Genomic DNA, 121,896 nt, shown 5'->3' on the forward strand with positions numbered 1-121,896 from the left:
CACCAGATTTTTCAAAAGAGTTTGCAAAACAGCAGTCCTTAAAATAGTACAGTACATTAGACAATTCTCATTTGATGGAAAACATTCCTTGTTACAGTTCCCCAAAGGAAAAAGAATGTCTATCAACATGCTTATGTCTATCTACCCTGACAAATTAGATCAATAACCATGTTAAATATGGTTTTCAGCTGTGAAGCATCCGAAGGGAGTCTGTTTTTAACCTTGATTGACACCAGTATAACATTAAAAACTGAAAGGACAATGGAGTATATCAGGTATTAGGGTGACATAAACAAACTAACAGCAAAATATTTTTTACTGCAGCAGGAGCATTCATGTCAAAAAGAATGAAGGAACAAGATTTGCTAATGCTGTGCTCAGTAAACTAATCCTGTCAGTTGATACATTTTCAAGAGAGAATGATAAAATGTGTTTACTTAGTTCCATGCATTTCTAGAAATATATGCATGAGCTATGACTGCTGGAGTTAAAATAGAACTCCAAGCACAGGATGACATCTTGTCAGCTAAGTCTGAATGGAAAATTGCGTGACACCGAAGAACTCCCACATTTTTCATGCACAGTGTTAGCAATCATTTTCTAAAAAATTCAGTTGGATGCTAGCACCTAAAATAATGTTTTAAAAGTTTAACACAGATTTATACATTTTACAGTGAGTACTGTATATAGTCTCTGAATTGAGACAAATCTACGTTTTGGGGGGTTTAGGTTAGGATACAAATGAACAAAAAAACATTGCATCTTTCTCCAAATGTTTATGTGAACAAATTCCCATTCAGTTTATCTATGAAGTTTTAAAGGGATAATAAACAAAGACTAGTTTGCAAACCAGCATCTTGCTTATATACAGTATGTCAAAATCAGACACATACTAATACACATTATTAGTCAATGTCAGCTTATCTTCATTTGAGCTCAAAGAGGAAATTACCTTAAATTTACCTACATATTTAAACATCAGACGAAGACAAACTTCATGATTAAATACACGGATGTATTTAATTTCATAATTTTCTGGTAAAAACATCACTGCCTATTTGTGACCTGCCAGTTTTGCCTGCTTAATTGTTTGGTCAACCTTTTCCACTGCCTCCAATTGCATCTTGCTCCAATTACGGTCCAAGGGCAGACAGGACAATTAAAGAATGGGTTTGTGATCCATAGCTGTCTTTTATGATGGGAAATTGTCACTGATTGAATTTAGAAGCAAGCACAATGACTTTTAATGGGTTAAATGGCATTCATATCGCTACCCTGCAAATTGTAAAGTTCCTTTAGAAACAGTCTACTTAATATCTACAAAGGTTAACTGTACTTAGGCAATAATATTATCAACCCTATATACAGTGGTGTGAAAAAGTGTTTGCCCCCTTCCTGATTTCTTATTTTTTTGCATGTTTGTCACACTGAAATGTTTCAGATCATCAAACAAATTGAAATATTAGACAAAGATAACACAAGTAAACACAAAATGCAGTTTTTAAATGAAGGTTTTTATTATTAAGGGGAAAAAAAATCCAAACCTACATGGCCCTGTGTGAAAAAGTGATTGCCCCCGTTGTTAAAACATAAATCAACTGTGGTTTATCACATCTTTGGAAAGCTGAGTTCAATTTCTTTAGCCACACCCAGGCCTGATTACTGCCACACCTGTTCTCAATCAAGAAATCACTTAAATAGGACCTGCCTGACAAAGTGAAGTAGACCAAAAGATCTTCAAAAGCTAGACATCATGCTGCGATCCAAAGAAATTCAGGAACAAATGAGAAACAGAGTAATTGAGATTTATCAGTCTGGAAAAGGTTATAAAGCCATTTCTAATGCTTTGGGACTCCAGTGAACCACAGTAAGAGCCATTATCCACAAATGGCGAAAACATGGAACAGTGGTGAACCTTCCCAGGAGTGGCCGGCTGACCAAAATTACCCCAAGAGCTCAGCGACGACTCATCCAAGAGGTCAGAAAAAACCCCACAACAACATCCAAAGAACTGCAGGCTTCACTTGCCTCAGTTAAGGTCAGTGTTCATGACTCCACCACCATAAGAAAGAGACTGGGCAAAAATGGCCTGCATGGCAGAGTTCCAAGACGAAAACCACTGCTGAGCAAAAAGAACATAAAGGCTCGTCTCAGTTTTGCCAGAAAACATCTTGATGATCCCCAAGACTTTTGGGAAAATACTCTGAGGACTGACGAGACAAAAGTTGAACTTTTTGGAAGGTGTGTGTCCCATTACATCTGGCGTAAAAGTAACACAGCATTTCAGAAAAGGAACATCATACCAACAGTAAAATATGGTGGTGGTAGTGTGATGGTCTGGGGCTGTTTTGCTGCTTCAGGACCTGGAAGACTTGCTGTGGTAAATGGAACCATGAATTCTGCTGTCTACCAAAAAATCCTGAAGGAGAATGTCCGGCCATCTGTTCGTGACCTCAACCTGAAGCGCACTTGGGTTCTGCAGCAGGACAATAATCCAAATCACACCAGCAAGTCCACCTCTGAATGGCTTAAGAAAAACTAGTCAAAGTCCTGACCTGAATCCGATTGAGATGTTGTGGCATGACCTTGAAAAAGTGGTTAAGGCTCGAAAACCCTCCAATGTGGCTGAATTACAACAATTCTGCAAAGATGAGTGGGCCAAAATTCCTCCACAGCGCTGTAAAAGACTCATTGCCAGTTATCGCAAATGCTTGATTGCAGTTGTTGCTGCTAAGGGTGGCCCAACCAGTTATTAGGTTTAGGGGGCAATCACTTTTTCACACAGGGCCATGTAGGTTTGGATTTTTTTTTCCCTTAATAATAAAAACCTTCATTTAAAAACTACATTTTGTGTTTACTTGTGTTATCTTTGTCTAATATTTCAATTTGTTTGATGATCTGAAACATTTCAGTGTGACAAACATGCAAAAAAATAAGAAATCAGGAAGGGGGCAAACACTTTTTGACACCACTGTATGTATATGGGTGTAGACTTCAGTTATTAACTTTAACCTGCTTATTCTGCTATAGAACAAATAAATTGATTCTCTAGCCTTTTTGTAGAAATGTGTGTTAAGGAAGGGCAGCAAAGCGGTGCAGCATTTATCATTGCTCCCTTGCAGCGCTGGGCCCCTGGATTTAATTCCAGACCTGGGGTGCTAACAGCATGGAATTTGTATTTTCTCACCTTGTTCATGTGGGTTTCCTCCAGGTGCTCTGGTTTTCTCCCACAGACCAAAAACAAACTGGTAGATGAGTTGACTTCATCTGTGTGCATGTTTGTGCTTATGTCTGTCAGCCATGCAATGGCCTGGTGTTTCACCCAGGGTGGACCTTCATTGCACCCATTGCTTGCTGGGATAGGCTCTGGCTCCCCTGTGTCTCTGATTTGGAAGAAGTAGTTAGAAAATGGATGGATGCATGTTTGAAGGATCAGCACTAATTTACAGGGAATCCTTGTCTGTAATCCAGAATAACACCAGAAACATTCAAACAGAAAGTTTTTTTCTTTTGGCAACCCTGTTACACATTTTGTATTTTCATTTATTTACCCATAGAATTTGTCAGCCTGTTCTCAGATCATATGCAGTACTGATCATTTCAAGGGAAACAAATGAGATGCTAAACAATGGTTCTGATTGTTTGGAAAATTGTCTGGACTTGTACAAACTGAGCCACCTTTAGTTACACCTTAATTCAATTTGTTAAGAAACTTCTCTCTCTTTTCTACCTGACCAGATATGTGGTGCATAATGGCTGTCGCATCACCTAAGTGAAGGGTGCACTTCAGTGGTGCATGAAGTTTGTCCATTTCTATATGGAAAGCTCTCTGTGAGTCTTTGCGATAAAAAGCACAATATAAATGTGAGGAACTGTTATTCCTTAAATAATGCTCTATTGATACATTATATTACATAAATTACATATTAAGGCTGTAAATCTGGTTGATTTGCACTCAATTGTTTTATTACAAGTTAAGCAATCCTATTCAAGCTATTTATGAAATGCAGGTTAAACGTGACAATGCAGGCAACATACAATCAATAGTTTTTAAATGTCTTTTACAGTTAACATTTGAATATGATCTTAATTTTAAAGTTAGAATTCCAATCTTGATAATGAGAAACACTGTTCCTTTTTTACATAAATATCCATGACGTTATCAAGTCCATTACCATAATTACTAAGCTATGATAGTTAACTGAGAAGATGAAGAACAACTAACATTTAGGGAAGATATGAAGAGTAGGAAAAGAGGCCAAGCATTAAAGTGCCCTCAGCACTCTGGGATTCTAAGTTGTCTAGATTGCTGTTCATGCAAGAAACATCATCAATGATGGCATGGGAAGAGCTAAAGTTTATCTAGTTATATGTTGACAAGAGTCAAATGAAATGCATCCAACAACTGGGGCATAAAATTGCTACTGGTTCCATAATCGAAAACTACTTGAGGCAAAGTCTGTCAAATATTTACTGCTTCCTCTGTCATCCAAAAGAGTTTGCTAAATTTCATCTTCCTTCAAGATCAGTCTTTTTTTACATTTACTGAGTCTGTCATGCTTGCATTTGTCTTCCTGCGACATTACTTAAAGAATGAGAAAATTCTTGGTCTCAGCCCATTTCTCAATTTTTGATTTTCGATAGGAATTTTATTAGAAATACATATTGCACCCCTACATTCTAACACTGCATGCAAAGCATACAGTATTAGATTCGTAGTAAGCACATCATCATACAAAAACAGACATAATAATATCCCGAAGCTTACCTAGTAATATCACAACACATAGTAAATGTATCTACACTACTGGGCAAAAGCCATAGACATCTTAGACACAATCAGAAGATGCAATGTACATACAGCATGTTATGAGCCTCAACAAACTCCAAAGCTACCCTAGTGTTTTCTACTGTTATAACAACATTGACAGTTATTAATACAGCTTATTAATTACAGTTTACAATTAACCCAGTAATGCTCACTGACACTGTGCTCTACTTCATGTATACAAAAGACAGTACACGTGGAACTGCACAAACCGCCCTTCCCTGTGAATAGCAGGGACCGCAGCCGCCGGGCTGATGGGAGATTTCCCTTTGGCTCAAGAGGCTGGGTCCCTGTTGAGTGATGCCCGAGGCCTAGGTTTGAGTCCCCAATGGTGGGGGGCTGACCTGATGCGGCAGTGGTGAGGGTGCCCACATGAACCCCGATGCATTACAATATAGCATATACAGTATAGTAGGCAAGATTGTTCACAAATTAACTATTGTGTTGAAACGCAATAATTTCCTCTTATAAATGAGATACCTTTCTCATATAAAAGGAATAATTTTCTCATATAAACGAGATACTATCTCGTATAAATGAGTTAATTTTTTTTCCCCTGTGGTACTAATAAGCTTTGGTACTGCACAGTCAAAAAGCTTTGATAAAAAATTCTTGTTAACGCTAAAAAAATGAGACAATTTCAAAGCATTTGCAGAAACCTTTCCTTGTTTCACTTTAGCAAGAGGTCAGCCTTGATGCAAACTGTAAACTGATGCTTTCTGTGACACCTCATTAAACAGTTTTTCAATTGACCTAGCAGTAGTTTGCTACTGACCTGCTTCAGTCACAACGTGCTAAAAATCCAAAGGATGTTAATGACGCAACACACACTGTGACAAAATTCTTTCTGATCCGTTAAATTGTGTTGATGCAAAAAAAAAACACACTGTATGCAGCAGATATTCTGAGTAATGCAAGATGATTATGTAGATCATTAAGGTTTAGGTGAAGATAAATGTCAGGTATTTTGAACAAAGCTACCCCAGGTCAATTTGATATTCATTTGGTGACTTAAAACAAAACCCATAGCGCTTCTGTTCAATGTGCAGACCCAAATCTAAACCAAGCAACCTATGTTCATTGTTATGTTACTCTATATTTACATTCTACATTCTATTTCATATATTCCAGTTCCAAACAGAAAAGAAAGTCTGAACATACCATGTCATTCATAGAGTGAAAATGATTTTGTATATTGGTTGCTTTCAGGATAGTCTAGGCTATCAGTACAACTATTGTTTGACAGTGTTATTATAATGGAAACAATAAAGTGTCAGAGGGAGAACTCGCATATGAGCCACTCATATGATGATAAATAAGGGAGGGTGAGGGGAGGGTGTATGGTTAGGCTGGCTTCTGCAGGGAAGAAGCAGGTGGTGAAATAGGAAAAAACATGAAATATCATCACACAGAAATATCTCTCCTCATAAGGGGCATCTTGCAGCACTGGAGAACAAAGTTCAGACTTGACTGCCGGTAGCTCCTTGTGTTATAACCTTAAACACTGCCTCTGATTAAATGTATTGTAACCCTTAAAAAGCTAAAGTAAAAACTATTTTGTTTAGATCTTGGATAAGTAGGTTGTTTCTTCATTATAATAAAGAAATAATGATTTAGAAGATGCATTTTTTCCAAATCCTATTAGGAATGTTAGAGCGTCCATTTATGTCATGAACTGCTTCCAAAGCGGTCACTCTATCATGACTTCAGAATGGCTGAATACAAAATAATGAGAAAGATAATAAATAATTCTTAATTGAATTATTTCTTAGTCACATGAACATTTAATTTAATTTATGTAACAACATATGTAACACTTTATGATGCTTTAAAAAATCAAATCCAATATTTAAATGCAGAAGCATGTCTTTAATATTTGTCATATTATTTAATAACAAATTTGATTTTTCATTAAACATAACATTCTTATGTTAAACAGTTTTTGTGTTTTAGAAATTCATTACATGGTTTAATTCAGTATAAAATGTACAGTAGCTAGAAAGCTACAATGTTCCAGGAGATACATTTTGAAAAGTGAAAGTCTGAACTACAAATACAGTTCTGTAAATGACAAGGATAAAAATAAATTCCCAAATTCTCAATACATGTCTGAAGAAAAGGAAAGCAAAATTCCATAGCGGCTCTCACAGAAGGTCAGTAGTCAAAGATGAGAAAGGTTCAGAGATTCAACATTTCAGATGTTTCATTTTGAGTATTTTACAATCCCTCCTCTGTAGCTGCCAACACTGACATTTACTGCAGCCTTTTGTCACCTCTACAGATGGTGAATTCACTAAACAAAATTAGTCAGCTGGGTGCACTATAGAGTGTCCTTGCTCTTGCTCTTAGTGATATTCTTTCTTTTTTCCGTTATTGTGTTTCATCAAGATTCTGCACAACTTTAATTATCAAATACTGCATTACAAATGGAGCTAAATCATGATATTTTCAAAAATATTTATTACCTATTAATAAAGCAGTACTCAGTATATAAGTAGTAGTACTCAAAGTAATAAGAAGTGCTCAGTTCACTACAATATTCTTCCATTGTAGTCAAATAAAATGGTTACTTTAAATATTTGGATATATCCTTAAATCATATTTAGATCACAAAATTGTAGATATCTGTTAAACTGTGTGAAAGACTTATATAATGCTAGATATTTAATTTAGCTCACTATGAACGTACTTTTGTAAGAGCTGACATAGCTATTGGTTTTTCACACTCTATGAAGGAACAAGTTGAAGTCTCCCATAAAAACTTCTTCTTTCAGCACATAAAATCTTAACTTCATTATGCAGTGTTGAATTATAATAAACATCTGCAACTGGAGAACTATAGCATACTCCTAACACTGTAAAATTTGATTTTTTTTATTAAAAGAGTATAACTCTTATTATATAGTTATATATTCTGTTATATATAGACTTGATTTGTCTAGTTTTTTGTTTTAGAGCTTAAATACTCTTTTAATGATAATGTTCCTTTATTAGCCCTATACAATTTCTTGCATTAGGAATTCATCTCTTCACATACCCCAGCTTTTTTTCTCCATGAGACCCAGACACACAGACAGGGAGAGAAGCTTAGGGTCAGAGCACATGGTCAGCCATTGTACAGCACCCCTGGAGCAGTTGGGGTTAAGGGCCTTGCTCAGGGACCCAACAGAGTAGGATTCCTCTGCCAGCTGCAGGATTTGAACCGGCAACCTTCCAGTCACAGGCGCAGATCCTTAGCCACAGAGCCACCCCAATTTTTTGATACATAACATATATTTTGATACATAACACCTCCCGTCTACTGTCTTTCCTAGCTCTCCAGAACAGTGAGTATATGCTAATATTTCATTCATTTCCATCATTTTGTATGGCATTTTTATGTCATGTTATGTCATTCCATAACATCATAATTGCCTGCTAATGCAGTAGCTTCTGCATCCTGTAATTTGTTTCTAATACAGCTAGCATTTAAGTATGAGTATTTGTTCTCCCTTTGTCTCTGCTTTTAACCTCTTTTTAACCACTTAACCTCCATTTTGATTTCCTTTGGGTTCTCCCACCTTCTAGTTTAAGCAGTACAAGCTGCATATCTATGATGCATACTTTACATCAAGTAGCAAAGGAAGGTGGGATTCTGTCCCATTTCTCTTATAAACTGACAAACAAAGACTTACATGTCATCTCAGTTTATATAACAAATTTTCAGTAGGGTTAATGTCTAGAGATTATGGCACCACAACATTCTCAGCTTTCAAGATCTCATCTCACAAATACAATAAGCCACTGTTACAGCATGTAAGAGCAGCATGTCATGACATTATCATACCAGAATGTTTATCCAAACTATAACACTTAGGCATCAAGATCGATCTTGGGCTATAATTAATGGAATTTGTCTATAAGGTCTTGCCAGGTTGAACATCTCAGAAAGCATCAGTAACTATGACACATACAGTACAGTATACATATTTATATACATACTGTATGTAAAGACATAATAATACTGACAGCATAAGTGCATTGTTGTCTTGATAAGTGGGGGATAATGATTTCATAATATGTTTTTCTTGTTTTGATGGCATGAAATTCAACAGGTTAAAAAGTCTCATCACCTATGCCCAATCAACTCATTTATAAGGTGGCTCAGTGTTTGAGCAACAGTCACTTGAGTATATCACAATCAGTCCTGAATGTTCATTTAGTTAAATTTACACCATTTTTTAATCAATAGCAAAAATCTGTATGCTAGATTTTTCTAAAAACATCAATAAAGCGGTTTAATACTCACAATACAGCTCTATACAAAAGTATTCAGCACAATTTTCATATTTTGTCACTTTAAAGCTTGTGAGCATTATACTTTGAAGTAGCGATGTTTTATAAATGCACAAATTATTCTACACATTCAAACAAAACACAAAAAGAATGAACAGAGAATTATGAAATATGAAAGAAAAATGGAAGTTATGTTTGCATAAGTATTCAAAACATTTGCCATGGCAAATCTAAAAGGAATTATAACAAAGTTATAATAAACAATTCTGGAGGAAAGGTAGATCCTAATCTCAAACACATCTGTACACAGTCTGCTTATATAAGTCTAGCATCCAGGAATTTCCATTGCGCATCTCTCACATATGGTGCACATCCTCACATGTCTTGAATTCCACATTGTTGAGATCTTATCTTCATTGCGTTCATCTAGGACTCAGCCGTTCTCTTGTCTGCTGCCTCAATGTTTCACTCAAAAGTTAGCGGCCACCATGCTCTCTGGTTCTTTGTTTACCTGTTCGCCAATCACGTGCTGGCACCTGCAGCATACAAGCTTCTCAGGTACCGCATCCAGACACACTTGCTCATAGAAGTGCAAGCCTGGATCTTATTTATTCTGTCAGTTGTTATCCACACATATTTGGCTTAACAAAATCTGCTCAGTTCCAGTTAAACCACAGCCAAACCGATTCCCTCTCAGCTCAGTGCTTTGAACTCTGCATCTGTGTTTTGGGGGATTCTTTTGGGAGGGGGGGGCTGGGCAGCCTCGTCTTCAAGGTGAGGCTGCCAATCTTCCTCATCCAGGCAAGCTACTCTAAACATATGGTGCATTTTTCATCTCTCTTGCATTTATTAGGATCTAACCAAACTACTAAAATGGAATTATAACAAGGTTCCATCCTATCCTATTTTCTAACCGTTCACTGCTGATGAGGATTGCAGTGGTAAACAAGCAAAGCAGAGCAGACCAAACTTGCCTTTTCCCAGCAACAATCTCCAGCTCCTCCCAAGGAACTCCCAGGTGTTACCAGGCTAACAAGCCAGAGGTGTTATACCAGATATAATTAGTCTGTCTTGTCCTGGGTCTTCCCCATGTCTGGAACACCACCAGCGGGATGTGCCCAATTCTCAGCAGATGCCCTAGTCACCTCACCTGGTTCCTCTCAATCAAGAGGAGCAGCAACTGTACTCCATGCTCCTCCTAGATTTCCAAGACCCTCTACCTGTTGCAGAAAGTAAGCCCAGCAAACCTACAGAGATACCTCTTTTCCAGATCTTATACCCACAATCTCATTCTTTCGATCACTATCCAAAATTCATGACCATGGATTCATAGATTGACTGGTGAACCTAGAGCTTCATCTGAAAATTCAATTCTCGCCACCACCACAGTTCAGTACTACATCTGCAATACTGCTACTGCTGCACATATCTGCTGGTCTATCTCATGATCCCCTCTACCATCATTCATGAACAAGACCCTGAGTACTTAAACTCCGGTACTTAAACACTTGGAACAGCTGTTCCCCCCTTGCCTGCAGAGAGCAAAACACTCCAGGAATGAGGGTAGATCCTAGTCTCACACACACCTACTCTCTTGCACATATAAATCTCACATCAGGAGCTACCCACAGCACATTTCTCTTATATCTCCTCCCACCACCCTATCTAGACCTCTACTGCAACTTCCTGGCTCAATCTTGGCTATAATAATAATAATAATAGCTTACACTTATATAGCGCTTTTCTGGACACTCCACTCAAAGCACTTTACAGGTAATGGGGACTCCCCTCCACCACCACCAATGTGCAGCATCCACCTGGATGATGCAACAGCAGCCATAGTGCACCAGAACGCTCACCACACATCAGCTATTAGTGGGGAGGAGAGCAGAGTATTGAAGCCAATTCATAGATGGGGATTATTAGGAGGCCATGATTGGTAAGGGCCAATGGGAAATTTGGCCAGGACACCGGGATTACACCTCTACTCTTCTCGAGAAACGCCCTGGGATTTTTAATGACCACAGAGAGTCAGGACCTTGGTTTTACGTCTCATCCGAAGGACGGGACCTGTTTACAGTAGAGTGCCCCCGTCACTATACTGGGGCATTAGGACCCACATGGACCGCAGGGTGAGTGCCCCCTGCTGGCCTCACTAACACCTCTTCCAGCAGCAACCCTAGTTTTCCCAGGAGGCCTCCCATCCAGATACTGACCAGGCTCACACCTGCTTAGTTTCAGTGGGTTTCCAGTTGTGAGTTGCAGGGTGATATGGCTGCTGGTGATATGGCTGCTATACAGAGGAATTGGTCTAGGTAACCTCATCCTTAAGGTGTTTCCCTGAACCTGGCAAGCAACACCAAACATACTCTGCATATTTAGTTTTTATGGCATTTATTAGGATCTAACTGAACTCCTGAAATTAATTAAGGGGCACAAACTTACCTTACCCAGCCACACAATTAGTTAAATGGCCTCTGTCTGTGTAATAATAGTGCATCACTTGATTTCAGAATAAGTACACCTGTCTTTATAAAATCCGTCAGTCTGGTGGTGTATTTCAAGCAAAGATTCAACTATGAAAACCAAAGAAAGTTTCAAAGCAACTCAGAGATAAAGTTGTAGCATGGCATAGATCAAAAGAAGGGTAAACAAAATTAAAGATCCCTTTGAACATACTGAACGAGTCAATCAATAAGAAATGGAAGGTGTATCATAGTATTTAGAACCACGTAATCAGACTATTCCTTCAAACTGAGCCAATAGTGAATTTAAAAAAGTCACAGAATTCAATGACTGAAATGAGAGAAAATATCCTTAAGTCAAAGTTGGCCAGCAGAGTGAAATAAAAAACTGTTACTAAAAAAAAATCTCAAATCTCAAAATCTTAAAATGTCAATTGCAACAAACAGAAAGTTTAAGTGATATTGTAACCGTGGCAACATTTGTTTTGTGGTCAGACAAGTAACTGCAAAATGTTACATCTAGTGCAACAACAAAGTGCATCATGGAGTCAACACCATCCCTAATGTCAAGGATAGTGGTGGCAGTGTTATGCTGTGGGGCTGCTTCTCATCAGCAAAGACTGCTATATGGAGCAAAGTACAGTCTTAGAGTAACACCTGCTTCAGTTTGCTCAAGACCTAAAACTGGTCTTAACAAAAGTTTACCTTTCAGTAGAAAAATGACCCAAAGCTTCACTGAAGTAGCAAATGAATGAGAAAGTAAATGTCCTTTGGTGTCTGTTAGACTTGAATCATATTGAGATTCTGTGGAAATACTTATAAATACTGTTGTTTGTAAGTGATTCTTAAGCACTCTGAAAGAGTTTGAATAAGTTCACAGGTCTGAATACTTAGGCAATCAACATATTTCATTTTTTCATCTTTAGTTTTAGCATTTACTGTAACTTATTTTGCCCCTAGAAGTCTTTGATTTGAGCATTCAGGTTTTGCGTAAAATATTAAGTTAAAAAATGTTTATGCATAATTTTATAATTTTACAAAATAAGACACCATAGGAATTCGTCTGATTACTTTTCCAAGGCATTAAAAGTCTACTATGATTTATATATTTAGTACACTAAAGTCCAATAAATACAAAGACAGCAAAACAAAAACAGCTACCATCTGTATATCAGTCCTAAAAACTAAAAAAATAATTTCAGGATTTCAAAACAGTATCTAGTATCTCTTTATTATTAAAGCATTTTAATTTATTAATTATCTTAAACATGTCAAACATAACCAAAACTATATAAAAGCAATCAGAGGACCATGACTTACATGTACAGTATATTTTGATTTAGTGTTCTAAGTGTTATGGCTTCTTAATAGAGTTAATTAATGAATTGTATAAGCTTTCCACAAACATTGTATTTAATGAATCAAGTCCCTTCAAGTATATGAAACTTAATTAAGTCTACACTACATGTGAATTCAATACTTCCAATAAGCACTTTACATGGCATAATAATGATGAATGGATTCAGTTCGGGCGAACAACTGTGTCTGCATGAGTATTTCAGTAAATGTAATGCATGAGGTTTACCTTATCCTGATACAGAAAAGAGTCTAATTACAGTATCCCACAATGTGGAAACGGAAGGTAATTTAATTATTCACAGACTTAACAGCTGACAGTAAAAAAATGTAAGACATACAGTATAAGACATAAGTATATGACACAACCAAAAAAATAGAGATTACCCACAACAATTGGCCACCTCCAATGGCAAAAAACTTCTGCAAAATACTGCAACTGACTTGTTCAGTTGTCTTTGGGACAACAAGAGCTCTATGTGAGATATAAGCAGTGCTGCAGCAGGGCTTATTGATAAGCCAAGTAATTAGGGGTTGTTATGGATCTCCAACGAGACCACTCTCTGTGATTTCAGTCACAGAATGGCCTAGTGGTCTTTGCATGTGGGAAAGTATGGAAGATGCGTTTATATTCTGGACAAATCAGCCAGGACCATGTGAGCAGCTAGCTGCCACCATTTACCCGCTTGATCACCAGAGCAATATGGTTTGACTTTCTTTCACACACTTAAATATCAATATTCAGCAGTAGTCTCTCCCTTTTTGTGTGACTCACCTTGACCAAGCTGTCACCACCTTGTGCACAAGCTTTTGTTAGCTCACTCCTAACCCGGACATCTCCCTGGACAGAACTGACTGCCAGAACAAGGTTACAGCAGGATCCATGTCTCTCTCTGCCTGATACCTCAAGCTGCCTCAAGAATGGAGTGCCAGAACACGGATTGAACACCGCTGCGACAGATCCCCTCAGCCTGTCTTTCTGCGCTGTGGGTATTAGGAAGCCACTACTGAGGATGAATATAATTCAGTATTCAACGTTACTGATCTTGAGAATTCAAAGTCACGATTGTAGTCCCTCCCCCTTAAGGGCGCTCCGGCTCTTTCACTTTGGACTTGATTCTGTGCACCTGCCCCCTGTTTCAGCCTCCTCCCAGCCCACCTTAAAAGCCAGACGCCTGGCTCCTTGATGGTTTTATTTTCCGTTCCTGTTCCCCGCCAGTTCCGATCCAGTTCCTGTTTTTATCCTGTCTAGTCTCAGATGGACCGCCCGGCTTTGGACTTTGCCCGTTTTGGATTCCCCGTCTGGACTACTTCTGGATTGTTTGCCCCAGACTCACCCCTCTGGACACCTGTGCACTTTGGACAGGCCCCCCGTTTTCATTCCTGACTCCTGCATGCCTTTTTCCCCTGCGTTTTCCTCACTCCATCCCGGATCGTTCCGTCTGCATAGGGCCCTAAAAGAACTCCTCCGTTACATTCAACTGTTATCCTAACACATGTTGATATCAATTTAATTAATCTAAGTACTAGTATTTACTTATGGTTACCTGAATCTTGATTACATTAATGAGACAGATTAGCGAGTTAGTGTAACCCATGGTATACTAAAAGCATAATTCTTGTTTTTACGTAACTTTCTTGATATCTGCTATAAATTGATAATCCTCACTTAACGAACTGCTGTTTGTATCGAGACAGGCTCTCACATATTTAACCTGAATGCTAAATGTATTCATGTGTTATGAATTCTTGTGAGGACTCCTTATTGTTCTGTTGATTGATTCCTAATAGTCAAGGTAAATGTACACAATTTACTGTTACAACTAAATATTATGCCAGTAAATGTATACAATCCCCTACAGTTGCGACATTCCAGCCAAAACATCCTAAATGAACTCAGTAGGGTGGAGATCTTGCAACTGCAAACTGAGTTTGACTGTTGCTTTATGGAATGCATTTGAGTAACTTTCTCCACCCATCCTATACCTCTTGTTAAGTTACATATTTTATCTGTTTTCTTACCTACTGTATTTTATTTCTGATAACATCTAGTCCAATACTATTTTATACTATTAGAAGTTCCTCCTTTACTTCTAAGGAGGAAGCTGGAGGAGATGCAAGTCGATGCCTCCACGACCTCGTGGATCACTGACTACCTGACAGGCAGACCACAGTCTGTGAGACTTCAGAACTGTGTGTCTGAACAGGTAGTGAGTAACACAGGGGCACCTCAAGGGACAGTTCTTTCTCCATTCCTCTTCACCCTCTATACTTCGGACTTTAAGTACAACTCAAAGTCATGCCACCTGCAGAAGTTCTCAGATGACTCTGCAATTGTGGGATGTATCAAGGGTGAGCAGGAGGAGGAGTACAGAGGACTGGTCAGCAGCTTTGTGGAGTGGTGTGGGGTGAACCACTTGGAACTGAATGTGACGAAGACAAAGGAACTGGTGGTAGATTTCAGGAGGAAAAAGGTCAAACCTACTCCTGTCTACATCCATGGGAGTGGCGTGGAGATGGTGGACTCGTACAAGTACCTGGGAGTGCACATCGACGATAGACTGGAATGGTCTAAGAACATCGAGGCCATCTATAAGAAGGGACAGAGCCGACTCTACTTCTTGAGGAGGCTCAGGTCCTTCAATGTGTGTAGTAAGATGCTACACATGTTCTATCAGTCGGTGGTAGCGAGTGCCATTTTCTACGCAGTGGTGTGCTGGGGCTCTGGGATTAGAGCAGTAGATTCCAAAAGGCTGAACAAGCTCATCAGGAGAGCAAGCTCTGTCATTGGGTTTGACCTGGACTCCTTGGAGGTAGTGGCTGAGAGGAGAATGAGGTCCAAACTAGAGGCCATCATGGACAACTTCTCCCATCCCCTCTTTGACAGGCTGGCAGGAATGAAGAGCACGTTCAGCAATAGACTGATTCATCCACGGTGCGACAGGGAGCGCTACAGGAGGTCATTCTTGCCGTCTGCCATAAGACTGTACAACGCATCCACCTTGCGTCTTGGCAGAGGCAACATCGACAGTGACCTGTTTCTGGACTAAACGCATCTACACATCTACTGCTACATCTGTTCTCTTTCTTTTTCTTTTTTCTTTTTCCCGTTTACAACCACTTTTTGTGCAATATATGCCAGGGACCTGTGCAATACATTTATATTTATATCAATAGTTACATCTATATTTATATTCATATGTGTGATATGAGTGTGATACGATTTTCTGTGTACTGTTCTGTTCTAGTTTGTTCTTGTGCGTCCGGACTGTGAGTAACTCTTGTATTGTATTGTATGTATTGTACTACTATTATTATATAATTCGTTACACTGTGGCTGTGTTGTGTGTGTTAAGCTGCTGTTGCACTGCAATTTCCCTCACGGGATCAATAAAGTATCTATCTATCTACTATCCTCTGGAAACATGGATTGTACCATATGAAGGTCCATTCCCACTGCTTTGAACATGGCAGGTCATTTATTTTTATCTAATATTTTATTAGTGCACATATATGTACAGTATGTAACACTCAAAACATTGTACAGTAAGATGTCCAGTGAGATACTATAAAGAGATAGTGATTTTGGTGAGTTTTATGCTGCAACTATACAGCATTTATTAGAGAAAGAAGCATGGATGGCATTTAGCATGCTGCAGATCATATGTAGCCATGTCACTGCCAGACATTTCAGTGTGTCACAGTCTATCTGATTTACCTAGTAGTGTGAATACCCTTGTCTATCACCAGGACTGACTAGCAAAACCCTGAGAAACTGGTCCTTGAATTCCGCAGAATTGTACCAATACCTCCAGCAGTATACAGGAGTACATGTCTCCACCATGACCGTGAAAAAGCATCAGTGTAGTGGTCAGATTGTGTCTCAGTGATCTTTCATTAGACGGAGTATAAAACAGCTGCTACTAATAATAATAATTGCTTACACTTAAATAACGCTTTTCTGGACACTCCACTCAAAACGCTTTACAGGTAATGAGGATCCCCTCCACCACCACCAATGTGCAGCATCCACCTGGATGATGTGACGGCAGCCATAGTGTGCCAGAATGCTAACCACACACCAGCTATTATTGGGGAGGAGAGTAATGAAGTAATGGAGTAATGAAGCCAATTCATAGATGGGGATTATTAGGAGGCCAGGATTGGTAAGGACCAATGGGAAATGTAGCCAGGATGCCAGGGTTACACCCCTACTCTTTCTGAGAAACGCCCTGGGATTTTTAATGACCACAGAGAGTCAGGACCTTGGTTTTATGTTTCAACCGAAGGACGTCGCCTTTTTTTACAGTAAAGTGTCCCCGTCACTATACTGGGGCTTTAGGACCCACATGGACTGCAGGGTGAGCAACCCCTGCTGGACCCACTAACACCTCTTCCAGCAGCTAACACTACGAAAGAGCAACCAACTGTTTTGGAACACTTCCAGAGATGTCATACCCAGACCCTACCATGAGTATTGGCAGTATTGTCTTTCTGCAAGAGGAATGGAACCATAATCCCCATCAGGTGATGACTCAACATGAGACATTCCTGTCAGAGAGGAACAAACACCATACTGATTCAGAATGATTTGGATGTGTCTACTTATTCAGAATGAAATATTGCCTTGAATTTTAACCCCATGGTAGACTAAACGCATTGTCCTTATTTTTATGTATCTCTTCCAGTCACAGTCATCCATTGGTGCCTATCTGTCTAGGGAGTGCCAGATGGACATCTGGACTGCATTCCTAAGTGTCAGGAGTAAGTGACTCATATCTCACCTTGATCAACCAATCAGGGACTGGTAGGGCCGAGTAACCCACGTGGGTCTCTGATGCCCATGAAACTTTCAGCCAATGAACGAGCTGAAGTTCCTCCAGGTAAAAACAGGCAACATGGAGGAATTCAAAGGACAATTCCAAAAAAAGAACAATTCCAGGGCAGGACGGCCCAGGAGAAGAAAGGCTCCCAAGGGCAGGACATTCTCGCAGCGTGCTTCCTGACCATCCTGAGACTCAGCCCGGACCACCACGGAACGGCCAGTGTGTCCGAGTGCCAGAACTTTCCTTTGCTCTAAGAGTCGAGAGCAGAGGTTGCCAGTGTAACCAAAAGGATCCACCCGAGGTTAGCATCAGCAGCAAGCCTCGTAAACAGGTAGGAACTGTGGACTGCTGAATCACTATTCAGAACTAGCACTTCATCAGGAACGAACCGGTCTTCTTCCTGACCTGCTGGGACCCACAGTAACTTTTCTCCTGTGCACAAACTTTGCTAGTTAAAGCCAACACTAACTAGTCGGTCTTCAGAGAGCAGCGCAGCAGGAATCTCTCCAGCCGCACCGAACACTGCCTGGCACGGAGCCAGAGAGTGCGGATTGGACGGCAACAAGCCTGCAACTGCTTCTTTGTGCCCGCAGGAGATCTGAATCCCCAGAGATTGGATGAGTATTCAACTTCACTGCATTACTGCTCGAGAATTCAATTGTTATCCCAACCAGTTGATATCAATTTAATTCCTAAGAGTTATGTACTTGTTTTGAGTATCTAATGTAGAAGTTGTAACCAAGTTCAATTACGAAACGGTCTAAATGAATGATATACCAACGTATGTCCTCTTGATATGTGTAACTCTTCGTAACTGACTGAATATATACCTTTTGTATTCTGATAACCCTCACGATAAGATCTGTTAGGTTTATATGCACATTCTATGTATTAATAAATGTATCCTCGTGTATTAGTACCTGTGTGTGTGTGCGTTGTTTGAGTTATATCGCATGGTTGGATTCTAAGGCCATTAAAAGAATCAATTTTGTGATTTACTGCTACAATTAATAATTGTCCCAGTAAATGCCCAAACCCCTACAGAACTGGTGCCTCGTGAGAGCACACTACATCGGTATCACCTAACAAAACTATTGGATTTTATGTTAAATATCTATGGTATCATATATTTTAATTAATCATGTCCCACAAAAGTTTTCAAACAACTGTAACACATAGACTGTCATGCTTTCTTTGTTATGAAATATACAGTAGCAAAGTACAGGACAAAGATGTATTGCATGAAATGTTAACACTTTGTTTTATATTCCACTTGTATTTTACGTACTAACATGGGACTTCAAATGGCAAATTGAAAAGTTTCAAATTATGCATGGAAAGTTTCTGCTCTTAAAAAGGAGATTTATTTTTAAGCAATGAAAATAGAAGGCACAGTAGGCTAGAATACATTTTGCCCTTGATCTTTTGTCTTACAAACAAATGTTATATAAATGTTGTGAACAAAACTTTTCTCAGTACAATGAACACTGAATGTTCTCAAAGGAAATTCTACCATATCCTTTTTTTTTTGTTTTTTCTTTGTCAGAGACCTTTATTGTTCTTTCCTAGAAGACCCTGTTTTTTCAGGAGCTCAGGATGTGCCAAGTAAAACTGCTTCCACTGCCTGGACATCAGTCAGTAAAGCGCTGCTGGCAAAATCTTGCAGTAATCAGTTCAAAGAGTTTTTCTGAAATCGCTACTAATGCTTTTCACTTCTTTTTATATCTTCATATAAACACCAGACATAAGCAAATAAGATACTATATGAGTGACAATGCTTGTTCTTATGTATCTTATAGTTACAGGATTTACTCATGTTGCATAAACACACAATCAAATCACCAATAAATAAATGCAAGATCTTACTTTAAATTTCCATAAACCCAGGAACATTGGTCTTGTATTTAAGAATAATCTTTCACTAAATTACCACTTTCTCATATTCATCACTTTAGTTTGCCCATTTAAGATAGTTATATTTAAAATATATTTTGAAAAAATGTTCAGATTAATCTTTGGAAAGCTACTTGATTCTTTCTTCAGCAAAAATATTATTATTGATACATTGCATCGCTTTTCTCCACTTCTAAGAAATAAGAAATCAGTATTAATTTTGTACTGCCTTACCCTGATGTGGAAAAAAATAACATTCTGGGCCTGTTTTAAATGTAAATTTTTTCATATTTTTTCTCAACAACTGAGCATTTTTTTTCCCTTTCTTTAGTGTACCCTCCCCATGATATCCAAAGCGTTGTGCTTTTATGATTTCACTGTGTTCCAGATAATTAATTCAACTCATAACATGAACATGATAACACAAACCCTCATGCAGTGCAGCACAGCCTGTGAAAGATTATAACATATACTGGGCAAGAGCATTAGTAACAGCTGAATGACATTAGCTGTAAAATGTATTCATGCACTACATGATCTGCAAGTTCAACAATAAAGGAATCCAATTTAGAGCATACAATCTTCCTTCTTTTTTTCTTTGTATCAAAAACAAGATAATGTGGTAGTTGGGAGTTGTTAAGAAATTAATTTTTTAGAGCCATCTAAAACTAATCCACCATTTTCCCCTTCAACAGCTTCCTAGCAGCTTCAAAAATAACAAAATAACATATTACAGACAAACAGGTCTGGATTTTGTCAAATGGAAAAAAAATTAAATGAAGAGCTTCTGTTAAGTTTTGATTAAGATTAGACTTTTGTTCCACATATTCAAAGCAGTACATTAATGTAATAATGAGATATGTCATGTTTGTTTAAATCCAATGCATTTTTGCAAGGCATTTTAAACCATAATTAAGCATATCTTCCCCATAAAATGAACTATTAGTTAAAAAATGAAGACCTTCTAAGTACAGGAGCACAGACTAATGAATTTATTAATTCTACTATTAATTTACTGTTTTAAAAGGGTATCTGTCTGAATCCAAATCATTCTCATGTTGTGTCTATAAACAGCAGAAACAAAATTTAAATGTTTTCTTGTTTATGTGCCCGACAGGTGCAGAGGCTAAAAATCACTTTTATTTGGCAATATTGCTGTGTTGATTAACCTATACTCAATAGAAAACTGCATTATTCTCTTTCTTATAGCAGCTCTTATAGAAATCTCACAAGGCAACATTCTGATTCACAATAAACATAGGGAAGTCAATGCAATTTCAAAAGACAAACATGAAGATTTCTTTATATCTAAATTTAGACTTAGATTATATCTAAATGTATATTTCTTTATTATCTCAATATTGATTAAACATTGAGAGTGTTACCTGCAAAATTTAGTGGGTTTTTTCCCCACTAGAGGTAAAGTGTGAATTTTGTGGTATTCTTTATGCATTTAATTTTATAGAGCTATTTGCATAAACACAATAATTCTTACCAAACATTCTTTGCCTCTTTAGGCACCACCAGTAACTAAGACAGCAGGGTGTTTGCTATTTTTATTCAACCAGTTTGAAATTGCATAAAAAGCCAATAAGACAGAGGTCTGCAACTGGCATTAAGTGAATTCAAAACTTTTCTGAGAGAAAGCACTCTCTAGGGCTTTCATACTTTTCTGGTTGGAAGACTATTTTACAAGAGGTCATGCTCAATAATAATTATGCAAAAAAACTCAGCTGAAACATTTGATCATTGTAAATAAAGGTATTTCAAAGCCAGACTTAAATTAAAACCAACCATAAATGTTGTCACAAAAAATACATTTTGTATGAGTGTACTGTAGGCATACTAATACTATTACTCTACATACTATTAGACTGTTTCTGGGGACCAGATCCCCAGTTTAAAACCACTCCCCTAGAGATCTAGGATCTAGTTCACCACACAGTCCGAAATTAAGTGCTACCCTTTGAAATATTAACAAAACATATACAAGAATTCTTTAAGATTTTAAAATTAGGTTTTTGGGGGGGAAACAGTATTGTGAAATGTGAAGTCTCAGTGATAATCTCCATTATATAGTTTAAAACAAGTCTTTCACAAGTGATGCAAAGGAAATTAGCATGTCTGATGATATACAGTAGCATGTGATGCTGGAAATAGAGCTTTTCAGATTGTGTTACTCTCAGCAAGAGGTTTATTCAAGGGTGAAGTACTTGTCATACGTGCCTTGAAGATCTAATAGAAGGGGATTGTAAAATAATCATCCATTACAATCAAAGTATCTCATAAGCCATTCTGAATTCTGTTTAAAGATTGAAGGAATGCCACAGTGATTTAAATTGTAAATATAATTGCAAGAAGAATGAGAATGCACTAATTCATTTCTGGACACCATTAACATTTAAAATATATATTTTGTAGTAAATGCCAAGTGACACTAAAGTTCATTTTTTGAATATACAAAATGACAATTAACAACATGCAGATTCAAAATGTTTTACATAAGAGTGAAGAAAAATAAGTGAGCCTTAATGAAATTGCTCACAGCAGGCACTCCATATTTGATATACACAATTCTTAAATGTACTTAGAATCTCATCCTTTACATTACTGTAATTTTCATCATTTACTTCCTTGTAAATTCCCTTGTCTATTTAAAAAGATTCCATATGCATAAAACACAACATCTATAACAATACAGAAAAGTAAAATGATCTCAAGGTCACGCAATGATAAGCCATTCTTCAAAATATGTCTGATTGTGAGTTACCATCAAATATGCCTATAAAGAGATGTCATTTTTTAAATAAAGAACATGTAAAATTGAAGTAAAATCTGGAACTGTCTGGCTCAAACGTGTTCAAAAATAATGTCGGCAGACACTGGATTAGAACAATGTAAAGGCATACCAAAAAAGAGATGAGATAAAGAACATGAAAGAAAAAACTTAGAGCATTCCCTGTAATCAAGTTTGGCATTTGCATAGTAGTTACAGTATGTTAGGCGCTGAACATTTTTTCATTGCCTTATACTATATCAGTCTTACAAAGCTTTTTTTCATCCACAGGATATTTATTTAACTTGCATTATGCATGCAGTTGAGAAGTATATAACATATTTAAGCAAAAGCTAAGTATGTCTGCAGCAGGATCCTACTATCCATACTAAATGATGTTTTATCTTTATTCTACACAACACGTTTTTAAGTAACGCCCCTTTAACAGCCTTTCAATATGTGTTAGATCTGTACAATCCACACCACAAGCCTTTAACATTCACCTACTGGATTTTGCTTTCACAAATAAGTAATCCAAACTGCTTTGAAGATGTATTTTCCAAAACCACAATACAAACCAGTTAAATATTTTTCTATTTGTTCAATGGGTGTATGCATTCAGATTTATGAATGCAGACCAAGAGGAAATAAGTCTCACTGAGCTGCAAATACAACTTTAAACTAAGAATGACTAAAGATTTCTGTAATATCAAAATGAATCCTAAAGTGAATTGAAGAACACCATAAATTTAGCTAATACTGTCCTCAAACAGAAGCAGAACTTGACTCTTACCTGGCTAGTTGTTATAACAGCACGTTCTCATACAATGGTTTGCATTCCTTACTGTGAATGATTTGTGTGAACAAAACTATGATGATAAACATGTGTTTTTGTGATGTTAATTACAGATTATTTCAGAGGACTCTAACCTGTTTCCTTTTCCCCATTGCCCTTGGTCTGCTGACAAATATTTCCATGGTCCCTTAAAAAAATACTTTCCTCTCTGAAAGGAAATTCCTGATAAGTGCTTTCCGTTGTACTCCCTTTAACATTTACATTACACAGCTAGGACCCCAGAGATCACTTCCTGTGTTTCCACCTTTTAAAAAAAAAACATTATGAAAAGACACAGCCAGCTTCCTTCTCTTATACTCTGCATTATCAACACCTCAAATAAGATTCAGTACAAAGCCTTTGAATAATCAAAGGTCTTTTAGCTGACACCTAAACATGGGAAGACAAGAACAGCTAAGAATTTTTAAAAATGAAATTTTTGAAAATATCAAATATTTTCAAAAAATATAAAAAAACATATTTTTTACTATTTGATCATTTATATGATGGCTACATCATTCTATAAAAGCTAACCATCACGGCTCCAGATCTTATGATAGATAAACTAAGCCTTAGTGGATTACCCTGTAGGACCTACTGGGGAGTGACTGAAGTTAAAAATTGATCTCATGTCAGGGCTCAAGTCCCTTTCCAGTCTGCAGGCTGAACCAGGGAGTAAGAAACAAAGAGAAGAAGCATCATTAAGCATCACAATTCTCTGCTTCTGGGTTGTGCCACAGGTTCATGTCAAAGATAGACTGTAAGCTTGTAGACATGAGTCTTGCAGAAAAACACCAACAAATTGACATAAAACTACCAATCTTTCTGTGCCATTTTGAGAATGCAAATAATTTATTTATCTCTATCTTTGTTAATTCATGAGCATCAAGATATTAATTTCTTTCATGTCACAAATAGCATGCTAACATTTTAGCCCTTAGGTTTATTATTTCAATTATAGACTTGGCATTTGGAAGTGCAAATCTGGAGGTGCAGTGAATAACACTTGATGACTTCCTTATATAATTTTACTTGTATTTCTATTTATTCGATTAATGTACTTCTAAAGAAATTTGAAACATCAAAACATAGCTCTAACTACTACCCCTACTGATATTTTAATTGAAAAAAAGAAACAAATTTTCCTCAATATGTGCTCTACAATTGCTCTCTTTTAAGACAGATACAGCTCTTACCACTACTGAGGCACTTTGCTGACACTGTGTTATGCTATCACAATAATTGCTGAAGAATAAGTCTGTTATGCAGACTTTGATTTGGTTTTCAAATAGCATAACAGAAGATGACTTGCTCAGCTGAAAATCCTAAGAACATAAGAAAAGTTGGAAATGAGGGGAAATTATTCACTAGTATACAGTAGGTGATGTAGTCCTTGTAGCAAATTGATCTGAGGGACTCAGTCAAGTGCCTGTTGAAAAAAGCTAGAGTTGAGTTTTAGTTCTTACAATATTGGTAGATATTAAATCTGTATTGGCACAATTTCTTTGAATGCACATCCTGTTTAAAGGAACAGGAACCAGATACTGCTGTTCTTAAAAGTTATCCCTGCAGGAACTAAATTGTAACTGACCACAGGAAATGTTAGACAGGAACAAAAGGAAATGAGGGGGTTGTGCAAGTCAAACAGCAACACCTTTTTTTCTTATGTGATAGGTGATTTTTATGGAGGTCATGTTTGCTTTAAGACCTTTAGCCTACATGAACTGCAAAATAAACAAAAAGTATTAAATACACTGCATTGCCAGGAGCATCCTGTGCCCCTCAATGGTCTGCTTCTATTGTTGTTTTATCATTTTGGTTTGCAGAGAAAGACACATAAAAAATCCATTACAAAGTGCTGTTTGAGCAAGGGAAAGACACTGACAGACATCATGTCACTTTTTTTTTTCAAAGCTTTGTGTGATTCAAACCACTTAAGTATATGTTTTGGCATTGTATGTTTCTCATTTGTTACACACTTCTATCATTTAGGTGATTTTTTTCCATTTTTCTGCACACATTTCCATTCACTGTATACCATTAGACCAGTTCGGTTAAAGAAAGGTATGGTTAAAGAAAAGTCAATTATCCAGATATTTAGCACCTTTGTGTAGGACCTTGACATGCCTCTCCATGCCCTGATTAAGATCTCCTGCACATTGTCCTACCATTGTAAAATGGCAGTTTTACAAATAGATTTAGAATTCACATTTTTGCACTAATAAATTGTTGCATTACTACATGTATTGGATAATGTTTGGAAGCAATTTATGCTGTATTGATCGGGTTCTTATTTATTTTGTACATAAATCAAATACAGAATAAAAGCAACATTTCCCTCCGCTTTCCTCATCAGTGGTATCTACATCATATATCCAAGCTTCCTAACAAAAATGTCAGAAGTAAAATCCTACAGAACTGGTATACTGTATATACAGTGTAATAAAGCAATTATAACTTACACTGTTCCTCATCTGATGAACCCTTCAACTGTTTTTGACAAAGTACATATTTTTTGCCTAAGACATAAACAAACTTATAGAGTATTTCAATTAAATTAATATTTATAGTGCCTTTCACAACAAGGTTCCCCCAAGGCACTTAAATTCAATTCAGTTTATTTTTATATAGCATCTTTCACTACAAGGCTGCCCCAAGGAGCTTAAATTAAATTCAATTTATTTTTATATAGCGCCTTTCACAACAAGGTTGCCCCAAGGCGCTTAAATTCAATTCAGTTTATTTTTATATAGCGTCTTTCACAACAAGGTTGCCCCAAGGTGCTTAAATTCAGTTCACTTTATTTTTATATTATCTATCCATGGATTTGCTTTAAAAACGCCTTCCTGTTCTGTGGGCATTGAATGTGCTTGGTTCTGTTATTGCTAGTCCCCTAAGTGCCATGGTGTTAATTGTATTTCTATGCAGCATTCAAAAACATTATTCATTTAAATCCAGTTTTAAGTTATTGATATATTGGGCTTTATTTAATTTGCAGTCTCTTACAAATAAGGTTTTGATTCTCAATGATTAAATATCTGACAAACATTATGATTGTTTCTGTTTAACTGGTGCATGACATTACCTTATATTGAATTAGGTAATTCTTCTATGGCTGTTTGGTGAAGTTTTAGGTCTGGGTAGTGGAAATGGGAATGGTGTTTTCAGAATTGTTTGCAAGCAAGCAAATTACAGGTTCCTGTTTTAAAAAGTAACAAAGCAATTTCATAGTACTTACATTAGTTAGTAGTTTTCCAAAGAAACCACAAATTTATTAGTCTTCCATCAAACAAATCGATGTTCCCACTAGAATAAACTTCTATTGGATTTAATTGATTTACAGCAGCAGGGAATTCCATGAAGCATGTATTTTTGGTGTAAACCCTGGATAATCTCACAGTTGAGCAATGTTTGATGCCCTCAGTGGACGTTCTCTAATCCAGTAAGAAATCAGAAAAAATCCTAAGGGATCTTTTTTTCTGCTTAGATATTGCCTTATCAAATCTTTTTTCATGTCTGCAGTTTCAATTATTCAATACTAGTCTGGTAGCTTTTCTGTACAAGCTGTAATGTTTAATTAATTGTGTATGTAAATTAAACATTTGAAAGCTTTCCGAACTGAACAGGAAAACTGTATAAGATCAAGAAGAATTTCCATTTATTGGATTATTTTAAAGAATGTTCTAATGTAAATACTGGTCACACTGATAACATATCTGGAGATGCATTAGTTTGCATCTCATTCTATTAAAATAAATGGCTTTATGTTTGTACACTTGCATTTCTATCACCATATATGACTATGCAACATAATTGTGTAATATTATAGAAATATTATTTTGTAAATAGATGACAAGACCTACCACAGATGACACTACAGTAACAAAGTTCATATTAGATTAAAAACAATAAATATACATGCAGTTGCTTGGTTTCTTTAAATGAACATTGTTAACAATTGTTTTTGTTTTTGTCTTTAATCAATGTACTATTTTGCGGGCCTTAAGGCATGCAAGAGAATGAATCACCAGTTCCAAAGGATAAACTGTAAATTGAAACAAAAAAATTGGCCAGCTTCAATGCAATATACTGTGAGAAACATTTTCAAAACAAGGAGTGACAGGGAAGGAACTCCAAGGCTAACAACATGTTCTTGATTCATATGGCTGCAACATGAATGCCTGTCCTTTGACAAACTGGGAAATGACTCATACAAAAGCCCTTATTAAACATCCGCTTTCATTAAGAATAAGGATTGTATTTATTTACTTTTGTTTTCCATAATAACAATGATGTTTTCGAAGCAGAAAAGAGCAACCTAATCACAAAATACACAGGGGTCTAATTCAAAATAGAAGCACCTAAAAAAAAGCAACGCAAACACTTCTTCACACGTATTGATATTTTGACATTTTTTTACAATTTGGTGTTCGGATATATGTAAAACACGGAGTCAAGAGAATGCAAGGCAAATCCCTTCAGAATGTGGTTGGAATTAATAAAAGGAAATATAAAACCTATACAACTGTGAGGTGACTTGAAACTTTGCACAAACTCACTGTAATATATGAATTTTTATTTTAAAATATTTTTATTATTTATTTTTTTTCACTTTTCTAAGAGCTACCAAGACGAAAACACTGAATCGAAACTCCAAGAATGTTCTTCTGTGTATTGCAGGTCCTTTTTTGAGAAATTTAATAGTATGAGGTTTGTTTGGCTTTCTTAGTAGAAAAAGAACAGAAAGTGAAAATCAGGTTTCTGATCCTGTTACAGTAGTAAGACACATAGGAGAGAGTAGTTGCTGAGATGTGTCTTTGGAAAGAAGAAGGATTTTGATTAGCGCTACTGCCTTATAGATGCAGGATCCTGGGTTTGATTCCTGCCTTGGCTATTTGCTTGTTTGCAGGTTGAATGTTTTTCATGTGTTCTTATTGGTTTTTGCTGGATACTCCTCACTTCTCCCACAGACCAGATATCAAGGCTAGATTGTTTATTCTGAATTGTCTCATTCTTCTTGGCCCTGTGATGGACTGATGTCACTTTCAGAGTGACATCATTTGCTCACTTTCTTTTCTGCTTTGCAGCTGTGTTTCCAAGATAGGCTTAGGTTGGCACAATGCTCACCAGGATAAGTGGCTTACTGATAATGGATGGATGGATAAAATCATTTTGCTAGGTTTGTACTGCCCATTGAGCCGCTTCATTGTTTGCTTATGAATGTAAAATTTCTTTGAAATGAAAACCGACTCATATTTTTCTATTACACATTTATACTAGTAACTGTGACAGAATGTTAAGAATTATATTGGGAACTACCCATTCTAATTGAATAATCATAGTGCCAAGTGTTTTAATGCAGAAGGTAGTGAATTACTAAATAACAAAGACTGTGTTTATCTAAATACTGAGCAATTCACAAGCATCAGAGCTTTTGGAAAAGGATGTTTTCTCAATTAACAGTAGACATGCATTGCATACATGGGGTTTTAACAGATTACAAGGGAAATTACATTAATTTCAAAATCTGAAAATCAATTTTTTACATTGTTCAAATATCAAAAATGCTTTTATTAACGCACTTTGGAAAAAAAACATTCATTTACTCCTGAAGATATTGTCGTTACGTTATATTAGAACTATTTAAAGGCATATAAAGGTTAGCATGTTTAGTGACGTGCAAGCAGAGGTGAAGGCTCTTTACATAAAATGAATTTGTTCAAAGAATCCAGCATACTGGGTTGGCAAGTACATAAAGCTGATTTGGTAAACAACACTTACTCTTCTTAGTTGTAAAATTCCCATTGAAAGTCCTTGTTACTTGCTGGCATGCTTCTCCACTCATTTGACATTAATTTCTTTAGTATTCTCTTAATGCTTTTATGATGCTCTCTTCAGGTATCTAACCAATGGAGGAAGAAGATTGTAACCAAATCAGTCCCTCTGGAAAACATATTGTTCCAAACTATTCAACTGAATGTATGTACAGGTTCTTATCAACATAGTTATTTGGTTCATAAAATTTCTGTTGTTCTGCACAGTGGACAAAGAACTTTGATAGCAGACATTGAACAGTGTCATTCAATTATGTATCACATTCTTCTATTATTCTAGTATTAATACATATTCCTGCATGGATACGACTGGTAGTGTACTGAGCCATTATACTGTACCTCCCTTTCATAAGAACATAACAATATAATAAAGGTAACAAACAAAGGGAGACCATTCAGCCCATTTATTTTATTTGGTAGTTAGTAGCTACATAATTGATTCAAGGATCTCATCCAGCTATTTCTTGAATGAAACCAGTGTATCAGCTCCCATAACATACTGTAGTTGGATTGCTTTTCGCTTACTCCCACAACCCTTTGGGTAAAGAAATGCCTGCTGTTTTTGGTTTTAAATGATTTTCCACCTGTCTCCTCTGGTTAGTGTTAAATTGTCAATTCTAAAGAAATCAACGGGTTTGACGTATGTCCATGGATTTGACTACTTGTACTCTACTCTGCTCAAGACTAAAAAGTTTGTGAATGTAATAAAAGTCTTTCTGAATTTCTTTTGCTTTTTCTACGGTGTTGGCTAATCCTCAAAATTTGGTAATCTTCAACTCGACTAGTTTACTAGCTATTCTGAAATTTTTATAGTTAATTTGACCACCATGTTGTTCAGCACTTATATTTGTTCAGCAGTGACCAGAGCTCAAGAGTACAAAACCAGCGCCTCACCCAGGATTAAATTCCATAACCTTCCAGTAACAGGTCTCAAGCCCTAGCCACAATAATAATAATACAATATACCTTACTTTATTAGTGCCTTTAAAAGTGGCTTCTCAAAGCGCTTTACAGAATGACAACAACAATAAATAAAAAATACACAAGATAAAACACATATATAATACACAGAGGAGACTGTGGATGGTGGTACTAAGTATAGTAGGAGCAGAGGGGTAAATGTCACGACTGTAGTCCCTCCCCCCTTAAGGGCGCTCCGGCCCTTTCACTTTGGACTTGATTTTGTGCATCTGTCTCCTGTTCCCAGTCCACCTTAAAAGCCAGGCCCTGACGTTAATCCCGGCTCTAAATCTGATCTCCGTATCGTGTGAGTCCGGGACCTGGAAGCGCCTGGCCCCGTTACGATTTTAATCTCTGTTCCCGTTCCCGTTCCCATTCCGCAGGTTCCGACCTAGCTCTAGTTTTATCTTGTCTGTTTTTGGATGGACCTCCCGGTTTTGGACTTTGCTTTCGTTTTGGATTCTCCAGTTGGATTTCTACTGGATTGTTTGCCCCAGGCTAACCCCCCTGTACACCAGCGCACCAAGGACACGCCCCCCTGTTTTGATCCCCGTTTCCTGCATGGCTTTTCCCCCAGTGTTTCCTCACTATTCCGAATTGTGTAGTCTGCATATGGTCTGGAAAGAACTGTTTGTTACAGTAAAGAATGGAACCAGTTAAGTAAAGGCTCTTCTAAAGAAGAACGTTTTGAGTCTGGATTTGAAGGAGTTTAGAGAACGTGACTCTCTGATATCCTTGGGGAGACAGTTCCAGAGCTTTGGGGCATAGCAGGAGAAGGCCCTGTCACCCATAGAATGTAGACGGGCTTGGGGGACAGCTAGGAGACCAGAATTAGAAGAGCAAAGGTTGCGAGGAGGGGAGTAGGGTGATAATAGTTCAGACAGGTACTGAGGTGCCAAGCCATACAGAGCCTTATAGGTGTGCATGAGGATTTTAAAGTCCAAACTAATTTGACAGGAAGCCTGTGACCTGGTCAGGATCCTTGCTGCCGAATTTTTGACATACTGCAGTTTGTTCAATGTAGATGTAGATACCCCAACGAGTAGAGCATTATAGTAGTCAATTGGGGAGAACACAAATGTGTTGATCAGCTTTTCAGCCACAGTTAATTATAACATAGGGTATAGTCCAGCGATATTTCTGAGGTGAAAAAAAAATGTTTTGACAATATGCTGCACGTGTGGGTCGAAGGTTAAGCCAGAATCGAATATCACCCCAAGGTTTTTCAATTTAGACTGAAGCTTAAGTACAGAGCCATCTACAGATAGGGTTACAGGATTGGCTTTACACAGTTGATGGGGGGTGCCAATAAGCATGACTTCAGTCTTGTCACAGTTAAGATGAAGGAAATTTTGAGTCATTTAAGTTTTTATGTCAGGATGCAATTAGAACAGAGACAGCCATATCAGTGGCAGGTTTGGTATGGATGTATATTTGAGTATCACCAGCATAGAAATGATCGTTGAGGCCATGTGATCTTAAAAGCTGACCAAGTGGAAACATGTAAATGCTGAAGAGCAAGGGGCCCAGTATTGAGCCCTGAGGAACACCAGACTTAACAAGACCAATTTCAGTCCTATACCCATTAAGAGAGACAAAGTGACAGCGATCAGTGAGGTAAGACTTGAACCATTTGAGAGCAGTGTCAGAAACTCCAAACATTTCCTAAGATGTCATGGTCAACAGTGTCAAAAGCAGCACTGAGATCAAGAAGGATGAGTATAGAAAGAGAACAAGAAACAGAAACTATTAGAAGATCGTTATTTACTTTGACCAGGGCAGTTTCTGTGCTGTGAAGTTAACAGAAGCCAGATTGGAGGGGTTCGAAAAGGTTGTTTGTCTTGAGGTGGTTATGTAACTGAAATGTGATAGCACGTTCTAGAATTTTTGCAAGAAAGGGTAAGTTGGAGATGGGTCGAAAATTGTTTAGATTGTCCAGAGCCATGTTAGGCTTTTTTGGCACGGGGGCTTTTTATGCCCCCAGCAGTTTTGAGGACCGTTGGTACAACGCCAGTGCTCAAGGATTAATTTGTAACATTGATGACAATGGGACAGAGAGAAGAGAAACAGGACTGAAATAAAGTGGTGGGAATGGGATCTAAAACAGATGTGGTGGGTTTCATGTGTGTAACTAGTTTATTGAGGGATGCTGAGTCAAGAAGAGAGAAGTTGGAGAGAAGGGAACAATGCTGATCGAGTTAGTGTAATTGTTTTACATGGAAGCATCTTCCTCATTAATCCTTTTGAACACGTACAGGATTACCCCTTTGAATATCATAAAACAATTTAATAGAGCACAGTTTGATACTCAATACAGTTGTTTGTTAGGGCAACAAACTTTATAAGTGCTTAGAGTAGGGTGCTGCATCAGCATGCCAAATGCAAAGGAACAAATACAAGTTAATTCCTCACTGAAGAGTAAAAAAAAAGGGAAAATAAACAATGTTTCAGCTCTGGAGCCTTATTCAGGTGTGAGGCTCAAATGCTAGAATGTTGCATTTTTCATCATTTTTTTTAATTTAGAAACACCTTATATGTGTTTGTGTACAAACATGAATCTGCTAAATAATATAACTGCATCATTCCTATGAAGTTGAATTATTTAAGGTTGTAGCTATACTTTTTAAAGACTGACATATAGGCAGAGAAATTTAAAAATATCTTCATGGTCTTTCACACAAGACTATCTCACTCAAGGACATAGTTTTTAAATCCTAGGTTAGACTCTTGTAGCGTTAAGAAACCTTTGTCTGGAATATAGTACAAAACACAGGCTGTGATGAGCAGACATTTAAAGGGGAACTGATATTGTCTGGCAATCTGGAACATGAGAAAAAGTCATTACTAAACAATCTTCACGCTATAACATTGATTTTCCACATTCTGCACAGTTGGGCTTGATTGCCAATAAAAGAAGAGACAGAATCACGGGCAGGTTTGTCAATAGATGTGCCAGTTCTTCATGAAGAGCTGAACTGAGGTCCCAGAGGGAACAGCCTTTGGCAAAAAACCCGATGATGTTACACATTTCAAACATTTAACACTCACTCTGTGTTCCACTTCGCCGCCGCCTGCAGCCAAGGTCACTGTCATAATGTTTTTGCTTAGAAAATAACTAGAATGTCACCAATATGAAGTCACTTTTTAAATCCCATTTTTTTCACACTACTGTTTTATAAAACTTTTACTTTAAATACAGGATTATTCTCTGATTTAAATGAATCATTTGCCATTTATTTCCATGTGATTTTAAACCTTATTTAATTTTGCTGGTACCCATCACTTTTTTACATATCATTACATAGTAAGAGACTTTTACTTCTCTGTTATGTTATTACAGCCATGCATTTGGTGATCAAAAATTGAGTTCTTTATATCAAGCAACCTAAGATTGACCGTAAGAATCCTGACAGTTGGAGTCAATCTATGTATAACCTGATAAAAAAGCCATTTCTATATGTGTGTATTTCCACTCAATTGTGCCGGCATCTTATTAATGAATTAAACATGACAACAGAAACTAAAACAAAAGAAACCAGCAAAGATATTTTAGAATTTAAGTCAGTTCTATTACTGATGTAATTACATTAATATTAAGCCAATATTGCGTCTATATTGCCCTACTATACATACTGTACATACCTATTTATACAGATTTACTGTGCTAACCATATTTGAATTTCTTTCTGCCAGATTTTCTTTTACTACTTCATGGAATCTGATTTAATGTCGTCTGTTCAACAACAGAAAGCATTTCTTACAATTACTGTCATTTTCTTACAATCATAGAAGTACATGTTAATTTCCCTCTGAAAACTAGGAAGAAGAAAAACACTTTCAGTGTTTTCACTTTCAATAACATTTTCACTGAAAAATGCTATACAGCCAAAAGTTTGTGTTTTCTCTTCTTTTATTTTAATTTCTCATCATGAAATTAATAACTACGTGTTCCTTTGCAGCTCACACAGGAATACAGATCCCCATTCATACAGCACGTATTTACCTAAAAAGTAAATACTTACTGTTAAGGCATTTACGTTAAGAACAATGTATGTTTTTCATACAAATATTGTTAAAAATATTCCATTTTGTTAAAAATTTGGGGGAAGTCTGTCCTTTAAACCTAAGAAATCTTATTTATGCCAACTGACAGGACTTTATATTTTAAAAATAGAAAAAGTTCCCAGGAGTTGCATCAACTGACAACAAGAATTGTCATAAGTTATTATATTTATACAGCACACTGTTCTTGTTTTAATCCCTTTATGCTTCATTTCTGTATAATGTGTTTCTTGTGGTCAATTAATAAGTTCTTTAAAGGTTGAAAAGGCTACTTTAAAATGGCGCTACATTTTTAGATATTGGTTTTTGTGGTAATAAAAAACACATTCCACAATATTATGGGAGTTATAAAATGAGTTTTGATAATCTAAAAATGCATTCCAGGAATTTGTTAGTTTCACAGGAGCTATTAAGAGAGTTGTTTTATAAATATAATAGATGCATCTTCCAAGCAGTAAAAACATTGTTATGGTTATTAGAAGTGGCAATTGAGGAGTCTTAAGAATCTAAAGACAATGGTCAACAAGTGGCTGGTGTTAACATTTGCAGTCCTCCAGAGCTTCAAAGAAAGGAACTGAGATGTTTGCCAAGTTGTAGGGGGTCTGAGACAAAGACATCAAAGGAATCGTCTGGTTTACCTTGGTTAATTAAGCTCTGGGTAAATTATTCCGAGTCATTAACAGTCCAGGAACACAGGATGGAAAGACAGACAGTGAGAGTAAAGAGAAAGGAGTGCCAGGCAAGAACCGAACCGTAAAGGCCTTGTTCATGTCTGCCACCTAGTGTTGCACTTGTGAATAAACTTTAAAATTATTTCTGCTGTAGGATTTTTTTGTGTATAGTCAGTTCAATTCAAGCTTTATTATCCCCTAGGGGAAATTTGAATTGCAGTGGTGTCCAACATATAGGAGGCTGCATTTTTCTAAAAATCAATGATTAGTTCCATTGTTTTCAAAGCATTAAACTACAAAGAGAACTCATTGAACCACTGAGTAAAATCATTTAAATTACGCCCATGATGATTTTCGGGGTCCTTTTTATAAGCTAATTAAGGTTGAGTCATCAGCAAATTTCAAAAGATGTCAGTCTGTGTTTGCTCTTAGAGTCATCAGTGTATATAATGTACAATAAGGGAAACAAGACACAGTCCTGTGGCAATTTAAGTGCAACATAAATCAGATTTTCCCACTGTGACCTGGTGAGGCCTATTCATTAAGAAATCTAGAACCCATCTATTTGAGTTACTGTATAGTTTGACCTTTGAGAGTTTCCACACTAATTGGATTGTATTAAATCAGAAGAAACATCAACAAATAAGATTCAAACTGTATCTTCTATCAAACTGTAGCCATGCGCACACAAGGCAGGCTGGGAACAGTGACCGAGGAGCGGGACTACGAGGGCTGGAGACGCCCTCTTTCCTCTTGTGTCTGTGTAGGTGTAGTGCAGTGCTGTATCTCCCCTGTCCCTATGTGTGTAACCCCCCTCAGCGTCTTTAATAAATGTCCTGCCAACCCGCGCAAGAGCCTCCGGCCTGTTTCTTTCCATTGGCGAACCCTGGGAGTGTTACAATACTTTGCTTGGCTAAGATGCTGATAATTTAACAATATGAGTATTGTATCGTCTCTTTTCTCATTATACAAACTTCAGTATCAGTAAGGTCCTATGAATCCTTTGTAAACTATTGCTTCACTGTTCATTCCAACTGTTCATTGGGTGAGATGTGAGAGCTACTGGCCTTTAGTTGTTAAGTCCACTTGGCCTGGTAGTTTTTGGGACAGGAATAATAATAATAGATTGCTTCCACAGAGAGGGGATGCTGTAAGCAAATGTAAGAAAACCTGAAAAACAAACAAAACATTTTGCAAGATTGAAGATCATTTCCACACACATCATCTGGGCTCACACTCTTCCTTAAATGAATCCTCCTTAACTGCATACACATCTCTGCTGTGGTAATTTTAATAAATTCCTTGAAACAATAATAAATTAATTGAAACTGTTATAGGTTATGAAACATTTAAGTCACTTGCCAGCTATTGGCCATTCATGCCATTAATCATTCGTCAAGTATTTGCCTTTCCCTTCTGAGAAATATTGGCCTAGGATTTAAACCCCTGCTATGCCAACTGAGTGTCACTGTTACCTATAGTGTAATCTCTTTCTTTCTTCTCTGTAATAATCTTTAGCTTTCCTGATCGTCCTTTTTAACTCTTTCTGCACTACCCTTACGAGCTCCGTGTCGACTTGAGAAAAAGCAAGTTTTAATAAGGAATATGTGTTTGAGACTCCTGAAGTCAGTTGCAATGAACTGAAAGTGCAGTAACTGGGGATGATCCCCATGTTAGATAGATAGATAAGACTTTATTGATTCAGTAGGGAAATTGATGTGTTACAGCAGTCCAGCCCAAGACAAGCAAAAACAGACATCAGAATAGACAAAGTTATACAAAATAAATATAATATAAATAAATACATAGGTGTGTGCAAAAAATGCTGATCATAGTCACTGTAAAAACAATAAAATATGTGCAAAATGTGCATAGGTTTATACAGATTGATTGTCCAAAAAGTACAATGGAGCAACATGCTGTCCACAGACAAGCAAATGAAGGGCTAACAGTCCTAGCCTAGGGCAGTGTTATACACCCTGACAGCCGCCAGGAGGAAAGACCTGTGGAAACGTTCCCTTGAACACCGTAGCTGGAGCAGTCTGTTGCTAAAAGTGCTCCACTGACTAATAACAGTCCCATGAAGCAGATGAGAGGCGTTGCTCATGATGGCTGTGAGCTTGGTCAGCATTCTCCTCTCAGCCACCACCTCCAGGGGTTCAAGGCTCAGCCCCAACACAGAGCCAGCCTTCTTGATAAGTTTATTGAGCCTATTTGCATCTCTTGTCATGATGCTGCTGCCCCAGCATACAACAGCATAGAAGATGGCTGCTGCCACCACTGATTCATAAAAAATGTGTAGCAGTGTTCCACACACACCAAAGGACCTGAGCCTCCTAAGAAAATAGTCGGCTCTGACCTTTCTTGTACAGGGCGTCAGTGTTACCAGACCACTCCAGCTTATCATCCAGGTGTACCCCTAAGTACTTGTAGGACTGCACCCCCTCTATGTCCTCACCCTGGATGGAAACAAGATTCAGCGGAGACTTATTCCTTCAGACGTCCAAGACCATTTCTTTGGTCTTTGCATGCAGCTCTGTTATAAACTAATATGCTAGGTAAATACTTATTGCAATTATCTTAACTGCTGAAATTACTTCTCAGACCTATACTAAAAGCTTTCGCAATTACAATAAACCCAGAGCAACAGCTGCTCCCCTTTAGGATACTTACTGTATGTACAGGACTAAGTACAAATCTTGCTATAGACATAGCACTTTAGTACCATTCTAAGAAGAGTGCTAGATCGCAAAAGTACAGTATATAATAGCAGTGAATAACTGAAATAATTTCATTATAGTGTACTGTTTTTAAACATTCATTGCTAGGATATTTATTGTATATATTATATATATCCCAACCACACTACAATGTCTCATGTACTAGTCAAGGAGGAAGGTGTCTTCTGTATTACAGATCCTAAAACACATAGAGCATATAGTGTCCAATAATTCGTTTTAAGATCTTAGATTATGAGCTATTTTGTGTGAAGGAATCAAACTGAAATTCAGTTTCAGTAAGTAAACAAAATGTGTTCAGTCACATCTAGACGTCACTTGAGTCTATTACACAGTATATTATTTAGGACTCCACATGGTTTTATTTAGGGGGAAACAACAATATGAAGAAATGGGGTACAATGAGTAAATGTGTTGAATTAAGAAAACCATCTTATCTGAGTCTTTCCAGAAGTTATTATTTTTTACTGTTCTCCAGAACACACACCCCTTCTCTATCCTGTGGTCCAGTAATAATGGTGTTAAATGTGCTGAAGATGGAACAGGTGGCTGATCCCAGTCAATACAAACATTATGGAGGACTGCACATGACACAGTTTTGCTGCTGGCTCTTACTGGACTGGTACCCAGACCAAGTGAAAGACAAGAAAAAAATATTTTAAAATTCCAAATACTCTCTCAATGTGGGTTCTTGTTCTTTAATGACTTATTAAAAAATATTTAATTCTCACGAGCGTTCATACTATATACACATGACAAAGTAATACATATTAATTTTGACCTACTGCTCTGAAAAAATGTTCTGATTCAGAGATCCCTTCAGTTTCTCTTTGGTAGAACAACAACAATGCTTAATTCTTTCAGTTGGTCTCCAACTTAGTTTCTGTTTTTTTTTCATTGCATTTGAGCACACAGCTGGGGGTGATCCAGAGAACGTACCATATTAGCTAGAACTCAACTTAGTATACAGCTGTGTACGAGAAAAAACAGATGTACATCTGCGTGTGCATTGTAATTGACTTTTGGTTTCCCAGGATTGTTTTGGGGAAAAAAAAACTGAAAGTGTATGGTAAGAATAATTAACATTACACAAAAGAAATGTAATCAGACATAACATCAACAAGGTTGTGAAAATGCTCAATTGTGTTTTTAAACACATCCTGTTAAAACACCCCTGTAGCTTTTCAGTACTTTCTTTGTCCCAGAACTTTACTGTTTTCATCTCCGATTTATTTTCTAGAACAGAGACTGATAAATTGACCTGAGCAGCACTGTACTGTGATCAGAGTTCACCAGTGGAGGTCTTTCCAAGAGCTGAGTCTGAGATTCTCGACATGGGTAATAAACCTATGACAGCCAACTTTACAAAAGATTTTTGGCAAACAATCCCCACAGACACTTTTTGAAACGTCCATCACTTTTCCCTTTTATATACTTGATTCCGGATTTTACAAGTCATTTCATCCAAACAGATTCTCATTCTGCTTCTAGTCTTTACTTTTTTGTTTTTTTAACAAACATCTAGTAAGTCTTAACACCTGAGACTGGAAACACTACAGATTTTATATTTCTCTTGAGGCTATGACACCAAAGAAACCTGGGGCTCAAGGACTGGCAAAAGTAGTTATAGATTCTGGCTATATTACAGCTTCTGGCAAGCAAGAGTCCTACCAGCCTTTTCTCAAAAATAACTGCCAAGATGTCTAACAGTTAGCAGAATAGAGCATCCCAACAGCGCCAGGGCCTCTGAGCTCCAAACCTTCCCACAACAGAATGTGACTGTTACATTGCTCCTTAATGAGATCTGAACATACTCACTGGACAATTTATACTGCCCTCTGTAGTCATATGCAGACAGTTGGTACGGTAATGATTCAAGGTACTGTGCCGGGGACCTGGAGTTTGGTAGCATGCTCTCAAGCTGCTTCTCTGAATCTCCTGTGCCCATGTCTGGCTCTTCTGTCTCCACCATTTATGTCATGGAGAGCCCCAGTCTAGCTCGTCTTATTGATCACCTGGTTAGGCTGTCAATACCTGTAAGGTATTGATGAATCAAGCACGTTATCTGTTCAATTAAGAGACCTCTTACACTTGAGGGCTGAATAATATCCAGCTTTTAGCCCAAAATGATCTTGGAATTACTTAATTAATTTATCACCTGTCTAATATAATATAATTAATATCCCCTGTCTAATTGATCACAATGGTAATTTGGTGCTGTATTACTGTAAAACCTACAAAACCTACTGTATTTATCATTATCATTATTATTATTAAATATTAAATATTAATAATAGTAATATCACTTTTATTTCTAAGTGCCTTTCCAAACCCAAGACTGCTGTACATCATGAATAAGGAAATAAACAAGAAAAGTAGAATAAGAGTAAATTAAAAAAAAACATACAGGTTTTTACAGATTAACTGTAGGCAGTCAGACGTAGACTTGGTACAAAGGCAAGTTTTAAGTTTAGAGTTGAAGAGAGTTACAGAAATTGTCTCTCATAAAGTCAGAGTTAGGTCATTCCACAACACTGTCTGTGATTTAGTGCTGGGGAGAGTGAGTAGGGGACCAGGGGGGAGTTCAGAGATTTTTGATGGAGGCAGATTGTTTAAAGCAGGGGTGCCCAATCTTTTTTAATGTAAGATCTACTTTTTCATTTGCCAGTCCAGCACGATCTACCAGTGTGAATTTGAAGATCTGATATAGGAAAAACAGAGATTATGGGCACACCAGTACAATAATGATAACAATGTTCCCCATTTTTGAAAAAAGAATATCCTACTTTAAAGTGAGCACTGGCACTGAGAAGCTTACTTGAGAACATTTGTAATTTTTTTTAATGTGTTAACACTGCTGATCATGTCGATTACATTTTTATTTTGTGCCTGCTACTGAACATTCAGCTCATTCAACAGTTCAGTCAAGTCTGTGAGGAATGCTAAATCCAGAAGCCACTGGTCATCCTCTAATTGGGCATATTCACCATGTTTAGACGACTTGAGAACCTCTTTGATTTCAGGCAACAGCTGTCTGAATCTTGCCAAAAATGTTAGTTTTTGAAATCTCCAAACAGCAAGTCAGCAGCCTCAACAAACACTTTTTTTATTACTTCTTGATCCCTGAATTACTTTTTGTGTTTAGGCAGGATGTGGCTCACACAGAAGGATGCGATGATTGCCGCTTTCCCTCTCATATTAGACCTCAAGATGAAAAGTCGGTGAAAAACGACTGCTGCTAGTTGAGATTTTAATTTTTCCACTTTTCTTTTCCGTAACTCACTATTAGTGGGAAAGTCCACATCAGTTTTGAAATGTTGTTCTATATTTCCCTTTTTCGCGTAGATGCTAGCATTGCAGATTTGAATGCGATAGTACAAAAAGATAATCATGCTCTCATTCCTTGTAACAGTACGTTTTCGGTGTCTTTGTTTCATCATTTTCGATCAAACACAACAACTATCAAATAGACAATCAAACTTATCAAACTTTTTGTCACGGCCAGTCTGTTTCGCTCCACGATGACTGTAGCGAATGTGGGGTTCGTGCAGCAATAACCAAGAGAACGTTCTAGCACACACAACTGTCTTTATTTACGGAGCTCCTGTAACCTTTTTTTCAGCGTCAGCCAGCACTCAGGGAAGAGACTTTTACAACCCATTCAACAAGGGTTAAACAGATACAAGCGCAGTAAAATGTATGACATTACATGCACAGATCTGAATGAATTGTTAGGCTATCGAAAAAAAGAAACAGTCAAATAGCTCATTTATTTTTTGCCAAACATTCTTGCGATCGATCGACTGGCAAGCACTCTGGGATCGACTGGTTGATCGCGATCAACTGGTTGGGCACCCCTGGTTTAGAGCCTTGAAAGATAGTAACAAGATCTTATATTGAATATGTAACTTTATACGCAACCAGTGTAGAGACTTAAATGTAAGAGCAATATGCTATCAGGGTCTGGTGTGAGGAAGTAGTGTAGCTGCAGAGTTTTGAATATATTGTCGAATAGAAAGTTAAGGAGCCCATACAGTAAAGAGCTGGAGAAATCAAGCCTTGATGTTATAAATGCATGGATCAGGCACTGAGCATATTTCTAAGGTGAAAGAAAGATTCAAAGAAAATAAATGTATTAATGAAATTTTTCATATGTGGCTTAAAAGACAGGAGAGGATCAAGTGTGACTCCCAGATTCCTGACCATGGTTGACGTGTGAATGTGGAAGTCATCCACCATTATTGTGAAGCCCTTGAGTTTTTCCTGCTGGGATTTGCTGCCCACAAGTAAAATTTCTGTTTTGTCCCTATTTAGCTTCAGGGAATTTAATGTCGATCAGAGTTTGATGTCTCGCAAACAAGAGATAAGTGATGGAGGGGGGAGACCAGAGGGGGAAGACGTTTTAACATAAATCTGAGTATCATCTGTGTGGCAGTGAAACTGAAGACCATGTTTGCGTATAATTTGGTTGAGAGGTAGCATATAAATAATAAAAAGCAAAGGGCCCAAGACTGAACCCTGAGGCACACTATGATTGACAGGGGCCATGGGGTATTTATGAGATCCAAGGAAGACAGGTAGATAAAAAATGCTGCCTGACAGTCATATAAGAGCAAAACCAGATAAAAACAGTACCACTGGTAGACAAGAATGTCTGCAAGCGACTGAGCAACACTGAATGATTCACTGTATCAAAAGCAACACTAAGATCAAGGAGCAAAAGGATACTTAAAGCCCCCTAGTTAGAGGCAATAAGTAAAAGATTCACAACCCTGACAGGAGCAGTCTCAGTGCTTTAATTTGAGTGGAAGCCAGAATGAAATGGCTCAAACAAGTCATTAGCTATCACAGGAACAAATAAAAGTTTATTACATGCTGAAAAGAAAAGAAAGGAAACACAATGTTTTGGCTGTGGAGCCTTCTTCTGGTGTGGTTAGCTATTACCTACTATATATGCCTGTAGATGATGTGCAATCACACCTAAAACCTTTGGTAGAAATGGTAAATTAGAGATTGTTCTGTAGTTCATCATTATCAGAGTCCATGCCAGGTTTCTTTAGTATAGGGGAGATAGACGCAGTCTTCAAGGTAGCAGGCGCAGCACTCAGGGAAAGGGAAATGTTGATGATGTTGACAATTAACATTAATTAGGCAGATGTCTGGGAGGCAAGCTTTCAATAAAGAGGTAGGGTTGGGATCTAGGCAGCAGGAAGTTTTTTTACAGGTGGTAATTTTTGTAAGTTGAACGGAGTTAACTAAAGTACCCTGACCAAGGTCAGGGGAGGCAGAGAGTTGTCAGGGGGTTTATTGATGACAGAGAAGAGCGCTTTATGATTTCCTAGTCCTGAGCGAATTGTCAGAGATCAGAGACAAAGGAGGATGTGGCAGAAGCTAGAGCAGCTCTGTAAATTTTTAGGTGATCATTATAAGCCTGAGTGTGAATTTTTGCTTAAGCGTTCCAGACACTGTCCAGATAGTTTCAGATTCCGAAGTTAAGGTGTATACCATGGATAGGAGCGCTTGAAGGAGACCGAATGAGTTTTAAGGGGTGCAAGGAGGTGCTTACCTTAGGTAAAATAGAGAAATGTTCCTCTCTTGCTCCTAACTGTTTGAAAAGACTATATCAGTACAGGCACGGCCTTTAGCAGGTGCTCTGACAAATTCAATTCAATTCAATTTATTTTTATATAGAGCCTTTCACAACAAAGTTTCCCCAAGGCGCTTAACAATGCAATTGACAATACATTTTGTCAATACAGAACAGGAGACCAGAAGACAACGGAGGAGAGGAACCAAAAACTCCTCATTAAGGAGGAAAAAAAACCTCTAGGGGTCCAAGGTCTACTGGCTGCCCAACCCCTTTGGGCATGCTAACATTATTTAATTTAAAAAAGGAAACGATGAGGGTATTAATCCATCCATCCATCGTGTCTTCTGTGTGTTAGTACTCCATACAGATCTCTGTAGACCAGTAAATTCCTCCTAAATTATAGCTATATCCACAATGTCCCTCTTGGATCCATGGCAGTGATGCAACATCCAACTCAGATGGTACCCAGCCGGGCACCATCCGGACATGTGGGGAGGAGAATAGAATAGTTTGGTCAGAACAGATGGACAAGAAAAGCAGTTGTTATGATGCCCAAATTAATGATCATGAAAGTGTTCTGTGGCTATTCGTTGTGAAGAATGCTTTAATAAATAGAAACTGAATTGAACTGAATCATTAGCCTTGTCTACTACTTTATTATTTTAAACAAATTTTGATAAGCAAATATTTTAGTGACATTATGTTTTTTTTTCTGAACTATGGTGAGGAAGAATTTAAATTTCCCATGATAACCAATTATTTATTTTCACAAATGTTCCTGGTTTTATAAAACTGTAATATAAATATTATCTATAGTTAGTATACTTTTAACACCATGCCTTTTGAATCTTGTTTCATAAGTCTGACCCGTATATTTCATGTTAACCTTTATTTATGTTATTTTTCTTTTTTTATTTTACAACTTCACCTCTTTCATCATTCTTATTTCTCTGGAACATTGTGTATCTGCTAAAATTGGATTTGTCACCATCACTCTCTGTAAGCCATGTTTCTCTGATTCCATTTACTTCATAATCGTTTATTAATGCAATAGTTTCTCTTTCTTGCATTTCCTTCCTAATGTTTCTGACATTAAGGTATAAGCATTGAATTAATTAGCCTGGAGTCTCTGAAACACCTTGTCTGTAAAATTGTAAATACAGTGTGTGTTGCATGCTTATGTTGTGTGTAGTGTAGGGCGAGTCATTGTCATTGGTATTAAATATTTGTTTAGCCAAGTGTACATGAATTATTAATCTTTTCACCAAAGCTGTGCCAGAGGACAAAGAATTCATGTGCCTCTAACTTTACAAACGCCTTGCGTATATTCTTGGAGAAATCCTTACAAGTTGGGGGTATTATTTACTTTATAAATTACTAATCTGTCAGTTCCAGATCTCAACCCGCGCATCACTAATGGTGACAGTCCTGCTCTGTTATGGGCTTGTGATGTAATGTGATAGGCTTGGGCTGCACAGTGATATCTCAAGATAATATTGTTATACGAACCCCACACAAACACAACATCTAGGCTAACAGTTCCCAGAATACATTCTCAACTCCTGGTTCTCCATGTCCTACTTCTGTGTGCATGAATGCACATGTCCATTACTATATACCCATCCATCCAATCATTTTCTAGCTGTTTCTTCCAATTCAGGGTCACTGGGAAGCAAGAGCTAGATAGGGTACACCCTAGATAGAGCACCGGCCCATCTCAGGGCAGACAGAATCAAATACACATTCACACCTAGGGCCAATTATTTCAGGAGGCAGTTAATTTACTAATATGTTTTTGGACTGTGGGAGGAAACTGCAGCACCAGGAGGAAACCCACATGAAAAAGGGGAGAACATACAAACTCCAGGCAGATAACATCCCGGGTCTGGAATTAAACCCAGGGCCCCGGCACTGCAAACCAACAATGCTAACCTCTGCATCACCGTGCCGTCTCCGCCCCCAATACTATACATAATAGAATTAAACTATTAAATTTTAGTGATTTATCAGGAGGTGTGTAAACAACTAAGGCAAACAGTTCTCCGTAGCCATAGACGCAGCGAGTAATAGAAATACAGACTCTAAAACACAAATATGTGTGTGTGATGAGCAATAATGCAAGTTTTGATGAAAGGCTAGTAATAACGGGAAATTAAAAACCTCGTTTCCACGCATTCAAGGAAGGTTAAAAAAACTACATCACCCACAATCAGTTACTGTTTAAAGGCCAATCACACTGTTCACTGCTATTAAAGGCCGTTGATTGGGCTAAGAGTCCTCAATAGATTGTGTTGCCTCCTGTGATTGGTCTGTTGGTGATAACTGGTTAATGTTTGTTGCCCTCATGTTTTTTTTTACAGAAGTAAAATGGCTGAAGAAGAAGCGTTAACTTCTACGAGTATTTTGCAAGAAATTTATACATCTCCGCTCAATCTGAGCCTTTTATGTTTGTGCCTATTTCTTCTGTACAAAATCTTTCGTGGAGACAAACCTCCGGATATGGGCGAAGTCGAGAAGCCATTGCCCAAGCTAAAGAAGAGAGATTTTACTTTGGAAGACCTAAAAGAATACGATGGAGTGACAAACCCACGAATTCTCATGGCTGTAAATGGGAAAGTGTTTGATGTGACCAGAGGAAAGAAATTCTATGGTCCAGGTAAGACTAAGCAAAGAAAGTGGTTTAAGTGCATGACTTTAAATGTCGGTTGGAATATTTGTTTTCGCTGTGCAGTTTACTGTAGCCAAAAATGCACGACTCATTGGTTTTGATCTAGATTCATATTTATCAAAAGATTCATAATATCATAATTCGGCCGTTGAGCATCATTTTATTATTACTGTACAGTTTTGGATTACCTGGCGTTGAATTTGAAGAGGAGCAAATCGTATCAATGGAACCAGAGAATTTAGCTTAATCAAGGCATATAAAACGTCTGCAGAAATTCTTATCTATACCTGTAGGCGAGTGTAAAAGAAGTGATAACTAAGGTTAGTTTTAAGATTAACAGTTAATTTCGAAAGAAAACGGAGATCACGTAACATTAAAAAGTACAGTTTGCTGCTGTGAAATGATCAAATTTCACAATAGCTACCTTTTACCCAGTTAAAGGGTAACTACCCACACGCCTCTGTGCTATCTGTCCCTGCGTTGCATGCAACAAGGTCTGGAGAAAAAAAAAAACTAGGAATTCCTGTCTGCTTCTTGCTTGCCAATTCTTTTCTTTTCCCTCGGGTGTTAAACTGTACAAAGATAATTCTACACCTGCGCCTTGTATAACTGAAGTGTGACGAATGACGGATTAGATGGTTACATTGTGCTAGTTAAGGCCCTGACCTACTTTGACAGTTTGCTCATTTTCATGAGGGATGAAGTTCGAGCAGTTATGATTTTAAATGGTAACCATTCCGAATAGTGGCTGTTTGAGGATTTTTAACAATGTACTTGCCCCTGTAGACATTCTGGTTTTAATGGCGGGTGGTACCACAACTAATGTTCTGTTTGCTTCCCCATAGTTATTCTATTGTGTAGATCTTCATGTGATATCAATTTAAGAATTAAGAATTAAAGCCCATCCTAAATATGCCTGTTTCATGAAAGCCCAAATTTTACTCCTCCATACGTGAAATTCCGGAGGTTTCTCTAATACAACATGCACATTTTTGTAAAGATTATAATAGAAGGTTTTTAAGATTATAGTATTTAAGTATAAACTCATCATACATCTGATTAGCACTAATAAGCAGTTGTTTACTTGCATGTTCTTTTTTTACAGCTTTTTATTTTGATTTATTTGATTCTAGTTGTATTTCCTAGCAGAGAAGTGCTGAAGACTAGTATGTGGAAATGGGGTTATCATTCTGGCTTTTTACCCAAGTAGTAAAATAAAACCCTATTATTTATTTGCTTACAGATGGTCCCTATGGGGTGTTTGCTGGTAGGGATGCCTCCCGAGGCCTTGCCACATTCTGCTTGGAAAAGGACGCCTTAAAGGACACCCATGATGACTTGTCTGACCTCAATGCTATGCAGCAGGAAAGCCTGGGGGAATGGGAAACGCAGTTCACTCGTGAGTACAAGATTCAGGGGTTTGGCTTCTTGGCACAAGTTAAAAGTCTGTTTAATGTGCAGAGTACATCCCATTTTGCATAATTATGTACTAGTTAACGGTAACCTCTAATTTAGTTACCTTTCATTGAGGGTAAAACATTCCATGCTGTTCCATCCTTTTGAGCCTGGTGGCGATAAACTCTCTACACTGTTAAGTGTAATTTCACCCTGAGTTTAAACTTCCCATCAAGGTCCAAGGCAGTCTGCTCAGGACAGCTTTAGAAGGTTTCATACAGTAGCTGAGGCCTACAAAGGGGGGTTAGTTTTGTTTTTATCTGCCACTGTGTTTCACAAGTCCCAGTGTATGAGAGTCATGGGTTTCTTATTGTTTGAATTTTTACAGAGAAGTATGATTATGTAGGAAGACTCTTGAAGCCTGGAGAGGAGCCAATGGAGTACACTGATGACGATGAAGGCAAGGATGCCAGGGAGAAAAAGAAGGACTAGACCTGGCAGCCTGTAACCTACACGAACAGCAAGAAATGTCAAAGCCTTAATTCTTTGCAGTAATTCTTGGTTAACTGAGATGCAAGTATAGCACATTGCATTCTAATTGATTCATACTTTATCAAGTATTATATTTTCTTCTTTAATTTCTCCTGAGAAGCTGTCATGTTTGTCATACTTGCGAATCAGCTTCTGCGTAGCATGTAGTGACATAATGTTGTATAAGATTTCCATTCAAAGACAGTTATAATTTTACTTACATTATGTAATGTAATCTTACATGCTGTATGTTAGTGAGAAAAAAGGCCAAGTACACTGCAGATAGCTCCACAATCATATTTAAATGCTGTAATCAATATACACACTTATCTTGTGAGTTTTCTCTCTGTTTAAGACAGCAACTGAATTTGGACCCCCCATTGTATACTAGCAGTGAGGTTTGTGGGGTAACATCATTAATACTGTGTAACTTTTTATTCTTTTTTAAGAGTAAAGTACATTGCATATTTGGTGTCAATCAAGAGCACACCCAAAGCCAGTAGGAATATTATTTTGCTTGTAGTGCACTGGTAAATGAAGTAGTAGCATTCTGTACCACCATTACAATAGAGAGAGCCATGGGGGTGGGAGTCCAACAAGAAAGCAGGTGAGAAAGACTTGAGCAGTGTCCACGTGACTGGTTAGGATGAAAGCCGATGTCATTACTTGTTCCGCAGTTCACAGAAAACCATCCGCAGTTGTTTCATTGCAGCTCAAATACACATGGATTACTATAACTCTAAATAATGAACTGAATTTCTAACCAGACTCAATAGCTGCTGGGAACAGTATGTGAACTATTGTTTCATCATTGCCCTTTATAACTGAACCGTGCATGTATATGAACTTTATCAAGAGCAGAAGTTGAACTTGCAGAAGCTTTTAGACTGGACTGTGAGGTCTATTGATGATTACACAGGGTTTTGAAAGTTCAATAGCCAGTTTGCCTTGGAAACATAAGTTCAGTGTGAAAACAGAGTGGTAACTTAGTTATTTTTTGTAGCATTTCCTGCAGTCTTTATTACTTATTTCAAGAAAATAAGTTCCTGTTGGGTTGAAAGAACTCCCATGGTGTAAGGATGAATTAATGCTTGAAGCTGAAAATAACTGCGGTCATTCAAACAATTCCCTTGCTATATGAAGTAAAAGTGTTGTATTTTCATAGATTTATACTTCTGTAACTTTGTATTTAAAATATTAAGGATTATAAAATAGTTTACCAGACTTTTATGACTAAACAGTGTAGTAAACAAGGACATGTTTTGGGATCAGCAAACCTTTCACCCTAAACAAATAAATTACTGTATTATTAAACTGTCTTGTAAAGGATGCCAGTTCGTCATATTGAAAATATTTAGCTTACCACAATAAATATGCATTATGTCTGCAAAGTTATAATTCCGTTTGTATAATGTCATTACATTCCAGTTGGTAAGTTCACACTACGTTTTTGTTTTATGTGACATCTCTGACTTAAGATCAAATCAGCAGATGAAAAGTCTTTTTCATTTCTGTCAGTGCTGCCTCTGTGAACCAATGGTAACCTTGTTATCTACAGAAAGTGATAAAAAAACAGGGCATTTGGAGTTCTTCAGGGTGAGAACCCTGAACAAATGGGATGGTTCAGTCATGTGCTTAAGCCTTGGATGTAGGGCTGGGTAATATGATCTGCAGGTTACTTTAAATTATTCTGGAGTGTATTCTCATACTTCTGTGCATTAAACCAATTGAAAGACTGATGCTCTCCTTATTCTGCCATGGAGTGATTTGCTAATTGCTCTTCTGTACTGGTTGCAGCTGCAATTTTCCAGATAAGAGAGAAGATCTTTATAGTATTATTCAGCGTTTCTGTTAAAACTCCTGGAGAGGGTACATTTAAATCTTTACAGTTGCTGTGTTCCTTTTTCATTTACATCTTTAAAAATTCTGTTGAAGTATTCTTTTTACTCACTAAAATTCAAACTCTGGGTTTTGTGACTGGTCTGCAATTGCAATGTGCAATTTCAAAGATGAAACTATTGTAAGACATTGTTTTAGAATATGAAGTAATAAATATACTTTTAGAGGACAAGACAAAGCAATACCAATAGCCGCTATTGATTTAGTGATATAAAGGGAAATGCATAGCAGAAAGTCCAAGATCTAGGTTATTTTAGGAACAAAGTACAAAGTAGAGGAGATGGTAAACTTTATAGTCACAATCACATTCACTGTTTCCATTGTTCTTGGGTCTGACCAAAGTACAGAATGGAGAAATTAAGACGGGGGATATACAATAGTTAAAATACCAGAAAGGCTATATTACTGTCATTCACTTTTTAAAATTAAGCAAAACTTGTTTTAATATGCAAAGGATAAATGGTCATACTTGCTTTTATTCTTGGTGTTAGGTGCTTAAAGGTTTGGTAGAGGTTTAAGTTCTTATTCTTTTGTCACTGTTTCCTACCTAAGTCATTCTTTGTTGATGTGAAGAATTTTTCATTCATTTGGCTCATACATAGATTAGGTTCAAGACATACAGCTCTTGGTTTTAACAAAATATTGTGCTCCAAATGGTAATCTCCCACTAATGCTCCTTCCCCAATCTAACACCACCACAGCATTAGGAATATTACAGGCAAATTAATTTCTCTTCTTTCAATGAGAATTTCTAGGCTTTCCACAAGGATGATCACATGAAATTTAACTCTGCTGTACTCCAGAGATGACTCACAAACTGCATTTACAGAAAAAGTGACAACCATTTTCATTGTGCATTCATGTATAGTAAAATGGGTTTGTTAAACACATTGGCTATACAGAATGGTGCCCCGAAGTTCCAAAATGTGAAGATGGAATTAAACTGAATTTTATTTAATGAATATTTTTGCATTTTTTTAAAATTATATACAAGTCTTAGCCAAAGTCAGCTCATCTATTTAATAAGAGTGAAATAGATTTTCATAGGAAATACTGTTTGTGCTGAATGAGATGGAAAAAACCAACAAGTTTAAAGGGCAAAGTTAAAGTGCATATTCCTAAAACCTTGATCAACATTTCTGGTTTGCAGTTGATATTGGGTATTTTTAGTTATAGAGTTAGTATATTCAAAACTTTCATTAAATTAAATTCATGCATTAAGACTTGCATTTTGTTTTTGATTCTGTTTGTATCTAAACTTTAAAATAAATTTACCTTAATAAATCTCTTTTCAGTTTTATCTCTACTGTTTTGTTTTCTGTCTGCAATTCTTCAGACTGGTGGCACAATGGTCACAATTGCTGACTCACAGCACTGGAGCCCCAGGTTCAAGTGGCTACAGTACATTTGCATGGGTTTTCACCTGGTGCTCCGGTTTCCTTTCAGTCAAAAGACATGCTGGTGGGTTAAATGGCTTCTAGTAAAATTACCCCTGGTATGAGTGTGTATGTTTGTGTCTATGCGTGCCCTGTGATGGTCTAGTGTCCCATTCAGCGTGTATCCTTCCGTGCGCCCACTGCTTTCAGGATAGGCTTTGGCTCCCCTGTGACCCTGTATTGGATAAAATGGTTAGAAGATGAATGAAGTATTAAATGTGACCAGCATTTCCATGGAACAGTAAGATCTTCATGTCTTGCATTCAGAATCACTGTTTTTATTCTTAAATTTAAACAGAAAAGGCAATACTAAATAACACAGTAGTTTTTATGATATATAAGATGGTCATATAGGTCGAGTATATCAGCCATTTATAAAGACCTGAAACATACATTTTGGTAAATATTGTATGGTAATTGGTTGAGAATGGGGACCTTTAATTCTTAAGAGATCCAGCCTCCTGGGTATTTTTGCAAATTGACCTCTAAACTACTTAAATGATCAAGTCACCTGCTTAAGTAGTCAAATTTAAATTAGCTTCAACTATACAAACACAATATAATGAATTTATATAAGGAAAATCATAAAGATGAGAGGTTTCATGAGATTAACCTAAATATTGTTAAACATAATGAATAATGTGCAACAACAGAAATGTGGATTTAGACATGAGAGATGTCCAAAGCAAATATGTCAATTTATCAAATATTGTTCAGATCAGCCAAGTTCTTAATAATTGAACAACTTGGGTATCTTGGATTGCAGTGAACTGCTTTTATTTTCAAACTCTTAGGATTAAAGAAAGAGCAATATCTACAGTATATAGTGTAAGAGTTAGACATTAGCAGAATGAAATGTGGTAGGCATATTTTTATCACTGGTATTGCCGACAGTAGTCTGATCCACAGCCTTAGTGACCAGTATTATTTTGAAAGCATTTGCGTATTTCACAAAGACAGTTTAATTGCACTTTACCCCTGCATCCATGCATGTTACTGCAATTTACCAGTCAGTGGTGTGAAACACTGTACCCATTTAATTTGTTAGAACATTTAGATTTTACCAAATACATTCTTATTTAACCCAAAAGGAACCTGAATTTATAAACCTGTATTTAAAAAAGTATGCATTTGGCAAGAATTCAACAAAATAATACCAATGATTTCCCTGTAAAATATATATTTAATCATAGAAATTGAAAACAAAATGAACAATAGGTACCAAGAGCTTGAAAAACACCAGAAAGAATTAACTTAGTTTTCAAGTCAGACAAAACATTGAAAATATATTTAGGAACTTTTTGCATCAAAGTGGCAGTTATCCAAACTCATTGGGACATTCAAAACTGTTTCAATTTTCTTTTTTCTTCTTCTTTGGAAGAATATCTAAATTCTGATTAATGTCAGCATATCTGCCACCAGCATACCAGCTAGATGGCTTTGCTCCAGGATTGTCAATCTCATTTGGGAATCCCCTGCTACTAACAAATCTTTTATGAGGTTTAACATGGTAATAATTCCAGCCTCCAAACTCATTACCATAATTGTATCTGTTACCAAAGCCATTCCAAGGTTTAGGGTAAGAAATGGTCTTTGCTTTCATGTGTTGTTTGTCCCACAAAGGATATCTATGCTCACTAGTTCCTTGCTTTTGTTTATGATGTAGCTGGTCCCACTCTGAAAGTTTGCCTTTCTTCCGTTTCTCTAATTCCTCCACACGTTTCTCACCTTTGGAATTTTTGTGCTTGTTCTTCTTCTTCTTCTTCTTTTTCCGTTTCTTGTTTGCTTGAGATGTTTCCGCATCACTGCCACTGACACACCCTTTGGATTTTTTTCTCTTTTTTTTGGACTTCTTTCGTCCTGCTTTGGCTACACCAGAAGCATCACCTTCCTTAGACAAAGGACACACCTCTCCTTCATCTTCACATATTTTTTCCTTCCCCTCTCCGTCTTCAGGGATACTCACTTTGCTAACTTCCTCTTCATGTCCTTTAGATAAACTGTCAGTTTTTTCTACATTGATCTGAGTCTTCCTCTGGCCTTCAAGATGGGCCTTCTCAGGGACTACCTCAAGTTTTGATTCTCCAAAGATTTGGACTTGTGCATCAGTGGAGAAAGTTCTCTGATGGAAGGAAGTAAGTGACTTAGGCTTCCTTTTCTTTGCAAATTCTCTGTGGCTAACTGAATCATAATCTTTCACAGTGAAATTCTGCAGTTGAGACAGGTCTTCCAGGGTATGTACATATTCAGGATCTTCTGTGGCACAATGCATGTTGGACTCATTCCAGCACACCTCAAACTCTCTGCCATAGCCCTGTGATGGGCTCCTCTGGATCCCAGTCATTCTCCGGCTTGGTTCTCTCTCCTTAATGGTGATTTTCCACTTGTATCTGTCCTCATCACTGCGATTGATTTTTCTTGCATTCTGACTGATGCTGACCTCAGTACAGAATCCACCATCCATGTTCCTCAAGCTAATCTGGTAGCCTTTCCCATTGTCAGAAACCACTCTCTGCCAACTGGATGCTGGTGAGGACTGGGGGCTCTGGCACAACCTGGCATAACTTGGGTGAGAATAGTGGTTCAGTAAAAAATTCATAAACTCCTCTGACTCGTAAATCTTTTCTTTTTTCTTGTGTCTTGTAGAAAAATACTCTTTGCTTGAAGCAATTCTTCCAAATGGAGATGAAGAGTTTTGTGTTCTCTGACTGGAAGTTGTTTGCGAGTGTTGGCTTAAGTCCCTGTTCGAGTGGCTCTGGCATATTGTTACCTGCAGTGGTCCATAGTTAAAGCATTGACTTGGGTGCTCATGGGATAAAATGGCATGACTTGAGGATAAGTCATCCGTAAAAGAATCTGGAATTGTTGTATCTGGAGGACACACCACAGGCTCTGTCAGACTTGTAATAGGTTTGCTCATAATGGAATTTATACCCCATACCCTTTTTGAGGCAACAATTTCTTCAGTGATTTCATCTGGAGAATCCGGATCATCACAAGAAGATTTCTCGGTCTTCAGACTTTTTTTCTCTGTCTTTTGTTTTGCAAGGTCCTATTTATAAACAATAACGAAGATAAGGTTAAAAGTAATGCAATATATCTTTTTTTAATTTATGCAGTGCCATTCCACTACTACCAACATAAGTCACCCTTATTACCAGTGGGACTGGGTAACCTAGGTGATTTGAGTACAGATACTACCAGAGTCTGAGGTTCAGTCCCTGGTTGGTCCCAATGAAAAAGGTAATTGGGCAACGTACCTCATTTTCTTCACATTCACACACTGAGTCAGAATCCTTTCTGCTCTACAACCTAAACTGTTTATAGGGCTGCTCATGAGTACATTCTTATTTGATCTTAAACCACACAATATTATATTCACATAGTAACATTTTCCTTAGACAAACTGTTCTGTTTCACTTCCTTCCTTTAGAAATCATTATGAGATCTAAGTCTAATAAAACCATTAACCTAACTGAAGCCCAGTGGCACACACAATATCCCATAAGCTCATCTTTAAGTCTGTGGAGATACTCTTCAATCAAACACACTGTGTACCTGAACTTTCTGAAGCAAACTGGTAAGGAGTCGAATGGATTGCAGCCTCCGCTGAGCCAGAACCAACTTCCTCTCCTCCCAAACCTCTTCTTCCATCCAATCATCATCTTCCTCCATATCCTGGACTACATCTCTAGTGGCAAACAGTCTCTTTTCTGAAGCCTCTCTCTGCCTCTCGGCTCGTCTCCTCAGCTTCTCTTGGCGCTTCTTCTCCCGTTGACTCTCCTTCCTTATTCTTTTTACAAAAAAACATCTTTATAAATGTAGTGTTAACATATTCACCCAAAAAGCAAGTGACGTTTGTGTGCATGGGTAAGAGGAGGTTTGTGTAGGAGGATGGAGGTTTAAACATGTATGTGTCCAAATCTACCCAACATCCCCACTTTACATTTGTTCTTCAAAGCAATCAGCCACTTTGCTCTTCAGTAGATAATAGTAGATAGTAGAGAAGTTTATTGCCATATGTATGTTGGAATTCTTATTTGTGCAGCAGATGACACAGCACAACAGACAACACTACACAATTTGGACATTACAAACATAATAAATAAAAATAACAATAAATATGTTGTGTAGAACAATAAATATATAGCAGTGAAAACAAAACTGGTAGACCACAGAAAAATGCATAATAAAGATGTGCAGTTAGTCTGAGGCATTGCAGTTAGCTGTTGAGAATGTGAACTGCCGTAGGATAGAAGCTGTTCTTAAGTCTAGTGGTCCGTGCTTTAATAGAGCAGTACCGCTTGCCAAAAAACAGGGGGAGACCAGTTTGTGACCAGGATGGCTGGGATCCTGAATGATGGATTGGGCGTTATTGCGACAGCGGATGGTGTGAATTTCACCGATTCATGGTAAAACCCATCCTAAAATCCTCTGTGCCGTAGCCACAACCCTTTGTAGTGCATCTTTGTCTTGCATGGTTGTATTGCCATACCACATGGTGATATCTATATGTGTGTTACGACCCCAAGTGTCTAGGGGAAAAGGGGTGTAACATTTAGGATAATTCTTTTGGGAAGCAGGGGGGGTTTTGGTGAGGGACTAGGAAGCGTGATAACAAGGGTAAGGAACTAGAGTGGTGCCAAAGGAAAGAAAATAACAAACAAAAATGGAGCTGGCTAGGACAGTGAGGGAAAGCTAATCTGACTACAAAAGAAAACCCGAAACACACGGTCTTCGGCGTCTTCAACACCCTAGCTAACCTGCACTGACTACCCAAAACCATACAAGACAAACGGCACTCACCCGTACTAAACTAGTGTACTAATACAAAATCAACTAAGTGTGTAAGTGTACCCAACAACCTAAACTAACCTTATATACAAAAGTTCACACAAAAACACAAGTGAACCAGGAATACAAATAAGGGAAAACAAGAGTAATCAACAGGAGCAGGGTACAAAAGAACACAAAAGTTGAACATGTAACACTGGGGCAAGGTAATGGCAAAACAAGGATGAACACACAAACAAACGAAAATACAAAGAAACTAACAAAAAAAACAACAAAACAACAAAGCCGAAGCTATACGAAAATACACACACACAAAGCAAAACAAACCAACAAATGAAGCCGAAGCAATAACCAGAAGCGAAGCGAAGCGATAACCAAACGGGACCGAAGTCAAACGAAAGGCCTCTCCTTGCTGAAAACCTCCAGGTTATATGCTGAATAAGATGAGTTCTGATTGGCTGAAGGCTGATTGATGATGACATCATGACACGGATGACACGGAAAGTGTGGTGTAATGGTAGGCCAATGGGGAAGGGAGAACAATCAAGGGTCACCAGTGTGGACATAACAGAAAAAACACACAGAACACACACTGGGACGTAACAATGTGTTTTTGTGCTCTCTTCTTACAAGTCTTTCCCTGTTGTACCATTTGTGAGTGACTGTCCACACATCCCCCTCCCTAGATGACCATACTATACCTGTCAGCCTCCTCTTCCTCCCTCTCACGCCGCTTCTCTCGCTGTCTCTGCTCTTCCAGCTCCTCCAGCTGCTTCCTCTCATGCTGCCGCCTGGCCACTGCCGCCTCACTCAGGTGATTTGTCATGTCAAAGGTCACCTGCACGCACACACAAGTCACTGCACTATTCTCCAAAAGGGCCCCAAATCTTTATATACTGTTTTTAGTTCTCTTGCGATTAATTTTCATAATACATTGCTTTATAAAATATAAAGTAAGTTCTACGGACTCAGTTATGTTGTATGTTAACCATGTCTTATTACAATTTATCTGGGAATTCACTTTTCTAAGACATAACTTGACTCTTCAAATTAAAGGGGAACAGCAATCATAATTTCTCAGACCGGTTATTAAATCTCACTAACAAGATAAATTCACTGATGGTAGAAAAAAATTACAAATCTGCATAAAGATCAAAATTGTGAAGTATGAGTGAATAAGTACAGGTTGTACAGCAGACATTTTACCTCTACATGCACAGTTAACAATTAAGTAGTATTTGTCAGCAAAAACTTCTCAACGTTTACAGCAATATTTCTATTGAATTAAAATAGATGCATTCACAAACTTGCTTGTTTACAATGTCAACACATGTTACTGGATGTTTTGTTCCCTTATTCTGAATTGCAGAATATGGCACTGCAAATACCTGGAAATCTTGTCTATTTTGTGATGCAAATTGGAGGTTTTACTTGTTACTGTATACATTTTACTTTCATTATGGTTTGAAATGAATTAATCGATGCTGATTCTTTCTAACCCTGAAATATAAAAATAGAGTTTCAGTTCCCCTTTAAAAACAAACTAGAAATACAAAACAGAAAATGCTGAACTAGAAGAGGCAATTTATTAAAAAAAGAGAGGTATTTAAGTTTACATGTCCTTTACATCTTCTACACCGTTTACTGTTTTGGTCACTACTTTACAGAAAAGATATTGCTGCTCTGAATCCACGTAGAAGAGAATCCCCATTAAAAAGTGTCAACATTGCGCTTTCTACATTAAAACTCCTTAACTTCCTTTAAAAAATCCCACCTTTGTTGCATCTTTAAATATCTTGCCTCTGTACTAGCAGTCAAAGTCAATTGACAATTGATAACAGTGTCAAGACATATATTTTAATTTACTGTTTCCAAATCAGTTCCATTAACAGTTGCAGGATTATACTACAGAAATAGAACATTTCTTTCTAAAATAAAAAAAATCACTTGTTTTGTTTGTGTTTAAAAACAGTCAATTATCCTAAAACTCATTCTAAAAGGATAGCATTTTTCACATTTTAAAAACATTATCCAATGCATCTTAGAAAAACAATTAACCTACATTCCAAGTATAAGATTGTGACGCAGGTTGCAGCTGAGATGCAAAACCTTTCAGCCTTACCTTAATGGTACATGCCAGAGCCTTTCCATCCCCTTCTTTCAGCATCAGCTTCATGCCTCTAAAGGACTCCATTGCCCTTAGAAAGTCCTCGTACTCCTGGAACTGGAGGTAGGCATCGAAGGTCTGCAGTCCGGTGAAGCTGAAGGCAGTGGAGACCCTACCTCCGGTCTCCTCCCGGTAAAAATCCAGAGCAGGGATATCCATGTTTCGAATGGGACCGAAGCACCCAAATACTTCCCTCACAATCTTTTCCAAAGGCTTCTGGCTGTGGGAATCTGGGGAGCTGAACCACTTGCAAGGGAGACCCTCTAAGTGAACCGTGTCCGGTCTACCCTCTCTGTCCTGGAAATAGGACTCCCAGTCCTGACGGGTGGGGAAATCTGGACAGGACTCCACAGCAAGGATCTTCAGGGCTCTGCTACAGCCTTGCACTTCCAGGGTCTGCCCATTCAGTTTCAGACACAGTACTTGCACCAGAGCCCTGGTCTCCAGCTCAGCTTCAAAGCGCACAAACTCCTGAGTACTCTTGGACACGCGGATGGAGATGAACTGGTGTGGGTGAGCCATCTGCTTCAGCCTGGCCATCACCTCCCAGTTTGACACGGCCTTGATAGGCTCCCTCTGGTCAGGCCAGAACACAGTGATGGCCAGCTTGGCTATGGGTTTCAGGTACAGGCCGCGGTGAGAGCAAAGCTCTACTGCCTCTGACGAATCATGGACGATAGTTGTCGCCATGTTTATATTACTGACCTATTTAAAAAATATGTGGAGGGTCAAGAAGTTTTAAAGTAAATTAAAGCATTTTTAAGTCAGCAACGTGTAGCTTATTCTCCTAAACAAACAGTTATTGCAAAACAGGCTCAGAAAAACAATACGCCGCGAAACAACGTTTCGCTATCTAATCCTGTAATAAGTCATCTGGCCCCTACCAACAGTTTCGCAATATTATAGCGATATACTGTAGTATCAGGAAAGTAAGTATTCACTGAGTTAACGCACTGATTAATTAGGCAAAAAAAATAGGCATGTTCTCTAAGCTTTCTAGTTTTAAAGAACTTTGGGTCAGTAACACGTAGCTTTTTAAAGGTCTGCTCGACAGTTGTGAAACGTAAAGTTCCCCCACAATGGAAACTGATTTTGCCAAAGTGAAACTAAACCGCCCGAAGCTGTCCTTAAAACTCAAATAAAAACACATCCGTTTTTAATAACAGATGGTTGAAGTGATGCATATTATGATATTACCTTAATATGTAGTAAACCGTAACCGCGCACAAATACAAAACCAAATGCAAGCGCGGCCGAAAACCCTTTTAATATTTTGCATTTTTTTGCAAAATGTGCATCTTTGCCAACTTTTCGAGCAAAACAAGGATGTAAAAAGTCTACATACCTCTTAAGTACGATTGTCGGTGTATGTTCTTCTTAAATAAATTCCCACCCCTCGCTCGTTTTCCAACAGGATATATCATTTCTGTGCATCGTAGCTGTTTGCACACTACCGGGTTTAGAGCTACTTCTGCGCAGGCGCGAAACTGGTTGGTGTCGGGATACTAAGACAGTAGTACAGGTGCAAATATTCTCAAATAACAGGAATGCATTTCTTTAGAAAAACATGTATTTAAAATATTTGTGTACATTTGATTTCAGTTCCCCTTGCTCTGTCGGTAACATTGTGTGAATTACACTGGTGTAGGACAGCATTTGTTTAATTATGGATGTAAAATAGATTACTTAGCATTCCAAGAGTTTTATAAAAACATTTTGTTTCGTACAGTATAATGAAAACACGGGATATACATGTAATACCTTCTTTGAACAAAGAAACTTTTCGCTACAATATAGATGATACAAAAAATTATATTAGCTGCCATAATTAACAAATGATGCGAGCTAAACACACACCCTTATTTATCAACCTATGAATTGCTGTTGTTTCAAATACGTAGAGTAATAGATGAGTATTTACAGTAAACATTGCAGAGAATACCAACTGCATTTTTAAGAATGGTAGTCAGCGTATATTTTTTATCAGACAGCTGTAAAGGGTTTAGAGTGAGTCAAAACGTTTTAGAAAGGGTTTAGAGAATGTTGGTAGAAAGCAAGCCTCCTTACTTTTGGTATCACGGTATGGTATGGTAGCCTGAGTATTAAGAGTAAGGGGAAATTGTCTGGAATTGTTAATACTGCTAGTGAAATAATTGGTCGACCACAGAAACAGTTTAAAGTGCTGTATTATTGCAGCTTAAAGGAAATGTCAGTTTATCGTTGATGTCTCCTCCCACCCTCTTCGTTCCTATTTTCAACTGCTACGTTTTTACAATGCCTATGGCCAACAACAATGTATACAAGAAATCTTTTTTCCCCGTATGCAATCGGTATATTAAATACAGCTAAGAGTTTCTTGTATGAAGATATCGGATTAATGTAGTAATAGTGTAATACGGGCATAGCGACATGTATTGTTGCATGGCATGACTGTTGTAAACTATTGTTCTTAACGCGTATTTATTTTTTGTCGATTTTTTTAATGGTAATGCTAAAGACAAATTTCCACTCTTTCGGATGGACTCTAAAATTGTATGAAGAAAAGGCATTAATTATGCAATTTAATTTAAGTGTTGTCTTTTTGCAACTCTCCGCTCATGAAAAGAAACTAAAGAGTAAAAAACACATGTCAGAAGTGGGATTCGAACCCACGCCTCCATTCGGAGACCAGAATCCCCAATCGGGAAGGAATTAGTCCTTGAGTCTGGCGCCTTAGACCACTCGGCCATCCTGACACTGTTAGTTCAACTTCGCTACAATTTACAGGATATATCTGCCTGCCGCCCTCATCGACGAACGTTGTTGTTCGTGTTTATTTTTGGTATTTATGCTTAAGATTTCGCAAGGGATTCATCAACTTGTTTTATTATTTTCTCTATGTTGTTAGATTTATCATTAAATCTTTATTTAATGAAAAATAAAGATATTTTTTGCAGAATCGTTCATTTTTTAACTTAATTGCAATTATTTTCCTAAACACGCGTACATTTTAAATGTATTTTATATGTAAAATTACTTTTTATTTTTGTGCATTGCTTTGCGTCTTGCAGCAGTAGCGTGAAGCTAGCGACATTAGGCGGCGCTAAATTGGCTGCACCTTTCAAAATAAAAGTCTCCTAAAACCTGCCTCAGGAAAAAATCCTGGAGAAGGTTAAGTCACATTAATAGCACAACAACAATTTTTACATCCTCATAACTGGGTGGAATGTGATAAAGAGACCCACAGGTTGTAGGAAATTGTCATTCTTCATTCATTTTTTGCTTTCTTGCAATCTTTTTGGTGTTTTTATATCATTTCCTCTTTGCAAATCGACACAGTGATGTGCACTGCTAGACAATAAAAAATTTCTCATTCCTGATAAAACAAAAATGTGTGCCTTTCCAAAAATACCTCACATCTATTCTACAGAACCTCAGCTAATAGTACATAACTATGGCTTTGTCAGATAAGTGTCTTTGCAAATGTTGCTGGGGTTTATAGAAACACATCCTTTTGGCAGCTCATACTAGATCAGTGGTTCTCAAACTTTTTGGACCAAGAACCACCCCTAATCCAACCAAAGCATTCCAAGTACCACCTACAAGTCATCATCTCATAGGAACCCCAGACATTCTCAATGACCAACATGAGCGCGTGTGCACACACACTCACACATACATATAATAAATATTATAATAATAAACTTTGTTTGATATAAAAAATGTGGCTTCTCAAAGTGTTTTACAGAAAAAAAACAACAACAAATAAAAATAAAAAAGCACCATTTCAGTGAGAGGGGTGAGCCTGTTTAGTCGAGCAAAGCAGATGTGAATTAATTTTTCGAGCCTTGATACAATTCACAACAGTCTAACAGATTTTAAATCGTCAGGCATTTTCTTGACGGCAAAGGTCTCGCGGTGAATGTTGCAATGCATCCATTAATTTCTGGAGCAACCTCTCTAATTTGTGCAACTACACCGCTGTGTCAGCTTGTCATTGCTCTAGCACCGTCTGTACAAACTCCGACACATTTTATCCAGTCGATGCCATTCTCTTCGATAAATTAATTCAGAAGCTAAAATACGTGCTCTCCTGTAGTTCCTGTGGGTAGCGGCTTACAGAACAGAAAGTCCTCACAGGACGTACCCTCAAACTCGTATCTAACGTAAACGAGCAAATTGGCCAAATCGACTACAGACTCATCTAATTGCAGTGAAAAACATCTGCTCATCTTAACGTGCTCTGTCAGCGTACTTTTGATATAATCCTTCATTTCAATAATTCTATGAATGACTGTGTCTTTCAGGGGGGGCAGTAGGTCGAGCTGTTCAGCAGTTTTTTCTCCACACATAATAGTGTGGGGCTTACCTGCTTTAGCAATCCGCAAGCTTGCATTTTTCCACGTTTCCGTTTTTATTTCAGTGTTTATTTTAAGTTTTTATTTCATGCGCATGGGAGAGAAACACAGAGGTGTATTTTTCTCAAATTAACTTAGAACAGTTCTTAAATATTTTTCTGTTATTTTTCACGCTTTCCTGTGCTCACAAGATTACCAGCGTTCGTAGCACGCATTTCTATGCATTCCTGTGTTTACAACGTTGGCATTGTTCCAAAATCACGCACATTCTCCTTCCTCCCTATTTGCTGGAGATACAGTAGCTTTTTTTAAATACAATTGGTCACTTGCGTCCGTAGCACGCATTCCTATAGAGTGGTATAGAATAACAGAGTATCTCTTGTGTCCACTGAAGTATTAGCACGCACTGTATCGTAGTACGTAGGCTGCGTATTCGACACGTATAAAAATACAAAATATGAAAACCCGTCCCGATTTTTCAGCGCACACAACACAGTTCCAGGGTCATTTGGCGTACCACCTGGCGGCACGCCGCATACCACTGCAGGTACGCGTACCACTGTTTGAGAACCACTGTACTAGATTATTCTCTAAAGGGCCTTTTTTTCAACGTGTGAATTGTTAACACTGTGGGTCATCCTTACTGGATTACAATAGAGTGTCAATTTCACACGTTCTTCCTTGCTGTCAATGGGATAATTGTTTGTGGTGTGAAGGTAAGACACATCATCATAGGAGGTATTCTGCTTAATTAAATTTGTTCAAATGTATTTAGAGCCAAATTAATGAACAGACCTTCGAAGGTAATGTGTCTTTCCCGAGAAGTTGGCTCTGCCACAGACATGGTATGGAGCATTTCTGATTTGATCCAGAAATGTGTAAACGATGGCTCACATGTTGCCCAAGTACCAGTCGATAATCGATTCCCCCCATGCTGTTCCAATAGTTTGGGAAGTAAAGATTCCTTGCAAGTGTTCTGTATCAAAACACAACAGACGATACCATTTTTGAGGAGGAAAAACCTCATTTAACTGAAAGGAAACCTCCGGGAGTCCACGGCTGGCAGCTACCCCCTCCTCCAGGCTTACCTAAAATTCTCGTGTCTTGTTTATCTCTGATTCCTAGGAAAGTCAAAGACAATGTTTAGATGAGGCAATTTCTTTAAATGCACATAGAGAAGATGACATCGGTGGCATACAATTTAAAAGAACACATACTGTAGGGGAACACTAAGAACACATGCGAGATCTAAATATTAAGAACAACACCAGTGGCCAGCTCATAGTTCAAAATCTGTCACATGGTCAATGTATCACACACAAGGTGATTTCACCCAAATAAAATATTCTTTGCATATAGGAAGACATAAAGTCCACAGCTACTGCCATCAGTCTTTCTGGGGAAATTCCTGTATTCGTGGTCATGTTGTATACGGAAACTGATTTCGTTATTTGATTATGAAGTGCTACATACTGAACCATTAAATACCTGTGTATAAATTTAATTGATTTGTCTAAATGGTGGCCAATACTTGAAACCAAATCCATGATCCCACTATTTACTGCATTTATGGATACTTTGTACATTTCTCCGTGTTTGCTTTTTTCATTTCTAGAACTACACACATCCAGTGTGAAGAATTAACATACACAGGAATCAGTATTTTCTCAAACTTCCACCAATATTTGGGGGGTTTAGGAAGATGTGGTAACAAATCACATTCTGGAAAGATATAATTTCTTAAACACTGACTAGCAAAAACAAAGTGCTAAAGTTCTTTGGTTCTCCATTTTCTTCTGCATCAATGCCAGGTAGGCATCATATATTCTGTCACAGAGCCAAATGTCTGGACCCTTAAGCATATATATGTCACCCAAACCTATCCCAGCTATAGGCTGTGCAATTGTAACTGCTCCTTCTAAATCCCTATATTTTTTCACATCACTGCATTCTCGATTACATGAGTGTTTTTGCACAGAAGTGTTACGATCATGCAGATTTTCAAATGAAATTAAATCGTATGTAGTGACAACTGTCTGACAAGTCACTTTTTCAATTTCTGAATCATTGTAAAGCTGTAGATTATGTTATGATTTTCATCGGAGAACCAAGTGCCATTCCCATTTCTCCTAAACAGTAAAAGAAAAGGGAAGTTTTTCAAATGCAGCAGCATACCTGAAATTTTGTATGTTTGCTTTTTGTCAATGGAGGAGGTGGTGAGACATTCATCTACAAGACGGAGGGGATTTTAACCTATGATAATCAAAGTGGTAGGTAAATAGGTAATGTTTCGGCGGTTTTCAAAACTAGACGTTTTGCATGTAAAACAGTGTAATAATTTTTTTTTATATTGGAAAGATATTCTTAGTGATTCCTTGATGCTAGGTGTTTAACTGTTAGTGTAGATACGTTTTGTTATTTGGTATGTGAAATCGGAATTCCCTGGAAATGTTTGTAGCTGAATGTATTCAAGGTCTGAACAGAGAGATAGTGATGTTCCAAAATTGTGGATGAAAATTGGTTTGCAAGAAATTTTCTAATGGTAGTTTCTATGTCAATTTTACCTGGTTCAACATCCACAGGTATTTTGGAAATCTGAATAGCTTTAGATTCTAGAAGGGCCTTGAAAGTCTTGTGTACTGTTGCAGGTAATGCTGTCTGTTTCTTTGTCACTGATTGCAAGCTATTCAAAGACTCTTTCGGTGCCTCTTAACTCTGCAGTAGAGCTGATATGTAACTGTTCAGTGGCTCCAGGTTTTTTTGTGTTTCTTGAGTATTGGCATTCTCAACTGTGAGTACATGGTTTGACCAACAGATGTCTCTGTCTGATGCCTCCTTTTTTCCTAGGAAAAAAACACAATATTTGTTTTGTCTATGGTATTTGTTGGCTCTGTTGTGATGTGTTGGTCATTAGCTTTAATTGTACATTTCTGTCCAATGCACGAAAGTACCGCCCAATAATGTCCACCTCTGCTTATAGACTTTCCTTCATGACATATAGTGGATTTGATGGTATATTACACTTTATCAACACCTTCCAATTCCAATTGCAATTAATTTGCTGCCAGTGGAAATCTGAGTGCATATCACACCTGTGGAATGTGCTCTGGGAATCTGAATCACAATAGTTTCTAGACAAGAGCTAAATTGTTGCCTCCTGACCACTGTTTAAGACACTGTTTGAATCTTAGACCACTATCTAAGACTTATGTATGAGGGTTCATAAACTTATCGGAAACTCACCTATTTGTGCAACCAAAAAACAACTGACTTCATATGTCAAACCACAGTTCTGGCAAATGTCTACATGCAAAGTAGTAAAGTTACCATTTAATTGACTACAAACAAGCCGGGACATAAGGGGAATTATTAAATCAGATGGGTTATTCTCTCTCTTGAAATCTAGAGAAGGTATCACTTTGCATATCTCATTTAACACTAGTTCTATCTGGGATATTGAAAAGTAGCTGCCAGGATTATTGATGGCAGTTTTAACCAAATTTAATAAACAGCCAGGCATAATGTTAAGACCATCAAAATAGAATTCCAGATTAATTTTGGTCTGTATTGCATTTATATTAATGACACACTGCATGACAGAATTAAACCAGTAGTTGTTTTGGGTGTTCTCAAGTCTACATGTTTTATTGACCCAATCAAGATTGCCAATTTGACCCGTTTTTGAGAATTTAATGATAAGTGTCATGTTGTGATCATTTGAATGACCATCGATTTTGCATTTATCATTTAGACTTAAAATTTTTGAGTGTACTGATGAGGGTTTTTGGAATGAATGCCTGAGCTGCTGTAAAATTTTCTTTTTTTTGTCCCATTCCTCCTCTTCCATGAGGGCACGAAACTTACTTATTCTAGACAGATTCAGTCTTATCTTATCACAAAATTCCCTTTCATGTGCTTTGTAAAGAGTTCCTAACCTTTGCACACATTCATTGATTCTGATTTTTTCATTATTAAGAAATAATGTAATAAAATACAAACATGCAAACAAACACACTTCTTCAAATAAAAGTCAAATAAAAGTAAGACAGATAGTGATGTATTTGGAGACCTCCTATATATTGGTATAGTATTTCAGATTGAAAATTTCACTTATGGATGTGAACTGCCTGTACAGGTCATCGGCGTCCTCCCTCTTCAGGCCCTTACGAACCACTGACCAAGCAGAGGTAGCTGGTTTGGGTGGTGGAGTAGTGGTTGCCCTTGTCACAAACACCTGAGGGATAACCACTTTATGCTCCTCTTTTGGTGCTGGAGTCACCACAGGCATACATCCAGGACCACATATCTGCATGTATGATGCGCACCAGAGTAGCTGGGCAAAGATAGGCATGTCGTAGTTGTCACTGAGGTGCACACCATCCCTACACCACAGGTTAGAGATCTTTGGTGGGAAGTATTCGGCCGTAGACAAATACCTCACTCCAAGATGCGCAGCTGTTTGGTGGTATTCTTTCTGCAGCATCTTGGTATGAAAAATCTACCATCAGGCACGGGGGGAATCAATGACAACCACCTGTTTCAAAAAACATTGAAAATTGTTCATACATATCCACCCTATTGAGGCATTGTCACCAAACTTCACTATTTGTTTTTAAAAAGTATGATTGTTGGGGCTCACCTGTGGCCATTTAGTTATAATGCTTTGAACAAGCCTGCGAAAGTCTCTTCCGGACTGTTCGATTGTGCAGCTCTTGTTAAGGTTGTTTCCTGGAGCCACAAGGCAGACCAGATCCGGGGTTCGAGGTATGCAAACTCCCAGGACTTCCTGTCGAAGAACATCTGCACCAGCACCTGGAGTGCAGCTGTAGCCAAAAGACAGGCATCCTTGTGGCATGGGGACAAGCCCATCTACAAGGCTCCGCAGATGAGAATCCCCTACAACAAGAACAAACTAAAAAAACACCCATAAGTAGTCATCTAAGTTTATAGAAAACCTTAACCAATAATAGCCATTTTGAATTAGAGGGATTTGGAGTGTTTACCTTTGTGCCTGCAGTATCATCAGGAAGGACTGTCTTGTGGTATTGACCAGTCTTTTCGGAGGAAGGCCATCAGCTGGCTAGGCTACGATATCCAGTGCCATAACAGTACTCCGCCATAACCTGCTCTACTTCAAATGCAAGTGGACATGACACAAAGAAACCTTATGACATATTCTGACATTTTGTGAGCATTTGTGAGCCAAACAGTGTCCTTTCAATCTGGACTAGGCTTTGGAGAAGGCATGTCTAAAAAAGGCTACAAAGAGTTTTGCAAGGAGAGATGAAATCTTGCGGGTATAACAGATTGAAATGCAGGTTATATAATCAGAGAAAAATAACATCTAAAAAAAACGTATCATATATGAACGTATATGAACAACAAATTGAGTCAACATGCTCACAGAAACAAGTCTAGAATGAACAATACTAAAATAAAAAGAACTTACAGTTGTCATGGAGCTCTACGCTGAGTGGATAGCAAGCACAACCCAATCTATTACTCCAATCCAGCCAACAAAGTTGTCTCCTTAGATCAAAGTGCAAACTCCAACCGAACCCCATTAATACAAAGGTGGATAGTCCAGAGAGGGAAAATAACTCAGAAATCCAAAAAAAAACAATACTAGCCTTGTGGTCAGTGTCTTCTCTGAGTGGCTGACTCCCTTTTTAAAGGCACCTTTACCTCTCAATTCAATTAGACCAGTAGGTGACATTCACCATTGATGGTGTCAGACATTGTTTTCCTATTCGATTGTTAACTGGTATTTGGTCAATGCTGTGACTGTGACATGAGACACATTCTGACTGTGACTGTCACATTCTGAGCTGTGACTCAGACAATCCTGGATCAAATCTAAAAGGCTCCACATCCAATCAGAGTCACAGCCCCCTTCCTGGGAAAAACACTTCACAGTTGAAGGTCTATTCATTAATTTGTCTGTCTCAGTACATTATAACAAATTAAATTAGGCAGAATACTCCCTGTGAAGATGTAAGTCCTACCTTAACATCCATAATTGTTCTACAGCCAGCCAGGTGAAAATAGGGCAAAGGACACCCTAATTTGAAAACCAGCATGATTAGAGTGTCAATGTGCAAAAACACCACGGTATTCGAGAATGAAATGAATTGAACACTTTGGATAAGTTTAAATGTCATAAACATACTGAAGGGTCCAGACGTTTGACTCAATGACAGAATTGCTGATGCCTACTTGTGATTGATGCAGAACCAAATACATGTTCTAATTCACCCTATCTTTGCTATTTAATGTTTTCCAAATTAAATCCTTCCCAAATTTGATTTAATACCAAACGAAATCTTCCAAAACAAAAATGAACTAGTGAAAGATTGATAGACTAACAATTCCTGTGAATATAAATTATTCAATGAATCTGTGTGGCTGCAGAAATACCAAAAATAAAACAAACAGAAAAATCACAAAGTATCAAAAAAAGCAGTAAATATAACTATCAAGGATCCACTTGCGTCATCTGTTGTGTTTTGATACAGAACACTTGCAAAGCATCTTTACTTCCCAAACTATTAGAACAGCATGGGGGGAATCGATTATCAACTGGTACCTGGGCAAAATGTGAGCCATTGTTTACACATTACCAGATCAAATCGAAAAAAGCTCCATACCATGTCTGTGGCAGAGCCATCTTCCCGGGAAAGACACATCACCTTCGAAGGTTTATTCGTTAATTTGGCTCTCAATACATTCTAACAAATTTAAGCAGAAAACCTCCTTTGATGATGTGTCTTACCTTCACACCACAAACAATTATCCCATTGACAGCAAGGAAGAATGTGTGAAATTGACACTTTATTGTAATCCAGTAAGGATGACTCACCGGTGAAGCATTAACAATTCCCACGTTGCGAAAATGTCCCCTTAGAGAATAAGGTAGTATGAGCTACCAAAAGGAAGTGGTCTATAAACCCCAGCAACATTTCCAAAGACATTTATCTGGCAAAACCATAGTTATGTACTATTAGCTGTGGGTCTGTAGAATAGATCTGGGGCACTTTTGGAGAGGCACAAATTTTTGTTTGGTCGGGATGGGAGTGAGACCATTCCCTGTACATCACCACACAGTCCCAGTCTGGGAATAGGAGGTGCTCTATAAACCCCAGCAGCTTTGACAGAGACACTTGTCTTAGAAAAACAAGGTGATTTTCTATTAGTTGTGGGTCTGTACAATAGACTTCATCCACCTTTGGAGAGGTACAATTTTTCCCCATCCAGTTCTGCACTGCAGTTTTTTTAGAGGTGATCCACACAGACCAACAATATTAATAAAGAATTGAGACTGAAGGAAGAAGGGTGATTTGCTATTGGCTGAGTGTCTTAACATTGTATGTTTCACCACTTTTGATGTTGCAAAAAATTTTTTTGTCCTTGGTTATTAGTTTAAAAATCGCTTGTATTAAAATGTAATAAAGGATTTGGTTTAATTACAAATATGAGATACAGCTCCTTTAAAAGCTTGCATCTTAAAACCCTTTTCATTGAACAGAAAAAAAAACATTTGTAAGAAAAATAGGAATTACATTATTTTTACATGTGTATAAATGGAAGAAACGTGCTGCAAAATAAATAAAAACTTATAATAATCTTAGATCTTTCAAACTTGGGGATAAGTGGAGGCGATTTTTTAAAAAGCACCCTAAAAATTCGACAGAATGTTTAAGGAATTACAAGTAACCACGAAAAAATAACAAAACACATTCTCATAAGGTACTGTGGTAGCTGAATGGCTTTTATTTTGATTGAAACTCGGCTATTTACAGACACTTCCGGATCAATCGCGCCGCTTAATGTTGCTTGCTAGCTACACTCTACTGCTTGCGTCACGGTTTTTAAACTGATCAAAAACTCATATTCCCATAATTCCTTTTAAATATTTATTTTTGTATTTTGAAAAAAGCAAACACCTTAATATAATTAGATACATTCATGTTTTAGATTTTATATCTATACTCATAATAAAAATCTCAAAAATCATATATTTTCCACATTTTATTTTTTTAATTCTTCCGGTGAAAGCTGCCATTTTGTTTTTTGCTCTTTCAAGGGTATTTTGCACAGTAAAGAACCTGTCAGGAAGAATCGGAAGCAAGCATGTTTCGTTTTGCAAAGACAGCACTGAACCTTTCTGGTGAGAATAAATGTTTGACACGCGATTTTTTTAAGCTTTAGTTTTAAATTAGTTGGGTTGGAGTTGTTATTCGCCCTTTAAGGCAGTACCCTCAAGTCTTGTGTGGTGTCGGCGCCGGTAGCCACATCTTCAGAGTTTCGTTTTAGCTCCTATATAATTGATCCGGTTTATTGTTTTAAACAGGTTCAGACTTAAGTATTTCTCTTGATCGGTTGGTTGAAAGTTAAAGATGGACTAGAGTAATTAAAATGTTTCGAAAACAGTTTTAAGAACAGTTAGTCTCCTGTTAAACTGTAATCTCACTTTAAAAACGTTTGTTTTGAAAAATAAGCTCTCATAACATAGTCCTGTTTTAACGACGCTTGTGTGTTTTAGTTCTTTTATTTAAGTTATTTGAAAGGTATTCGACTGGTTTGTACTGAAGTGGAAAATAACGCCTGTGTAAAAAAGTAGATAAATGCTGCCCTTTATTTTAATTTTGTGTTTATTATAAAATCTTTAAAACTCGCTTGGGAATCAAGGTCAGGCTATAGTTGGTAAGTAGTCACAGCTAAATCCAGTACTTCTTGGATGCTCTGTGCCACTTTGGATTATATTTAAATAATTGCCTTCTGTCATGAAATGGAGCTCGTCGTAGGAAAAGGGTCTCAAAACCAGATATTAGAGTTTCTTCTTTTTTATACAGCTAAACCATAGGTTCATACACCATATGTCCAAGAACTGTAGTACAAATTCTGTATACATTTTTCTAATCCAACTGTAACTTCAAAATATTTCCTAATTCTAATATTATGCAGAACAATTAATTGTCATGTAAGTTAAATTGAAAGTGATGTCCTGTACAGAAACCAGTGATTTTTGTAATATTCAGATCAGACTCTCTAGTCTATCCATTTATAGTAAGACCTTAGGATTGTTAAAGCTCCAGTTCCTGTTGGCCTTAGGCTTTAGATTTTGTGGTACATATCAAGCAGCTAACCATTGAAACCTTCCTGCTCCATCTTGTATAGTGTTAAGAACGAATTGACTATTAAATGGATAACCTACATAACATTATACATGACCTTGTAAGCAATGCTATCAGTCTACACTTTATTGATTTATTGAATGCAAACTTTGAGTGCTATTTTCTTGTTACCAATTGTAATTTTCTCAAACTAGTTACAGTACTTTTTTTTTGCAAACATGGCACAAGAGACATTAATTAGGCTACTTCCTTCAAATGTATGCTTAGTATACAAAATGTTTTGTTAAGCTTTAATATTCACACAAGGTAGCGTGTTCACCCCTGAACTTTTCATTGTATTGTACCAAATACTTTTGGGGTTTTTTTCTCTGAACATTTCAGCACAAGGTGCCCGCCAGGCAGCGTGGAGACAGTGCCATCACAAAGCTGGTCCTGACTTCCATGACAAATATGGGAACATCCTGCTGGTCTCTGGAACACTGTTCTGTGTTGCAGTTTGGTCCTATGTAAGTTTTCAATGCATTTATTCACTCGCAACATTTCATGGCCTTCCTGGAAAGAAAATATCTAGTGGCTACACAAAGAAAAAAGTACATATTTCTGCTATTTGGCTTGTCATATCTTCTGAGTATATGGGAGGTGACATTGAGTTGAGATATGTTTACACCACTGTGAAGAAGGTGGCTTGGGTACTACGAGGACTGTTTTCTAAACTACATAATTGAACTATATTTCAGTTATCATTAAAGAACTACATAAAAACTATATTTGTCATGGTGCATATTAGTATCGCATTATAAGATGTAAAATATTTTGGCTTTGTCTGTAGCACTGTTCATTAGTAACTCAAACAATTTGACTCTAAAATGTGTAATATGCTTTTTTTAACAGTATTAAGTAAGGTGGGCAGTATAATCGGTATATGGGTAGAAATATGTGCCACGATATGGATTTAGCTATACCGTTTATAGTCCCGTAATAGTTTAAAATTCTGCCGTATTTTAGCTCCAGTTATATAATTCTAAAAAAAATGTTCATCTTGCTGATATTTGGAGATCCGATAGGTTCAGAAGTCCGGTTTATGACGCATCTGAGGTCATTGTGGCCAATAAAAACGCTCGGGTGTCCTCTTGCCTTTCCTGTGAAAACAAGCGCAGGTGTTCGTTGTGCCCGTCTGCAGACACATGGAGAAAGGCAGCGTTAGCGAGATGGGAAACAAGCGACTAAATTGTTAAAAAGAATCGCTTGTTTGGAAATGGTTTGGATTTAAAAAGACGGCCTACCAGCAGAAAATGGTAATCTGCAAACTATGTTGGGCGACGGTTTTAGGCAGAGGCGGTAATTACAAGGAACCTCTTATATCACCTAAAGGCGAAACATTTATGCGAGTATGAGGAGAGTACGAGGATGGGCTCTGAATCAAGCAGTTCTAGTGTTGGTGTGAAAAGAAAAGCCACAACGCAGACATTGCTGCCTGAGTCATTAACTAGTCGTTGTCCTTATGACAAGAAAAGCCAGCGGTGGAAGGACATTATACACGACGTACCTGTGTAAGGACATGGTGCCCATAGAAAAAATTCTATATCGTGATATATATCGTTAAAATGATAACGTGATATACATTTTAGGCCATATCGCCCAGCCCTAGTATTAAAGTATTGGAACTTTACATAAGATTTAGCATAGTTATGTGCACAAAATTAATGGTGTCTGAACCATTCTAATTGTTCATGCCCTTAATGTTTTTTTTCAGTTTTCTATTATGATACTTTATCCAAGACTCACAGTTACAGATGTGTTATTATAAAATTGCAGGTTAGCCTAATTTTTACAAAGCACAGTGCTCACTAGAGTGGTTTAGCATGAATGTTCATGCAACAATAGCAAATATAACCTGTTGACTACAGCAAAGATAAAGCAGTGCCTGAACAGAGTGAATGTAATAGAACATTCAAGAAAAGGCGCTTGTGATGTTGTGCTTCTACAGAAGTACCGCAGTGCTAATGATTATGATTTGCAGGTTGCAAGGCCAGACTGAATGGTCTGCAGGAATGAACTGAGCACTCATGATCGTAGGGATAAATATGTAGTGAAGATTTCTGTGTTAGCTGCCAGTGAGTTTCTGAATGTCCTAATTAAGCAAAAAAATTGGGACAGAAAACATTTACGCCTACAACTTTACTTGAAATGTTCCACTTCACTTATTTTACTTTTGCTCTTACAGGTAGCAACGCAGACTGGTATTACCTGGAATTTGTCACCAGTTGGTAAAGTTACTCCCAAGGAATGGAGAGAAGAGTGAAGAATGCATTGGTTTTCACATTGAATTATTAAAGCAAAATGTGATAAGAAACCTGTTCAAACTGTTCCATGTATGCAGCACAGTTGCTGGCTGCATACAGTCCACAATAACAGTCTTCTTATGCTTTAAATGTTTGCTGCACTTGTAGCAATGTCATAACTGTTGTAATAAATTCAGTTTAACCCTCAAAAACACAATGTGTGCTTTGTGATCTTGTATATTATGGCAAAGGATACCACAGGCTGGTTGTGAATAGCTACTGTAGAAGGTCCTCAGAACAGAAATGTATAACTGTAAAATCAAGTCTTTTTAAGTGCTGTATTAGAAAATTGTTTATATTATAGACTTCCTTTAACAAGACTTAAACAAAGGTTTATGCATTCCCCCTTTATCTTAAATATTAGTTACCTCTTCTTTCCTCTTTTTCTTATTAGTGTAATTACCATATTAGAGTAATTGGATGGTAAGAGTTTTTTTTATACATGGCTTGGCACCTCAGTACCTGTCTGATCTATTATTGCCCTACACCCCATCTCGCAACCTTTGTTCCTCTAATTCTAGTCTCCTAACTGTCCCCCAAGCCCGTCTACACTCTGTGGGTGACAGGGCCTTCTTCTGTTATGCCCCCAAGATCTGGAACTCTCTCCCCAAGGATATCAGAGAGTCACCTTCTCTAAACTACTTCAAATCCAGACTCAAAACCTTCTTTAGAAGAGCCTTTACATAACTGGTTCCATTCTTTACTCCTCTGTATTTAGTACCACCATCTACTGTCTCCTATGCATATTCTCATTGTGTTTATCTTGAGTATTTTTTATTATTTTTAATTGTTGTTGCTATAGTCATTCTGTAAAGCGTTTTGAGAAGTCACCTTTAAAGGTGCTATATAAAATAGTTTATAGATACTATTTAAAAAGTTAGGATTTTTTATGTTGGTGTTGGGACATGAACATTTTGTGGATTTGAAAAAAATATTTTGTACAAATTTAGTTAAATATTTAAAGTTTTCATTCCTAAATGTGATGCGTAGGACCTAACTCCAATTTTGTTCCCTACAGAACCAAGCTGAAATCATAACGTAAAATATAGCATGTTCTCAAAGTGCTGTATTTATGTACTGATTTTCTGTCATGTCCTTCTCTCTGGTAGACTAAAATCCCAAATCAGAACTAATATGGGTAAAAACCTGATGTTTTCTGTGCTGTTAAATGGAATTGCCGAAAACATAAAATAACTGCAGTCAATACAAAATGGATTTAGGTGAATAGCAAAGATATATATTTTTTGCAAAGGAACAAGTAGGTTTATTCCATGCTGAAAAGAGAAGAGAGAAAGCGCAACGTTTCGGCTGTGAAGCCTTCTACAAGTGTGAGAAAGACAGGGCAGACAGCGCATGCTGACGCAGCTACCCACCTGATATATTTTTTTATACCACTAGATGGGAGCACTGACATGAGGAAGCTTAAGTAGTCTAAAACAAAAGTGGCCAGCCTGGTCCTGCAGAGTCATGATATAGCAGGTTTATGGGCCACACTTAAATCCGTAAATCCGTTTTCTAACCGCGTTATCCAATACATGGTCACTGGGAAGCCAGAGCCTATCCAGGCAAGAAACAGGCACAATGCAGGATAAACCCTGGACTGGATTCTCGTTAATTGTATGGCAGACATAGACATAAATACACATATTCACAAATTTCCCAACCTACCAGCATGCCTTTGTACTGTGGGAGGACATACACACTCTATGCGGTTAGCACCCCAGGACCAGAATTGAATCTGGGGCCCCAGCGGTGTGAAGCAAGATTAACCACTGCATCATCATATCACTCTGTTTTAATACAATACAGAGTAATTATTCTTGCCGTATTTCTGCGTAACTTAATTCATTCACTCTTATAATGATTTTGGGAAAGAGTGTTCTTAAACTATTTTTCTGCATTTGGTATTCAGAGTATAAAACGTTGTAGGCAATGCAGCCTGTTGAGGTTATCTAAAAGGAGAAATATATCTATACTGTGAAGAATGTTACTTTTTTTCTGTGGGCACATGCCCATTATACAGTAAATGAGATATGCAATTCGTTTGAAGACAAAATTAATTAAACATTGCTTTAATTGCTGTAAATTAAAATACTGCATAAATCGACGAGAAACATCTACCAATACAAATTCACTTCCCTCCTCTTCTGGGCGTTTCCTGTCACATATCGGAAATGACGTTAAAAATGAAAGTCTTTAGTGAGACGCTTGGTGGAAATGCAATTACGGAGAGCAAGGGGGCATTGCTGTAGTGCGTAATGGTTTTATGGTTTATTTCTTTCAACAAATAATTGGCAAAGTGGCATAAGCCCAAAAGATTCAGTGTAATAAACACCGTCGGAGACTTGGAGTTGAGTGTCAGGCGGTGAGATGCTCACACTCCTGTGGGACAGGTAGTGGATCACCGGCTTAGCGCACTATCTCGCTGTCACGAAAAAGCAGTAAACTAAGTTCTTTTTTATTCTCTTTCTGCTGGTAAATGTTAGAAACTGCCTGTGTGAAAGATGGCTTCGATAGAAAGGAGAGTCAAAAGGCATCTGTGTTGAATTATAACTTTGGAGGTGAAATACTTGGAGTCGGGGGAATCGTACTTTGGGGTAAGTTTCTCTTTGAAATGTGCCACCTAATGTACTAATTAAATCTGGAGTCGCGTGTACGAAAGACAGTTCAGCAAGACTGAGGTGTTGTGTGATACTGTACAGTGTTTTGTGTCAAGGTAAAAATGCAGTTTGATTGTGAATGTAAAATTAATATAAATTATCCTGATTTTTCTGTTTAGATTTATTTGCCACTTTCCTTTTGGATACGTGAAGACTATGTTAAAATCTTGTAATTATTTACACATTCAATTAGTATACAGTATTATACACGTTAGATATTATTGCAAGAGTTGACTAATTCTAATTTCTGTAAATTGCTTTAGATTTTTTTTTTGCTGTGTAATAGATCCAAACTCGTCCTTAATGAAAATGACTCTACTTAGTGTGTGGAGGGCGTCAAGAGGCTTCATTTTTTAAGTTATTAGGTGTTGCCCGGGAGAATTATTTAAGTATTTGCATTTTTTTTTCTAAATACTTATATAACGTCTGCTTTTTACTGTGTCATACTGCGTGCAGTAGTTTTAAATCTGAATGTACTTAAAAGTAAAATAATGTGAATATTTATGCGTGGCAAATTAAAATATTTTTCAGTTTTGTAGGTATATTTTGAATGGAATAATTAGGCAGCTTACTTGGGTTTTTATGTAAAAATGTATATGTATGTTGTGAATTTTAATATATTAATTAGCTTGTCAGGGACAGACTGATCTGTTATGAAAGAGTAGTTGTTAGCAGGCTATACAGTATTTTGGTTTGTACGCTAAGGAGTTGCTTCTTAACTACCGAAAGTTTTGTTTACAAACACAAACTGTATTTGAAGATAATCTTAAGTGTCCTTTCCTATAACATGAGATTTTTCTTATTTTTGTAATATTTTCATCAAAGTGATGATAGATTTTTAAAGAGGCTAATGGAGATTAAACATTTTATGTTGTCTGCTTTAAAGAAAAGCCATCTGATTTAATCTTATCTCTTAGCATTTATGTGAAATTGCAAGAGTTACTGTAACTTCCCTATTCGAATATATAAAGGTTATAGACGAGGGGAGATTATTTAACCCATTATTGATTGTTAGCAAATTTCCCAAGGATCTCATCCAGCCATTTGTTAAAGAAGCCAGGGTATTGGCATCAACAGCATGACTAGGCAGCTTGTTCCATACTCCTACAACCCTTTGGGTAAAGAAATGCTTTAAATTCTCAATTTTAAATGCCTATCCACTTAGTTTCCACGTATGCCCTCTGGTTCATCTTTCACTGTTTCTTCCGAGAAGTCTGCTGAGTTGACCTTGTCAGTGACTAGAGGATTTTGAATACTTGGATCAGTTCCACTTATATTTTTCTCTGTTATTTTTTTTTTTAATTTCAATTCCTTCAGCCTGTCAGTTTAGGGCATTCCCTTTTGGCCCCAGAATGTGTCTTGTTTCTACTCTCTGGACTGATCGCAGAGTCACAAAATATTGTGGTGACCAAAATTCTGCACACTCTTCTGAAGGGGATCTTACTAATACATTGTATAATTTTTAAGAAGATGTAAATGTGGCAACATAAAAATATACCTGAATCTTTTCCATTAATAGTCTTTTCAAGCTCAGTGTTTTTCATTTTGTATTTGTTTGTTTTGCTGTCTGCAAGTAATACTCTGCAGTTAGTCCACATTAAATGTCATTTGTTTAATGCCAGGTGTTTGCACAGTCTGGATTTTTATCTAAGTTATTTTAAAGTTTCTTTGAATTTCATTTCATATTGGGTGTTCTCTTCATACTGGGCTGTGCTTGCATTGGCAGAGAGAAAACACAGCAGGAGATATTTGGACATAAGAATAATTCTGTTGGTAAGAACGTTGGTAAAAAAGTAGATAATTTGATTAAACGTACAATAAATTTAAACCTTCTTGGTAATACTTTAATTAGTTTAATGACTTCCAGCTTCCACTGCATGTTTTGTTGTGCTTATTACAATGGATTTTCAAGCTATCAATATGATTTAGGATTCTAAAAAAAAATCTTTTTGCTGTGTATATTTTCTTGTTTGGTTTAGCACAAAAGAGGATACTTCACATTGAAGAAATCTGAGTGCTGGGAACTCAGTCTTCATTGTGAAATACAGTAGGATTTATTTTGTAAGCTTCATTTTCTGGAAAAAGGATATTTAGGGACTGCAAGAAATGTAGTCTGTTTTTTGTTTTTATTGGATTGTGTAATCAGAAATGTGACTTGAGACTCCGGGTTTACTTTAAGTGTTACTTTCTGCCTTTTTGAATGTACTCTTAATAGTCATCTAAAAGAATGTATTATTATTTTCCTGTTGCAATACTTGAACCTTTTCATTGTTTGATATTATAATAGATGTTTTATGTGTGGTTATTTTTGCATTTTGTTTACAGAGGACATAGTCTATTGCTTAGCCTGTATCTAGAAGGAGGCTTTAAAAGCCTGACTCAACACTTTGTAGAAGTAAAAAATTAGATAATGCCCAATAGCATTCCATGGTGTTACAAATTCTCTTTGAATTTCAAAACATTGCTCATAGTGTCTCCAAAATGTACTTTGTTTTGCTATAAATTTCCCAGTTTTCTTTTTCTGGAGCTTTTAAGGATTCCATTACATTGTTTTTTTTCTTTTTTATGTTTTACATCTGGTCAAGAGTAATTGTATTAAATAAGAATAATTACTCCAAGTGGTTGATGAATAGTTACTAAAAGATAGCATCATTATCAAGCCACTACATCACCATCTTCACCGTCCTAATTAAGTAACCAATTAATCCAGTTAAGTCATTCAGAGCTCAGCTGAGTTAAAAACCAGTAGACTCTGTGGCTATCCCGGACCAGAGTTGCTGACCTTTCTTGTAGCATGATCTTGGGCCTGGTAGCTACACGGATAGCAGACCTCTAAGGAAACCCAGTTTGCTGGCAGGCTTATAGGTGGTGCTATACCTGCTCTAACTACTGTATATAGGGTTGCTGGGGATAAAGGGGATAAAGAATTGGATAAAGCTATTAAAAAAAAAGGATAATGACTAGGTTTGCATTGCCATAGGAAGTACCATCCTTCAGATAAGGCATCATACCGAGGTCCTGAGTCTACTTCATCCTCAGTTTACAGAAAAGTAATGTTCCAAAGCCCTGTTTGTAACTGGACCCATTCTTAAGTCAAAACAATTTGACCGAAAGTGATTTCCACTTTCATTTCAATGGTTATCACACTTAATTTTTTTAGGACTTGATATGTCTGTCACTTTTCCTTTTCTCTTTTTTTAAGGGCTATTAACACTCAAAATCATAAAATCACAGAGCCAACATAAACAGAACCAAATTAAACTGAGTGAGCTATTCACCCTACCCAGTACAGTTCTGCCATGTGATATTCTTGTTATTTTGCTGCGCTGTTCATATGTACACAGTATTCATATCTTGATTGTTCTTATATCAAAGACAAAGTGTACTTTGTCATGAAAGATCTTTGGCACTGTTCATAAGCATAGGGATTTTAACACCAGTGTCCTGGCTAAATGCTGCTTTGTGCTTTCACAGGCTGGCCTTTCAAAAGTTTCCCATTCATTTAATTGGTGAAGCAGTTTCTCTCTCGCAATCCATAGTTTAATAGCTCTTTTGGCATTTAATGGCTGCCACACATCACCCAGGTTGATGTTGCATGTCATAATTATTTTTATAGCTACTTTAATGAATCATCTCAAGGTCCTTTCCAATACTTTTCTGTAAGCCTTACAGTGAGCAAAATGCTTTACATTAAAAGCCATTTCAGATGAGTTCTCACCAATATCTAAAATCCTTTCAGATCCTTTGGAATGAAAAGCAGTATACGAATGCAAGGACTTACTTATTTTTATTATTTTGAACTATTTCTGTTATCTTATTTTTCCATTCAGGGCTTAAGATTGTTGTTCAACAGAACCTTTGAATTCATAACCAATCAACTGCACGACATGTATTTTGTAGGTAGATTATTTGCATTTCTCACAGGTTTTCCCAGTTATTGTATAATGTAACATGGCAAAAAACATCTCGTACTTAAGTTCCCATCTAAATTACATATTCTCTAACATTACACACTAGCAATGTCTTTTACAAAATGTCATAAAGTCATAATTTGTATATTAAGCAGCAAGTGGGAATGGACTCATGGACAGTGCCTTTCTTATGAAGCTTAGTGGATGTCTGACCTGTTGAGAAGTTATAGAAAAATGACCAGTAATTTTACAAATAATAAACATGTTATAATTCCATGAAGTTCACAAATGTCTCAGAATGTCTCAGAAAGAGATGGGAAGGAACGACATCTCCCATGATTCTCTTTTGCCCTCTGTCACTACAGCCAGGATGGAAGGTCATGTGATATAAAAAAAGAAAAATGACATAAAGCCCTTTGGTCATTCATGGGTGGAAGAGTCCCACCATGTCGGCTGATTGAGAAAGCAAAGAGGAAAAAAGTTAGAAAAACATTAAGAAACTAAGAGATAAGACAAAAGAGGGACCTTTATTTTGTGTAAACACACAATCCATGCATAAATAAAGGCTTTTTTTGTATTGAAACTCCTTCTTTCATACTGGAGAACAGGTGAAAAGATCTCACCTATTTTGACCATTATCTGACACTGCCACAATGTACTACCTATATGGGATAATTACAAGAGCATGATCTACTGTTGTAATATTTCCACTGGTATATTCTGCATAAAATAATAAGAAAGGTTACAAACAAAAAGAGGCCACCTGGCCCGTCTAACTTGTTTTGTTGTGTGATTGCCCTTAATCGTCTGGACCAAACAGGTTGGATTCATTTTAGGGAATGAAGTTCAACTGTCCATGTACCGTATTGAGTATCTAATCCATGAACGTTCCTTGAGAATGGTGCTGCCTTTTAAGTTACCTCTGTTTCTCTTATTGAGGAAAAAGGAAACATTTGGAGGGCCACTTTAAGATGTTGCTACTTCTTTTACTGAGAAAAATTATTCACCCACCGCTCCTTGTAAGTCTGAAGGCAGACTGTTTTTTCTTAGAGCTACTTGTTACTCTGGTCCTAGTTTCTTATTCTTCAGGACTGTGACTTCGGGACTTGAAATTGACAGGCAACTTAACTTTTATCTAGTATATAGGAATTCCAAGAGAACGTTTCAGAAACATCTTTGAGTCCCAAGTGGCACAATAGCGCAGTGGTTAGGATTGCTGCCCTGCAGCACTGGGGCCCTGGGTTTAATTCCAGACCTGGGGTGCTGTCTACATACAGGTTATTCTCCCAGTTTGGCATTGCCATAAAATATTCCCGAATAATTCCTGGATTAAAAATGATTGTTCACTTTATATCTTTTTCCATTTAATTGTGGAGCACTTTTCTCCCCACTTGACTTCTTCCACATTAGAGGTGTGTGGTTATTTCCCTTGGAGTTAATTCTTATTTATTCTTGGACCAGAAGGTAGAACCTAAAGGTTTCTATTTTTCCCCCGTTTAATTGCCAGGCATACCATCTCCACCACTTACATTTACTGGGGAATAAATTCCTACTGAGCTAGAGAACCAGATGTTCTTGCCTTATCTCATCTTGACAAACTACAGTCAGTCCTCTTTTGTAAGCAAAAACTAGCACTCATTACATTTGGGCTCCACTAGAACAGGTTATCAATAGAGAAGATCAAATCTATTTCTGCGGACTCTGCCTCAGATTCCATCAAATTGGGTACCATCTTCTGTGTGAGATCTGTCACCTCTGGCCTTTAGAGAAAATGGTAATAATGCCCAACAATTTAGGCATTGGTCAATCCTGTATGTCTTGGACCTTCTTAGTCTGCAGCTGGACCAGGCTGTGCCCAGCTACACAGAGTCTGTCTTTATTGAGAAGCACCATGTCATTAAGACATTGTATGCATTAGCCTATGTCAAATGGGGCCACAGCAGCCAGCATTATCCTCAGATAGGTTGCTGGATTGCCATGAAAGACAGTTGGTAAGACTTACTGGTACAGCTGTTTTAATCTTAGTATTTGCTGGAGAGGCATTTACCATTTACCCTTTTGTGAGATCCAGATTGGTAAGATAGTCTTCTCTCACTCTTCTTTCTTCTGATGTTTTCCAAGAGCTTGTCTGTTATAGGCATAGGCTTGGCATTAATGGTACAGAGTGGTCACGTTCACTCCATATTGCAGCATTTCATTCCTACCAGGATGACATCCTACCATGTCTTCCAGGATGACAGTTTCCCCATCCACAGAGCTAATGTGTTTGCCTAATGGTTTGATAAGGATGACACTTATCTTATCCATATGTCTTGCCCTTCTCAGTCGCCAGATCTAAACCAAATGGCGGAGTGACACTTGAGACCAGACCGTCTCCATGAATCAAACAGAAGTTGACTTTCTCCTGCAAAAATGATGCCATATTTCTCCTGCAGAATTCTAGATGCCTGTAGATTGTATGCCTGGCACATAGAAGTCATATTAACTGCACGTGCTGGCCCAACACCCTATTACATGGCTTTATGTTGGTGCTTTCATTTTTTTGTCCACTCACTGTTTATTTTTATGCCTTCTTTTATGCCTATCTGGTTGGTAGATTTTATAGTTGACAAGGTTTGTTTGTTCACTTACTTCAGCTGCACTTTGAATGGAGAGGCTTCGCTCAGTCACTGGGTTAAAACTGTAGAATCTGAGACTGCAGATGATAGCATTTTGCCTTTGCTGAGTCGTCTTCAAGTGTTACCAAATGGGTGAGGTTTGATTATTTGTTTCTGGCAGTAGTTCACGTAATCAAGGAGATTCCTATCAGTCAGGTCTTGGTCTTCCCATATTTTTTAGGTGATGTCAAGAATACTTTCTGAGCATTCTCCCATATAATATTTAAAAGAGGGGAAAATCTATAGAGGCCTACTGTACCTACCAAATGCTAAACAGAAGCAGGAAGTCTTAGTCTTTTGTTTAATTTTGTACCGTTTACTATAACATCTGTTTAAGCATGTGGTTGAATCCTTCTATGAGACCATCAGTTTGGGCGTGATAGACTGAGGATTTGAGGAAGACAATCCTCGGGACATCTGATACCTCCTTTATTAGAAGAGACATACAAGTAGTATGTTGCTCTCTCAGTATTTTACTAGGGATTCCCCTGGTGAAAACACAGGTCCATTGGCCAGCATTATAGTAGAAGTGTTCCAGACTGCTCACAACTTGAGGATAGTGGCTGGCATCATCCAAAATCCAGATAACATATTGATGTGGTTTTCAGAAGTGGGCTTGCAATATACATCGCAATCTGCCGAAAAGATACTTCAGTAATCAGAGCGGCTTTAGGTGAGCTCATAGTTTGTGTTTTGAGAAGGTTAGTTGACAAGTCAGTAACGTTTAACCTCTTCATATACCTTGGGCCAATAGAATTGCTGTAACACCACTTCCTGTGTCTTTTTGACGCAGAGGTTATGCCCAAGTAAATGAGAATGCACTAGAAGCATTGTGTAGCATGCAGAATATTTCTCAGACTGGAGCTATATTAATGAAATTAATAAAAAAGTAATGAAATTTAAATTCATCTAAATTAATAAAATCATCTGGTTGGAATGGTTGAGAAATAGCACCAACCATTACTAAAAAAGCATGATATTTCTTGGTTCATACACACAATTTGACTCTGACAAAAAAATTGGTTATAATTAGAAGCTTTATAATTGTCTAAATCATAATATTTATTATGGGGAACAGTGTTTGCCCAATACTGGGGATCCCAAGATAGCCATTTTATAGTCTCCACATTATCTTTTGAAATCATTTTCACAATTGTTCCACAGAATCCCAGCAAAGGCCTTGCATGGTTCAAGTTTGGTTTTTGAGGTGTCCAATATTTTGAATTGACATTGATACCAAAATATCATAACCCGGCGCACTTTGTATGCGCGTTCTCACTCAAGTCTGCAAAAGCTTAGGGTATCTGATGTCTAAATTTGTGTTTCACAGGGGTGCTTTTGAGCACCCCCAATACGCCCTTAATGTGTCTTTTTCTGAACGGACTCATCAGAACGGACTTTGCTGAAGGGAATTACCCCCACTGCGGAATGGTAAAGTTTCATGTTCTAGCCTATTAAAGCGGAGAGAATTGCCATGAAGGATAAACTATTCATGTATTAGTAAAATTGAACATTTTTATAGTTTTAAAACTTATTTTATGTAAAAACAAAATTTCATTAGACTATTTTAGATTCATGCTTTATGTATTCTAGGTATGGAGTTTTTGACATAAAGCTCTTATTTTGTCACTCCATTTTGACTAATGAATATTCGTTTACCTGCAATGTATTTTGTATATGGAATTTTTAATAGTACATGTATTTAATAGTACAAAGCTTTGAGGTATTCCCAAGTTTACTCCATTTAGTTTGCTTTAAATAAAGTGAATGAACATGTTATGTTCCTCGTACTGTCATTTGTGTACTGAGATGAAGTGTATTTAGTAGTACAAAACTTTGAATAAAGAGAGAGCAATATTGCTAAGGTTTCCTTAGTTTACTTCACCTGTTCTGAGTTGAGCCTGCTAAACATGAATGAACACACTACTTATGTGTAGGGATAGATGAGATGACATTCAATTTCATCAAAGTGTGAGCGGAGAATGAAAAAAATGTTTTTTTAAATTATCAGCCCACATGCTCTTAGCCACTGGAAAGGTGCATCAGCAATCGACAGCAGTTTGACCCCGAGCCATGTAACCAGGGAATCCTGCCATGAAAGGGTGTCTCAGTACCCTTTTTATCATGATGCGCCTTCTAATACTCCCACACTGTAAGTCCGCAATTGCGCTACGTGGACTTGGAGAAAGGGCCTAGATTCACATTAGTTTTAGGAGATGAAGCCTGACCATTCTGGTACCCTATTGGATGTATGATCTGTTTAATTCTCCTGAGGAAAAAAAATAGTATTTAAACTTCATGCCATTTTTTTTAAAAGTCACTGCTGTCTGTTTCTCATGTTGAGGAAAAAGAAAATTGTTTCACTGTGAAAAAGAATTCACCCACCGCACTTTATGAATCGAAGTGTAGACTAACTCTCCTTCCTCAGACCTGTTTTACTGGTGCTTTTTATGATCCCTATGTTTATTGTTTGGAAGTCAACAGTTTTCTAGTTCTGCAAGGGGTTTTTAAGGAGACCAGTATTCTGGTTAACACTTCTGGGGAGGACATTGAGGCTGTTGGACATTAGGCTTCTCTCACAACTGTCTCATCACAGTGGCTAGCAGTGTAATTGATCCTAAGATCTCTGTCATCCATCTTGGAAGAAACCAGAGTACCATGGTAACACCAGACTACCTGAGTAGCTAAGTGAAAAATTGTCTGCATTAGTCCTTTTTAATTAATAAATGCCTTCCATTGTTTAGTTTTGGGAATTTACTAGACAGGTCTAACACAAGCCACAGTCATATGTCCTCAGAACCTTTGAAGGAAAATGTTTATGGAGAGTTTAGATAGTGAAAAACCATATGGCAAGCTCTTGTCTCATATGCCACAGTTTCACTTTCTTATTCCGCTATAGCTGGCCAGGCTTGCTGATAGTTAGTCTATAAATAGATCTGCTTGCATTCCAAATTTTAATTTGTTAGTTGCAGCTGAAGCAGTAAGTATTAGTTAAAGGTCACGTGATAAAGGAAATGTATCTGAATTAAAGGTGTATCTGAACAGGTAAACTATAGAAAAAGTTACGTTGGGAACAGGGGAGTATTGTAGAGTGATTCCACTGCCGAGTATAAAGTAGTGCCTATACAGTAATGTAAAACTACGCCTGGTACCATGACACATAATCTTATCCACAATAGACAGTTAGTTTCTATGGTTATCAGATTTCTTAGTGTACTTAATTCTGACAGGCTCTCATGATGAAGTTGAAATTAATATGGACTTAGGGGAAACATCTAATAACGTTTCTAAACGTAGGGGAACTGTAATCATTTTCATTGTTCTGTAGTGGATAAAACGTCTCCCTTGAATATGAATTCCTCTTAGGATTTCCAGTAATTTTAAACAGTGGTCCATTGTTCTGTGAGGAACCCTAGAGTACATCTTTCACTAACCAGTGATTTCTTAATTGATTAAAATAAACTTAATTATAGCACGTAGTCCACCATGTGGAATATAGCAGACATGAATTGTGATCCACAAACTAAAGTAATTGGTTTAAGAGGGAAGTCTTTTGGATCTTTGGTCCAGTTTTTTTGTATGATTGAGAATGATTGTTTAGCCTGACAGTATATTATTTTTAAGCCTAATGGAAGCATTTAGCTTCAAATCAATTACTGTAGATAACTACGTCTGAAATCTGATTTTATTAGTTTTTCTTAAAATAAGTTGATATTCTGTTATTTTTTGTTCTTGTAGTCAGTTTTCAGAACTACATGATTAATTGTTATTTGAATCAGAGTGATAAGTTACTGTAGAAAAATAGAACGCTATGTCCCAGCAATGCTTACTGTACATACAGTAAGTTGGCATTAAGCATAGCTGTGGTGAATTAGAATGATGGTATTTATGTGCAAGTAAAGGAATTTGTGCAACCAATGTATGGTTAATGTATGGTACAGGTCTTTAGGCATTCAATACCATTGTAGATCATGAAAACAGGATTTGTCTCTCTTAAAGAAATGCAGTGATTATTGGTTTATTTTGTTAGTTGGAAGAGTAATCAATTGCATAATTTTAATCTTTTTAAGATGAGGGAATTGCCCTTTTTCTGTTCCAGTTATGCTGGTAGTTGTGAGAATTTTGTAGGGGTGTGCCTTTTTGTCAAATTTCCTTTAATTATTTTTGTTTTCCTTCCCCATAACCTCGAGTGACCACATAACCCAATAATCATGACCTCGAAGTGACCACTTAAAGATATTGAGTGATCACTCCATTTCTGGATCTGCAGATCTTTTTAAATCAGTGAAGGAACTGATTTTACTTTTAGTAGAAATACAGTAACTTTGTCATTACATTGTATAGGAGAATAGAATACAACATTTCCTTTCTTTTGATAGAGCTGCTTGCTCTGAGGCAATAGAACGATACATTGGCAAGGATTAAACAGAACATGATTTCTTGCACCTAGCCTGGTTTACATAACTGCATTATTGGACATAATTTTGAAATAATTCATACTGACATGGATTTTAGTGCTTGGGCTGAAAAACAGGAAGGCTTAACTTCTGTGTGGTACATCGTAAGAAGATTCTTATAGGAATTTTATCTCTCTGTACAAACCTTCAGTGAGGGTCAGAGAGATTGTCTGTTTGCCTCATGAATAATGCTGTTAAACAAAAGCTCTTTTAGAATCGGGATTCTTTTTAGTGCAGCTATTTCTATATTAATATTATATTGTACAATGTAAAAATGTACTGACTAGGATTGTTTTTGCTGTGTAAATTCTGACCTGTTTGAGGAATAACCTAACTTGAGGCAAAGTACTTAGAGAGTTCCAGTAGACATCACAAAAGTAATTCTAGTACCATAAAAAATACTGTTTTACCCTCCTTTGCATACTTGGCGTAGGGTTATGCTAATTTTGTATTAGTTTTTTATTTGTAAAAATTGTATAATTTTGTATCGGTTGTGAATTGCTTTTTTATGGGAGGCTTTCAGGATGCTAGTGACAAATTTAGGTTGTTTTTTTTACATTGCGGTATGTTTCCTTCGCAGTGTTTATAGCATTGCAAAAACGTTCTTGATGATACACAGTGATAGGTTTTTAAAAAAAATACTTTTCTGTCTTTGTGATAATGCTAATTTCCTTTAGTCTTTCTTTTCTGCAGAACTGTGAGGATGTCATTGAAGGGTGCTGTGAACTCCATCAGGGTTGGTGTGGAGGGAATGACCTGCAGCTCCTGCGTGCAGAGCATTGAACAGAAGATTGGGAGTCTGCAGGGTGTGCACAATATACAGGTAACTGCTACTGTGTTGCTGGCACAAGCAAGGCTATGGACTAGAATTGTAAGCATTATGGGTTTTTGGATTCAGATCACGATACACAACATTTTGCCTGAAGTGAGTTAGGTCAGTATTTTTTTTTAACTGTTGTAAAATTAATTTTGAACAATTAATGACATTTGACAATTAATATGACAATTAATTAATAAACATAGCCAGTGCTGGATTTAACATACTTCTACAGGGGGAGCAAGAACTTATCAGAGAATTTCCTTTTAAGAAAGCCTCTTTCAAACGTAATCTGAAAATACACTTTCTTCCTCTCTTGCATGATCATTTTAGACAAGTTACAGATCATCAAGTTACAGTTACAGATCAGAACCTTAGTTGCTAAGGTTTTAACATATTTTTTATTCTGATTGAACCAGTCTGTAGTTGCCATTGTGGTGGATCACTGATGAATCCTTTACCTCTGACCCCTGCCATTGAACCATTTGGGTGATGACTCACAGACATCACCTCCAGGCTACTGGAAAGTCACAAGGGTCTTTGTTTCTTGGGAATGACTAATCTGAATCCTGTCCCTGTCTGTGTTGAGCTAATTGTTTGCCACCACTCACCTCTTGGTGAATCCTAATCTATTAACATAACCCAGGCTTGAACCTGTGATCTGGACCACAAAGCTCAGTCTGATTTTCATCTAGGGGCCTTAACTTGTTGAGCCACCCAGTTGCCCTACTTGATGTTTGGGTTGATTTTTTTACATATTACTAGTATTTTTATGCAATTTCTTATTTGTGAAGTTCTTACTTTAGTATTCATTTTACAACTGCAAATAATTATAGTAAAAATGCTACAAAATATTTTGAATTATATTCTAGTGCATCATGCCCTCCAAATTTATTTATAGGAACAATAAAGAACAAATCAAAGAAATATTTACATATTAGATAATCTGTGAACATTTTACAGATCAACAGGATAACATTTTATTGTTAGCGGTTTATTAAGATTGATGTAAAACATTTTTAGAATTTTTAATTTTTTTCCCTGCAATGCAATTTATCATAAACATCTCAAGACCAGGAAGCGCTAAGGTCAAATTTATTCATACAATACTTCCTCTAGTGTATTATGAGGCTCTCCACTTCAGAGGAGAAATTTAAGAGTGTTCCTCCATGTAGAATTCTTGTAAATCCTACAGTTTTTTTAAATCTGCCTGGCATTAACCATTAAAGTGCTGTAACTACTGAGTGATTTCTATGTTTATACCCCAGAATACAGCAAACCAGTATAGCCCCAGTATAGGTTTGGAGACCTATCCTTCAACTTCCAAAGAGTATAACATACTGTAACTATAGATTTGTTTTTGTATAATTTAAAGACGTACATAGAGGTGTGAATAAATGTGACCCAATTTTGTGGCATTCAATTGTTTCTGACAAATTTAACTTTGCTATATGTAAGGCTGTTATGATTACAGTATAGCATTAGAATTTAATAAGTGAGATACATCATCCAATTTGTGATTTGTTCTGCTATTCATTCTTATTTCATTGGAGGTATGAATAGATCTGGAGGGCACTGTAAATGTTTCTTAGCAGAATTAGATATTACTCTAATTTCAGTTATTTGTTTTAACTTTGATATGCCTATTACTACAAATATCAGAAACACAATACTGTACATAGTTGATTGATGAACTTACTGTAAAAGACTGTAATCTCCTTTCTCATCCTTAATAATCTTAAAATGTGTAGAAAGCCTTAATGTTTAAATAAGCTGAAAACCTGTGTGTATGTTTAAGTCTGATTGTTAGCTTTGCTGTTTTTGTAGAGGGTAATTTTGGTGTATAATTGACTTTAATGGTCACAGAGTTATTGTCGAGTTTTGATGTTCCTTTTTAGCTTTTGCAAAGAGATTAGATAGAATTCACTTGCAGAGCTGCAAGGCACTCTCTGAATTTGTAGTGGATATGCATATTGCTTTTCACTTGCCTGCAGGAGTTTATGAAAGAGGAGATAATGCAATAATCTGTACTAAATGGAAGACTGCCCTTTGCAGACTTGAAACCAAAAGGCTGATTGGTGGCTAATAGTCTAGAGAGATTTATTGCATGCGATTTGTTTCCTAGAGAGGCCTTAGAGACCTGTTTTCTCACGGAGCCTGAGGGGGGAAACTCATCCATTTTCATGAGTAAACCTGATTACCTAGACAATAGTAAAACAACAAAAAGCAAAAGGAAGTCATTCAAACACGTGTACACAAAATAATAAAGGCAAAGTTTCAGAACAAGACATTGTTAGTTGTTCTTTGTGGGGTATTGAAGTTCATGGTGAGTGGCTGCCTTAAGACCAAGTCTTTTTTTTAGTGTCTGTTGTAGTGTTTTTTGTTTAAATTTATACAAAACAAAACAAGCATAACATTTTGCTGTAAGTCTGGGGAATATCTGAAGACTGACGTGGTTCTTCTCTGAGGAAGAGCTTATTTTCCAGAAGTACTGTTTTTTTATGGAAAATTCATTGAAAGCCCTGGTTCCACTATGTCATGCTGCTGCCTAGTAACATAACTAGTGTATTTTAAAACATGCTTTGTTACTTTTTGGTGATAATCTGTACAGAAGAGAACCAAAAACCTACATCAATAACACCAGGAGTGTTTTGCTTTGGGATGTTTATAAAAAAAAGACCTGACATCCCGTAAGTATCATATACTTATACTGTTTCAGAGTTTCCAATCTGTTGCCTTTTTCTGAAAATTACAGTGGGTCAACACTAAACCTTCGGGAAGGGTTAGGGTCATGTTAAGAAGTGGAATGTACAAGAGAAAAAACAGTTTCCCATATTGAAAATCTAAGCTTGTGCTAGATAATTAAAAACATGGCTTTAGTGTGGTGTACACAAAGTGCTGTCTTAGTTGATTAGCAGCTTACTGTCAAGTAGAAACAACAACACTTGATTTGTTATACTTATTTAAAGTATTGAGGATGCTATAATGTAGAAACATTGATTACTCCTTTGTTCTAATGTTGTAGTATTTTTAATAATTTAATTAACTAGTAATAATTTAATTAATTTAAATAATTTAATTTAAACAAATTTAGTTTTAAATTGGTGGCTGTTATTGTAAAAAAAATGCTGGCATGTGTGGACAGACTCCTACTTTTATCCTTAAGAAGATTTATTGCACCATATGACAACTTTATAGAATTTGCAACAAAGATGGTTAAAAATTGAACAAAGTCTAAAGTCTAAAGCTTATTTTTCTAGGTTTCTGGTATCATCCTTGATTTCTTGTTCAAAATTCTAGATAATTATCAGCACAACCTACTTATTATAGCAACATTACTCCTCCTACTATCAATTTTTTTCTTAAAGCAAAAACTGTTCAATATTAGCTTTTATAAGAGTAATTGTTCTAGACTCTTTTTGCAAAGACTACTGTGTTGCCTTTGCTATCTGTTGTCTTGATGATACAGTACAGAAAATATTATTTTGATATTAATTCACAAGATGGAGAATGGGGGCAAAATCAAATCACACGACTCTAATCTGAAACCAGCATAACAAACCTGAGGGTTGTTTTACTATAGATTTGTAAGTTGAAACATTGTCTTCTTAAAGTCTGTAAAATATCACTGCATTGACATCCTAAGGACATCAGTAGAAGAAACAGAAAACCTCAGCCTTTAAAGAGGACAGAATATATTGTAAGTTTCACGCTGGCAGTTTATGTAAATTCAAATCACAAAGCAGTTCTGTTCATGATAAAATAATGGAAGTATCATGTGCAGCAAATATCAATGCGAATCGTTTTGTCAGCACTCCAGATCTCTTTAATTTCTCTCTTAAAATATTTCCCACCATATTCTACAGTTCCCTTTTTGCTTTTTGCATTTCTCACACTTTTTCTTTCCCCTTTGACACCATTCTTAGCTGTGGGATCAGGTGATAATGTGCTGCTAAGTCACAAGATCCAGCAGATAGGCTTTGATGAAAGTTAAAACTTTAGCTTGACTATAGTGCCATCTTCTGACAGCCACCTCACTTGTGCTCTTTTTTATGAGATCATAAAAGTGGCAGAAATGGAACAATGTTTAAAACAGGGGAGAAGGTATTCTTAATACAACAGCATTGTGGCTTATGTGATGTCCAGCATTCTAATATTTGGTGGTAATATAGCAAAGGTATACCCCCTTTTAAAATGCTGAATCATTGCCTCTTCACTAAATTACAATTAAGAAGAAATGCTTAATTAACCATAAGTATTGCAGATATCATGGTTGTGATTCTTGTGAACTGCACACATCTCTGTTCTGTCAGAAAGAGTATTGTTAGGAAATGTCACTCAACAGTAGGCAAAAATAATTGTACAATCACATCAAAATATCAGCTGGAAAGCTGCTTGAATGAAAGGAGATCAGTGTCAGCTGTAAGCTGTGATTAAGAGACTGATGAGACAAAACATTCAGCAACTATGATGTGAAAGGAAAAGAAACTTGCCTTGTGTTCTAATTATTTTTAGTGTTTTTCCACTGGAAAATGAAAGCAGCCAAAAACGCATTTAAACTTTTAAAGGAATTTCACAGGACAATATGTGAACTCTGAAAACATGATCACTGCAGTCAGTGTGATTATTCTAGTAACAATTGAGAGGAGAACATTCAGCCCATCAAGCCAGTTTTGTTGTTAGTAACTAATTGATCCAAAAATCTCATCCAGTCATTTCCTGAAAGTATCAGCTTTTGCAGCATGGTTGAGCTGTTTGCAAGACAGGTCTCCTGTTCTCCATTTCATTACTCAGATTCATTAAGAATTTACATGAACCTTTTAGTTCATGGAGTTTTTAAATGCTAGGATAGTTGAAAACATATTTCAGGGACAAAAACATTTTAACATTAAATATGTATTTAATGTTATAATAAATAAAAATAAATTTATTATTTGTCGAAGCTACAGTTTTTTAACATTTCATTTTCGGTAATCTAAATAGCTATCGTTGTGAAGCCGATGTCATCATTCTGTTCTCTCTACAAGTTGTTAGGAAAAATGTGGAAGCATGAAAAGACGTATAAAAAATAAATCCCTTACATTGTGAGGTTAAAATATTCATATGTGTAAAGATACATGAACAAAAGTTCAGAAACCTTAAAAGCCATTTGAAATATTGAATTACAATTTCAACAGGCCATTTTTCAGTTAGCTGTTGTTTTACAGATGTCTTTGGAGCTCAAGGAGGCCACTGTGATATTTGACCCCGGCCTGCAGAGTCCAGATTCTCTGAGAGAGGCCATAGATGACATGGGGTTTGAGGGCAGCATCTCAGAAAAGGCCACGGCCATCTCCACGGAAACCAAGTTTCTCTCCCTTCCAGGCTTGCCACCTGAGGCTCTAAAGCAGGCCCAGAAGAAACTTTCACAGTTAAAAGGTGTTCTTGAAGCCCGGGAAACTCCAGGGCAGAAGGGATTCTCTGTGACATTAATCCCGACGCTTGTAAATTCAGGTCAGATTGATGAGGTAATTCAGAAACTGACTTTGGACAGAACACCTCAGCCTCTGGAAGAGCCCATGAAAAGCCAGGCTAGCGATGTTATGGTGAAACTGCGGATTGATGGCATGGTTTGTGTGTCATGCACAACCACTATTGAAGGGAAGATTGGAAAACTCAATGGGATACAGAAAATTAAAGGTGATTTTTTTTCATTCTTAATTTCCAATTAAACACTTTAGTGATTATAAATGTTTTAAAATAGACATTATATTATATGTTATAATTATATGTTATATGTTAATATATGCTTTTTGTTTGAGGAAACTTCAGAAAATGTAAAAACTCAAAAATTGTCGAATTTGGTTTGTTATTGTTGTACAGTATGTCATTGCACTTTATCATTGTTGAGAAAATTTTCAATTTGAAGTGTCAGCTCCAAACACTAATTCAACTTCAGCTTCTTTGTCCTGAAATGTGACTCATTTTCCTTTGATATACGAAATGCAGTACTAAAATAGTTAGGCAAGCCACCAGTTCTTTTTGCAATTAAGTACTAAACAAGAGATTGAATAAAAGACTCCTACTACATCAGATTTTTATACTGTTTATTCCTAAAGAGCATGTGATTGTTTTTTATTATGATTGTCATGCAATTTTCTCAAGAAACAGTTTTGCTTGCCGTGCTTTACATATTTTCAGCATATCATGTTAAAATTATTTGTATCATCATTATTAAATTTGGATATGGGGATTGAAGGTAAGCTGAGGAATCATTACAAAATTAGTCGTTTCTTTAGACAGTTAAAAAATAATGAGAACTACATCCTAGTTTTGTTAAAAGTGTAGCCTGAAGCAACAACTTTCAGTTCAGTAGGTCATAGAAATATTTTGTGCAAAACTGTTCCATTGACTGCTGTGTTTGCTAAGAAGCAAAAAACAACTAATTTTTGTTTTTCTTCTTAGTTTCCTTGGATTCTCAGGAAGCAGCTGTGCTTTATCAACCCCACCTCATCACGGTAGATGAAATCGTGAACCAGATAGGCTTGGCTGGTTTCAAAGCCTTTGTCAGGAGCAAGCCCTGTCCACTTAAGCTTTCGCTCAGTGAAGTGGAGCGTCTTGTCAGCACTCCTTCCTCGGACCATGCACCCTTCGAATCCAAAGCAGAGAGCGCAACAGTCCTGTTCGGTGTCCGCGGAATGCACTGCAATTCTTGTGTCATCAACATCCAGAGCAACATAGCCAAACTTCCAGGGGTGCTGAGCGTGGAGGTGTGTTTGGAAAAGGAGAGTGCTTTAATTCACTATAACCCTGGACTCATCTCTGTGAATCAGCTCAGAAGTGCCATCGAGGCCCTCCCACCAGGAAACTTTAAGGTGCAAACTGACTGTGATAGCTCCCCTGCATCCACATCCCTGCCCCAGGCAGCTACAGTGACCCCCAACAGCAAGCCCCTCATGCCAGTGTGTGTGATCCACATTGAGGGGATGACCTGTGGCTCTTGCGTGCAGTCCATCGAAGCCATGCTGTCTCAGCGAGAGGGAGTGAAGTCTGCGCAGGTGTCACTGGCCAACCACAGTGGGACATTTGAATATGACCCTCTGCTGACAAACCCAGAGGAGTTAAGGAAAGCCATAGAGGATATGGGCTTTGATGCTTTTCTCCCTGGTAAAGACTTTTCTTTGGCTTTTTGTGCAGTGGGATAGAATGAAAAAATATGACTAGTAACAGTGAGGATTAAAGGATTACTACTTGCAGGATGGAGTGTCTAGGAATGAATAGATCTAACTCTGCTTTGAAGTTGAACTGAAAGCTATATATAGTTCTAGATTATGTTAGTGTTCATGATAAAATCTTAAATTACCATTACCTTAAATGTTTTAAAACTCTAGGAAATGTTAAGTAGGTGGAATCAGTTCAAATGATTGGAATGTTTGGTGGACAGACTTCATGTAATACCTATATTATTGCAAAACTGTCTCTCTTTCTGCTGTTGAAATTCAGAATCCTTAAGGGTTAAAATCCAGAAGCATCTGTTTGAAGTTTATGTAATGTTTTTCTTTATTTTTGATTAAAACCATGCTTAACCCTTTGAACTTTAGAGACAAATTCATTAGTGGAGCCCTTTGAACCGATAACCCCCAGCAGAGAATTACTCAGAGACGGGGATGAGGAGAAGGACTCCAGGGCCACACAAGGCGCCAAAGGAGGGTCACAAACTCCAATGAAGTGCTTCATCCAGATCGGCGGAATGACTTGTGCCTCCTGCGTAGCCAACATTGAGAGGAATCTAAAAAATGAGCACGGTAAGGCCAGGGTTCGCAGTTTCCCACTAGTTAGGTACCTAGTTAGCCGATGTTAATTTGACGGTCTTGGAAAACATCTCGTAACACGAATTTAGAATACAAAACTAATAATGTTATTTGTTACATGTATTACCAGTCTTTGACATGGAATATTTGGTTGGTTTGCAGAAATGACAGATGAAGTGCACTTATTACTTTTGTGAAGTATAATACACTTCTAGTGGAAGCAAATAAAACAGTTAAAAATAAATATAGGAATTGTAATTTTACAGGCTGAGGTAGGTGACAATGGAGGTGCTTCTAAGAATCTAGACCAATTGGGTAGCTCCCCAAATACTCCTCTAAATAATTCACCTAAATAATTAAGTTCTGGTAATAATTAATTACGAGTGTCAAAAGTGTAGGATAAAAGACAGAACAGAGATAGAAGGGTGGAGACAGGAGGAGAACTTTAACATGTTTAAGTACCAGATAGGAAATAAGTATTTGAATCTTGCTAAGAGAGCTTGCTATTCTGTGTTTTTTTTTAAGGAAGCTCTGATTTCCTGAGTGAATAATCCCTCAGTTAAAAACGGCCTCTCCTGATTATTGGTTGCATTTTAGAATAGGGAGACAGATTCCCCTTTATTTTATGGCTTCTGGGTCTACATATAGAGAGATTTAACCACAGGTTGTATCATTATTAGTTTAGAAGGCAGCTTATTTCTTCTTTGGGACTTTGTAGGCATTATGAGTTTGAATACCTGGTAGCAATCTGGGGTTTTTCTTTGTGGTCTCTGGAGCACTTTGTTTTTTAAAGTTGTAAATAGTGTAACTTGTGTGTTGTGTTTTTTGTACTATTTAGTTTAGTTTGCAGATTGTCACTTTTAATATTAATTTAACCAAATGACCTGAATTATTATATATACTTCAGAAAACTGAAGCTCTGGTTTTAAAATTTACATAATGGCAAATCTCTTGAGTTCTTGTTTTTGAAAGTGTTATTGGATGTGGAAGAAATTGTGTTTTTTTTAGCTAGATTGAAGACTAGCTAGTCTGACCAATGTTTTTTTTTTTTTTACAGCCAGTAGTAAGTAATTTCTCTCCTTTGTTTTTTTTAAAAGGAATTTATTCTGTTCTGGTGGCGTTAATGGCTGGAAAAGCGGAAGTGCGGTTCAATCCTGGAGTCATCGACCCTCCAGGCATAGCCGAGCTAATCAAAGAGCTGGGCTTCACAGCATCTGTTATCGAGAACTATGATGAATCAGATGGCAGCTTGGAGCTTGTTGTGAGAGTCTTTTATTCATCTAATGTATAATGTTTGGCCTTTCTTGACTTTATTTGATTGACTTTTATTCCGTCTATTTAACAGATTAAAGGAATGACCTGTGCCTCATGTGTCCACAAAATAGAATCCACTTTAATGAAAACCAAAGGAATAGTTTATGCCTCAGTCGCACTTGCAACAAACAAAGCACACGTGAAATATGACCCAGAAGTGACTGGACCACGTGACATTATTAAGTTAATAGGGGTGAGTGCTTCTCCTGTCCTTTCTTGGTTTGCTAATGGTGTCATGATCCCCTTGACTAGCACAGTATGATTTGCTTTACATGTTTTAGACATTTCAGGCAGTTGTGGCTTCTTGCAGATCATGCATTGTAGCGCAGATTTTTGTGAACATCCAATTACATTATTACAGATTAAAATGTTGCAAAGTAAAATATGAACCTTTCGTAACTCCTCCATATTTTAACATAAGACATTTGGATATAGATGTTCTATTTTCAATTTACAGGATTTGGGATTTGAGGCTTCATTAGTGAGGAAAGATCAATCAGCAAGTCATCTAGACCACAGTCAAGAAATAAGACAGTAAGTCAGATGAATCCACGGTAAAGCTCATCTGTTATTTTTAAGTTGTCTTGCTTTGGTATTTAACTCTATTATTGTTGTTTTATACATATCTTTAATTTTCTTTAAGATTATTCAAAAGCAATAAAATTGGGTGTGGTTTATCACTATTGTTGCCTTACTCTATTCAAATAATCAAGAATCTACAAAAAACACCTATCCTGTTTGATCAAGAGTGAGATATGTTGAATATAAGCAGATATGCCTCCTATTGATTCATTATTATTGACTATAGACTTTCATGTACTAGATGTTAAACTGATGGATGTTTGATTCCTGAGTCACTATGTTTGGAATTTTGCAGTGTGATTTGATATGGTTTTTATTTGTCTTAGATGGAGGAGGTCCTTCTTCATAAGCCTAATATTCTGTGTTCCTGTGATGGGGATGATGATCTATATGATAATCATGGACCATCAGGTCCTTAGTGACAGTCACCACAATGTCAGTGACATTGAGAAGTACCACTCCACTATGTTTCTGGAGAAGCAGGTCCTGCCTGGTCTCTCAATCATGAATTTAATCTCTTTCCTCTTCTGTGTTCCTGTACAGGTAAGAAAATCAGTCTTAAAGAACTGGAATTAATTGTTAAAACACCAATCACAGACAAAATGCAGGTGGGCAAGCTTTCACCATTAAAGGTCCTAAACTGTGGAATGCAATGCCATCATTTGTACGGGACTATCCCATTGTTGCCATTTATAAAGTAAGACTGAAAACATGTTCTTACAACTTGGCTTTTTAAATTGTTGCATTTTTCATATTTATATACATGTTTTCAGAATGGATTTTTTTTCTCCTTTACAATTTTTTAGGATATCTTTTTATGTATGTTCTGCTGTGTGGCAACCAACATGCTTTACATCTGTGCTCATTAAAAAGCGTCATAATCTGGAAAACACTCCTTAAACAAAACATTTAATGATTGTATTCCAAAATGTTTCTGCCAAACCTGAAATTGGTAGATACACATTTGAATGTTAAAGGGGAACTGCAATGGTATTTTTATATTTTGCGGTTAGAAAGAATCAAGATTGAGTGCACTTCAAACCACAATAAAAGTAAATTGTACCCAGTAAGTTGTAAAACCTCAAATTGACATCACAGAATAGACTAACCAGGTATTCACAGCATCATCGATTCAGAACGAGGCAACAACATTTCTGGTGGGAAATGTAATAAGCGGCCTTATTACATTGTAAAGAAGCAGGCATGTGAATACATCTATTTTAATCCACTTGAAATATTGCTTTTCAACTTTGAGATGCTTTTGCCAACAAATACTACTTACTTGTAAACTCTGCATGAAGATCACTTTGGAACATTTCTATGGTGAAATGTCTGCTGCACAATCTGTACTTATTTGGTCGTACATCACATTACATTAGTCATTACAGTGACTAGTGAGCAGGAAGGGACACATCACGTCACAAAATTTGAATGCAAGTAACATCGATTAATTTATTTTGTTACTGAGATTTCATAACCAGTCCAAGAAATTAGGACTGCAGTTCCCCTTTAAATCAGTGCCTTTAGTACACCTTTAGAAGAGTGCAGTTTTCCTTTCAAAGTATGGGGAAAGGCAGAAAGACATTTGATAAACCCCTTCTGTAACTACTTAAACACCTACAATGTTTGCTTACAGGGCTGAAGAACAAACATGCTTTCTTAGCAAAGAAATTTAGAAATATATAAGTTTCCTTATAGTATATTGTAAATATTTTCTTCATTTAGGTCTTTCCTTTCGTGTGTAGTTCAATTTATGCAAATATATCTGCTTAGTTTTATATTTTTAATTGAACATTTTACAGTAGCCAGTCTAGTATACAATAAGAATTTTTTTTAAAACAAGATTTTAAAATGTCTGAAGCAAACTTTACATTAGTTATCAACTATGCCAAAAAGATGCTTATGTTATTTTTAAAGTATTATATCAACAAGGAATTGTAACATTACTTCAGAAAATACATTTTTAAAGCAGTTTGTTTGCATATCCAGTTTGTTTTCTTAGTGGATAATTATTATATTAAATGTTCTTTTTTTCTACAGTTTGTGGGAGGCAGATATTTCTACATTCAAGCATATAAAGCAGTAAAGCACAAGACAGCCAACATGGATGTGCTGATCGTCCTCGCTACCTCCATTGCCTTTGCATACTCCCTGGTGATACTCCTTGTTGCCATGATTGAAAAGGCCAAAGTGAACCCCATCACCTTTTTTGACACTCCTCCAATGCTTTTTGTATTCATTTCATTGGGGAGGTGGATGGAGCAAATAGCAAAGGTATTACTGTTTGTTTTTGAAAAGTAGGAGTTGGGCCAGCAGAGGTCCACTTGTCTGCTACATTGATCTGCTACCAACACAAAGCTACCAGTTCAGAATTATAGGTATTAAACTCCTCTACAGGTTGCATTCAAAGCAACACCTGTACTCCAGTTGACAGACTCTAATTCTTCTTTGTGATGCTGTGCAGAGAGAAGTTTTTCAAATACTCTCAGTTGGAGCTAATCGACTGTGATGAATAGCACAGAATTTGAACGAAATTAAATATAAACTTTGGCCTATGCTTTAACTGCAAACAAAGGAACCATTACAAGACACATAGCTCATTTAGTTAGGAGTTAATTTATATTTTGAATTTTAGAACTTGGGTTACTAACAAGAGTAGGCCATTTAGTTTGCTAGAAGTTTAAGAATATATTATCTCTTTTACAATAGTTAGATTTACATTTTGACTTAATACAAACCTCTTACCAGATGAGCTTTGTGGAATTAGACAACTAAGAAATAAGAACTGAAACATGGAAGTGTGGCTGCAGCAGAATGGATATAACCTCTTTTGTCTGCTTTCATTTTTTCAGAGTAAAACCTCAGAGGCCTTATCAAAGTTGATGTCCCTGCAGGCTACAGAAGCTTCTGTTGTCACATTGAATGAAGACATGTCTGTGTTGAGGTATAAATCTTTATATTGTCATTGGAAGATTAATATTTAGAATTTCACAGTTGAGTCTGTGTGCAATAGACAAAGAAAATATTGCAATGTAACAAAATCTGATAAGTACTTGACATTGTAACTGGGTATTAAACACATACATACTAAAAGCTTTGCTCCCTTTATGCGGTGGTGTACACGCTTAAATAGTCCCCAACTGTTAGGATTAGTTAATAATTAATGAAGAGATTAACAATTTTAGCAGTAATCTTGAGTCCATCTTGTGGGAGTAATCATGTGCAAATCTTGAGCATCACTTATTTAGAGTTCTGATCATCAAGGCCAAGTTCAAATTTATTTTGTTGGTCATAGTGTAATATGTAAATTAGAATATAGTTAAAAGTACTGCTGTATAGCATTATGGTGTTCACATCAAAAGGCAAAAGAGGCTATTAAGTCAATAATGGAACAATTATTGTGGCACTGAATTATAAGAAAAAAATCACTAGTGACTTGAATTCTCGTAAAAAAAAACCTTTAGTTGAAGTTGGAATGCATTACTTGTGCTAACAATTATTTTTAATATCACAATGTTCCATACAGTGTCAATATTTTCATTATATCAAATATTTTGATACATGTAGGAGACAAGTTTCTAATCAGTGATTCTCTTAAACAGTTCCAAATTACTGAGCCCCTTTAATGATTCTTTTATGCCAGGACCTTGTTCTTAACCAGAATTCGCTTATTGGATATGACCCTCTTTTGTTGTCTGGTTTGTGTCCTGTCTTCAGTGAGGAACAGATTGATGTTGAGCTGGTGCATCGTGGGGACATTGTCAAAGTGGTTCCTGGGGGCAAATTCCCAGTGGATGGACGGGTTATTGAAGGCCATTCCATGGCAGACGAGTCTCTTATTACGGGTATGGATTGTAGGATTATAGGATGACCTTTAATTTTGGTTATGGTTTGTTGCAGTGTTTGAATGCATGCAAATTTCACCTATGCATGTTTAAATTGTACTGATTTTAAATGTTAAAATTATAGTGATGTGAAGAGCTAATAGCTATTTTCAGTTTCTAATACAGTGCTGTCTTATGGCATGCTACAACCAGATGCACTCATCAGCCATTATATTGCCTCAAAGTTATTAATTGTATGAATAATCTAAGATGTTTTATAAAAGGCTAATTGTCTAAAAAGATTGCTTTTGAAGACATTAAGAAAAATAATACTGTATAGTGATCCTTTAGATTTTCATAAAAAGATATACATGTTTTATTGTGCCTAAATTGCAATATTTGCATTTCTTCACATTATTATAATTGTGGAATTATAATACAAGTTTTGTTTTCAGCTTTTGTATTGCTGTGATCAGTGTTAAGTGTTCTGTAGCTATTGTTAGTAATCTTGTTTTTTTCTTATTAGTGACTGTCCAGCATTAGATTCACTTATTTTTGAAGTTTTCGTATTGTTTTATGTTTGTTTTCCTTTGTCGGACCAGGGCCTTTGTGTTGATGATCTGCTGCCTTTTTTCATTACCAGGGGAAGCCATGCCTGTGACAAAGAAACCAGGCAGCTCTGTAATTGCTGGCTCCATCAACCAGAATGGCTCCCTGCTCATTCAGGCCACACACGTGGGAGCAGACACTACCCTGTCCCAGATCGTCAAGCTTGTGGAGGAAGCACAGACCTCCAAGGTTCTCTTTGTTTTTTGTTGAGTGTTTTTTAACTCAAGCAACAACTCCTAAGTCCAAGTTCCTGTCTAAAGTTAGAGCAGGAGTGGACAAGAAAACAAAGCATTATTGGAAACACTAAGAGAGTGCCCAAGTAGAAATAATTTGCTTAGCAGATGCCCTTATCAAGGGAAATTTACAATCGATTTAAATTCACATGACATTAAGTAATGTGACATACTTGCTGGTGGGTATCCTTTTATATGCGTTTCTGTGTAAAAATACTCAAAGTCAGGTGAAGAAACAGTGCTCTTTTTTTACAGTGGGTAGAAAAATAAATCAAAACCAAATCCAAGTTCTCTCTAAGCTTCTTCCTCACTCCCACTCTATAAGCACAGGCGAGCACCTAAGCCAATTAGCAGTGCCTCTCTCAGACCAACATCTCTTCAAAACTTACTCCAAAAACACCTCAAGCTTCATGGGATCATCAATTAATAATTTGCTCACTCCCTTGTTCCGCTGGTGCACTGCTTAACAGAGGCTTTTGATACTGATAACTGTTCTTCACAAGCTATGATATAGAATAATATACAAAGGTAGTAATATAATGACAAAATGTTTACTGAAAAATTCAACGTAAACTCTTAGTTCTACTATCGGAATTTTTTTTAAATATGAAGTACAAACACACTGAGAGGCACTAAAAAGCAGTTGATCTTCAAAGAAATTGTCTCAAATCACTTTTTTTCACCAGTGTGAACCAAAATAAAGGGTTAGGGAATGTTTAGATGTGTAGTAAAAAGGCTTTCCTCATGCTTGTTTTTGAATTGGTGACAACTGTGCAACTAACGCAACAGTGCAAAAATGGTGTAGAATGCCATTCAAGCCGAAGATGTCAAGATTTATGTGCATTGTGCATCCCTGTCAAGTCAGTGAATTCGTCATGAGTTCTGTCATCCTTCTGCAAGATGCCGTGACTGACAAATGTTTAAGAAAGTTGGTATTTGATTTGGTAAATGCTGGAATGATTAAAAAGCTTTGACATATCATTTTAATGTCCATCAAGCAACAATATATTCACTCTAAACTGTTGATGACTAGTAGTATTATTCATATCACAGATAGACAGGAGTGGAACATTTTCAACACATCTGTAAAAGATTTCAATCTGTCAGAACTTAAGAAAATGCTGCTATATAAGGACTCAAAAGAGGTGAATATTTAGAGTAAAATTTGAAGATGTCTGGAATCTTGCAGTATTTGGCATTATGGACAGCAAATGGAAATAACTATAAGGAAGAGCAATTTGTACAAAACTGTAAACACTATCATTTTGGTAGAGGAGGAGTGATGGTGCAAATGTTGTTAATGTTGAGATGCAATCAGAATTATTGGGTAGTCTCATTACTCAGCTCAATGTGGACAGCATCATGCAACCAGTCTTCCATTCAGCACTGTAAACAGCTTATTTTTTCAGTACTGCCTTCAAGCACATTACAGGTATTTTATCTGCACATGAGACTTTTTTAAAGTAAGGGGTCGAATAAATAATACTGATGTAGTGTGATGATTTGATCTTTCTCTTGCACAGGCACCTATTCAGCAGTATGCGGACAAGATCAGTGGATATTTTGTTCCCTTCATCGTTGCAGTGTCAGTCCTAACCTTGTTTGCCTGGATTGTGATTGGATTTGTAAAGTTTGAGCTGGTAGAAAAATATTTTCCAGTAAGTGAAATTTATTTTTTTTTCTGAATGTAATGTAAATAAATTCTATATTCCTATATATATGCTATGTATATGCTATACTCCTCTATATATTTTTATTTAGAGCCATTGTTGTTCATTTAAAATTATTAACCGTACGTCACTATTTCCTGTGTTTTTGTTATATAACAAAAGTAGTTTCTAACCCAGTTAAAATGTAGCATTACAAAAACAGAAAATTAAATACAATTGCTATGTACTAAAAAAGATGTAGTCTATCTTGCATTAGCTCATAAAAACCATAAACATCTTGTGACATAGTGAAAAGTATTTGCTTAAAGGCAGGCAATATAATAATTATTAGACCTTTGCTCGGTAAACCACATGACTCTGGTAAATCAAGCTGGAGATTTCTTTATTGCAATAAACAAAGGAGGACAGCAACAGGCTTGTATTCTTGGAAGATGAGCAAAATTTTCATATAAAAACATAGATTTTATAATTGGTCAGTAGCAGTTTCTTACCAAATAAGAAAGGTCAGAAAGTTACAGTTACAGTGGGTATAGAAAGTCACCACCCCCTTTCAAAATGTGTACATTTTGTTGTATGACACTCTGAAAATAAGTACAAATTAGTTTTGTTCCATTTTTATTTACACACAGTAACCCACATTAGCCAAGTGAAAATAAAATTCTAAAACATTCTGAATATTACAACAGTAAAATACGTTATTTGGATAAGTGAACACCCCCTTACAATTGCATTTGTAAACTTGCTCAGGTATAACCAATCACCTTACAGATCACACAACAAACTGATTGGCTCCCACCTGTGATCAATTGTGGTGGTTTTGATTAGTTCACAATAAAAGCAGCTGTTTCTAGAGGATTCCACTGCTTGGAAGTGCATTTCAAAACAGTGAATCCAGTGTGGGCGGAAAGGTGCTTTCAAAAGAACTTCAAAATAAGTTGTGGAAAGGCACAAGTCAGGAAATGGGTATACATTTTTTTTAAAGGATTTAAGTATCCCATGGAGCACAGTCAAGACCATTATTAAGAAGTGGAAGGCGTATAGCACCACCCAGATCAGGCTGTCCCTCCAAACTGGATGACCAAGCAAGAAGGAGACTGATCAGAGAGGCTACTAAGAGGCCAATGGCAACTTTGAACGCATTACAGGCCTTTATGGTAAAGACTGGTCATTGTGTGCATGTGACAATATCACAAGTGCTCCACAAATCTGGCCTTTATGGGAGGGTGGCAAGAAAAAAGCCACTCCTTAAAAAAAGCCACATCAAGTCTCGTTTATGTTTTGCTAAAAAGCACCTTAAAGATTCTGTGGCCAAGTGGCAAAAGCTGTTGTGGTCAGATACCAAAATCAAACTTTTTGGCCGGAATACAAAACGGTACGTCTGGCAAAAACCTAATATATCCTACCATCCAAAGAACACCATTCCTACAGTAAAGCACGGTGGTGGCAGCATCCTGTTGTTGGGGGTGTTTCTCTTCAGCTGGGACTGGGGCACTTGTCAGGATAGAAGGGAAGATGGATGGTGGAAAATACAGGCTAATTCTTGAAGAAAACCTGCAGCCCTCAGCCAGGAAGTTGAAAATGGGAAGATGGTTCACCTTTCAACATGACAATGACCCAAAGCAACTGTACAGTGGCTGAAGGACAGGAAGGTGAATGTCCTTTAGTGGCCTAGTCAGAGCCCGAGCCTAAATCCAACCAAAAATGTTTGGAATGAGATGAAAAGGGCAGTCCATCAACAGTCACCACACAGTTTGCCTGAGCTTGGGACAATTCTGTAAGGAGGACAATTCATGCGGAAATATATGGGCAAATATTCCTCCCTCTAGGTATGCAAAGTTGGTAGAGATGTATCCAAACAGATTCAAGGCTGTAATTCAAGCAAAAGGTGCTTCCACCAAGTATTAACTCAGGGGAGTGTGCTCTTATCCAACCCAGTTCTACTTTTTATTTTTATTTTGCTTTCTCTTTTCACTTGGATGTTGCAAGGTACAATTTGTAAATAAAACTGGAAAAAGTCTGATTTTATTTGTCTTCTTTTTGGACTTTAGTGCAACAAAAGGTGAACGTTTTGAAATGGGGAAGTGACTTTCTATACCCACTGTAGGTCACCCTTGAACAAATAACAAAGACCATAATCAGCTAAGACTCTATTCCCTTTCATGTCACCATTCACATATAGCAGTAGTTCTCAAACGTTTTGGACCAAGTACCACTCCTGATCAAACCAAAGCATCCAAGTACCACCTACAAGTCATCTTCTCATAGGAACCCCAGAAAATCTCAATGACCAACATGAGCGCGCATGCGCATACGCTCACATACACATATAATAAATATTAAAATAATAATTTTATTTGATATACTGTAGCGCCTTTAAAGGTGGCTTCTCAAAGCGCTTTATAGAATGACAAAAGGAACAACAACAACAATTAAAAATAAACAATAAAAAGCACCATTTCAGTGAGAGGGGTGAGCCTGTTTAGTCGAGCAAAGCAGATGTGAATTCATTGTTCGAGCCTTGATGCAATTCACAGCAGAGTCTAACAGAATTTAAATTGTCAGGCATTTTCTTGACGGCCAAGGCCTTGCGGTGGATGCTGCAGTTCATATCTAGAGCAACCTCTCTAATTCGTGCAACTACACCGCTGTTTTGGCTTGTCATCGCTCTAGCACCGTCTGTACAAACTCCGACGCATTTTATCCAGTCGATGCCATTCTCTTCGATAAATTCATTCAGAAGCTGAAATGTGTGCTCTCCTGTAGTTCCTGTTGGTAGCGGCTTACAGAACAGAAAGTCCTCATGGAACATGCCCTCAAACTCGTATCGAACGTAAACGTGCAAATTGGCCAAATCAGCAACATTTATAGACTCATCTAATGTTAGTGAAAAGCATCTGCTGATCTTAACGCGCTCTATCAGCGTACTTTTACATCATCCGCCATATCAATAATTCTATGAGTGATTGTGTCTTTCGGAGGGGGCAGCAGGTTGAGCTGTTTAGCAGATTTTTCTCCACACATAATACGTGTCAGATCTTTGGCAACGGTAAACAAAGTTCTTCACAAGTAGTGTGGGGCTTACCTGCTTTAGCAATCCGCAAGCTTGCATTTTTCCCCGTTTTCATTTCAGGAGTTTGTCTCAGAAGTTAAAAGAAGTTTTTATTTCATGCACATGGGAGCGAAACACGGAGACGCTCGGTGTATTTTTCTCAAATTAACCTAGAACAGTTCTTAAATATTTTTCTGTTATCTATCACGCTTTCCTGTGCTCACAAGCTTGCCAGCATTCGTAGTATGCATTTCTATGCTTTCCTGTGCTTACAACATTGGCATTGTTCCAAAATCACGCACATTCTCCTACCTCCCTATTTGCTGGAGATAACTTTTTTTTAAATACAGTTGGTCACTTAAGTTCGTAGCATGCATTCCTATACAATGGTATAGAATTACATTGTAACTCTTGTGTCCACTCAAGTATTAGCGCGCGCTGTATCAAAGTACGTAGGCTGCGTATTCGACACGAACTAATTTTATTAAAATAGAAAATATGAAAACCCATCCCAATTTTTCAGTGCACACAACAAAGTTCCGGGGTCATATGGCGTACCGCCTGGTGGCGTGCCGCACCCCACAACTGGTAACACGTACCACGGTTTGAGAACCACTGGCATATAGGATATCTGCGTTACACCTCCACTCAAGAGACCTTGAAGAAACCTGGCCAGCTAGGAGTGTGCAAAACAGTAAAACAGTTCTTGAGGACCTAATTCTTAACTCCTAACAGGCATGGGTTCCGTCATATTGAATATCAAAATTATTAATATTTTTAATTTTTAATATTTTTAAAAGATATTTCTCTTTATACAAAGGTTTTTATACTTTAAAGCAGCAAGGCCAGTTGTTGGAATCACAAGCAAAACTTTCAAAAGAAATTAAAGACCAAGGAAAATTATTACACAGGCTTGTCTTCTGAAGATCTCCAGCAAGCAAAGAGGCAAATCATCGGGAAATCATGGTTATTCAAACATTTTTGGTAATTCTCATTTTTTTTCTAAAATGATAGATATTCATATTTCAGCTAAAATCTCACTCTAAGATTATCCATTTAAGAAGTCTGCACTTCCATCTGTATTCTTACAACTCAACTGTTTTAGCTACAAGCCATTCTCATTGTTGAATGTTGAATTAAATACAGTGCCCTCCAGAATTATTGGCACCCTTGGTAAAGATGAGCAAAAAAGGCTATGAAAAATGTCTTTGTTGTTTATCAGCTTGATCTTAAACTGAAAGTATGAGAGAAATCTAACCTTTCAGTGAGGTAAAATTATTAAAAGAAAAAATACATCTTTATAAAAAAATTATCAAAAACACGTGTGACACTTGTTACAATTATTGGCACCCCTAGAAATTCCTATGAACAAAATCTAGTTGACATATATTCTTATTCATATTTTACTTTTTTTAAGCACCCCTGAGTCTTTAGGAACTCTTAAGTGGCCATCCATGATTTCCTGTTTCACTTGGGTATAAATATGAGATGACACAGGCCAAACACCTTTAGTCATCCATCAACATGGGGGAGATCAGAGAATACAGAAATGAAATGAGACAAAAGGTTGTTGACCTTCATAAATCAGTCAATGGCTATAAAATAAAATAGCTTCACACATGAAAATACCCATCTCCACTATTAGGGCAATAATTAAGAAGTTTCAAACAAATCCTGGGGTCACCAAGTCTCCAAAACTGCAATTAGATGCCACCTCCATGCCAACAAACTATTTGGAAGGTTTGCCAGAAGAAAGCCTCTGCCTTGTTCAAACCACAAACGTAAGCGCCTGCAGTTCGCTAAACATCACTGGAACTTTGATTGGAAATGGGTTCTATGGTCAGATGAGACAAAAATAGAGCTTTCTGGCAACAAACACCAGAGGTAGGTTTGGTGTAGAAAGAATCAAGGTCATGCAGAAAAGAACCTCGTCCCCACTGTGAAGTATGGCGGTGGATCTGTGATGTTGTGGGGCTGTTTTTGTTCCAAAGGCCTTGGGAATCTTGTTAGGATACATGGCATCATGCACTCAAATACCAGAAGATTTTAGATCAAAATCTGGCTGCCTCTGCCAGGAGGCTAAGACTGGGTTGTGGTTGGATCTTCCAGCAGGACAATGATTTAAAGCATACCTCCAAATCCACATAGAAATGGTTCACTGACCACAGAATCAAGCTTTTGCAGTGGCCATCCCAGTCCCCTGACCTAAGCCCCATTGAAAACCTGTGGGGTGAGCTGAAGAGGAGAGTCCACAAGCGAGGACCAAGGACTCTGAAGGATGTGGAGAGATTTTGTATAGAGGAATGTTCTCAGATCCCTTTATATGTGTTCTCCCACCTCATCCAGCATTATAAGAGAAGACTCAGTGCTGTCATTTTGGCGAAAGGAGGGTGCACAAAGTACTAAATGCAAGACTGCCAATAATTGTGACACGTTTTTGAGAAAAATGTTTTATTTTTTAAGGATTTTTGTTTCTTTGAATCATTTTACTTTACTGAAAGGTTAGAATTCTCTCATATTTTCACTGTAAGATCAAGCTGATAAACAACAAAGACATTTTTTCATAGCCTTTTTTGCTCATCCAATAATTCTGGAGGGCACTGTATATGTAAAGCCTTAACTTCGTGATTTGAATCTGCACTAGCTCAATTCATTCTGTTCAAAAATTTTTTTTTTTTAAAAGCAGACCTAATGCAAGATGGAAATTTAAACTAAATATAAACTAAAAGCTTTAGTACTTCCAAAGGTATAGTATTTCTAGAAACAAAAAGATTTTTAAGATCAATATATCTCTTAGATAAATTATACAGTGCTCTGTCAGCCTTGGTAACGACTGTCATAATATGACAACCTTTTAGTCTACATAGTGTAGTGGTGTTAGGATTTAAATTTACTGTAACAATTAAAAATTGGAAGATTAAATTATGAGTGTACTTTGATGACTGTTGGGAATCAATCAAACAGTAATTTACTGTCTCCCACAGTTTCTAAATAAACAGTATACAATTTATTGATATAACACCCTAACATGCATAACAAAACAACAAATGCAATAAAATATATTCGTGAAACAATCTGCTGTTACGGAAGGTTGATTGTTCGCTCAGGGATTACAAAAATCAGAGTTAACTTCAGATGTTTAAATACATTCACTGTAACATGTTATAGCCTACCATGTAGGTTTTATCATTCTCATATAGTTAAATCACATTTTTATTCTCGCATACAAGTAGATGTACATTTACTGTCATGAACTAAACAAAAGTGTTTGAAATAATAGTTTAACTCTTGAGTTTTATACTCAATAAATATCCATTGGTCAAACTTTCTTGATGAGTTCAAACTTACCACATCTCTCATTCAGGATTCAACTTATATTGCCCGGGGAAGGTGGCACACCTGTGCCTTGTATGGAGTGCGTCGTCTTCTGGGCGTTTTACATCACGGATCTCCTGTTCTCCCGTTCTCCCTAGTGTGGTCCAAAGGATCTGTGAAGTCTAGGACACCCTTTTCTATAGTACCATCCCTCAATACCATCTCTCACAATAGGTTCAATGTTATAATGCCTTTAGAAGCTATCAAATGCTAGAATTATAGTAATAGGCATCAGGACCGTATTAATGTTCCACAAAATGGAGTAACATCCTGCTTTATCTCATACACTCTTATACACAGCATCCTTGTGGTCCATAAAAACATAACTAGCTTTGAAAAAAATCACAGGATAGAAAATTAATTTGGCCAGATCTGTAAGCCAATTCCTGAAATGGCTTACATTGTAGAAAGTTTATATTTATATTTCACATATTTGCAGTATACTCTCTCTTCGAATACTGCTCCTGGGCAGCGTTGTGATGTTCCCAGCATTCCAGTCTGTATGCCTCACTTGTACTTCACACTGTTTTCACTATGTAAAAAAAGTTATTGAATCTAACATTGCTTTACCTCTTTCAAACAGGGACGTTGGATGTTGGATGACTTTGTTAAAGAAATAAATGTCACAAGCACCACATTTTTCATGTTATTTGTTCACTCAGGCTCCCTTTATATACACTAGGAACCACATGAGGCTCTGATATAAGTAGCAGACAATCTGAGAGGGTGAATACTTTCCATGTTTAATCATGTTAGAACATGTTTTTTGTTCAATCCCACCTTTTTTGTGTTTCAGGTCAGCATAACTACTGAGACAAATGAACTTAAAGTAAAATAACCTAGTCTAAAGTTTGTGTTTGGTCACACACACCTTACACCTACTGTAGCAATGAATGCTTCAAGTCATCACATGACATCAACTGACATTTGACATGTTCTTTTCAGATGTTTTGACCAGCCTTAACTGAACCTAAACTAAAATGCTTGCTCAAATTCAGTTCTAAAGTGTCTTCTTCCTGATGAACGTCTTGGTTAAGTGTTAAGAGTATGTTTTGAGTCATTGTCTAGCTGTTAGGTGAATTGCCACCAAATGCGTTTGGAGGCATTGGTTTGGACATGGGCAAGCATTTCTGTACACTTCAAAATTCATGCCCAAGCCATGATGCTACCTCCACCACGCTTCACAGATGAGGTGGTGTACTGAGGATCATTAGTTATTCCTCTTTCTCTTTTTTGCCTTTCCGTCTCTTTAATAAAGGTTTATCTTCATCTCCTCTGTCCTCTGTCCATACAGTTTGGCTCCAGAACTGTTGTGGCTCATTTGCAAATTATAATCTGGCCTTTCTGTTTTGAGTGCTGATGAGAGGTTTACAGTATAGTCCTTGTAATTCTCCTATTGACGTCTTCAGTGCACAGTGAATTGAAATACTTTCACACCTGCACTCTGGAGACCGTCTGCAATCTCTTTATTATGGATGTTATTTTAGGTGTTTTGTTCACAGCTCTAATGATGTTTCTGTCAACAACTGATGTCATTTTCCTTGGATAACCTGGTCTTTGCCAATTACTTACTCTTCCAGTAGTTTCTTTTTCAAGACATTCCATTACCAGTTTTGCTATGCCCAATTTAAGTGGATTTCTTTTGCTGTCAGCTCAGTCTTCATTTTGGTTGGTCTTCTAACTTGAGATGCAGACCCAGAATATATACTCAAAAGACTAGAATCAAGGCTGTACGTTCACAACTTTTTTTACGTTTCCACAAGTAGTGCAACATGGAACACCTGAGCAATTAGAAAGGTCTGTCAGCCAATTGTCATTTATGCTCACCTGAAATGGAAAGATCGAGCACAACAAATTACATTATTCTAACATGGCTAAACGTATGCAAAATTATACCCAGAAAAAAAAGTTAAGTTCTATAATGTTTGATCCACAATATTAATTTAATTTGCACACAGCAACAATGACAAATTTTAATTCAACGTCCCAATACTTATGGTTTTTACTGTATTTACTGTTTCCGATAATCTGAAAATGCAACTTATACAATATACAGATACTGTGCAAGTTACATTAATTGGGAAGTAATATTTATTACTATTTTATAAAATAATAGTATTTTATGGGCTTATCTGGAAATCAGAATCTTCCAGAATTGCAAAAACAAAGGCAGAAAAGGCAGTTGATAACTACATGCTTGTATTCTGTTATGTACCAACTCAGCAGTTCTGGCCCACGGCATTAAATCCATTATCTAGTATTCGTTTCCACAAAAGCCCTGTCTCCCCATCCCTTTGTTTAATTTGTGACCTTTTGGCTCTGGATCCACCATTCAAATGTGCATGGTTGCTGCTGTTCTCCCTCACTGTAGCAAAGGAATTGAAGTTAATGAACTGGAAAAATGAGACAAATTTGGCACTAACTAGCTACATCTTTAGACAGAACATGCATGCATCCTTTGAAAGACCCACAGTTTTCTTACCACACCTTTCCGTAAATTAAGATCTATGTGAGGAAAAATATAACAAGAACTGAACATTTCATATGTCTGCTGGTGCAAATTAAAAAGAACTTAGAGATAAAGTCCTGTAAAGGCACAGTTGTGTATAAAACATTTTAAAGTCTCCAAAGATCTCTTTGTGCATGATGAAGGTGATCCTTTAGGAAGTGGAAGTGAAATGCTACCCATTCAAGCTTGCAATTGGCCAGGGAAGAAACTGGTTAGAGATACAATGGTGAAGTCAGGTGCCATTTTGAAAGAGTTACAGAGTTCAGTGGTTGAGATAGGAGAAGACGTGCAACATATTTCATGTTTCTCTCTTTTGTTTGCATTGGCTTTTGCTGTAGATTTTCTTATTCTCCAAAGACTTCACTTTGATTGAATTCAGATTTTGAATAAAATATTTAAAAAGTGTATGCATAATTTTTTTAATTCACAAATTGGGACTGAATGCATTTTCCATGCATGTGGTAATGCATGTGGTAACTGAGTAGTTAATAGAAAATAGAATAGTTTGTGAATAAATCAAACTTTTTCTGAACACTTTAAAAGTATATTGTTTTTTAGCTAAATGTATGCAACACGGTATGTCTGCACAGTATGGGTTTTCTTTTGGCTGCTGTGCTGTTTGTGGCTGTGATGATGATGATGATTTTTGACCAAGCTAGATAAAGTACTTGATGGCTTCACCTTTTCAGTGACTTTACCTGTTACTGTTGTTTGCCCAGGGATACAACAAGAGCATCTCACAGTCAGAAGTGGTGATCAGGTTCGCCTTCCAGGCCTCCATCACCGTGCTATGCATCGCCTGCCCTTGCTCCCTGGGCTTAGCAACGCCAACCGCTGTGATGGTTGGCACTGGCGTTGGGGCACAGAATGGAATCCTCATCAAGGGTGGGGGACCCCTCGAGATGGCACATAAGGTAACTAGCAATTAAGTCATCCTTCAATCGGTGGGAAAGGATGTGTAGGTGGAAGTATCTGTTGTGATGGAATTAGCCAAGAGTCTAATGACAGAACCCAAAATTATAATGGCCTCAAGAAAAATAATAAACACTAAGGAAAACAGGATGGAGAGAGTAGCAAAGAGTTACGATAATAATAGTTGAGAGATGTTTGTATTTGTATGGTACTTTTCATCTTGAGGGATCACTAAGTGCATCACATATATAGTATGAACTCCATTTAATCTATCACTTAATTATAGCTCTGTATGACACATGGCAGGAATCCTGTGTCAACAACCATTCTATATAGTAGATCATGGAAAAGAAGTAAAAAAAACTGTTTCAGCAATTCAATTAAGAGGGAAATGAGGACACTGAGGTTTGAAACTTTTATTGCAAACAGTGTCAATGTTATCCCGCTGTTATGGGTCTTTAGTGACCATGTAGTCAAGACCTCAGTTTAAGGTCTCAACCAAAGGAGAGCATCTCCTACAGCACATTATCCCCTGTCACCATACTGGGGTATCAGTTTAGAAATTCTTCTCCAAAGGGATGTTCACCATCATGTTGTAGCAGGAACATGGCTTTCCTTAGCAGTGTCCCATAGCAGTAGTTGTCAGGACCAGCCTGGTTAAACGTCTGATTTGTTTGCATATGCAAACATCACATTTTTCATGGGTAAGGGTTAAGCTCTGAAGCGGTCGGGTCAGAGTGCACTATTTGTGAGATCTTGGTGTTGCTTCACTTGGGTTAGCAGCCTGCCTATGCATGAACACACTTGTACATAACAGAAGTTATCAATGTCTGTGATACAGGATACACACGCAAAAGTGAAATTTGTTTCTAAAACTAGTAGCGAGAAACAAAAAAACTTAAAAGAAGGTGTTTCCTTTTTATCTGAAAAAAATACAGCTATTGCTTACGAATGCTGCCAGTCTGTCTGTAAATTACCCGTTAGCCTCATTGTCTGTCTTCAACACAGATCAACACCGTGGTGTTCGATAAAACTGGCACTCTCACATATGGCACTCCGAAGGTGGTTCAAGCCAAGATTCTGGTGGAGGGGAACCGGATGCCCCGTTCCAGGCTGCTGGCCATTGTGGGGACTGCTGAAAACCACAGTGAGCATCCGCTGGGAGCGGCCATCACTCAGTACTGCAAACAGGTGAGGTGCATCCATATGCTTCATTTCACTGACTAAAGGTTTATTTGTATCAAGAACCTTCTTGGGTTCCTCTGATTTCCTGCTAATTTATTTTGCATTCTGTCACTACGAAAGTAATATAAAACAAGGCTTCTCCCAGCAGACAGTAGAGAAAGGTATCAAATGATATCACTCCGTGCCTTTTTCTCTATGACCTGACATTATTAATAGAGCAAATTCGGAGACACAAAATAGTCCCTTTAACGCTTGTGACAATTTCTTGAAAACTGGTGGTCAAGGCTATATTTGTTTTATATAATTGTGTTTTATAATTCCCAGCCTTGTGGTAGAGTGGCTCCAGGGATGGAGAGCCATAAAAAACGGACAAATCAATTTATAAGACCTTCCTGGCCTTCATCTGAAACTTAAATGGTTTTGTCATTACAACACACAAAAAAAGACTTTGCAAGAAAACAGGATTTACTTCAAAATAATAACCCACGAAATATTACAAACTGTTACCTATTACTGTTACCTATTACAAATACGAACAATTCAGTTGGTGTACAGTTTTTCAATGTTGTTTTATCTCTGAATGAAGGAGCTGGGGACAGAGTCTCTGGGAACTTGCACAGACTTCCAGACTGTGCCTGGCTGTGGAATCCGATGCCAGGTCAGTAATACGGAGACGCTGCTGAACTGCTTGGATAGCAGTGAGGAAGAGAGGAATTGCCAGAATGCACCTCTGGTGCAGATTGATGGCAGGATCAGCACTATCAAGCACCCTCTTAATCTGGACTCTGAGCCTTCATGTAAGTGGAGACTGCACTGAGCAAACATTAAACAGTTGTATTTTTGTAACAGTTTGTATGAGACCCAAGCCAAGTTTTATTAGCTCTTAATTGAATCTCAAAGTGAACTGTAAATTTCACTAAATTGAATCTTGTCTGTTGAGGACATAAGTCATAATGCAAGAAACAGTGAAACAGAGAATGTCATGTTCAAGCAAAAAAGCAGGGATTTATACATCATTCTCTTTAAAGTAGCCATGGGACAGTCCAAGCCCTACACAGTCCTGATCGGAAACAGAGAGTGGATGAGGAGGAATGGGCTCCAAGTCAGAAGAGAGGTTGATGAAGACATGATTGAACACGAATGTAAAGGGCGCACTGCTGTCCTTGTGGCAGTTGATGGTAAGTCCCGGCTGTGTTTCAAATCAATGCTTTGACGTCTATTAGAGAAAACCTTCAGCCAAGGGGTTTAACTAGTTTTCCTGTGCAGGCCTGCTTTGTGCAATGATAGTTATCGCAGACACTGTGAAGCCTGAAGCAGAGCTGGCCATCTGCTCTCTGACGTCAATGGGTCTGGAGGTGGTGTTGATGACTGGGGACAACAGTAAAACTGCAAAGGCCATAGCAGCTCAGGTAGGTCATTTCACTATTTTGATTTTTTGTTTTACTCATTTTATAGGTGCCGCTTATGTTTAATTTATGTTCATATTCCCTTGTACCTTGTCTGCCATTGTGCAGTAAAAGTCACTAGAAATCAAGAATAAAGGTCACAAACCAAAATGACAGTGGCATTGTGTGCACTGAGTTAAATGTGCACAAAAGACTAAACCGATAGCTTGATTCTAATTATATTTTTTTAAATGTATTATAATGACTTTTAAAGAATCAGAAGGAAAAATTGTCTTCCTTGTTGCAATTGGAGGCAGAGCATGGTTCCTAGCATGGCAGATTTTAAGTGGTCTCATCTTGTTACAGGTGGGCATCAGGAGGGTGTTTGCAGAAGTGCTGCCTTCTCACAAGGTGGCGAAGGTGGAACAACTGCAGAAGATGGGCAAGCGAGTGGCCATGGTTGGGGATGGAGTGAATGACTCCCCTGCTCTGGCCATGGCAGATGTGGGCATTGCCATCGGCACAGGCACCGATGTGGCCATTGAAGCAGCAGACGTCGTACTAATTAGGGTAAGGAAATGAGGGCGAAGGGGACCGATACTCTGTAATACTCCTCACTGTTAAGTGTTTATGAGACTTGATTAGCACATTAGTTTCTTCTTTGTCCTAAATTTGTTCCCAGTTTGTTGTATGAAAACCTGTTATGAGAGCATTGTCTTTTGTGTGGTATGTTTCTGCCGTGTGGAGATCTACACAGAGTTTATCTTGGACTAAGTGCATTTTTAAATAAAAACAACTGAATACTGTAAGGTCTTGACATTTGTAAGGATCCGGTACAGAGAATAGTTGCAAATAGCCAAATTCGCAAAAAATCTAATTCTACCCTATACCATTGCATAATGTTCTAAAGTATATTGCATGTATGGTTAACAAACATGATAATTAAAGTATTAATGCATTGAATTAAGTTAATTTAAATAACATTGATCAGGTAAAAGAACCAGTAATCACAAACTTACAAATGGGCTAAAATAAACATGAATCCCTCCTCTGAATCCAGCCTGCACTTTCTCCTCTGCCTCTGTGACTATCATGCCAAACTACAATTATGCTCTTCCATACCAGACCCCATCGTCCAGAACGAATCAATAATAAGCAAATTAGTGAATGTTAAAGTCACAGATGTTGAGATGCTACTGTACTGCGAGAGTTTTACATTCAAAATCTAAAATTAAAAAAAAACATTTGCAGTCTCTTTCCCCTTTTTTATTTTCCCCAGATAATGAAAATGCATCTTTTTTTAAAAAATGTAATATTAAGGTAGTAGCCTTCTCAGTACTATTTACCCTTTTACATCCACAGAATGATCTTCTGGATGTGGTTGGAAGTATTGATTTATCTAAGAAAACCGTCAAAAGGATTCGGATTAATTTTGTTTTTGCCTTAATTTATAATCTTGTTGGAATTCCCATCGCTGCTGGTATGTATGCATGTATGTGGAATGTTCTTTTGAGTGATGCTGCTGTTCTTTTATTTTTTTGTTTTTATTAATTTTTATTATAAAATGATATCAGGATACTTGCAGGGATCATTTATATTGGTCGTCATTTACATTATTTTGTACATAGATTTCCCTTGCAAGAATAGAGTTAAAGAGCAGCTACTGGGAGCAGTAGTTCATATATTTGTATCAATATTTTTCTTTTCATGAACATTTTCTTTGTAACAACAATATATAGAATCATTTACAGGTAACTCCAATAAATAAATCCATCACAAAAATCAAAACTATACAGTATATTATTCTCTATCGCAATTCTCAGTTCTGCAGGAAATAGCATGTATCCACCGACAGGCATATTTTACACACAGTAAGGATATTTGCTTAAACAGCACTTTATCATCAATATTATCAGTACCTCAACAAAATTATTTTTAACAGTTAATTTGTTCATGGCATGCAAGGATCATTAAGAAGCCCACTTTTTTAATTAAAAAAATCTACTGTATCCTAGCCCACCTTCCAAAGCGTGTTGGTAATATCTCGGAGTAATATCATGGAGTATCTCCACAGGTGTGTTCCTCCCCATTGGACTAGTTCTTCAACCCTGGATGGGCTCAGCTGCTATGGCTGCTTCATCTGTGTCTGTGGTGCTGTCTTCACTCTTACTCAAATGGTGAGTATTACCTGCTAGTGGTGCTTCAGTTCTATCGTGGACGACTGGTCTGGTCTTTACTGAGGTCATAAAAGTATTAGCAAAAAAACGAGGTAAGCTTGGGAAATATCCAGGTATTGGAATTAATAGTAATTGTGTGAGATGAGGGCCTGTAAAGTATTATAAGCACTTGAATTTTATTCACATTATTGAAAACATCTAGAGAAACTCGCTGTTCATTTATTTAATATTTATCCATGATTTTGTTAGCAGAAGAAGGGCACGTAATTTAAAAGTTCACCTTAGTGTGTCCAAGCAATACCTGAAGTCTTTGTATATTACAAAAGGACTTTCTGTGCAAATCACACAAGCATATTTGAAGAATTTAAAAATCTTGTGCTTCAGTATACCACAATACATGAAAATAATCTCTGAGGAAATCCATGCCATTTAAGTTATTCACTGTGTAAACTATTATCACTATTTTTAAGTATTATAGAGTGGACAGGAGGGTAGCATAAACAATAACAGTGCCTGTCTAAATATAAAACTATGTATGTAACAATGCCTGTCTAAATATAAAACTAAGTATGTAACTATATTAGGTTGATCAAAACTTTAAAAAATGTCAAAACAATTAAATTCTAAACTGAAGGCTGAGTATTTTTAGTACGGTTTTAATTGCACTTGTAAGTGCAGCTGATTAAAAAACGTTTTTTATGTCTTGCTTTCTCAAGTTACACCAAGCCAACAGCCGAGAAGCTGGAGTCACGCCTGCGAGGCAGAATGCAACACAGCCCCTCCGACATCAGCGTCCACATTGGCATCGATGAGCAGCGGCACAATTCTCCCAAGCTCAGCCTCTTTGATCGCATCGTGAACTACAGCCGAGCCTCCATCAGCTCCCTGAGGTCAGACAAGCGCTCCCTCAACAGCATGGCCATGCACGAGCCTGACAAACACTCTCTGCTAGTGGCTGACGGCCGCTGCGACGAAGAGACTGTGTGACAGCGCCAGGGGGACAGCTCTAGAGCTCCACTTCTCCTCATCCTGCACATCTTGCTTCAGGGAATTGGACATCCAAGCAAGGGGCGCAGACAGTCATTCCATGGCTTTCACTCCGTATTGGGAATAGTGCTTTGATTATTTTTCAGAGGCACTTCAGTGTCAGATGTTTTATGTTATATTGCCGTGTACAAATTTGAATTTTTAAGCATCATTTTTATATTTTTTTCTAAACTTATGTTGAGTGATTATTAGCCTTAAAGTACTACTGTACTACATCAAAATATAAATGCACCCAGTATGTGGAGAGCCTTGTCCTTCGTGAAAAAGCACATGCTGGGTTCATATACAGGCAGCAGGTGCATGTATGCACAGACACAGGCGTATATGGAAAAAGTGAACACCCGCTTAGTGGCAATTTCTAACAATGATTTTAAGATTTTTTTAAATAAAATATTACAGGATTCCTTTTTAATTACTTGATTAAGGAAAAAAAATGTGAAAACCCCAATAACTAAGACCTAAAAAATGGTGTTACAAAGTTCAGTAATATTAAATATCATATTCAGTTTATCTCGTACAAAATATTGTTACATATAAAAAAACATTTTAACAGTTTGGTTTGTAATGTGCACCACGTCACTGGCCTTGCAGACTTGGAATTTCTTTTCAAATGTAAAATGAATGTGTTCACCTTGGTGATCCTCATGTAGTAATGCTCCATGGCATATAGCCACCATAGTCAAGTAGTAAAGTTCTTAGTGCAGGGGTTGTACAGGTCACATAAGAGTAGCATTTACAGTGTCTAAGTGTTACAGTTGTAACTTACTGTACTTTGTGCCTACTGTTTTCTTGCTTTTCACAAGCACCAAAAAAAGTAAAATGCCTATTCTGTAACTATTGCAATTATAGTCATTCCAAAGTTGCAGACATCAATCAAAGTGTATATAATCGTTTTGTAGGTAGATTCAATGATAAATTATTCTATAAGTCCCTTTGTAATCTATAACAGTATATTTTATTCTTATATTATGATTTATAAATGCAAAAACGTCATCTACAAATAGCTATTTATTCATCTGAATTACTAGTTATAATGAAATTGTTAAAAGTTTCTATATGCACTGCTTGGTTATTGAAGGACATTGCAAATAAACGTTGCATTTGAAAACAAGTAACAAGTAGTTTGCTTGTGTTGCCTGAAATACCACTGTTTGTGATTAATAAGTAAAATTTTGACTATTATTGTGTGTTGCTGACTTTTTATGTTTACTTCATAAAAAAGTTCTTGTACAGGTTGTTCCTTGAAAATGCAATCTAAGGAAAAACATTTTTTTTTCTATGAAATGATGTGATTCTTGCACTGTGCAGCATTGCCAGAACACCACAAACACTGGACTTCACATGGAGAAGGAGAGGAAAAATGTTCTAATAGCAACTATGAATAAACATTTGAAGCAAGATAAGCCTTGTGTAGTCAACTATTCCAACTCATGTTAAATAAAAAATGGTGATTCTAAATGTATTAGAAAAAGAACAAGGAGAACTCCAGCCCTCATCAAGAGCTGCATTGTCCTCAGGATTTCCATCCACCAGTGATGTTCACTCCTTATATTTACTTAAGGTTGCCTTTCAATTGCAAACTGCTACGATTGTCCTCTGTTCCCCCAAGATACAGAAGGCTTCTATACCAAAGACCTGTCAATCTAGGACCCACTATCAGCTGCAACACAAAGCATACAATGAAAAACGGAGCCATTTATTCACATGTAGAGGTTTAATGGCATGACAGATGAATTATAGCGTTCTCAAAGCAGGTACAATTAACACAACATTGACACTCACAGTACAAACATTATTTGAAATTTCCATGCATCACATAAAACATTGAGTCAGACTCAAGTCTGTTCCCAAGGCTGTGACAGAAGATCACATACAAGGCTGCAGCTTTACATTAGTTTCATCCCCCAGCAGGATTGGAAGA

At 37.2% G+C, this 121,896-nt stretch overlaps 5 protein-coding genes and 1 non-coding gene across 7 annotated transcripts; 3 read left to right on the top strand and 3 right to left on the bottom strand.

The window, feature by feature from the left end:
• Positions 1-45,414: 45,414 nt before the first annotated feature.
• On the top strand, positions 45,415-50,902 carry pgrmc1 (progesterone receptor membrane component 1). The gene is made up of 3 exons (XM_088924486.1): positions 45,415-45,765; positions 47,021-47,176; positions 47,561-50,902. Exons 1-3 carry the CDS (start codon positions 45,477-45,479, stop codon positions 47,662-47,664), a joined length of 549 nt encoding a protein of 182 aa, XP_088780612.1. The 5' UTR covers positions 45,415-45,476; the 3' UTR covers positions 47,665-50,902.
• Positions 50,903-52,201: 1,299 nt separating this feature from the next.
• LOC148828503 (A-kinase anchor protein 17B-like) lies at positions 52,202-59,476 on the bottom strand. The gene is made up of 5 exons (XM_088924485.1): positions 59,345-59,476; positions 57,955-58,704; positions 56,534-56,670; positions 54,597-54,831; positions 52,202-54,090 (listed from the first exon to the last, which is right to left on the bottom strand). Exons 2-5 carry the CDS (start codon positions 58,687-58,689, stop codon positions 52,390-52,392), a joined length of 2,808 nt encoding a protein of 935 aa, XP_088780611.1. The 5' UTR covers positions 58,690-58,704; positions 59,345-59,476; the 3' UTR covers positions 52,202-52,389.
• A 1,150-nt stretch (positions 59,477-60,626) lies between these two features.
• On the bottom strand, positions 60,627-60,734 carry trnal-caa (transfer RNA leucine (anticodon CAA)). The gene is made up of 2 exons: positions 60,697-60,734; positions 60,627-60,672 (listed from the first exon to the last, which is right to left on the bottom strand). It is a non-coding gene; the product is annotated as a tRNA-Leu (tRNA).
• A 5,674-nt stretch (positions 60,735-66,408) lies between these two features.
• On the bottom strand, positions 66,409-69,022 carry LOC148828505 (uncharacterized). Its single transcript, XM_088926041.1, is given in 4 exon segments — positions 66,409-66,870; positions 66,976-67,248; positions 67,340-67,390; positions 68,957-69,022. Coding segments are annotated over 4 exon segments (852 nt in total).
• A 1,371-nt stretch (positions 69,023-70,393) lies between these two features.
• On the top strand, positions 70,394-73,964 carry cox7b (cytochrome c oxidase subunit 7B). The gene is made up of 3 exons (XM_088924830.1): positions 70,394-70,503; positions 71,852-71,976; positions 73,695-73,964. The coding sequence occupies exons 1-3, from the start codon at positions 70,467-70,469 to the stop codon at positions 73,770-73,772; spliced, it is 240 nt and encodes a 79-aa protein (XP_088780956.1). The 5' UTR covers positions 70,394-70,466; the 3' UTR covers positions 73,773-73,964.
• A 2,043-nt stretch (positions 73,965-76,007) lies between these two features.
• Positions 76,008-121,084, top strand: LOC148828507 (copper-transporting ATPase 1-like). 2 transcript variants are annotated; one of them, XM_088924831.1, is made up of 23 exons: positions 76,008-76,409; positions 88,191-88,320; positions 93,522-93,993; positions 94,759-95,460; positions 95,895-96,098; positions 97,202-97,365; positions 97,450-97,611; positions 97,876-97,952; positions 98,327-98,543; positions 100,041-100,274; positions 100,853-100,944; positions 101,718-101,845; positions 102,468-102,622; positions 104,190-104,324; positions 113,989-114,183; positions 115,190-115,372; positions 115,953-116,163; positions 116,395-116,544; positions 116,633-116,775; positions 117,118-117,321; positions 118,114-118,231; positions 118,826-118,928; positions 119,645-121,084. In XM_088924831.1, exons 2-23 carry the CDS (start codon positions 88,201-88,203, stop codon positions 119,913-119,915), a joined length of 4,440 nt encoding a protein of 1,479 aa, XP_088780957.1. In that variant the 5' UTR covers positions 76,008-76,409; positions 88,191-88,200; the 3' UTR covers positions 119,916-121,084. The 2 variants fall into 2 exon arrangements, with proteins under 2 accessions (XP_088780957.1, XP_088780958.1); XM_088924832.1 differs by having other exon boundaries at positions 116,398-116,544.
• Positions 121,085-121,896: the final 812 nt, after the last annotated feature.

The sequence above is a fragment of the Atractosteus spatula genome, chromosome 9 (genome assembly GCF_055471065.1).
Source record: "Atractosteus spatula isolate fAtrSpa1 chromosome 9, fAtrSpa1.hap1, whole genome shotgun sequence".
Classification (NCBI taxonomy): Eukaryota; Metazoa; Chordata; class Actinopteri; order Semionotiformes; family Lepisosteidae; genus Atractosteus; species Atractosteus spatula.

Bases quoted from the DNA above. Each gene is read 5' to 3' on its own strand.
- pgrmc1 (XM_088924486.1), top strand. From the start codon at position 45,477: ATGGCTGAAGAAGAAGCGTTAACTTCTACGAGTATTTTGCAAGAAATT. The intron at 45,766-47,020 runs GTAAGACTAAGC...ATTTGCTTACAG, and splicing joins AAAGAAATTCTATGGTCCAG to ATGGTCCCTATGGGGTGTTT. The intron at 47,177-47,560 runs GTGAGTACAAGA...GAATTTTTACAG, and splicing joins ATGGGAAACGCAGTTCACTC to AGAAGTATGATTATGTAGGA.
- LOC148828503 (XM_088924485.1), bottom strand. From the start codon at position 58,689: ATGGCGACAACTATCGTCCATGATTCGTCAGAGGCAGTAGAGCTTTGC. The intron at 56,671-57,954 runs GTAAGGCTGAAA...GTGTGCGTGCAG, and splicing joins CTCTGGCATGTACCATTAAG to GTGACCTTTGACATGACAAA. The intron at 54,091-54,596 runs GTACACAGTGTG...GTTTATAAATAG, and splicing joins GTTTGCTTCAGAAAGTTCAG to GACCTTGCAAAACAAAAGAC.
- LOC148828507 (XM_088924831.1), top strand. From the start codon at position 88,201: ATGTCATTGAAGGGTGCTGTGAACTCCATCAGGGTTGGTGTGGAGGGA. The intron at 97,612-97,875 runs GTGAGTGCTTCT...TTCAATTTACAG, and splicing joins ACATTATTAAGTTAATAGGG to GATTTGGGATTTGAGGCTTC. The intron at 115,373-115,952 runs GTGAGGTGCATC...CTCTGAATGAAG, and splicing joins TCACTCAGTACTGCAAACAG to GAGCTGGGGACAGAGTCTCT.
- cox7b (XM_088924830.1), top strand. From the start codon at position 70,467: ATGTTTCGTTTTGCAAAGACAGCACTGAACCTTTCTG. The intron at 70,504-71,851 runs GTGAGAATAAAT...TGAACATTTCAG, and splicing joins GACAGCACTGAACCTTTCTG to CACAAGGTGCCCGCCAGGCA. The intron at 71,977-73,694 runs GTAAGTTTTCAA...TTGCTCTTACAG, and splicing joins GTGTTGCAGTTTGGTCCTAT to GTAGCAACGCAGACTGGTAT.